The sequence below is a fragment of the Sceloporus occidentalis genome, unplaced genomic scaffold, assembly GCF_023333645.1.
Source record: "Sceloporus occidentalis isolate IW3139 unplaced genomic scaffold, rSceOcc1.0.p SCAF_2, whole genome shotgun sequence".
Classification (NCBI taxonomy): domain Eukaryota; kingdom Metazoa; phylum Chordata; class Lepidosauria; order Squamata; family Phrynosomatidae; genus Sceloporus; species Sceloporus occidentalis.
In genome coordinates this window covers 24769992-24914170 of record NW_028316982.1, presented here as the reverse complement: position 1 = coordinate 24914170, position 144179 = coordinate 24769992, and positions in this window count along the sequence as shown.

The following is a 144179-nucleotide window of genomic DNA, read 5'->3' as shown; positions in this document are numbered from 1 at the left end:
ATCCTATTTATGAATAAAATCTTTGAGTCCAAAAGGTGAACAATTATTCTTTCCAGTAACAAAAACTTTGAATAAAGTTATATGTACTGAAACTTTTTCTTTAAAAAAAATCCTTTATACACAAATGAAATGTCACTGATTTTGACTGAGTTGTTGTGGCAAGTGAGATGCGACTCAAGCTCTAAGATACTCTATAGTCAACCTTATTCATTCCAGACAGCAGAGGTTCTTCTGGTTCATCAAACAAACATGAGTTAAGGGCATACTACTGTCACCTCTGCAACTTCCCTGTCGGCTCAGACTGGGACATCATCCATCAAACAAACAGCTTAGAGTCCATCTGAGCTGCCAACCTGAAATGAATCATAGTATTTCTAAGTTATAGTCCAGTGTAGCTTCCTTTTCCCTCTGTCTGACATACTAGAGGAGAGAAATGACCAGCTTAAAGGCACAGGAGATTTAAGAGGCATATGGTAAGGCTTGTATATACGTCACAACTCACCAAGTCAGAAATTACCTGCCAGCCATATTTTGCATTTTGACTTATGATGCACTCTACTCCTAGCTTTGTCATTCTTGACATGCAGCACAAAAATGGGTGGTACAATGCATTTTATCTGGGGGTTCACAAGATTAACAAGAATGGTGCTCACAGCACAATCATGTTGTTGTTGTCAACTGCCCTCAAATCGATCCCTACTCAGGTTGACCCTGTGGACAAGACATCTCCAAGACTCCCTATCTTCTACTGCTCTGCTTAGGTCCTGTAAATTCATGCCCGTGAGCTCCTTAATAGAATCTATCCATTTAGCATACAGTCTTCTTCTCTTTTTACCCCCCTCCACCTAGGAAATAGCATTATTGTCTTTTCCAGTGAGTCATTTCTTCTAATGATATGACCAAAATATGACAACCTCAACTTTATCATCTTGGCTTCTAGGGAGATTTCAGACTTGATCTGTTCCAGGACCCATTTGTTTTTTGCTGTCCATGGTACCCTCAGCACTCTTCCCCTGTACCGCATCTCAAATGAATTAATTTTCATCCTATCTGCTTTCTTCACTGTTCAACTCTCACGTATACATTGTAATAGAGATAACAATGACTTGTACGATTCAAACTTTTGTATATCTTTACATTTTAGGATCTTTTCTAATTCCTTCATAGGTGCCCTCCCTATTCCTAGTCTTCTTAGTTCATGGCTGCTATCCCCATTCTGATCAATATTTGACCCAAGGTATGGGAACTCTTTTACTATTTCAATTTCCATATTGTCTAACTTGCATCTTTGTAGATTTTCCATTATCATTATTTTTGTTTTCTTTATGTCGAGGAGTAAGCCTACCTTTGCACTTTCTTCATTGAGCGTTCTTAGTAGTTGTTCCAGGTCTGTGGTATTTTCTGCTAGTAGTATGGTGTCATCTCCATATCTCAGATTGTTGATATCCCTCCCTCCAGTCTTCATTTCCTCCTTCTTCTCTGTCCAAGGCTGCTCATATCCACTGACAAAGACCATAATAATACTTAAATGCCCCTCCCCTGTTTCTCTACCTTGTTTTTGGGATGCAAAGTTAAACAAGGGGACATCAACAATTTTGCACATGGAGTTAAGCAATGACCAGGATCAAATTTTCCCTCGTAGTTTTTCACGGCATATGCTTTGCTTTAACTTGCAAGGTTTCATAGTAAAGGAAAGAAACATGCTTACATTATCATTGTTTCATGATGATGATGATGATGATGATGATGATGATGATGATGATGCCACATTTCGGCAAGGCTCTTTGTGTTTATCATGGATTTTTATGGCAAATCTCTTGATCCTTCTGAAGCCTCTACTTTTGCATATGAATAGGAAAGCATTAAGGTGCCCGATGCATGAACTTATCCAAGTGTTACTATGAAACCCTTCAGGGCATTTCTTTCAATCCCTAAAGGGCATCATTACTATTTGGTCTTCCTGTCTGTTTCTGTTCCCTTTCCCTGAGGGAATACCCCTCTATTATTACATTCCAATCATAAGACACATCCCACCAGGTTTCAGTGATGCCTGAATTTGCTTTGTTGTGCTAGGAGTTCAAGTTCATCCTGTTTATTTCCCATGCTCTGTGCATTAGACATCTAAGACTGTGGGTCCACTCATTTGCTGCATCTGTCAGGTTTTTTGCCTGTTATCTCGAGTCCTTGATGAACTCCTGCCTACCAGGATACTGTCTCCCTCCCCCATATAACTCAGTTTAAAGTCCTCCTGATCAAAATTTTGAGACTATTGGCAAAAACATTTCTGACAGTTGGTGTGAGGTGGCAAATCAGAGAGTGGTGATTCTATGAGCACATTTTCTGACCGTTATCTTCCGTCTGGTACAGGTTATACTATGCCATATATCTAGCTCCTCTACAACCGCTCTATATAATTTCAAAATAATCTACATTTTGAAGATGGAGACAACAGTTGATCACCTAAGGTCTGCAGGGCCCTCGGTTGTTCTCCAAGAGTACACAAAGATTATAGGGAGAGCCTGTGAGAGTACATCTACTGTTTCCTTTAACATACTTGGATGCAATTCATCTGCACCTAGAGACTTGAATACTTTAAAAATAGCTACACACTCCTGTGAGGGGCCTAAATACTTTATAGGCATCAGATATTACCTGAACTTGGAAACTAAGCAGGGTCAGCCCTGGATAGTACATAAATGGGTGTAGGCTATATTTCAGAGAAAGGAACTTTAAAACAACCTCTGAACATTCCTTGCCAAAGAAAACTCTATGCAATTCATACGGTTGCTGTACATCAACCCGAAAACACACAGAGAGAAACACACCTGCACCATCTCTTTACTTTTCTTGGCCTGAAGCTTCCTTGTTGCATCATTTATTCTATTTTCACCAGGCTCAGCAATGTTTGCCTTTAGGGACAAGCCAAAGGAAAAGTAGGCAGTGAGCAGTTCTGCCTTCTCTCTGTCACCCATTAGAATTTCTCCATCTTCTCCATGCAGCAGATGTTTTACTTCATGTTCTTCTTGTCACTCCAAACAGAGCTTTAAAAAGCCTTTTTTATTATTTTTAATCCTTCTTGTAAGCCACAGCTCATTCTGGGTTGTAGTTCTCCTAAACTTATCCCTTCTAATATTAGCCCCTCACTTGTGCATTTCCTTGGTGATTTGTCCTCCCCCCCACATTTCTTAAGTATGCCTCCTGCCAGCACCTCTGGTTTATGAAACAAACATAAATTCCCACTGAAGGAGTTTGCACTTAGGGAAGTGTTCATATGGATGGTGCTTTCCATCAGTCATAACTGCAGATTTAAAACACTAGGACTGGTATCCAGTTAGCAGCATGACTGTCATTGTTAGCTGTCCTTGTGTTGGCTACAACTCATGTCAACAATGTGGATGAGATCTTCCAAGACCCTCTGTCCTCCACTGCTCTGCTGAGGTCCTGCAAACTCATGGCTGTGACTTTCTGATTGAGTCAATCCATCTACCATGGTAGCGCAGTGGTTAAATGCCTGCACTGCAGCCACTCACTCACAAACCACAAGGTTGTGAGTTTAATACCAGCCAGGGCACTTATACATTGTAAACTGCTTAAGTGCGCTGATAAGCAGTATAGAGAATGTACTCGCTATTGCAACTTGCCATTGCATGTGGCCTTCCTCTCTTTCTATTACCCTAAACTTTTCCTAGCATCATTGGCTTTTCTAGTGAGTCATGCTTTCTCAAGGTATGACAACCTCAGTTTGGTCATCATGGCTTCCAGGCAGAGCTCAGGTTTGATCTGTTCAAGGACCTATGTTTTTGTCTTTTTGGCTGTCCACAGTATCCTCAACCCTCTTTTCCAGCAACTCATTGCAAATGCACTGTTTTTCTTCCTATCCATTTTCTTCACTATCCAGCTCTTACATCCATAGATGGTGATGGGGAATACAATGGTTTGTATGATTCTAACTGTAGTGCATAGTTGTGTATCCTTACTCTTTGCAATCTTTTCTAGTTATTTCATAGTTGTCCTCCCCATTCCTAGTCTTCTTTGGAATACACAAACATAATTTAACCTCGGCACTGATCAATTACACCTCCTGGACCTTTTGTAGAGCCATTGAAACTCTCCTAGCTATTCCACACCTGGTGGAGAAGGGGAGGGAGAGTCACAAAAATGTCTTTCTTCATCCTCATAGTCAGATGCAAAACAAATATATTATCTGAAGAGACCTTCAGGGATAGAGCATGAAATTTCTCCACATCTAGCTACAGGGCCATAGCCAGATGCCTCTCTGATCGCTCTCCCTCCTACAGGCACATAAGACCCATGGGAGAAAGGCTTTAGAAGCTCTGCAGTAGGAGATGGTAAATGATTTAGCATAATTCTACATATAGAACTACTTCACAGTGGTGATTCATGCAGAATCACATCCTAAAAATGTTTTATATTGGATATTTATGGGATGTTTATGTTGATGTTCAATTCTGGACATTACTTATAGGAAATATTAATGGTTAGCTGGTATTATTCAGTATATTTCTTGTCAGATCGGAGGTACACCATCTACCCAAAACTAGTGTCAGGATAAAAGCATTGTTACACCGGCTCCAGTGACTGCGGAGGGCTTTTAAAAGCTCAGATATGGCCAGTTTCTGCCAGGTAGGTTGTCTGACGCTGCTCTCTGATTTGCCACAGAATGCTAGGCTGGGAAAGAGCTACTTAAACTTTTAAAAATCTGAACTTTCTGTTGGTTGAAGATAAAGTACAATAGGAGATCTCTGAAAAGATGGAAGCTCTAATAAATAGGTGCATCTTTCATTAAATATCTAAATGGATTTACTTAACTCATATGTAAAGGGAACAGGATTTATAAAAGGAAAACAAGGGCACACCATATAGCACATATTTTCAAATTAAAAGAAGCTTCCTTGATATAGTTTTTTGTGGGGTTTTTGGGCTATGTGGCCATGTTCCAGAAAAGTTTCTTCCTGACATTTCACCAGAATCTGTGGCTGGCATCTTCAGATTGGTATGTTTTTTGTGATTCTATGCCTCATCCATACTATTGTAGATTATAGGAGCATGGTGAGCTACAATACAGAATGCTCCTTCTTATAAGTATTCTCTCCACACAGAAGAACATACATTAGGGTAAATGCAAGTCTAGATGTACTTCTGTGTGGTTTCTATGGGGCCAATTATAATTGAATATTGCAAACACAATCACAGTTCTAGTCCCAATATATTTTAGCAACAATACAATAAATTATATATTAAATTCCACGCATACACACTATCACTAAAGTTCCAAGCATCCAATGGTTATTGCTTATTCTTTTGCATAGTAACATTTGGATGCAAACTTACAGCCTTAAATAAAAGATACAGTATTGAAATGGCACTATAAGTAAATTATCCTCATGTCTCTCCTAAATAAATAACTGAAATTCCTGCTGCTTTATTCAACAAAAAAAGGGCAAGGCTTCATCCCTGACTACTGCAGCCCCTCTCCTCTACAGCTCTCTCTCTCTTTCTAAACTGAAGTGCAGCCCCTTTTTTGGGTTTATCCACTTATTAAGCCAAACCAATAATTAATAGATCTAATCTGCACTGCATAAATAATGCAATTTGATACAACTTTAACAGCCTTGGCTCAATGTTATAGAATCCCGTGATATGTAATAATAATAATAATAATAATAATAATAGGATTTATTTATATGCCGCCCAATCCCTAGGAATCTGGGCGGCTTACAACAGAGGGGATAATAGACGGTTCAGTGCCCTCAGGCTTACAATCTGAAAAGACACGACACAAAAGGAGAAGGGAATGGTGGGGGGGGGATGTAGTTTGTTGTAGCACTAGAATTCTGAGAGAGAAGGCTAAATAAGTCAAAAAGTTACATCCCAGAATTCCATAGCACTGAGCCATGTCAGATAAAGCAGTATTGAACTGCATTATTTCTGTAGTGCAGATTATACCAGGCCCAAATGCTACAACACACCTGAAGAAGGTAAGCCTTACAAGCATACTTGTGGGAGGAAATGGAGGCTGTTCCCTTTGCCCAGCTGGTTCCCCCAGTGTGCAACAACAGAAGCAGGTGGTCAGATGCAGCTCTGTCTGTGGTTGGTTGTAAGTCTCTGCCTAAGCTAGTCCCAGCTTCTCTTGAATATGAAGGGGGAAAGGATAGCCTCTGCCCCTAGTGCACATATGCAATTATTTGCTCATTTCATACTCAAAGAAGGAATGAGTGATTATAGCAGTTTTCTTCATGCTGTGAGGAAATTTTCAAAAACTGCACAGTTTTCCAGATTGAACATTTGGAACTTTGTACAAAATGCACACATATCATGTGTAGAAAATATAGTTTTCTGCACAAAATGACCATGTATGAATTTTCTACAGAAAAAGTCCTGAACTAGTTGCCTGTCTAGGATTTTCATCTGAGTTTCCTAACTCTTGAGAAATATATAAACTGTTGTTTTAATACAGTATTTTAAAATATTCTTTCCCTATTTACACCAACTCTAAGGCTGCTCTGTTGTTGTTGTTGTTTATATCCCACCCTTTACCCAAAACTGGAACTCAGAGTGGCTTACAAGATTAAAACAGTAGAAGCTCTGTTATTGTGCCTTTAGGGAAGGAGATACTGTACTGGATAACTCCTTCTGCAAAGTCTAAAAAAGGAGTAGGCATTCAGATGTAACCTCCTCCCCTTACCCCCATTATACTTGTTACCCCAACAGAAAGCTAGCTCATGTCTTTATGTCTAGGTTACAGGGTCATAAGCAGAATCCTTAAATCATGGGAGACAAGTTGTCCAGTAGTGCCTATTCTGATTGGCAGCAACTCTCCAAGGTCTCAGAAAAATGTCTTTTATGTGATCTAATTCTTCTGACAAACCTGGCATATTCTGAATGCACTGTTAGTGTGGTCAGGTGTTGAAAAAGGATGGACCTCAGTTTGAAGAGCAGCCGAGTTCAAGTCCAGTCTATACATAAAGAACCATAAGAAGAAAGAGAAGAGACCTACATTGAAGATTTCCTTTCACATCAGGTGTACAAGTAGGACCAAGCACATAGACCATCTAGTTCCCCATTATGGTGAGATCAATTGTATTTATATTTAAATTGTAGTAAATGCTGCAATTTTGTATCTAGAGCTATAACACTATATTTGAAAATCTTAGACTACATGGTCTTCATTTTTGGCAATGTGGAAACCATTATCTTGTCTATGAATAAGCTCTAGTCATTCCTTGTAAAAGCACATTATTCACTTCAGCAATTAGCCTTGTTTGTTAAAGTAAACTTTTAGAATATCTTTATTTTTTTAAAAAAAATGAAATGGTTTTAAAAATTTAATGGCATCTGCTGAAATAGCCTAATGTCTTCTACACTGGTTGGGTAACTAAATCGGTGGGTGCCACAGAGACTGCTGTATATGTGATTGAAATAAATTAAAAGGATACAAGATCATTAATACTATTGAATACCACAGTGGTACCATTTCTTGCCTTGCCTGTAGGAAAGTTCAAGTCAACACCTGGGAGGGAAAACAGTGGTTAGTTAATTGCTGCAGCTTTCACAGATATACTGTTTGATATATGTTAATGAGGAATAGAGCAGCATAGTCGAGCAAACCCAAGTGTCTTGCTCAGTTGACCTGAACTGGAAGTGTACTAGACTAACCAAAGGAAGAGAGGTGAAAGAAAAGACAGGAAGATCCCTTAGGTTTTGGTAAGACTGGCAGATCAAGGCTAAAATTAGAGAGAAACTGAAAGTTTAGTTGTGATATCTTGTGACTCAGTAGATGGAACACAGTTCAGTAACCACCTGTGGCTGCCTACCAAAAACTTAACTGAGAGTTGGGGGACCACTCAGAGAATGTTCTGAAGATGCCAGCCACAGATGCTGGTGAAATGTCAGGAATAAACTCTTCTAGAACATGGCCACATAGCCTGAAAAAACCACAAAAATCTATACATATTTATGTTCTCACACATGAAAAATACAGGATAGTTGGTGCTGAAAGTAGCCGAGACCATGAGAGAAAAATTTCTACCTCCTTTCTGTTGATCACAAAAAGGGTTCTCCTGCTAATGGGCCCAGCCCTTCACCTCAAAATAGAAATAAGAAGATTTCTCCTATTGTTCTGACTGCCCTCCCAATCATACTACCTTTCAAATGTCATGCGAAATATTTCTTTCCTTTCTTCCTTTCATTGTATTAGCACTTTTGGCCACATCGTTCTGGGTTATGAGGCCAAAGCAAGCAGCAACTTTTGGAAAGTACCCACTGTCACAGCCCATGGCAGGCCTGCCTGCCTTCTTCTTGTCTTTTTCTCTGTTGGGAATAACTAACTGTGCGCACCCCACCACTCTCTTGTGGATGCTCATGATGCTACAGAATGCTTGCCAAGTGCTTGCTGCTGTGTCTGTAATGTGAATGTCATGCTTGTTGTTGTTGTTGTTGTTGTTGTTGTTGTTGTTGTTGTTGTGTGCCTTTAAGTTTCTTCCAACTTTTGGCGACTCTCGGGAAAACCTCTCACTGTATTTTCTTGTCAAGATTTATTCACAGGGGATTTGCGTTTGTCTTCCTTTGAGGTTGAGAGTGTGTGACTTGCTCAAAGTGGGTTTCCAACACTGAGCAGGATTGACAGTAAATCCTGATCTGCAAAGTCATAGTCCAATGCTCAAACCACTACACCACAATTGTTCTCTGATCCCCATGTTAACCCCCATATATGAAGCAGTAGGGATGGCTATAGAGGGTAAGATAAAGGTGCTGAAATCTGCATAAAATAGAGCAATAGACTAGATTTTGAACCTATGATCTGGAATTTCCTAGTATATGCAGTTGGAGCCAGAAAATGACAGCAAACTAATTATGCTCCAGTTCTCTAACAGACTTAGGCGGGATACAGACTGCCAGAAAGAGGTGCCTCCCTGTCCCCTCTCTTTGCTCCGCAGGAGCGCCACAGCAGCCAAATTGCATGTCGCTGCTGCGGAGCAAAAAAGGAGTGCCCGGAAGCGGCTCCTTTCTGCAGCGCCGCTGTGACACTGCAAAGTGCCAGAGATGTTGCGACTGCGCTGCCCCATTTGGAGGTGGTGCAGCTGCAACATCACCATTATGCGCTGCATCTGGTGGACATGCCGCAGCTGTGGCACCCTCATCACTTGCGAGGGTTGCCGGGCGGGGGGCACTCTGCCCACCAGACAACCATCGCACATGACAAGGGTGCCACAAAGGCCCATCTGTTCCGGGACTTAGAATGTCTTCTGAACCTAGGAATAGTAGAATGTAAGTAAGCAAGTATGGAAGAATTTATGAATGGATCAGGCATTGTGAAATATTCTTTCCTGTAGGAAGAAGCAATGCCATTTTAAAACTGGGCAAGTGTGTGTCAAAAATAATGACTTAACAAAGAGAATTGCCAAAAACTTTGACTTGCAGGTAAACTTCATAATGTCCTTTGATGGTCTAGCAAAAAAACAACAACCTTAAAATTAGATTTATTTACATACTAATCCCTGATATTTTGGAACAGGAATGCTAGAAGCACCAGGAAGGCAGTGCCAGCTTCATTTGGTGAAATTATGTAAAGGTTTTGGCATTTAAATAAATGTTTGAGTTATTTATTTTGAAAACTATATGGACCTTCTTCACAACTCTTCTTCCTCAAGAAACAATCAATGATACCTTACAAGACAGAATGGATAATGAATAGCACTTTAAAGAGCTGTGAAGGAACTATGCAAACAAGAAAGTATTGGTGGATTATTTTGAAGAGTGATAAAGTGCAGTACAGCAGAACTACAATTTATGAAACTATTCAGGAAGCAAACCCTAGATGGAGAGGTTTCCTAATAACATACAGAATGGAATGAATATAGCCATTTCAGACTTTATATTCAAAGCTAATACACCGTGTTGTAGCACCGAAATAAGAGATGGCTCATATATATTCCCTCTGGTCAATTTTAAGTTATTAATGTTTGAACAGGAAACCCGAGAAACTCAGAGCCTTGGCAATCTTAGAAAGTAAGAGAAAACCTCAAAAGTTTTACCATTTGAATATGGGGTCAAAACTAACTCAGAGGGAAATCTAAGTATTTTAAACTCTCACCCACATACTCCCTTTGGAGTCTATGGGTTTTTTATGCTCAAGAAGACAATCTGTTATTGCTGCCCAACTCAAGAAATAATGAGACAAAACATAATATTAGGAGTAAAACAGGGCCATTTATTGACCTATTTATGAATGTCTTAACGGAAATGCAACTATATAAAGAATAACCAAGTGTGAGAGAAGCTGCAGCCAGTGTCTTCCTATCACACCACCTCTGCAGCTTATTTGGATGATAACACCTGAGCCCTCAACGATAACCCAAAATTTGGATTATTTGTTGGCTGTCCCACATCAGGAAGTCTAACCTGAAAGTCCCCCTCTCAGTCTGTGAAGATTAAAGAGGCGGTTTATCTTTCAAGCCAGACCTAAGGGAAATTTATTTCTGCCAACCCCCCAGGTCGCAAGGCCTAAAGAGGTGGCTCCAGAAATGTCCCTTCCACCCAAACAGTGTCCTTGGTGATCACCAAAATAAAATTCAGTTATTTATGCCACAGATATGTGACAAGCATCCACTTGGCCCCTATCTCCCACCTTGGAGTCGAGCACATCTTTAATACTTTGTTGCAGATCCTTTAAGAAAACAGCATTACCGGTTTCAGAAAGGTGAACACTGTCAGCTGTGTAGAGCTCTAGCCTCTGAAATATAATCTGTGGATGGGGCAAGTCATGGCCTAGCCCAGCCTCAAGGGCCTTCTGAATTTCCCTATTAGCCCACCTATGGGCAGTATCGATGGCTATAGAGTCACCACTACATTTCTACTCCTGATGTGGGAGCATGGCTGGCCAAACAATTTGAACAAGCTGCCACAACTGTTTAATGAGGCGGAAATCAAGCAGTGCCTGTAGAATAAGTGCCTTTCCCTTCAACAAACCAAGGTCATTGACCCCAAGGTGAACTAACAACACATGAGGTGGAGGCCCTAGGTGCTCCTTAAACAAAAATGGAAACAGACCATTTCAACAAAGATCCTGCTTGCCCAACCAATTGAAGCAGGCAACATCACCCAGGCCCAAGTGAGTACCAAAGTGGCTAGTTCTTGCTTGCCATGCAGCTCAGTATATCATGCTGTGGCCACACAATAGTACTTAAACTCTTGATGGCCAAGGTCAGGGATCTGCAAAACAAAGAAAAACAAATTAACAAAGAAGCCTCTGAGCATATCTGTATGCAGCAGACCTCCAATGACCAATTCGTCTGGTTGGAAGCCCATGGAAGCAGCTGTTGAAGCAGCCCCAAGCTGAAAGGAATGGGTCCCAAAGCAAACATTGGACAAGCCCAGAAAAGCTAAAGCCTTGAAAGTAATGGACCAAAACTGATGTTTGGTTAAAGGAGAAAGAGGCCCTGGCCTGGGAATATTCTCATAAGGCCTGAAACAGACATATAGATTTATCAGAACAAGGCAGAAGAGAGAGCTGCATACCCTTATGGCACTGATCAGTTTTAGAAGACCTAATGACTAACGTAACAGAGGTGCATTACAGACTGCCCAAAACGGGTGGTCTCGCGCCGCTGCCAGTTGCTGCGTCCAGGAACCGCAGCAGCCAAACCACGTGGTTCCCAGACGCAGCAACAAAGAAGCGCCAAAATAGTGCTTCTTCCTGTGCCTCGGAAGAGGCGCCGCAAGGCACGAAGCGCGCACTCGCGGCACCACTTTTGGTGCACGACGTCCGGACGCTGTGCATCCGCGACATCAAAATGGCGGCACCCATCTGTATGCAGCACCACCATTTTGACGTAGTCGTTACGCACAAGGGGCAAGGCACGTCAGGAAGCGCTGCCCCTCGCGTGTAATGACAGCACCCCATAGGGCCCATCAGGAACGCGCCAGACTGTCTAAAAAACTTAAGATCACTATAACGTAAAGCCCTGTTGGATTTATCATGTTTAGCAGCTGAAACCAATTCACTGACTCTCAGCGCACCAAAAAATACAGTCAACAGTGATGAATGGAAAATAAGACTTTGTATGGAGATATGCAAATACCAGCCCATATGGATTTCAAACCCTTTAGAATGCCAGGGGATAAGAGCATTCTGGTATCTCTGATCTGACCTCTCTCTCTGGATCAGCCTTCTAGTAACTTTTTGATCCTGTGTTTTGAATCCCCTGCAGCTTCTGCCAAAAAGCAATGGCAGACAAGTGGCCACGAATGGACTGAGGGCCCAGTCCCCTGTCATGGAGGAAAACACAAAAGCGTAGGAGCTGAGGCACTGGAACAGGCAAGACCTCTTCCAATTGGTGGACAACCTGGAACTTAAGGAACTCTTGAGCTGATCTAAGAGAACTCTTCTTTGTACTGGAGGCCACCAAGAGACCCAGGGCCCATGTCACCTCATTCTGCCAAGACTCCAAAGATGTTTGGGCATTGTTTCTGCCAGCCAAGCCGCCCCAGGAGCCATGTTCCAGAAGTGCTCCATCTGTTTATGGGAGAGAGCATCTGCAATAGACTTATCAATCCTTGTGACATGTAAGGCTATAAACCATATATTAAAACATAAGCACTGTAATGTAAATGCCCATACTAGGGGCATGACTCTCGGGGATTTTGACATCAAAGAGTTGATTAGATGTACAGCTGCCAAATTATCGCATCAAAAGTGCATAGAAGAATTGGCAAACTCTCTAACCCATTTGGTGACTGCTATCAAAATGGGGGGGAAACTCAAGAAAAGTCAGATCAGAAGTTAATCCAGCTTGAATCCACTCCTGGGGCCAAGAATGTGCACACCATGAGCCATTAAAATAAGCACCCAAACCCACTGAGCCTGCTGCATTTGAGGAATCCTGCAGCGCATCATGGAGCTTAAGCTCATCACACCAGAACGAAATCCCATTAAAGTCTGCAGAAACTGAGACGAACCCAACTGCCCAAAAACCCCTTCCCAAGAGGAAAACACTCAGCTGCACCAATCGAGGAGACATCCTTGCTCCTCGATAAATTATCTTCACTGAAGCCTAGAGGGTGACTGGCACTATATCAGCCCAGGCCCTGCCCTCTAAGCTTAGTTCCATGGCATAATTCCCATGGCTTTATTTGAATCGTCCTGTCTCCTCTCAGGGGAGGGCAGCAAACAGCCTATCTCCACTCCAACTTCTCCATCACGGAAAGGAGGGGTAGCCATTGCTTCAGCACTCCTATTACATTTGTGTACATGTGTCACTCAGCAACCAAGACTCAGTTTGCTCAGGTTCAAGAGCCTTTTCTCACCAAAATATTTAACATCTACCTGTGTGATCAGCACGTCCTATGAAACCTCAAGATTGGGCATCCTAATTAAAACAACAACTACAACCACAGACCTGTTATTCAGGCCAAAAGTTAAGCAATCAGGAATATATTACTTTAGGCATGATGAAAGAGCATCTGTTGCAGTAATCTTAAAATGGACTAAGCAAAGTGTTATGCAGATATAGGCAGAGTTAAGGCTGACAGATTTAGGTTAAAATTTGACAGATTTAAATTTAGATTTAGATCTAAATCAATCCAGCTTGTACAATGCTCTGACATATAGTGAATGTGAGATGTTAGCATGGGAGAAGCAAATGTCTTGAAACAAGGAAATAAGGAGTCATTTCACAACAATAGTCCATGTTTACCTTATCCCTTGATTTGCACCCCTTCTTATTATTGCCAACAGCAAACTTTCAGTCTTCCAGAGTGTTACATGATGTTGTTGCTCTTTTAACATACTTAGAAGTGCCATATCAAAAAAGAAAGCAAATAGTAATAACTGTAAAGTAGTTATACCTTATGAAAGGGGAAAAATCCTAACCTCTAGGGGGCAATTCAAATGGCATAAAAAAAATTCTTGCCTGCTCTTATGATGAATGTTCAGTCAGGGGAAAAAGTGTACCGAGGGGGATCACACTGGTAAAATAGCCTAACTGAGACCAGTTGTATTTGCTCAAACCTTATACAGGTCTGCAACTTGTAAAATCTTATAAGATGCTTTGATGATGTCTCACAATATCCTGTCCTGAAATAAAACATGGCTGATAATACAGGCCAAGCGTGACTGGAACGTACTTAACATTCTGTTGTAAGTCAAAAATGTTGCCTTCATCTTCTTTCTGTACTCCAAGAAAAGTGAAACTGTTTTTTAGAGCCACCTGAAGGGAATTCAGACTAGACTAGACTAGACTATAACTTTTAGATTTTTTGTTGTACATATCACAGAAGGATAGTATCTAAAAAGACCAATTATTTAACCATTAATAGCATATAGCAGTACGGTCATACATGCATTTCATTTAGATCCCCTTTTTAGAGCCCATATTCCTGAAAACAGTAAACACATAGAAATGCCTATATTATGGATTATTTTGCTACTTTTGCCTCTTTGTATGGGTGATTAAACATTGGAAAGTAGTGTGATAAAGATTAAACGCATTAAAGACAGCACAGTAATGACACCGACTCTCAAATCATGAAATTTGGTAGTGGTGGCAAATGAAAAATGACTCCTGAGTGAACAATTCTACAATTCGGGTGATGAGCCATCTAATTGAATTACTTTTTATGCTAAAAACCGAAGTTACTTACCACTTCATTTTTGCAAATGGGAATTAAGCCATATATTTTTGTGACACAGAGGAATGCTTAAGCAAGAAGAGGGTGATGGCCAATCAGGAGGTTTTTTCTTTCTTTCTTTTTTGTTCATAATGTTCACAGACCTTGTTAGCCTGGTTTCATTTATACATTTAGCTTAGAATACAAAAGCCTTCCTTAATACTGATGGATAATGTTTTCCTCTGTATAAAATGCACATTGCTTTGCTAATTTCCTTAGTGCTTGAATTATGAGTGGGAGGGAGGAGAAGTCTTAATAAAACCTACAGAGTATACTCCTGACTTTCCAGTTTTAGCCAAATTATGTCCTTGCACTGCCTTTCAAATGAGTTTTTAAAGTTATTTTCCCAATTTTTTTTTAAAAAAAGATTATTTGAAACAGCCTTAGAGGTCCCTGGAATCCAAAGTCTTAGAGGTTTCTGGAGTCCATTTATGAAGCATAAATAATTTAACAAAGTAAGTTAGTCAATTCATGTGACTTTAAATGAAAGGGGGCAACATGGCACTGCTCATAATTGAACATCTGAAAGGTGGGAGAAGAGAGAGAAAGAGGTGCATGAATCTCCTTCAAGAAGATACTTATTCCATATGTGTCCCTTTGCTGACTTGTGACTCACCATATGTTCAAAGGCCCTTTCATCTCTTTAATAATTTTTCTTTCCCAGAAATATTAAGAGATGGTTTTAGAATGGACAAAGGTTCAAGCCATGGCTTGAGACAAAGTTCTTATGGGTTAGGATCCTATTGGAATCCTATGCTCGGATAATTACTAGTGGCATTGGCACTTTTCTTTTAATGAGTGTGCATAATGGGGTATCCAATATCTTCTTTTACAAGCAATTCCTGGCAATGCAACAATGCATAGAGATAAGTGGTATGCAGTAGTAGAAATAGGGTTTATGGAATCAAAGTCCAAGGACATTTTGATTAGTATATCTGCAATCTCCATTGTAACTACAGAGGAAAAACATTTTGGCAGCAATTCTGTATTGTTATGAGGTATTCCTATTGTAATTCAAAATGTAGGTGGTGGTTGTGCTTTGCAAAGCCCAAGGTTTCTGCTAGAGATGGCAATAACTAGGAGTTCTTTTAGATCAGCATAGCCACCTGTAAGGGGCATGGCGGCATAGTGGTTAAGATGCCAATATTGATGATCATAAGTTCATAAGAGGGCAGTTTGAGGCCCAAGTGCCACATGATGGGGTGAGCTCCCATCACTAGTCCCAGATTCTGCCAATATAGCAGTTTGAAAGCATGTAAAAATGCAAGTAGATAAATAGGTACCACTTCAGTGGGAAGGTAACAGCGTTCCATGCAGTCATGCTGGCCACATGACCATGGAGTCATCTTTAGACAACACTGGCTCTTTGTCTTAGTAATAGAGATTATCACCTCCCCCTATAGTTGGTTATGACTAGACATTTATTTATTTATTTATTTATTTATTTATTTATTTTTGGTATTTATACCCTGCCCTTCAGCCCTATAGGCTATCAGAGCAGCTTACAATTATTAATGTCAAGAGAGACTTTTACCTTTGTGTTTTTAGCTACCTGTACTTTTTGATTTTTGTTTGGGGTGGGGGTGGGCTGGTAGTAGACTGTTTAGATGAAGGCCTGCTCTCCAAGATTTAACATAGCACTATTGCTAGGCAGAACTCCCTCCTCCCAAATTATGATCCCAATAGCCATTGATTGTACTGTGCAGCATGCCAGGAGATTTTACAGTCTGTACCCCTGTGGGGCTGATCAGCTCTGTCATCTCCTGTGAATCTGCATATGTATAATGATAGAAATTTCTGTTCCAACTTTTCCAAATCTATGTGGATAATACTCTTCAGTTTCATTTCTTAAAATAATATGAGTAGAAGAAACTGGAACAGTTCTGAACATTATGTCATATCCCAGAATTGCTGGAATATGAATCATTCAAACATGTAACTCACAACATTTAAAGCTGCCTTCTATGCAGTCACTCCTTCAGGTGGTGAACTGCATAGAGAAGCTTCTCAGTAAGCAATCTTTTCAATTGACTCCACTGTTACTCAAAAGAAGGTGGAGGAGTGTCCTCACCAACTGGAGCATCCTCACCAACCATGTCAGTGTTTCCTTAAGTGTTGGGGGAATTGTTTAGCTCAAAAAACCTTACAAGAAGCTGGGTAACATTGAGGATCATTTCAACCTGTTTATAGCAATAGTAACTGAGGAGGAATGCAAGTCTGGATGAATAAGTCGATTTTTATTTAGAAATATGCAGGAGTGCAATCAAATACACAATAGAGGTAAATGAAACAGAAGTATGGAAACTGGATAGTGAAGTTTTGAGGGTGTAGAGGGGGTAATATTTACCTCTTCTAAAGATTAGACCATATAAAGTGGGAAGTGGCTCAGACAAAGTTTGAGGGCAACACAAGGAGTGGAAATAGCTCTCTCTGCACACCCTGCCCAACAGATTGAGTCCTTCCATGTGGCATGTGGTCTCCCTCTCTTTCTGTTGCCGTCTACCTTTCATAGCATTACTGTCTTTTCTAATGATTCATGCCTTCTCATGATGTGGCCGAAATATGACAGCCTCAGTTTAGTCATCCTGGCTTCCAGAAAGATTCCAGGCATGATCTGTTCCAGAACGCATCATCTCGTCTTCTTGGCCATACATGGGATCTTGTCAGAGTTAGCACCCAGAATCCCAGACAATCAATCAGTCAGTTTGATTATATAATCAACAGCACTTTATTGATAGATCCAGAATCAGACATGTGCCTCACTCAGCTTCTTAGCTGAGACTAACCACACCTCCCCACAGACAAAGTAACAGAATTCCCCAAAGCCAAAATCCCCTCCCATGCAGAAGCCCGCCAAGCAAAGCCCCTCCTGGTTCCCACAGAACTGAAACCACATTCCCCGCTCAGAGAGCCAGGCCCTCAAGGCCACCCGATAAGACACCTGGCCCTGCTATGCACTAGGCATCACTATCTACATTCCTAATTGCAGCTAAAGCCCCATCATCCCCAACTACTATACCTCAACACTAAACACTATCTGGTAGAATACTAACAGGATTCTAACAGATCTTCAGCACTCTTCCCCAGCACCACGTCTCAAAGGAGTTTATTTTCTTTCTGTTGCCTTTCTTCACTGTTCAGCTCTCACATCTTTATATGGTGATGGGGAATATGATGGCTTTAGTGTTCAGAGTTATATATTTTCTCTTTAGGATCTTGTACATTTCTTTCATAGCTGGCCTTCCCAAACCTAGCCTTCTGCTAATTTCTTGACTACCGTATCTGTTATGATTAATGTTTGGTCCAAGGTATGGAAATTCTTTGACTATTTCAATTTTCTCGTTAGCTAATATTAATTCTTGTAGGATGAATGCTGGCATGTCTTGTTTAGCTACCCTTTGGTCTTGAATCTTGTTTTTAATTCTTGGCTTTTCTTTTCTTTTCTTTTCCTTTCCTTCTTTCTTTCTTTCTTTCTTTCTTTCTTTCTTTTTTTCTTTTTGTGTGTGGAGACACTAGGTTATAGTCATTTGAGTGTTATACTAGAATTCCAGGAGACCTAGTCCAGGAAATCCCCTATCAGTCATTGAAGCCAACTGGGTAACCTTGGGAAAGTCACATTCTTTCAGTCTAACAGGAAGGCAATGGCAGACCTCCTCTGAATAAATTCTTAAAAAAAAAACACCCTTTGACAGGATTGACATAATTTAGAATCAATTGGAAGGTAGGTAACATAACATATACTTGTCCCCTGATTCCAGTTGCTCTTCAGGACTCAGTTCTGGCTTGCTCTCTAGTCCTGATATATGTTTTTTTCCCCCTATGATTTTATTTTCTCTTCTTTACTAACTCCTGGTTCAGAGCTGACCTATTTTAGCCTGCTATCCAGCACATCTGGAGTAAAGGGATTGCAATTAGATTATACCCCCCCCCCCAGCCCCCAGCAGACTGTTCTGTTGAACTATGGTGAATGTGAAACAATTGTAGATTTTTCTTTTTTTTTTAGGTGAGCTTCTCAGATGGTAAACTGTCTAGGACAAAGATTATCTGCAGAAAGGTCAAAAGTCCAGTTGTAAGCACAGAGGTCTGGTTCACCTTGAGAATGGATTATGGAGGATGTGCTCAGTATTTTTCAGCAGATTTAGGTTAAGCTTTACAAAAAGCCCTCCTGGCATGGTCACTGAGAACAGTTTGCTTATAAAAGTTATAGAAACAAATGGTGAGGATATTGATGATACTGCTGTGTTCATCACTGAAAAGGTAGATTCCAAATTTAACAAGTACATTGTAATAATGTAAAATGTTTTTAGGAACTGGGTATCCAGGAACCCTTTTGCTAAGGAATCCTCTGCAAATCTGTTCTTAACTTTAAAAATAATAATAATAAAATTTATTTATATCCCGCCTCTGTGGAACACAACCGGGGCGGCTTACACGTTAAAATAGTGTCACAAATTTGATTTCCTACCTGCTGCTGACAGAGCAGCAAAAACAACTTACCAGGTCATTATCTTCTTTTTTCTTATTTTAAAATAATAATTAAAAAAACACTTTCTCCCTCACTAGGTAATAGTTGGGGGACTATTACAAAAATGTATTCCTCTTTTTCTCTCAGAGCTTAAAACTGTAATTATTTTATTTTTTCCAGTAATGAAGGCATGACACAATATATTATGATTATAATAATAGATAATATAATTCCTCCTATGATGCAACTGCAATGTTTAGTTACTACTACAGGGGGCAGCATTAGTAAATCGAGGCAAAGATGTAATAACTCTGAGAAAAGTGATTTTTGCGCCATTAATAACTTTTGCAATCTTGACCACATTCTGATGTCATTTGATCTCATGTGTCATAGTTTTCATCTATGTAAAGTTGGAGAGTATGGCGGACAGTTCAGTAAGTTAGAAAGTTCAATATAGATAAATAAAAAATATTTAAAATAGTGATTTTTTTAAAAAATTAAACATTTCTGTATGGCCTCTCAATCCACCAGAGTCCCTGTGGCAATGCAGAATGGGTTACAATAATAATGATAATGATGATAATAATAATAATAAATGATTTTTTTTTTAAAAAAAACCCTCTATGAACATGTCTTTAAAAATAATTGTAAACCTCATTTAAAACAGACAGAGCAGCCACCTCTGGTTTCAAGAAGTAAAAGTCTTGTGAAACAACACAGATTTGTCTTTGCCTTCCCCTGAGACTGAGAGCAGGTGAATGGCCTAAGGTCACCCAGTAGGTTTTGTGGCTGAGCAGGAAATTGAATGCTGGTCTCCAGAGTTGTATTCCAACAATCAAACCACTATGCCACACTGGCTCTCATTAGAGGTGGGATATTTGGGTTTCATATTTTCATATGATAATAGATTTTCAAATAGTTCTCTACTTTGATCTCTTTGATGTATCTGTCCAGTCCTCTTTATTTTCCTACTTCTGCAAACAAGTACACTCATCCCTCCATATTTGCAGCTTCGATTATTCACGGATTTGATGAATTTGTTCTCTCTGGGAATATCAAGGTCCTCCTGTGCAACTCTATGGTCAACTTTAACTTAATATTGCACTGAAAAACCTAGAGGTTGCTAGAGATAATACTCTGCTAGGCCTTTGTAGCTCCTTAAGTGTAGTTCTATGGCCAGTGTCTGTCGGACATTGACCACAGAGTTGCACTGGAGGACCCAGAGATTCCTAGAGAGGTGTCCTCTCAGGTAAAAACATGGTGTTTTTGTTATTTGTGGTTTTTCCATATTCATGAAGGTCTTGTACCCCTAACCCTAGTGAATATGGAGGGACAAGTGTGTATTGCTTTATTATTTGTGTGCATATATTGTTAGAAAGCACTTAGTTCTAAATCTAGCTAACTGCTGCTAGGTTATTGATACTGAATATTGAATGTTGGTTTGGTTTAGGACTCCAGATAATAGAGGGTGCAAGGCTTTGAGGCTGCCAAGGAATCTCAGGGCCATCCTGTAAGATGTAGGTGTTTCTTCATCCAGGGTAAATAGGATAAGATCTACCTTGTAATTAATCCTGATTAGGAACAGATGATATTCCATTTGAATCGCTTCAGTCCATACAGATAGAATCAACTCCCCACCAAATTACACATCCCAGAATGCCATACAATTATGTGGCAATAGCCACCATTACATCCACTGGTATGTCTGCTTTTGTTGTTTATGGTTTTTCTTCTGTGCTAAAAACTCCCCTGTCCCACTATTTTTGTTCTTGCTATCACCCCAGGAAATTTCATCAGAAGAGTTTTCCCCAATGCACTCTCCTCCCAATGGCTGCTATTTCCTTCTCACCACATAATGTACTAGAGTTATGCAGTCAGCACTTCATGCTTTTTGAACATGTCCACTGCTCAGTGCCTTGTTTTGTGGGTCCTATCCCTTTAGCCTTTTTTTTCCTAAAGTTTTTTTTCTACTTCTGAAAAAATTAAAGACCCAGTCCTCAACCCTGCTGGTATTTACCTTTTATACATGGATGGTGCTATTTGAGGTTAAAACATCATGATCATACATATGGCTAGAAAGGGTCATACACAGAGAGCTGGATTTGCACTTCAAATTTGTAAATCAGTTCTCTTTCACTGCATCTCTTTATCTGCTGTTTCATGGAATTTGTCTACATAATGTTTGAATGGTTTTAGCTCTTAAGTGTATCTCAGCTAAAATAATTAGAAATTGAGATGGCCCTGTAATGGAGATTTTTCCTGTGGTGCATATATTAGATTTACATATGAGCTGCAATTTGCTATTCAGTTTCCAAAAATAAAAATGTCAAGTCAATTCAGATTACACACACACACACCAGATACCCTAGAATTTAAAAGAGTCTTATTTGCCAGACAGATGAAACTACACATATATAGATGGTCCTGAAATGAATTTGTAATTCTCTATTCATTTGAGTATTCCTATCCATCCTAGACCATGATTCTTATCAATCAATTGTAAAATGATTAGACCTATAGAAACAAGACCACATTGAGAGTTTGCATTCTCTTTGTAAGATATTCTCTGTGTGAAATAAATTATTTTCTCACTGGAAAATGTTCATTGTTTACTAATAAGTCATTTTCTCTGTGGGAATGAAATGCTTCAGGTATTAAATGCATTTTACCATATCTTCACAGTGAAGATACTACCCTGAAACTTTGTAATCTCCTGTGAATTATTTAGCATCATATTTATAACAGATTGTGTGCTTTATTTTTAAAAACTAGATAGGAGTGCCAGATTGGAAATTGGAGACAGCTCCATCAGGACTAGCCTGGAAGAAGGAAGAGCCCTCCCTCCAATCCATCTGCCTTGGTCTCCTCAGAGGGAGAGAACAACCACTGGACCTCATCCCCTTTCCCTCCACTATTCCCTTCTCCTTTTGTTTCGTGTCTTTTAGATTGTAAGCCTGAGGGCAGGGAACTGTCTGATTAAAAATAATAATTGTAAGCTGCCCTGAGAGCCATTAGGGCTGAAGGGCAGGATATAAATACCTAAATAAATAAATAAATAAATAAATAAATACACTTTCAATTGTTGTGTAGAAGTGGGAATTTCAGCACGTGAAAACCGGACAACAAACAACACCTGCTAAAATTCTCACTTGAACACAGTACTTCCCTCCAGTTTTCACTCTGGCAAACGTAAACCTATGAGCATGTATTTCTGAATCCCATGGGATCACTATGATGAAGATGTCATTCCTTATTACAAGAATCTTATCAGTAATACCACAGTTTGGAAAACTATCTAATAATTACTTAACAATATTTTCTCATACTGTGGCTGTGCTGGATGGAGGATTCTGAGATTTTTTAGTAAAGTAAAGTAATGTAACAAAGTAGAATTTTAGAATTATAGAGTTGAAAGAGACAACAAGGACTGTCCAGTCTAATCCCCTACCATTCAGAAACACACAATCAAAGCACTTCTGGCAGAGGGGCATCCAGTCTCTGCTTAATAACCCCCAAAGAAGGAGACTCCACCAAACTCCCAGGCAGCACATTCCACTGTCAAACAGCTCCTACCTTCACAAACCTTTTCCTAATATTTATGTGGAATCTCTTTTCTTGTAGTTTGAATCCTTTGGTCTGTATCCTAGTCTAGAGCAGCAGAAAACAACTTTGCTCTATCTTATATATTATATCCTTTCAAATATTTAAACATGGCTATCATGATTTGGAAGATATGGCCAGGACATTACTCTAACCTTCTCTTATCAAGGCTAAACATACACAGCATTCACTTCATCTACCTAATTTGAAACCCATCTCAACTTTTAGTAATCATGGCACTAAATGTTTACAGACTCTCTGCTTTATGATCTGGTATACAATCCACCCCTATATTGGCATTCAACTGACTAGATGGTAATTGTTTGGGTCCTCTTTTCCTCCCGTTTGAATATGGGGACAACATTTGCCCTTATCCAGTACATGGGAACATCTCTTGTTCTCTGGGAATTGTCCATGATTATTGCCAATAGTTCTGAAATTGCCTCTGCCAGTACTTTTATACTCTTGGATGTAGTTCATCTGATCCTAGAGACTTGAATGCATTTACAGTAGCCAGGTATTCCTATATTACCTCTTTATCTATTCTGTGCTGCATTTCTCCTTCTGCCTCATCTGCTCCGTTTTCCCCGCATTGAGCATTGTTTTCTTTTTTGAAGACATCTAAAGCAAAGTAGTGATTCAAACTGCAGAATAAGAGACTACAGAGTAATATGACAGACCCAAGCTGTATGTAGAGTTGCTGTGTACACCAGGATGCCAAGAATTGTGAGAAAACGCTTATCTAAAATGGAAAGTAGGTGAACCAGCTGTTAGTGATGGATCACATTCATTTCCAGCATTCAGACCTTTCCTTTGTTGGGTGTCTGTGCTTAAAGAATGCAAGAGAAGGGTGATAAGAAAATATTGTCCCTGTTACTTGCTGATGTGACAAATATTTATTTCACATTCCCTCCCAACAATTCTCATTCTATTTTCTGGGAAATAAATTGCATTAAAAATCACAGCAGAAGGAAATTTCTATGAAATGCTCCTGGGTCTGATATAGGATTTTTGCATTCATTTTAAGTACAATTGGCTAATAAATGTGTTTGAATGCCAGGCCCTTCTTTATACAACTATGTTGGTGGTAACCAGTGTGCTCCCTAGTTTCCTGAACACAAGTTAAATCTCAAAGTAAGACATCATAAGGTAGCTCATCCTTCCATTAAACTTTTTAGTATTAGGAAACATGGGCCTGAAGCTCAATAGGGTAGGGAAGGGATGTGTAGCAGACAGATGTACACTATATATTGTGGATGAGTGTGGGAGATAGTAGTGTGTGTATTTGAAAAACTTTATCTATCTACATGAGAGTGCCTGTGTTCTAAGATCTATGAGGGAAGGCTTTCTCTTGGTCCCACCAGCATCCCAGGCACATCTGGTGAGGACAAGAGAGAGGCTATTTCCATGTTATGGAATCCCATTCCCCATGAGGTCCAGTTGGCTTCCTCCCTGTTGTCAATCTGCTAACAGTTAAAACCCTTTTTATTTAAAGAAGCTTTTGGGTTTTAGTGTATGGCAGACAAAGCTTTTAATTGGAATGTAGCATTTTTATTCGTTAACATGATATATAGCAAACATATTATGTATCATGTACTGGCACACTGGAGTTCCCATTGTGTGTACACATAGCACTATACACGTGCAGACACACCCATCAATGTGTATGGGTCCAGATCATTTCCCTACAACCAAGTGATATCCAAATTAGAATAAAAGTTGTAAATAAAATACATATTTTTATGGGGGTTGAGATTGTTGTTCTTTGCTACTGGTTAAATCATGGCTGTCTAACTTCACTAGAATATCTCTAAACATTCCTGATAATTGATACTTTATGGGAAAATGGCACTAGGACAAAAGAAGCATTCCAAATCAGGGTTCTGCCTTCCTTTTTCATTATTATATTAAATATGTGCTATTTAGCTAGTCTCAAGAAGAAGAGCCCTCCCTCCAGTCCATCTGACATCATCCGGCCTGGGAGGGAGTGAAAAGGCAGCCCCAGCTCCATCAAGCCTAACCTGAAGATGAAGAGCCTTCCCTCCAACCCTCAGAGAGAGAGAGAGAGAGAGAGAGAGAGAGAGAGAGAGAGAGAGAGAGAGAAGAACCACTGGGCTTGATCCTCCTCCCCACTACCATTCCCTTCTCCTTCTGTATCATGTCTTTTTAGATCGTAACCCTGAGGGTAGGGAACCATCTAATTAAAAATAATAATAATTGTAAATGGCTTGGGTCCAAGCTATCTCAGGGACCGCCTCCTCCCGTACAATCCTCCCCGCGCTCTCCGGTCCTCTGGGAGGAACTTACTGCAGCCTTTAAAATCTAAGCTTGCGGCGACCTCCCAGAGGGCATTCTCTGCTGTCGCCCCCAAACTTTGGAACGACCTGCCAAATGAGATCTGTCAGATAACATCATTAGACAGCTTTAAAAAAGCGGTCAAGACGGATCTCTTCCGGCAGGCCTTTCCAGACTAACCATTCCGGCCCAGGTTCCCTGATTCCCTCATTCCTCCCGTGGCCCCATCTTAGTGATGGTCGAGGATCAACAGAGGGATATCAGGGTTTTTAGTTTTAATTGCTGTTTTTATGCTTGATATTGTGTTTTTAATATGTTATACTGTTTAATATTGTCTTAAGGGGGGGGAGGGATAAAGTGTTTTTAATTGTTATATTTTATATTTTACTGTTGTCAACCGCCCAGATTGGTTTGCCATAGGGCGGTATATAAATAAATATTATTATTATCATTATTATTAGTAGTAGTAAGGTGCTCTGAAAGTCTTTAATAATAATAATAATAATAATAATAATAATAAGTGTTATTTCTATTTTCCCGCCTCTCCCGACGGATCGAAGTGGGATTACAACAGTATTTCTGACAATAAAATATCTAACATTACAATTTAAAAACAATTTAAAGCCATATAATATCAAAATATGATAGTACAATATTAAAGCCACAATACATCCTGTGATCAAATTATCTTGATTTTTCCTGAAATGAAGTTTTCTTCAGATCTTATAGAAGATCAGAGGGGTATGCTTGCCGGAAGAGATGTGTTTTTAGTGCCTTCTTGAAGGCATCTAAAGTTGGAATCAGTCTGATCTCTTCCAGAAGATTGTTCTAGAGCTGTGAATGCTCTTTGGGAAGTAATTACTACTCTGACTTTTGTATGAGCTAGTAGATTCTTCCCAGTTGTTCTGAGAGTGTGGGGCGGATTGTACCAGGAGAGGCCTTCCCTCAAGTAACTTGGGCCCAAGCCATATAGGGCTTTAAAGGTGATAACCAACACTTTGTACTGCGCCCAGAAGCTAATTGATAGCCAGTGTAGAGATTTTAATACAGGTGTTATGTGGTCTTGCCTGGAAGTTCCGGTGACCAATCTGGCTGCTGCGTTTTGGACTAGTTGAAGCTTCCAAACCTGGTACAAAGGTAGCCCCATGTAGAGCGCATTGCAGAAGTCTAAACAAGAGATTACCAGTGCATGTACCACAGTTTCAAGGTCCTTTCGGTCCAGGTAGGGGCGCGTTGGCGTATCAGCCGAAGCTGGTACCAAGTACTCCTGGCCATCGCATCTACTTGAGATGATAACTGTAGAGATGAATCCAGGAGTACTCCCAAATTCCTATAGGGCTGAAGAGCGGGGTATAAATACTGTAAGTAAGTAAGTAAATAAATAAATAAATAAATAAATAAATAACAATGCCCTTGGGTTTTGGAACTGGGTGGGGAAGAAATGTCACATTTATTGTGATTAGAGCCCAAATCATTTCAAATCTTGGCTTAGCTCACAAATATCTTTGGGTCCATTTTGAGGTGCCTCCTCTCCCTCCTTTTCCCTTTCTTTTAAACCTTTCTTTCAGTAAGAGTAACATGCAGAAAGAATGAGACAGTGCTTCATAGAATCACATACCTTCATTATGCAGAGCAACTTCTTAGGGCAAACATGTCTGGGAAATATAGTTTATCATGACTTCTGGGCTTCTAGAAACACTGGATATGTCTTATTTTGTTCTGTCCCATTTTTAACAAGTAAATATTTTGCAATCAAAAGAGAAAGGCATCCAGGAACCTTTTTATGTGGTTTGTCAGAGTAAATAGTATGTGAAAGCATGTAGGTGACCTTACCGGGTGAATCTTATATCCATTGATTCACTAGAGGAAAGCTAAGTGAAGTGATTTCACATGAGTAAATTAGGTTCAAATGATGTATGTGGCTATTGCTTTTAATACAACATCCCTCAATGAGTCAAATCAGAAAGATTTTCTTTGCTGGTGTTTCTATACATTCTGCTATGACCAGATGGTGTTATGAATTATGAGGGAGATAAAAAAACAGGGGGGGATGTTATTTATGACCTCAAACAAGGTTAAAATAAAGGAGGGAAGAGCAATAAATCAATAGATTAGTAAGACAAAACCTATGAACAGAAAAGGTCAGGAGATAGATATTCTAATTAGCAGCAAGTACGCGCATTCACACACACAGACAGACACAAAGAGACACAGAGAAGAGTTTGAAAAAGAAGGAACTATAAATGCCATACAAAAGAAATCAGAGTGATATAGCACAGAGGTATTTTATGAAAAATGGTACAGGCTAGGAGATGTGATGGAGAAACCAAGTCCAGAGAAGTACGGCTTGAAACTTTTTACTGCTTTGTTGAGCAAATCAGGCTAGAAATATATATGAGACAAGAAAGAAACCAAGGCAAAAGGTAATTCATTACTTTAGAGAGTGACATTGATGTTAATAGCAAAAGATTCAATGAATACTGAACACATTACAGTCCTGGATCATAGCTGTGGGCCACGGTGAGGGTACCAGAAATGCCAAACAAAATGAGCAGATATTTATTAAATTGAAGAAAGCTATGAGTCAAATGAAGAGAGATTTGTGAACAAATAGGCAGAATATGAAGAGGAAATGAGTATTTGCTCTAGCAGACAGTATGTGGTGCATAGGCACTAGAAAGGCATTAAATAAATTTTTATACAAATAAAGAAGCAAAGTCAACATAACTAGAACAGATATGAAAACTGTTTCCACGGTATTATGGAGTGATGGCTAGTGGCTAATTTCTTGAGTGAGAGATGTTGGACCGCATGTCTCTATGGAAATAATGCTTTTTGTTGCTAAAATCCTACCCTTTCACAGGAGCATGGGGTCTACATAAAGGTTATTCATAGGGAGGAATATTTACTCTGTGGATGCTCTAAAGTGGTGTTTATTACAGAAGAGGGTCACTTTAGCTCTTTTAATGTGGCGTAACTTTAATACAAAAGTGGGAATTCCAGCCTTAATTCCAATTCCCTATGTCCATGAGTCTCATCTCCAGTAACTGCATATAGTAGCCATGTTCACTGGAACTCAGAGATTTAGCTTCTGTGTTCAAAAGTGGTTTGTGCATTTAGATAACTGCCTGAGGAGCTTGGATGGGGAGCAATCAGCCTGTGAACTTCATGTGGTCTTTGGCAATGCCAGGCCTAGTGATGGCTAGTGGCTCCTATGTAAGTGGAGTGATAAATCCACTTCTGTATGCAGAAAACATTGTATGCAGAGGAGTGAATATTGGAGGATGACAATTAACAACTAAGATATGCAGACAGCACAATACTACTAACAGAAACCAACAAATACCTGGAGCAATTATTGAAGAGAATCAAGGAGGAAAGTGCCAAGGTAGGCTTGATGCTGAACATGAAGAAAACAAAATAATAACCTTGGAAGATCTATAAGAATTCATCCTAGATAATGAGAAATTTGAAATAGTCAGAGAGTTCTCATACTTTGGATAAAACATTAATCAGAACAAACACTGCAGTCAAGAATTTAGAAAAAAGCTAGGAATGGGAAGGGAAGTTATGAAAGAACTGGACAAGATCCTAAAGTGTGAGATATACCTCTGAACACTAAAGTGAGCACCATCCAAGCCATTGCATTCTTTATCACCATGTATGGATGTGAGAGCTGGACAGTGAAGAAAGCTGACAGAAATAAAATAAAATAAAATATGGTGTGGAGAAGAGCCCTGGCAATAGCATGGATAGCCAAAAGGACAAATAAATGGGTTCTAGAACAGATGAAGTCCAGCTCTCCCTGGAAGCCAGGATGATTAAATTGAGGCTGTCATACTTTGACCACAACATGAGATGGCACAAATCATCAGAAAAGACAATAATGCTAGGAAGGGTAGGGAGCAGCAGAAAGAGAGGGAGACAACATGCCAGATGAATGGGCTCAATCAAAGAGGCCACGGGCCTGAGTTTACAGGACCAGAATAAAGCAGTGGAGGACAGAAGGTCTTGAAGAGGCCTCATCTATGGGGTTGCATGAGTTAAGGTCAACTCAAGGGCAGTTAACAAGAACAACAAAAAATCCACTCTTAGTTTTAGTCTTAATATTAAAGATGCTATTGAATGCACCAAATCTAGAGTTCAGTGGACAGAGTTCAGCACCTTAGATTAAATTTTGAACTAAATCCCAGAGTGGATTTAGCACATCACTGATAGGTTAGCCACTACTGCCCGGGCGGCTGAATTTTTGACAAGTGATTGAAAATGCTCCTGATTTTAGATTTTTTTGGGGGGTGTGGGGTGTGGGAGGTGTGGGTGAGAACCATTGGCAGCTGTTTCTCTGTTTCTTTCAAGCTGGGTTATCAATTTTGGCAACAGTGTAGAGAGAAGTGAACTGCAGCAGCAGGGCCAGTGATGGGTCAAATGGTTGTAGATGCTGGGATGTTAGGCAAGGAACAAGCTCTGATGGGACTGACAAAGAGTCTGACATGTGTCCCAGTATGCCAGGTATTGACATTTAGTTGTAAACCATGAAGGTTCTAAGATGTGTGTGATACCTTGCAAATTCACTCTAGTCTAATCTGCACTACAGAGATGGTACAGTTTAAAACTTCTTTAAATGCTATGATTCAATGCTATGGAATTCTGATACCTGTAGTTTTGTGAGATATTTAGTCTTCTCTGTCAGAGATCTCATGTCACAACAAAATACAAATCCCAGAATCCCATAGCATTGCACCATGGCAGTTAAAGTGGTGTCAAACTGCATTATTTCTGCAATGTGAATTAGACCTCTGTTGCAGAAAACTGGTGATACATAATCTGGGGAATTTATGTGCATGTGAAATTATCTAACATCAACCTTAATGATAAAAACATAGCCTTGTGTCTTCTTTTATTTATATCATTAGTTGATAAAAATGTTGGAGCTAAGATGAAGTTTAATATGTTTCTTTTCCCTTTTTAAAAAAGAGGAAACTCCTGTAAATGCTATGAGGGTTGGGATAAGAATCTGAGCCTTGAAGGGCTCACTGCACTTTCCAATTCCCCCTATGTTCTCTCTTTGCTATCTTCAATGGAACAGTAGAAAATCTCAACTTGAGACAAATTGGCTGCAGCATTTGCAGAAGTGAAGAGAATGTAAAAGTATAAAATGATTTCAAAGAATGGGAAGATAACCCTGTTTGCTGACTTTCCAAATTACTTTCAGGTGGCTTGGTATGTTTCTGCTAAGAAGTAAGTTTTGCAACATGTATTACATTACTTTTGAGGTCATTTTCTTGTATTACAGTTAAAAAAAACAAAACATCTGATCCAATTTCCACTGTAGTCGGAGGTGCATTATGCATGGAAAATACAAAACGGCAGGGGGTACAATTTCTGGAGGGCAGACATACCATTGTGGTAGCAAATTGAACCTTCAGTTGAAATACAACAAGAGCAAATCATATTCGCCTGAGCTCTCAACACTATGATTGTGAGCACTAATCAAGTAGCTAGAGGCACAAAGGTGCAGCTTACTAGGTGCATACAGGGAGATTGGTTTCAAGCTTCCCTTAATAAACCTGCACCAGAGTGTGCCAGCCTCCTCGTAGAGAATTCAACTTAAAAATCTATGGCTTTGTAGCCTGGAGTGTTCTGTGTACATGATCAAACAATAATAAACCTGCCTCTCATGGTCAGATTATTACACTGGGATGCCCAACCTCTTTGTGTACCTGACACAAGTCTAGGAAATGTAAGTGCTCGTGGGACTGGTACAGAAAGGGATAGGTTCTTTGAATCATAGTGCCTATGTATATAGTAGGATTTAGGGAGGAAAATGTCAACTAGAAAGGAAAGGAGAGAAAATCAGTCCTTCATGTTCTAAGAGGAGCAACTAAATACAGTTTGAGAAGTCTTTATGTCTGTCTTCTAGCACCTCTCTTCTGTGATCCCTGACTGATCTCTCTGCTGTACTCCTTGCTTTTTGGCCATCATGCACTATTTGGTTTCTGAACACCTGTGTGTCCTTCTTGTCTCAGTTCTAGGAATGGGAAACATGTGGATTACCTGTTGCTCCAGAGACTGGAACATGAAGCAAAGGATTCAGTTTACAAGAAAGTATTAGGAAGAATTGCCTTACAGTAAGAGCTATTAGACAATGGAATGGTGTATCTCACAGGGTGGTGGACTCTCCTTCTTTGGGAGATTTTTAAACAGAAGTTGGATAACCATCTCCCAGGAGTGGTTTAGTTTCCTATACAGGAAATGCTGAAGTTGGGGAGTTATTATGAACCAAATTACACATGTTGTTTTCTCTTGTTTAATTTGTGTGGGAAACAACAAATGCAGATTTTGTGCAAAATAACACTTGTGAAGATTCTCATCAGTCCACGATTCTCCTCATGAAGTTTTTCTGACATTTGAGGAACACATTTTTCAACCTTTTCCCAAATATTTTTGAATATTCTTTCATTTCCTAAAGTGATGCGTCACAAGATACATTTCTTGATACAAGAGAGACTTCTGTTTGCATACAAGGCCTACTTATTTAACAGCTTCAAATATTGTGGATATTGTTCACATGGAAAGCCTCCTTGTGATTTTTTCTCTTCATATATGTTGCTTTCTATGTCAGTAAAGTGATGATCAAGATAATAGAGAGGGGTTGAGCTAGGTGTTCCTTTGCCTGTGTGTTGAAGAAATCAAGGTAAATAATCCTGGAGATCCTGCATTTTGAGACACACCGTTGGCACATAGCTATGATACTTATGCTGGTGCAATCCTCTGAAGCCCACCCTTTCAATATAGCAGCTCTCACAAGACACCCATTTCTGTGTCATCAGTTTGTGATACATGTATATGACAACAACAGAAGTCATATTCAGTTTTATTTCCCTGAAACAATTCCAATCGCTTGCAGGGACAAACAGAGCCCTAGCCCTGACAACTGAATCTGAATTGTTGACTCTGACATCTTCTGTGCATGGGAGGAGAAAATGAGGAGCTCGCTGTTTATATGTAATGATAATTTTAAATCCTGGTTGAGGAGGGTTTAAAGCCCACTTACATAAAACCCTCTTGCATAGAGACTCCACCTTTCTCCCTATTCTTTAGTTCACTGAACTGATCGGCTTGTGATTTTCCTGTCTTTAATATGGAAATAGGGGAGCAAAGGCTGAGTAGTGCTAATATAAGGGTCTGCAGGTCATATGCACCCAACCATTTGTGTCCTTCCTCAAGGACATCCAGTTCCCTCATCACAGTGAGAAATGTGGTATTTTACCTGTTTTTGTTGTTGTGTGCCTTCAGGTAATTTCCATCTCATGGAAACCCTAGGATATATCTATCTTTCTTGGCAAGATTTGTTCAGAGGAGGATTGTCTTTTGTCTTCATCTGAGGATGAGAGACTGTGACTTGCCCAAGGTCACCCACTGGGTTTCCATGGTTGAGCTAAGATTTGAATTCTGGTCTCCAACTTCTTTGCCCTGTGCTCAAACCACTGTACCATGCTGGCTCTGATTTTGCCATTAAAATGAAATTTTGCCTTTGAAAAAAGAAAAAAATGGTGTTCGTCTATTCAAAGGAAAAATGGCTCTGCAGGCACCTCATTTACAAACAAATCCAAGTTCCTGGTAGCTTCCTCAAAGTGTACCATGTTTCTCCCATTCCAAGAGAAAAGTGGGGTATAAATTCAATAAATAATAAATAAAATAGAAATTATGCAGGGTGTATTTTTCATTTCAAAGGGTCCTAAATGTAAAATGCCATGGTTGTACTACTATTCACATTAGCAATGGGTTTTGTGTGATCATCCCCCTGGTGAGTTAAGATGGTACAATTTTACCCCACCAGCCTCTACAAGCTGTCCATCACTGGGGCACTTTCACATTGCACAATGACTTGTCTTTAACTGCCTTGACTGCATTCTATGGAATCCCGGAGTTTCTATTTTGATGAGGCATTAGACCTTTCTGACTGAGAATTTTAAATGCCACTCCCTAAGCAGCAAATCCAAGGATTCTATATGATTGAAATATTAGAAGTTAAAGTGGAAATGTGGGTCCAAAACACACTGCACAAATGATCCAGTATGAGACCACTTTAACTGGCCTGACTCAGTGCTAGGGAATCCTAGAATTGTAATTTATTGTGACACCAGAGCTTCTGACAGAGAAGACTAAATGTCTCACAAAACTACAGTTATTAGAATTTCCCAGCATTAAGCCAGGGCAGTTAAATTGGTCTCAAACTGGATAATTTGTGCAGTGTGTTTTGGACCATGTGTCATGTTTGTGTAGTATGAATGTGACTCTGGGCTAGAGAAGCATGAACAGTAGAAATGTAATAATGAGCATATTTATTATGGGTGGAGGTCAAGAATTTATGGTTCCCAGTTGCTACCTCCATTTTGACTCTTTCCAAAGAGGTCAAAATGTTATTCTCCTATTCTACCATAGGCACACATTGGAGATTATCAGATGGGAGCAAAGCGGCTTGCTCCCATCCTTAAACCATGCCAATAGCACAATGGGGGAGGGGGAATTATCACACCCCTGTGCATTTAGTCTGTTCTTCTCCCATCCATAAAATTTAATGGAGCCATCACTGGGTATTAATGGGAACTCGCATTACTACCCAATGATGGTTCCATTACTCTTTACACATGGGAGAAGAATGGGATAAGCAGGAGGGAGTGTAATAATCTCCCTCCCTCCCATTGCACTATTAGAATGCTTTAAGGATAGGAGTTTGCTCCTGTCTGACTTTGGCTTTTTTATTCTAATAGGTTTTTAGAAGTCAAGGGGAGAAAGGGCTTTAGAGAGCGCTCTACTGGTTTTACTGAACTGTTCTTAACTGATATTTATCCTTTTTATGTGCATGTATTAAATTGTTTTAATATTGTGAATAGTTTGATTCTATTTTAATTTTGACTTTTGCATGTTTTAATTATATTTTATTTGTTGTAAATTGTAACCTACCCTGAATCCCAATTTTGTATAAATAACTATAGTATAAATAAAGTAAAACAAATAAAGTAAAAGTAAAGTTATTTACTACTACTACTACTGCATACTTTCAGGGCAAAAAAAAAAGGCTCAAGTGTGCATGGCAGGAAAGCAGTAATCCATGCAGAGTGTTCATCATGTCAATTGCAAGCAATGAGCTTCAACTTTCTTCTGCTGGATTTGAGGAATTTTGCTCAATTTTTAGATGTGCACCCAATCTAGTTTATTTAAGCATTCTAAGATAATAAATAAAATACTAAGAAAAAGGTAACCTTCATTAAAAAAACAACACCCTGGTCTCCTCTTTTTCACACCATAGCGTCTTATATTATGTTTGCTTTACATTTCAGTATTTTTTTCAAAAACACCCACCCTATTTCTTTATCTTTTTCAAAGTGTGAACTCGTAAAAGCATATCAAAATGGGTTCATCTGATTGCCTTCAATGTGCAGCTGGTCCTGTCAGAAAGCAAATTACCTCTTCGTATATCCAAATTGATAGAAACATTTCTTTTTGTCTGCAGTTGATTTCCCTCTAGTAAATTTTATTTAAATTAAGTTTAGAGGACAGTGTTCAATTATATCTTCTTTACATTGGACTACAAAGTTTATATGATGTCTTTTATCTGCCAGGCTAGAATAACATGGCATGCCTTTGACACTGATTCTAAACACATTGGCTTAGCATAAGTCCAATTGTGTATGTAGGAAATATCTTTTTATAGTACAGATGATTTAGCACTAAACATTGGCTTAAAATATGTCTTTTCAATTCAAAATAAATCCATCCAACCACTCCAATGTTTTGCTCTAGATTTTGCTGTGAACAAAAGAAAATAATTTTGATGTTGAAATAAAACCTGTTAACACTTGTAGAACTGAGTCAAGAAAATCTGAGTTGGATTAAAATGATTGATATTATATTATTGTCTTGACATACATGAAGAGTTATTGATTTGTACAACAATGGTACCTTTTCTACCAAGGGTTCTTTTGAAACTGTTCATCCGGATGTAAACATACAGGCTTTCCCACTGCTTCACAGATTTGATGGAGCTGTGCTGCTGCTGCTGCTGCTGCTGATAAAGATGATGATAATGATAATGATGTCCTCTTTGCCTGCCTATGGAAGGACAGCAAAGAGGACTCTTCTGGTCTCCCCAGGAAGGGAGTTCCAGAGTCTTTCATTGTATTGCATTGCTAAAGGAAAATTATACTTCTTACCCTCGAATTACAAACTTAGGCCTGGTACAGACCACCGGTTTGTGCCAGCCTGGGGCCAATTCTAGGGTTCTGGAGAGTGCAGCATCCACACACTCTGGAACCCTAGAATTTATAGATGGTGCCATCTTTATGCAGTGCCATCCATACAGGGTGAGCTTGCATGATGCATCACAGTTCACCAATGGTGCACTGATGACGATGTCCCCACAGACCAAGAAAAAACAGTTTTTCCGGGTTCTTTTTTGTCTGGATGCTGCACGGTTTAAGTGCTGCAGCATCCCTTCGGAGGAAAACTGGATGCCTCCAGCCCATCCCTTTGAGGTGGACTGGAGAACTCCTTGGTGTCTCAAGTACCTTGATCTTGTATAGGAATAAAATCTTAGTGTCCTAGTGTGTACAATGGTCAGTTTCATTACCAACTACATTACCAACTGCCATGAAATCAACTTTGACATATGGTGGTCCAAAGAATGAGAGATCTCCCTATCATCAACAGCCCTGCTCAGGTCTTGCAGACTGAGAGCGGTGGCTTCCCTGTCTATCTATCTACAACCTATCCATTTACAGGTAGTGATTTTTGACTATTTCCCGATTTTAAAGAAATTTTTTATATATATATTTTTAACAATTTTATTTGGGAATTAGGAAAACCTAATATATCCTCCCCCCCACCCCATCTTAACAATATCTATGTACTGACTGATCAATCAATCAATCATAGGAAACTTTAAAAATCTGATTCTGCTTCCATCTTCCATTACTCTATAATGGTTCTTGCACTCCACAATTTTATTATTTATCTTACTTATACCCTCCTAAATACCAGGCAAATGTCCCACAGGTATGATTAGATTAATGAAATTGTTTTTAAAGGTAAATATATACCAGTAAAATAATTTTGTCATCAGTTTAGTCATTGATCCCGCTGTTTTAGCAATCTGTGTATGTCCCTTGTAGAATACAATATCTCTTTCTAGTGAATCACAACAGTCTCCTCTCTCCAGATATTTACAGTTGCACTTATCATGTGAGTTATAGAGCTCTTAATGCTCACACAGAATTAAGTGTCAGATAAAATCAGGGCCAGTGTTTAATGGCATGAAATACACTTAACCACAGTCCAGAAATTTCTTGATGTTAGTATTTCAGCTCAGAAAGCTGAGCTGCAAATGAAACTTAAATTCTGATACCAATAATTGTATTAATTTTCCAAGACATTTATTGGTTAGAAATAAGACATGCTGAGCTTAATAAAATCAAGAAAGCATTACAATTTGATATTTATCAAGTAATAGTCTTCTTCACTGTATTTTCCCCATTGTATATGTTTGTTAGATAGTTTTCAATCCTATCCTGCCTAAAGGTTTCAAGTGAAGTTTTTCAGTGAAAAAAAGTAGCATTTAATGATTTTCTAATGCATGCCTTCTTATTTCTAGGAGTCTCTGATTGCTGTAAAATACATGCATGGTTTGAGAATCTGCATTTTCAATAGAATGCCATGTACTGACTAAACCATATACAATTCCATTCCAAGCTATCTGAAGTTGCATCTGTGCTGCAGAAATAATGCAGTTTGGTACCACTTTAACTGCCATTGGTCAATGCTATGGGATTCTAGGATTTGTAGTTTTGTGAGATATTTAGCCTTCTCTCTCAAGTCCCAGGATTCCAAATCATTGGCCCTTAGGAGTTAAAGGAGTGTCAATCTGTATTATTTCTGCAGTGCCCATCATGATTGTCAATTGCAATCAATGAGCTTCTACTTATCATCCAACAATAGTCTACCTGGGCTCTAGGATCGTCAGTAGTGTGCTCCTTTGCAGATCTTAACAGATCTTAATGTTTTTAATTGGTTTGTTTTTTAAAAAAAAAGGGTTTTAATTCTCTGGATTATTTAATTGCACTTTAACAGTAAATATTTGCATGTTTTTAGTTATGATTTGCTAAGTATTTTAACTGTATTAGTGAAAAGGTAGGATATAGAGGTTGGGCCTCCCTTACCTGGAATTCAAAATGCAAAATAGTCCAAAACTCAAAATTGCCCACATGGGTGGCTGAGATAGCGACACTTTGCTTTCTGATGGTTTGGTGTATACTAACTTTGTTTCATCCACAAAATTATTAAAAATAATACGTATAAAATTGTCTTCAAGCTATGTGCATAGGGTGTATACAAAATATAAACAAATTTCATGTTTAAATTTGGGTCCCATCACAAAGGTATCTTATTATGTACAGTCGGCCCTTCTTATACACAGATTTTTTTATACACGGATTCAAGCATACATGGTTTGAAAATGTTCCAAAAAAGTATAAATTTACCTTGATTTTCCATTTTTTATAAGGGACACCATTTTGCTATGTCATTATATTTAATGGGACTTGAGCATACACGGATTTTGTTATACATGGGGGATCTTGGAACCAAACCCCAGTGTATAACAAGGGTCCACTGTATATGCAAATATTCCAAAATCCAAAACATGTCTAGTCCCAGACATTTTGAATAAGGGAGACTCAATCTGTAACTGAATAAAATCAGCTTTGCTGTTACCATCTTCATCTGTGTATTGTGAAAAATATAGAGAAACCAACTGGGGAGAACAACATAAGCCCATTGCTACATCACAATATTCTACTGAAATGCTTATATGAAACAGAGATGTGGAAAGTTGGCCAAATTCCTACATTGGGGTTGTGTAGTATATTTCTCTCCATGCAGAATTACACATTTATGTACAAGGTACAGTGGACATCTATTCACAGTGCACATCTGCATATACAATGGTAGCACGTGCAAAACCCCAGGTCTACAGCCTTGAGTTCCATGGTTTTTTTTCTAAACTATAGGAATGAGGTCATACAGATTGAACCAAGTGGTGTCAACTGTAGATATTTTTGTGGGATTTTCAGGCCTTGTGGCCATGTTCTAGAAGAGTTTCTCCCTTTTCAGGCTATGGCCACATAGCCCGAAAACCCCACAAAAAACTATGGATGCTGACCATGAAAGCCTTTGACTCCACATTGGTGTCAACTATGTTTTTCTATTACACATGCATATAAACAGCTATGCATCATTGAATTAGGTATTTTTATTTACATGATATCCCTGTATTTGTAGTTCATTGTTTAGTCAGAGGCTTCCAGTGGTTTATGTTGCTCAATCAATCAATCAAAGCCTTTATTACAGTTAACAAACCATAAGGCAAAACAATGACAAAACAGCTACAACAAAATCAACCAAAACATCCCATCAGTTATATACATCTTATACACTATACACAAAAATATAAGCACTCTGTATTGGAGAATAAGAACAAGCCATAAAAATAGAATAGTGGGGTATAATTAAGTGCAAATAAATGCATTTAAAAAGCAACTGAAATGTGAGGGTGATCTGGCTGCAACATCTGTCACCCCACTGATCACCAGGGTTGAGTCAGCTGATCTGACTGGCTAGGCAGGCATCCCCTCCCTCCCTCACCACTCCATGTGCATCCCTCCCAATGCTGTATGCTCAGTGGAAGAAGACAACCATCCTAGATAGAAGGAGTGAACCATTCTTTGGTTTGTGTTTGTTGTGTTGAGTTGGTTCATTGGCCTACTGAGATCAAACCCACTAGCCACCACCAATTTTATTTGAGCCACACGTTAAATAGTTACGAAGTACAGTTGACCCACTGGGGTTTGGTTCCCAGGACCCCCTGTGGATATCAAAATCCATGGATGCTCAAGTCCCATAATATACAATGACATAGTAAAATGGTGTATATAAATGGCAAAATCAAGGTTTGCTTTTTGAATTTTATTATTTTTATTTTTAAGTAACGCATTGTCAAATTCATGAATGCAGGTAAATTTTTGTAGTCAATTGAACGTACAGAAAGTGGAGAGAAGCAATGCATAATTATGCAGTGGCAGGAGAGATAATTTAAGAGAAGAACCCATGCAGAAAGATTAATGAATGTGTGTGAGCAATGTCTGTTTTACCATCAAAGAGTGTGGAGCAGTTTCTTCACATAGTAGGTGCTGGGAAGCAAGCAAAAAAACAAAACTGCTGCAAGGTGTTGGCAAGCCAGACTTAGGTGTGACATGCAACCTGTTGGCATCCCCAGGCTATTCTCTTGCCCTGAGATATTCTGGTAGTTGCTGTCTCAGTGCCAGTCTGAAGCTGGATTCTGATCAGGTTCTGTACATGGAATGGGAGGGAAACTCCCCATAGATACTTAACTAATACTAAGTCCCATTGAACATGCTTCCTTCTGAGTGAAAACAGCAAATACTGTGCAGCTAATTATACCTCTGTTATGCCACTTTTCTATTTTCTTTTCTCTTTCTGTTCTGGATGACCAATTGAACCCATTGAGAATACCGCAAAAAATGTAGCACAAAATAAAAAAACAAGCAAACACAATGATTGGCAGAAACCATGATTATTACTCCAATTGAATGGATAAGTTGAATTCTTTCAAAACGGTCACACTAATTGAAGTGACTCTTGATGAGTCTGTGCAGCTTTAAGCTTGACATCGTTCAGCATATATTCATTGCCTTTCAGCTCAGCATTCAAGACAACACTGTTTTAATTTTGTTTGATTGCAACATCTAAAGATTGCCAAGCCAAATCAAATAACACTAGAGACGACAGACAGCTTGCCAAAAGCTGAGTGCTGTTTTGAACTTCACAGAAAGCAAGCTATTTATAATTAAAATAGTTCTGCCTCTATAGCAGAGCCAGATTCAAGTTGTTCAAAGTTGCCCAAATATTTACATGAATTCACTCATTTTTCTGCATTTAAAAAGCATGCTTACAATAAAACCAGTTGTACTGCAAGCATGCTTTTTAAATGCAAAAATTGGCTGTATCAGAAGGATTCAATATACATGAAATTCAATATCCTTGTTTCTGTGATATGTTTTCGGGATTGTTATACAATGTTTATGACATATAAAGCCTTACATCTTTCTGAAAGGCTGTATGAGCCTACCCAAGCTTTCTATATGTCCAGTCCCCAAGATCTTTATGGGAGGCATTTTTCTTAATCCCACCACATTTATAGACATGTTTAACGGTAATGAGAAAGGAAGCATTCTTTATGACTGCTCCCATACTCTAGAATTTCTTTCCTTTAGGAAGGCTTATCAGCTTTCTTCTTTACTATCCCTTTTTAGCAGGTGAAGATGATTTTATTCCTGTAGACTTCTGGGAACAGTTTATTTTACAAGAAAATGGTTTTTCTTAGTGTGCTGTACTACTTTTATGCTTTACTTTTAAATCACTATTTTGTATGAGTTTAGCTAACACTTTAATATTATTTGAGGCTCTTCTTAGTGTGCTGTACTACTTTTATTCCTTATTTGTAATGCTAGATAATGATTTAAAAGAAAGGGATAAATGTTGCATGATTTCAGACAACAGTTTAAAAACTATTTTAATCTGGTAGGGAGTGTTGTGTATTTTTAGCTATGGAGCTTATCACACACACATTTAACCTGACTGACATGCAGGATGCAGGCAGGAATTATTGCACATAATTTGTCACTGAGTTCACTGGCCGAGTACAGTCCAGCTGCATCCTAGCTCCCAGGCATGCTTTGGCAGCTGCTTTTCAAAGCCGGGAGCTTTCCAGCTATATAGGATAAGCTATATAGGATAAGCTCCTATATGTGGTTTTATTTGTATTTCTTTTTATCTTGTAAACTACCAGAAGTCTCAGGAACATGCAGACTATAAAGAAATTGAGAAATGGTTAGTACAGGAATTAAAATACTTGTAAAGTCCATTTCTGCAGATATAGAATCATAGAATCATAGAGTTGGAAGAGACCACAAGGGCCATCCAGTCCAACACCCTGCCATGCAGGAAATCACAATCAAAGCATCCCTGACAGATGGCCATCCAGCCTCTGTTTGAAGACCTCTAAGGAAGGAGACTCCACTACACTCTGAGAGAGTTTGTTCCACTGTCGAACAGCCCTTAATGTCTCCTTTCCCACCTCCAGGTCCACTCTGTGTTAATTCCACACATTCTTTTTCAATGGAAAAAAATCTGGCATATTATAGCATATTGCCTGGAAACTGTGCCATTTTTAATATATATATATATTAAAAGGTGAGCACTACCAGAAATTAGGATGTTGGAAGTAAGAAGCAGGGTTTTGGAGGTAGCTTTCCCAAAATCTCCCAATAAGTTTCACAGAACCTGTCCTTTAGAGTTGTGGAAGGGATGTATAACAAGGGTGTGATGATATACAATGATACCGGTATGATTCCACTTCAGCTTCCACCTACAAAAATCAGAAAGAGATTATAAGTCTTAAGTTGCCTTAGTTGGAAACTAAGGGGCTGTACAGACGGGCGGTTTGATGCCACACCCTTTTGCCCCAGATTGGGGCTGTGGCAACCACTCACTGTGGCCTCCTCAGGGAGTAAAAAGAAGCCCCAAAAATGGGGCTTCTTTTTCACTCCCTGGAAGGGGCATCATAGACGTGACAGGGAGGCATGCTGACTGCCCTTCCACACTGTGCCGTTTGGGTAAAGTCATGCTATGATGCCACGCACCGTGTATTTTTTTAAAAAAATTTAAGCCACCTTGAATCCCAAATTCTGGGAGAAAGGTGGGATGATGATGATGATGATGATGGAAGTATGTATGAGGAGGTTCTTGGGTTTGGATTTTGCTGTCAATTTAGTAGCTGGCTTCTGGCAAACCAGTATCTGTTGTCATATGCTTTCATTCACACATACCCACAATTGGTATGTGATCATACATCACAAACCTATTTGATGTCTCAGTTCTGCAACATGAAATCCTAACAAGAGCCAATGGACTGGATCCTATATGCTTTCACTAATGAAAAATCCCCTGACATTTATACTCCCAGGTTGAAAACATCATGACTTGCCATGTGTGTGATCAGAAGATCTCACTGTTTGAGCTACACTGCATGTGAAGATTTTTTTTTATAGAGATCAGCTTCAAAAGAAAATGTGCTTTTTAATAATAATAATAATAATAATAATAATTTGTTTTATTTATATACCACTATTCCAAAGATCATAGCGGTGAACAGCAAGTAAGCTAATTAGTAAGTAAGCTAATTTGCCCCCAACAGTCTGGGTACTCATTTTAGCGACCTCGGAACGATGCAAGCCCGAGTCGAGCTTGGGCCCTTTTGCTGGTCTTGAACTCGCAACCTTGTGGTTTTGAGTGAATGGCTGCAGTACAGGCATTTAACCACTGCGCCACCAGGGCTCCATTTTGAAATGTGGTTAGCTTTTCAACTTACATTACATTACATTAATGCTCATAGCCTATGTATTTCACTTCTTTGCATAACCTCTCTCTTTCCTTTTCTTTGTAATCCAATAATAATTAAAATAATAACAACAAACTACTATGTGAGCCTTTTGTTGGAAGATTTTTGCATTCTCTTCCGCCTCCTTAGATAGATAGGGAATTCCTGCATGCAAACTCCTCTCTCTCTTTCCCTTATTCAAACTAATCATGTGACTTAGGTCACTCCCCCTTTAGGGAAAAGCTAAAAGAGTTTCTCTCATAGATTTTCTCCTGCACTGTGTGTCCTCCATCTTCCTTTTCCATCAACTTTCTTTGAAAGATGGTGAGATAACTGTTTATTTTTACCTGAACAATTCACTAGCTAGATGGGGATATAGGTTTTATACAAATATAGATTAAAGCCATTAGGAAACTTTTGCTTTAAACTACAAGCTACATGTTTGTTGTTTTTTTAAAAATCAGTCTCAGTTCTTAGGGTGAAACATACCACTGCAGAGGGGCAGCTTCCCTGTGAATGCTGGATCAAGGCTGTGGCAACCACATGCCATGGCCCCAATCCCACCTTTTGCTGACCCAAAAAGAAGCAGCAAAATGCCGCTCCTTTTTGAGCCAGCAAAACAGCCTGCTTTTCCTGTGCTGCCATGGCTTTACAGTACTTTGGCAGCAAGCTGTGTGTAAAGGCATGTTTTGGTGCATATATTGCTACTGCAGGACTGAAGACTTTAGCAACTGTTCTTATTAGCAGTCATTTCTAGTTACTGCTAAGTCATAAGTAAAGGCAAAGGGCAACTGCTGCTCCTTTGGCCTCCAAAGAAAGCATGTGCTGAGCCCAAACTTCAGAGAAGCTCATGATTTCTCCCCAGAATTCCCAGCTAGATAAAAATGTATTTGTAACCCTTCTGTTTTGTGTGTTGGCTGGGCTAAATTTCTACTTCCTTTTATACTACTGAATTTCTTATTCCTGTTTTTGTTACTGTCCGGGTGACCTGAAGGCACACACATGCACACACCCCTATATTCTCATTGACCCACTTGGCTGATGATATAGTGCCCTCTATGGCATTTGGTTACAGAGATTTCTGCTGTGCATAAATATATAGGATACTTGTAAAAGTAAGTGAAATAGATATTTGCTCTTAATAAAAGTTAAAATGCATGTGCATCAAATGTTAAGGACTCCCAAGGTTTGAGACTCTTTTGGTCTCATTCCAAAAATCACTTCTCAATCCACCCTGGAGCTGTTTACAAGCAATATAATAAGATAGTGGATAAGCACACACTTCAGTACCCCTCAGATAACTGTGGGCAGTTTAAATATGCATCTAGATACAAGTTGCGCAGACTAGGCTTGTCTTTGTCTAGATCTTAATTGGTTTAATTCAAATTATCTGGAAAGGCAGATTAAAAATGAAGAAATTGGCTGTCTGGGAACTGTGAAATAGGGTAGCAAAAATGCTGAAATAATTTTTCATTCAGTGACCTTTTACTAAGCAATGTCACACCATTAACAGAAATACTTTCTCTAATTTTGCTCCCTTCACCTTAAAAAAAAATTAGCAGTCATTGTGTAGGCCTCAACAAGGGCAAACTTAACAAGTCAAACTAGAGTGGGACTTGCATCCTGTGACAGATAGCAAAAAGGAGAGTATTTATTTCAAATGAAGTTTTTATTAAAAAAAGGAAAAGAAATTTTAATACAGGATTTTGAACAATACATAAGACACACTTAAAGTTTTCCAGCTTTCCCATTTTAGTCTCATGTTAAGTACCAGAACTCAAACTAGGATCAATGTGTAATGTGGTTTTCAAACCCATTCCTTTATATTGCTATTTCAATGTATGTTGTTAGTGGATTATGTTCTTGGGGCCAGTTCCAAGGGCCATTTTGACACAATGAAATGAAAAATATTTCACACGGAATGTGCACTAAATTTCCTGTGATTGCTTGCTCTTATGTCCAAATAGATGTAATGACTACCTCAATACCATTTCTCCAATACCAAACTAAAAGAGACATTGTGGTTGTGACATTTCAAGGAATATTTGCCTTCAGAACTAGAAAGCATTTAAAATAGGCTATTCTGAATGAGGGCACAGATCTGCCAGGAAATCACATCATTTCACCTGGTGTTCTGGAACTGCATACACATCCAATGGATCAGCTTTATTCTGTGTATTTTAGAAATAGATCCAGCTCTCTGTGACACAGTACATCCTGAATAGGCTTGAATTCTCTTGTTACACCCAACTGTAGAATCATTGATCCAATTGAATTGTCAGCAAATGATTCAGTAGGTTTATTCTAGTTGCGATCAGCTAATATGATTCTGGCCACAAACTACATATTTTTAGTGCATCCAGTGGTTTAGATGCTTGTGGTTTTAGAAGAAAGAACCTCCTTAATTTAAGGTGAACACAACATAAATATGAGTCAACTAAGAATATAACACTATCCTCATGAGATATGTCAATTTGGAGGTAGGGTGAAGACTGAATTAAGTGTGTGTGTGTGTGTGTGTGGAGGACAGTTAATTGTATACTGCTGTTGGTGATCAGAGGTCATAGCAGCAGGAAAACAGATTTTCTTCTTGTGGACTGGATGCTGTTTTCTTAGCCCTCAAATATTTTGTATGCCCTAATACTTTTGTTACTTTGTTCCTCGCATCTTATTTGCAAATAACCCCAAATTACCACAAATAATTGGGAGGGGGTAATTAAAAAATGGAAGCCATGGTAGAGCTGTGGTAAATTAATGATTTAAAAATAAAGCAAAACTGAAAGTTGAGGAAATCCAGCTGGCCACCACCATAAAAAGCAAGCAGAGAATTTTGGTATATCTACTCCACTCCTGCCCAAATCAGAGTCTTCACTGCAGATTCATGGCTCACAAACAAGACTGTGATGTATAGGTGATGTTGTAGTACGATACTAGTAATATGCTGAGGCAAATTATCAGATCCAGTGTTTTCTACTCTACCTTACAGAAACTCTCAAAACTCATCAAACTAGATGTTAAGATTAATATTTATTCTTTATAATTTAACTATGAAAAGTATTGTTGCATTTTTAAAAATTATATTTCAAAATTTGGGACTTTTTGTGACAAAATTGGAGATTTTCACATGGGCAAAAGTGACAGGAGTATAGCAGGATGCTCCTGTCACTATTTCACAGTTGAGCAAATATTATCAGATGATGTTGCACAATGTTATGATAATTGTGTCATTATCCTGTGAATAAAGAGGAATTCTAGTGTCACTTTTCATTCATGGAAAATTCCCATAAAGAGAATTCCTCTTTATTCACAGGATAATGATACAATTATCACGATGCTGCACAACGTCATCTGATAATCTTTGTGCAATTATGTGATAGTGGTGGGTGAATCCCACTATGCTCCAGTCACTTTTGTCAATATGAAAATTTCATTTCATTTCTGTAAAAATATTGTAATTTGGAGTAAAATGCAACATTTTTGCACAGAAAAAGGTTTTATTTGCATAAAACATTGGGCAAAATGTTGCATTTGGGGACAATTTGGGGTCAAAAGGAAATGAAAAGTTCTGAAATGTGAAAAAATAACAATGCAGAGGGAGAAGAAATAAAAAAATGAATTGTTTTATTGTGTGCAAGAATGAAAATAAACTGACAATTTACTTCAGTTTAATTGTCTATTTTTCCTTGCAGATACATGAGAGATTTAGAACTTTATCGCACCGGGTTCTCGTCCCGGCCCGACAGGAAACGGAAATGAGTGGGGGACAGATTTTACCGCACACACCCGTCCCTCACTCGTTCTGTTCCTCCTCTCTTCCCTGCCCATTCCGTTCCAGAGGGAACACTTTTTGAGAACTGTTCAGAACAGTTCTCAAAAATTTCCCCCTCTGGAACAGATTAAGAACGGAAGAGAGGGGGAACGGAACGAATGAGGGACGGGTGCGTGCGGTAAAATCCATCCTTCACTCGTTCCGCACTCGTCCCTGCTCCTTCCGTTCCGTGCTCAGAACGGAACGGAAGGAGCCAATGCGATAAAGTTCTTACTCAGAGATTTATAACACAGCAGACTTGCAAATTAAGCTCCTTCCAATGAGTCATTATAAAATAAAGCAAGCTAAAGGCAAGATAGAGGCAAAAGGCAAGAGATGGAAATAATATTTGACCTCAATGGTCAAAACCAGTGTTTTCCTATTTTTACTGTTGAGAAACAGCAATAAGAAGAATCCTAGACTGATGTGAATCTTTGCAGTTCAAGTCTTATTCTGTGCAACATTTGAATATGGTTATTTTGTGGAGAAAACCTAGAGTTACACATTTATCATTGATTCACATTCACAATCCTTAGGTATTTAACAGTGCAGGAAATACATAGGGATTATAAAAGTCTTATAAAAGTCTTTCATCACTGACTTAGCAGGCTATAGCCATGGTGAATGATGCAGATATGTCCCCCTGTCAGTCAAGAAACAGTAGACTGATGTTTCAACCACCTTTTCATGAGTGATCTCCAGTGGGAGACAGAATAGCAACAAGGATCCTATTCCAGCTGACACTCTGGAGATCGCTCATGAGAGAGAGTGGAAATGTTAGCCAGGTCTCTGGTTCTTTTCTTATTTGCAGCAGTGAAGGAGGCTTTATTGAGAATGGTAGCACATAAGAAGGTGGGGCAGTGGCACACTAGTGGCAACTGCATGGTATTATCCTGCCTGTGAGTTCAGCACCTAGGAGTTTATTGCATGTAATTTTCACAAGGACTTGGGCATGGGATGTGATTGGGCTGAAATGAGTTAAAACTGGCTTTACCACATGCAAAATTTCTGCTGTGCCGCCACCTGACCATCACTCATCCTCCATCTGTGCTCTAGCAGCTGATTTTGGTACTATGGAAAGCTTACATGCGATAAACTCCCTAGGTAGCTAAGGTACAATCTTGACCAATATTTGTACACAGAAATCAGAAAATGCTGTTTTCTGTGCAAAAATTGCATCAATTTATTCTATACAAAATTACGAAGAAGAAGAAGAAGAAGAAGAAGAAGAAGAAGCAGCAGCAGCAGCAGCAGCAGCAGCAGCAGCAGCAACGGGATTCAAGGCAGCAGCACTTTTAAAACAATGCAAATATATATATATATATATATATATATATATATATATATATATAATGGCATTAATAAAAATGTAAATTTACAAAGTAATTTAAGAATTCATAAAGTCAAAATATTAACCATTAAAATGTTAAAAATCATTAAAGGACTATGTACAAACTTTTTAAAGCAGGACCAAACAGCATTACAAGCCTAATCCCAGTCAGTCTGTAAAAGCATGATAACATAAAAATGCTTTCTATTGCTGACTGAAGGACAACAAGGATGGGACCATCCTGCCTCGGAACTAAGGAATTCCAAATACTGAGAGCACCACCAAGACAATCTTAGAGCTCTAATGGGCTCATTAATGGGGATAATGTCCTTCAAACAACCCTAGCACAAGCGGTTTAGGGCTTTGTAGGTCAAAATCATCACTTTGTATTGTGCCTGGAGGTAGTTGAACTGTTGCAACAGTTGTATGCTCCCTGTAGCTGCAGCTCTTTGGGACAATTGAAGTTTCTGAGCACTTTTCAAGGCAGTCCTATGTCTGGGGCATTAAACTAATCTAAACAGGATGTAAATGTCCAGTTCTGATTTTTCCAGGAATGGAGGCAGTTTGTCAAATCATTTAACTATGCAAATTGCCTTCCTAGTCCTTGATGAAACTTGGGCCTCTGGGCTGAGGGATGAATCCAGGAGTATCCCCCAAACTGTGAACCTGCATTTCAGAGGGAGTATAATCCCATTTAACAAAAACTGAATCCCTATTTCCTAGAAAGTCAAGAGGAAGGTAAATGCTGGAAATTCGGTGTGAACGTTGGAATGTTATTCCATTTGCAGTGGACCTTTTCGGCAGAAATCAAATTCTGGCAAAGAATCCATAGTACTTTACAAATAATACTCCAATGCCCAATTATAATGCCACCAGAATGTTTCTTGTTAAATATTGTTGAAGGGAAAGAAGAGAGAAAAGATTTAAAATTTATTCTTTAGCATCTGCCATGTTAGTATATGCTCAAAAATGGAAGAAAGGCTGCCACCCGATTCCCTGGGCAGGCAGCATTGCCGCCAGGGCCGGGCGCCACGGAGGCCTTGAGCGCCCCAGCATGCATTTCTGGGGCACACTGGCTTCTGATTGGCCGGCCGAGGGGGGAAAGGGAGGGACTTCCGCCTCCTGAGTGACGCTCTAGGAGGCGGATAGTCCCTCTTTATGGTCGCCCCGGTCCTCCAGGGTAGCCGATTGGCTGGCTGCTCCTGGGGGCGAGGCGACTCCCCTCTCAGCCTCCACCTTTGGAAAAGGCCTATAAAAAGGCCATGTGGTGTCCTTCTCGGCGCCATTTCTGCTCAGCTCTCCCACCCGCCCTCCCTAGGGTGCATGGTTTGCTGTCACAACTTTTGTGGTGGCAGCAGAGGTTCTGGATCTGGTAGGCATGGTCTATAAGGTTGCATAGCACCGTATCGGGAGTCCCTATGGGACACGGGAGCGATGAGGGCATATATTGTGGTCATTGTGACACCGCTTCCCAGTGACTAGGGGCTTTAGTCAAATGCAATCTGTGGGTTGCATGAACACAAGAGGGTGTTAATCTAGCCCCTAGCTCATCCTGATGCCTTGCTTTATATGACATGCCATTTATCCTACAACGGCGGGTTGTAAGATGATCCAGAACTCATGCTTTTGGCCAACCCTACCTTTTTGCTGATGCTTGCGTTAATAAAGTTGTGGCCTTTCCTCCACATGTGGCTTTGCGTTTTATTGTGGCGATGCTCTAACAGGCAAGAAGAAACACCGACATTGGACGATTGGCTCAGAAAATGTTTAGGAATGATTGAAGTGGATAGACTGACAATGTTATTAAACGAAAATCTGAGAAAAGGCTGGAATGAAGATTGGGAACTGTTATTTAATTTTTGTAAAACAAAATGGTCCACCCGAAGGCTGTTTAGTATCTTGATTACTGAATATAACAAACTTTTATAGATAAAAACCTATCTACATATAAATATTGATCTCATGTATGATTAACAAGACAAACAAAAAAGTGGCAAAAATCTTTAATCATGATAAGATAATGATATATGGCATATGAATACACACACACACACACACACACACACAAGCACAGATACAAATTTTTTTGGGGGGGGGAACAGATCAGGACAGAAATAATTAAGCTTAAGAAGAATAATTATTTATTTATTATGCACTAGTTGACACCAAACCAATGATATAATGAGACTTATGGGGGGTATTAAAGTTACAAAGTAAATAGACAATAAAGTAAATAGATAAAAACAATGGAATATGGATCAGATTAAGAATAAATTGATGTGTGTGTGTGTGTGTGTGCGCGCGCGCGCGTGCATACACGCACACTATTTTTTTCTGTTATGTAATTTTACTCATTGTTGTTAACAATAAAAATAAATTTAAAAAAGAGAGATTTTGAACTTCAGCTCCCAGAAGCTTCAGCCATGTTCTGGGAGCTGAAGTCCAAAATCTCTAAAAGAGCACCCTTTGGGGACCACTGCTCTACCTCAAGCTCAGTCCCCAAACCCTAGCTAAATATTATACAAATTGCTTGATTAATAAATGTGCATATATTGGAGGGGGGGAGGAATTGGGTGGGAAAGAATAATAAATCTGGGTATCATCACCATACTGGTGATACCTGGCCCCAAAATGTGAGACAACCTCTCCCAGAAATTTCAGGTTAGGTGTCATGTACCATAAAAGACAAGAAGTCCAGCACAAATACCCCAGCACCACCCTCTGAGAGCTTCAATCCAGGAAATAATTGACCTACTATAAAAGAGTGCCTCCAAGCCCACTTCCAGAGGAACACTGTCAGGGAGCCCCTCTAGGTTCAGGCCTCACCCCCCTCCCTCCCCAAAAAAGATCCAGTGTGTGTCATCCAGCAGAAGCTTTATTGCAGGAAATGGTCCTGGGCTCTCTCAGACAAATCCAGGACTCTGAATGACCAATTTTAGTTCTTTTTGTCCAGTTATAATTAATATTACACAAGCCAACATCTCATTCTCACATGATTATGTATCATAAATGCCTTCTCATACATTTTAGCACTTTTGGGTTTCTCTTTTCTATGTGAAGCATAATGATCATTCTGTCCCTCTCGTCTCATGACTTTCCTGTTTGGTTCAAGCAAAATCATGACTTCCTCTATTTCACAGATCCTGTAAGTTTGAACAAGACGTACTGTATATACTCATGTATGAGTATATAAATTTTAGTCAAAAAATTGACCCCCAATAATGGAGTCAACTTATCTACAGGTTAGTGTAACTACTTTAACTCTTATTTTTTAAAAAGGAACAATCTCCTGTTGAAAAACAAGAGTATAACTTATTCTGGAAATACTGACCCACTCTCTACCATCTCATCCATCCAACCTTTAATGTGAGCACAAATGGTTATACCTGCCAGAATTTTCTAAGTTCTTTGGCATCATTTTATTTGCTTCATCCTTTATATCCTTCCTTACATGCTCCCACGTTTTACCCTCAACTTATCCACATGTCATATCAAAATTCATAATTTTAGCACCAAAACGTGTCCTTCACTTATATATGAGATTCACTTATAGTCGAGCATATACGGTAATCTTCCATTTCACACAAGAGCTTCTTAGCCGCAGTAAACTTCTAAAGATATAAGCCATGTATAAAATCTTTGAAAAGCACAAATGATTTTTTTGCTAGGGGTTCTCAATACCATGCTTGATAGAATTGAAAGCCATTGAGAGAACCAAGAGGGACACACTCCCTCTGTCCAGTTCACTCCCTAGGTCACCCACCAACATGACCAAAGCTGTCTGTGTCCCACAGTGAGTTTTGAAACTATACTGAATGGATTTAGATAATTTATCTCATACAAGAATCCCAAAAGTAGAGAGACCAGCTTTTGTACATATGCCAAGTATGGTGGGATCCAGCAAAAAAAAACCAAAAAAAACAACACCTCCCCTCCAAAATAAGATGTCTTACCACAGCTTCCTTCAGGAACATTGGCCTCTGCTTTGTTATAAAGAGTCATTACTCATTTCTTTTACCCACTCAACAAGTTCTCCTCTGGCCTGTTTAACTAGCCAAGAAGGACAAGTGGCTAGCACACATGTGGGGGCTCTCACCTCTCCAGGGATCCTGTCTACATCCTCAGGCTGCACAAATTGAAAAGTATCCATCAATATTGAACAAGAATGGGTCAAGGTTCTATCCACTGGAACTGCATTAACTTTGCCATCAAAGGAGATAATTGCACCTGCAAATCCCACCAGGATAGATGTGGGATTGAAAAGTCAAAACTGTCTATTATAACATGCAGCTGAGGCCAGGCAAGTGCAACCCATCTGCAGCCCAGACCCCAGCACACCTATCCAGCAGCTTTTTAAAAATGGCAAGCTGTGATTTTTGAAAAGCTTCTAGATAAGTACAGCTGGAGTCAGGGCTGCATACAAGTTGCACTTGCCTGGCCTCAGTGGCATGGGATAATACCTGCTCTTGACTTTTCAATCTTGCATCTATCCCAATCGGTTTTCCCCTAAATCAGAATGAATCTAAACAATTTGATCAAGGCCTTGCCTTGAGTCCCTATATTGGGGAAAAGGCAGAATATAAGTAAATAAAATAATAAACAATTTGATCTGTGAAATGGTGGACAAATTCTTTGTAGAGGTGTTACGTTTCCCTTTGGGCCAGATTGTAACAGATCCCTTACTACTCAAAACAGCTCTGCTGAATAGTTTTGTGTAAATGCAATAATATTGGCCAAAAAATGCCTTTTTTGCTATCCTTATTGACCCACCAAGTCTTCTGTGCTTGGATGAACTCACAGGTTCTTGGAACAACTCACACAGAGTACATAGATTATGGACTTGCATTTTGGAGAGTGTTTCATTTGAAGGCCCCTAAAGATGCCCATTTTTCATTGAGGCCAAAATGCTTTGGCTTTTTAAAAAACAAACAAACGAAAAACAACTGAACAAACAGTTGACCATCTCAGAGCATGTAGAGCTTGTCTGCTCACTGTTATCTCCTTGTCAATGTTTTCAGTATTCTCTTCACTACCTGGAAACATACATACATCTGTGTTGTTTGTACTAAGTCCCTTTACTGACTGGTGAAAAGTGCCATCCTGTGGGCGGGATGAAGGCTGAGTGTCCCCATGCTTGAAGCCATACTGCTACCTGTGGGCCACCATCTTGCCTCATGCCCATTTACATGGGGTATGCCATGATGACACACCTTGGGCGCTATGTCCAAATGACACAGCACCAAAGGGGTGTCATCATGCTGTGTGGCGGCGGCTATGGTACCACTTCAAGGGCACAAAAAGGAGCCTTTTTTTTCTGGCTCCTTTTTGTGTTCTGCAGAGGCCAGATCGGTGCCGCAGCATTGGTTGCTGCAGCACCTATCCAAGGCAGAAAAGGGCAGTGTCTCACCACCCCTTCCTGCCAATTTGTAGAGCCCCTGTGATAAGATAAGATGCCATTATTACAAGAATGCAACCATTGAAAGTAATGACTTCATCACAGATATAAAACCTTGAGCTATAATTCCTCCTGAACATGTGATATAGTCTATATTAAAGAAAAAAAACTAATCTGTGCATGTATTCCTCATTAGAGGTGGCTTTGAAAACTGAATATTGATTTGAACGTTAAGTGCTATCTATTCTTGTCTCAAATGATGCCCTTGCTCATTTGCATTCCCAGGTTGCCTAGAGTAGCATTTGGTTATTTATGCCCTTGAGCATGAAAAATAACAAGTATTTATGGTGACAGATTTTATTGAATTATTTTATGCTACTAACAGTCCTTTATGCTTTTCTTCATTTCACCACTCTTCAGATCCTTTTAATGTTCTTATATTAGACCCATGTTTATCAACACAGCTTTACTCAACAGAATTTCTTTATATATAAGATGTAAGTAGATTGGGGAAGAAAATTGATTTAGTACTGGCAACTCTATATGAAACTTATTATTTTGTAAAGCTCAGCTATAACTTTTTTTCCCCTTTATAAAAAGGAACTGTAAATTACTGGTTGAGGTTTCAGCTGGGTCACTTTCCAACTATGAATTAAACATTTTCTGTGCACAAATCATTCTTTTTTATGGAACCTAATTGAAAGGTTACTGAGATGGCCAACAAAGGTGAAGATCTTCATGATGTATCTTTGGAGATAAAAGGCTTCAATTGGAAGGTGAAAGAAAGAACCAGCTGTGAAGAGGAGATTGAAATGGAGAGATTAGCTGAATGTGGGTAGAGGAATGCTTATAGCATGGATAGTTTAGTATGCTTTTTTTAATTCAAGCAAGATGGCATGGGAATAATATTGCAAGAGTTGATCATATCATGCAATAATACTATTAATGACATCAATAACATGATGAAAATTAGTAAGACTGCAAGAAAATTTTTCAAGAAGAATACTTTATCATATTCAAAGGATTATTCAGAGGAGGTGAAAAGGGGAAAGACAATAACATGTATGGAAAACTGTCTGGGGAAATTTGAAAGCTGAAGAACATTTTAAAAAAACTAAAAAGGGGAGATTATTCTGAGAAATGTAGTATGAAAAATGGCTACTTTAAATATTTTAAAGCATCCCCTGCCTCAAAGGAACCTCTGAATATGCTGTTCAAGCTAATATGAATACTGTTTTAACAGAACATGTTTTATGTGAGGCAACCAGCTTGACATGCTCTTTTATACTTCCAGATACTGATATATATATATATATATATATATATATATATATATATATAGTGATTTGACAATTTATTAATGAAATATTATTATTTTATAAAACCTCTGTTGATGTACAGACCCTGATATCATTATTCTAGCACATAAGTCTTAATCCATTGTACTGTTATTTCTGTTTAGAGGAAATTATATTAGGAAACATATATGATTAGTTTTTGCATGCTCTCAAGTGTGCTTAAACCCATTAATTTTACTGGGATTGCATGCATGCTAATTTCCATTGTACAATGGTAAAATACTTATTAATATAGTTTACTGAAATGTGCACCTCCTTCCTTCTTTCTTTTCCATTGTAATTTATCAGTGCATTTATTGTATCCATATATAGCCAAAGTTTTTGGAAAGCATTCTTATACACAGAATTATAAATTTAGTATCACAATAAATGTAGAATATATGAGAAGCATTAAAATTATCTATTCAAAAAAATTTCAAATTCAAACAATTAGTTACAAAGCTGCTTTCTTATCAAAAACAGTACTGGAAGAATGAAGGCCAGGTAACTAATCCTGATGTCATGATAGAGATTTATTTATGATGATAAAACAACAAAACACTCTGTGATAAATGCAGAATGCTTTTTTTTATCTTTATCATATCAAATTAAACCTCTTCCTTCCATTAGCTGTGACTGCTGCACTGTTGTTAGTAATAATGGCCTATTCACTTCCCATTACAAGATATTTCACAGAGAATAAAATAACACAGATTGAAGAACAAGAGAAAGAAGTCACTGACTCAGATGTCATTAACAATACAAGCTTATGCCCAAGTCCCTGGCCATTTTAGCATGTACTAATGGCAACACAAGGTTATATTATCACAATAACTTCACACCACATCAAGAATTTATAAATCAGCCCTTTCTTTCAAAGGGTTATATTAATCTAATAAAAATAAGATGATGCTCTAAAAATAAAGTAAACTAGATACTATTTCAGAATTAGCAGTTTATGGATATTTGATATATGTTATGGGGAAAAAAATCTTTCAATTAGGTTTGCTTGTTTACATATCATTATGCAGTTTTGGCATCCTGAACATGTTTAGTGGAATATACTGTAAATAAATAATGAGACTTTTCTTAATTGAACGATGACCTTGAGACATCATCTACTGCTACATATACATTTGGCTCTCCATATCCACAGACCCTGCAGCCACGTATTCAACCATCCACAATTTGAAAATATTCCAATGAAAGAAAAATAATAATCCAAAAAGCAAATCTTGATTTTGGGATTTTATATAAGGGTCACAATTTTACTGCTCCATTATATAAAATGGAACCTGAATATCCACAGATTTTGGTATCCATGGGGATTCCTGTAACCAAATTCTAGTGAATACTAAAGGCCCACTGTATAGGACTTTCCTCGCCCAGTTGAAAAGGTGGGGCAGTCCACAGCTAACCTCCAACCAGAAACTGGTAATTACACCAATGCAAGTGATGTCACTAAAGTTTTTCTGCTGGCCTGCCATATCTTATTTAACCTCCACAACTAGGGTGCAATGAATTAGAGAAGCAGAAAGATTTAAGACCAATTGAAAGATTACATGAGCCACTAAGACCTCCACAGGATACTAGTAGATATCAATGGGTTTTGTAATCACTTTTCAGAGACATATCCAACTGCTTTTGTGATCCAATTCATTCTTCACCAGCCATAGAATGACTGGGGGTGGAGGAAGTTCAGCAACTTTATTGGAGATTGCAAATGGCTTCGTATAGCATAGCTTCACACATAGAACTACTGTACTATGCTTAACTATGCAAGATTGTGGCCATTATCTGTTAGTAATTTAATATCTGTACAAATTATTTGGCTACTGAAGCTGACAAAATCTATATGCTTGGTATTTGGTCTTGATATTATTTTTTTTCTTTTCATATCTCCACTGCAATCTTTTAAAAAAATCATCAACACCATCGGGCCTGAAGAGGAAGAGCCCTCCCCTCCCTCCTTCCAGCTGTCATCTTCTGGCCTGGGAAGGAGTGAAAGGACAGGCCCAATGCCATCAGGCCTGAAGAGGAAGAGTCCTCCCCTCCCTCCTTCCAACTGTCATCTTCTGGCCTTAGAGGGAGAGAAAGGACAGGCCCAACACCATTGGGCCTGAAGAGGAAGAACCCTCCCCTCCCTCCTTCCATCATCTTCTGATCTGGGAAGGAGTGAAAGGACAGGCCCAACGCCATTGGGTCTGAAGAGGAAGAGCCCTCCCCTCCCTCCTTCCAACTGTCATCTTCTGGCCTTAGAGGGAGTGAAAGGACAGGCCCAATGCCATCGGACCTGAAGAGGAAGAGCCTTCCCCTCCCTCCTTCCAGCTGTCATCTTCTGGCCTGGGAGGGAGTGAAAGGACAGGCCCAACGCTATCAGGCCCAGCCTCGATTAAGAAAAAGAGCCCTCCCTCCGGTCCATCTGCCTTGGTCCAGGCCTCAGAGGGAGAGAAGAAGTCTGGACCTGATTCCCTCCCCCTCTCACCTTTCCCTTCTCCTTTTGTGTTGTGTCATTTTAGATTGTAAGCCTGAGGGCAGGGAACCATCTATTATCCCCTCTGTTGTAAGCCGCATGGATTCCCAGTGATTGGGAGGCATATAAATAAATCCAATTATTATTATTATTATTATCATTATTATTAACACTAAAATGTTCCTGAATTTAGCAAATGGATGTCAGTCAGTCAATTATTAGGGTCCATAGACCCAAAATATAAGAATTCAATCAAAATATACATGTCATCAAATTCCCCAAATAAAATTTCCCACACTAGTTCAAGAATCACAAAAGTTGCTCAACTCTAACTATCCCTTTGTTCTAATTTTAGCTGCCTCAGAGAGAAATTTAGCAGCTACAAGAGTGACATTTGGACATTTATCATATAGCAAGAATTTTACATTAAAAATGTCAGATCTTCCTTTCATCTTACTTAATAATGGATAGATTTTGGCTTGTCTAATCTGATCATAAAGACTGCAATGCAATAAAATATGTATTATAGACTCTACTTCCAAGTTATTACATGGGCATCTCTTTTGGCATAAGGAACATCAGCAAATCTGCCATGAAGTAGTTCTGTGGAATATGTACATTGCACCTTAGAGAAAAAGCAGTGGTACTTGCCTAGAGGCAGGTGCACCAAATAATTGGCATTATGGAAAGGGCCCTCGTAATGTATGTGCATCATACGGAGGTAACAATAGACATAAGAATATGAATGCAATCCACAAAAAGCTATTTCAAATAGCCTTCGTTTTACAGACATAGGAGCAATATCCAAGCCCGGATATGAAAGAAGAGATGAGGAAAGGCCAATAGATGCAGCTATCTTAGCTACACACTTGGACTAGGAACTGATATAATTATCTTGTGCCAGATGTTTAAGGAGACCTAAGCCCTCACCAAATACTATAACCTTAAGGGCAAGCCATCAAGCTCTGCTAGATAAGGTGCTGATGATAGATAGATCCTTGTGTGGGGGGAGGAGGGAGGGAGGAAGGGAGAGAGCGAGAGACAATAAATGTAAGCAAACTTCATAGACAAGTAACACTGGTGATTTATACACAGAAAGGAAAATTCATGCATTTGTAATATTTCAACATTGAGTTCATTAGTGTTAGATATAGGTATTTGGGTAACTTGAATAAAGTCTCCACCATAAATGGTCTAGAGCAGCCAATTAACACCACTTAATACCCATTAAAGAGAATAATAGCCTGCTGTTATACTCACATTTCAAAAGCTAATTACAGACAATTTACTCTTCATAAACCTAGCCCTCGTCTCCAGGTAAGTTGGTCTTACTATGGATAACAAAGTGAATGAAAACATACATTTCTAATAATAGTTATCACCAGTATATCACTTTGCATTTGCAAAAGACTTAACAATGATCTCATTAATCTTCATTACATTCTTGTGATGTAGGTAGTGAGATATTATTATTGCTCCTTAATGGGACAGCAACTGGAGCTGAGCAGTGGCTTGCTTGAGAATGTTGATCAGCCTATATTCAAATTCTGTACTAAGGCTTATGACTTTGATGTGAATGTTCATCTTAAAGGCCCAAATTTCCCACTAACAGACTAGCCTGGTCTAATGGCAGCCTGTTGTGTATCTAGAAGCAGCAAATATGAGAGAAGACAGATTTGCAGTGTGCAGCAGTTACATTGGAATCAGACCAATCCAAGTCAAGAAGGTACTCATAAAGTGAAGGGGGGCATAGTAGCAAGATCTCAACTGTTCCAAAGTCCATCACTGGAGACAGGAGGTCATGGTAAAGAAAGTTGAATGGAGAAGATGACAAGATGTACAGCTTAAAGCCAGTCCAGAGGCCAGGAACTGGACAAATCTGAGAGCACATGAGAGTATATACCAGTTTGTGAAATCAATGGCTTTTTTGTGGGTTTTTCGGGCTATGCACTTGTTTTCTGGAAGAATTTATTCCTGATGTTTCACCTGCATACCCTATACATTTCCATGCCCCCATTCTCTGAAGATGCCAGCCACAGATGCAGGTTAAATGTCAGGAATAAATTCTACTAGAACATGGCTACATAGCCCAGAAAACCCAGAAAAACCTACATACTAGTAAGTAATAGTAATAAAATTTATTCGGTCATTGACCAGTATAAAAACAAATCACACAAGCAACATATCAATATAACAATAACAAATTAAAATATAAACTGATAGTAGACTGTACATGTACAGTATCAAACAGTTCTTTCTACACGGTAATAAAATGACCTATATACTAGTTTTTTGAACAGTTGTCTGTAACAAGAACTCCTCTGGCTGCTGGAAGATTTATAAGTGTTTGACATTGGTTCACATTTCCTATATAACACTTTGAAAGAAGTGTTGGCTCTTTCTGCACTCCAATTTGTCTTGATATCATTCTAAAAATGAAGGTAACCTCTTCTCAGGATCCATCTTCCCTAGAAGTTCGTGAAAGCAGCCATCATCTGTGAAAATCACAAATTTCAAAGCCTATTCACAATTCAGGACTTCTTCTGTGCAAAATTTTCATGCAGTTGTTTTGCACAGAAAACAGCATTCCCTGCCCAGTAAGCAACATTTCTAGCACATAAAATAGTGACCAGAATTCACTAGTGCAATTACAAATGTGTAAGCTAGCATTACACATTTATGACTGATTTGTATTCATGATTCCCATGTACTTCCTAGTTTAGGGGATATGTAGGGACCCATTTATAGGGTAACAGCTGCTACAGTCAATATTCCCCTGACTGTATCATTTTCTGAACAGGAAACAGCTTCTTCTGCACATGAATTAATACAGTTTTTCTATGCAAAAACCACAGGTTTCTGTGCAATTGCTCAGAATATGTCCAATGGCTAGGGAGTCAAACAGGAATCCCCTAGCAGCACCCTCTGAGAGCACCCCTCCAGGAAAGAATGGAGCCACTCTAGAACTGTACCTCCAAACCTCACCCCAGAGATGCAGCTGAGAAGGATAACATGGTCAATGGTATCAAAAGCCACTGTGAGGTCCAGCAGAACCAACAAGGATACACTCCCCCTGTCTAGTTCTCTGCTTAAGTCATTCACCAAGGCAACCAAAGCTGTTTCTGTCCTATAACCAGGTCTGAAATCAGACTGAAATGTATCAAGATAATCAGCCTCACCCAAAAGCTTCTGAAGTTGAGAAGCCACCACACACTTTAGCACCTTGCCTGAAAATGGGACCTTGGAAACCTGCCTATATGTATTTGATTATATAATCTCTGGGGCTTCTCTCAAGATGAAGTGGGGGAATTATGCCAGTTTTGATTCTGTTGTTGTTGTTGTTTTCCTACATGTGCATCCTGATCATCAACACACAGTCTGATGATTCTTGGCAGTGGAGCCAAAATGCATGTTCATCTTGTACTTCTGAATTCTCAGACATACATAGACATAGGCATCAATGGCAATCATCACCTCCAGGTATCCAAAGGAACTATACCTCTCTTAGCATACCAGTAACCATGATGCTTGAAGTATTAAAGAAAGCATGATTTAAAAAAACACATACCAAAAATCTTTTCTAAGGACTGCTCTAAATGGCAAGGCCTATTGTCCACCACTTTAGTCTTGCCTGATCTCTGCCCTGCTTAGCCTGTCTCCACTCTATTGTCAAAAATACAAGACCTCTGTCAGGTTATGTTTTTGTATCAAGAAAAATAAAGTTTCCCAATCCATAGACTGACCTTCTATTTCCTAATCGTTGAAGGTTCTCCTATTAAATACAGTCTAGATATGATCTCACTCAACATTAAGCTCAAGCAATTGTCTCAAATGAAAAATAAACTCTCAAAGAGATTTTCTTCACTGCAAGGAATAACCATAGCTTCGAATAAAACTGGATACACAATCAATGATAAGACATTTTAAATGAATAGCCGATGAACGGACGGTTTACTTTGTAAGTGGGAATCTTATTAGCCTGTGTAGATTATGATGACTGATAGCCAGAAAAATAATTGGCCATTCCTTTTTCTAAAGAAAACAAGCAGCCCATTAGTAATAGTGACACACAGCGATCAAAAGAATATTGTTTTCCATTCTTCACAGTTGGCTATGGTGTTTTTAACCTCTACAGCACTTAATATGAAAACAACATTAAATATATAGGGACAAAGACCCAAGATACGTTGCATTAAAGCCACTTGGCAGTGCTTTGGCAATATAAAAGAACTGTAACAAGAATGGCAATTAATTATATTTTGAGACAGTTAGACCTGGATATATCTGTCTGTATGAGATTCAACTAGATGTGACAGTCTAATATTTAAATGTTTGGCAACATGTTGGAAAAGAGATTAAAGGGAGGGGAAAATAGAGAAGATGCCATGTTAGAGAAGAATCAGAGATTATTTATAAACCATCCTCCTTTGTGCTTTTTAGGGGGTCTCTCATAAGTGAGAGAAAAATGATGATGCTGTGAATATGTTGTTGTCATGTGCCTCCAAGTCATTTCTGACAGCAACTTTGAGGTAAATCTATCACAAGGTTTTCTTGACAAAATTTGGAGAAAGGAAGTTTGTCATTCCCTTCCTCTGAATAAAATAGAGTGTGACCTGTCCAAGTTGGTTTTTATGGCTAAATTAGGGTTTCATCCCCAGTCCCTCAGATCTGTAGACCAATGATCAAACTACTACAGGACACTGGCTACTTCAAATGAAATATCAGTGACAAAAGTTAGATGCATAAACAAGGGGCTGGTAGAACATAGATCTCCAGACAATTCAGACTTCAAGTTTCATCAGCTCTTGATCATACAGTGAATGAAAGCAGAAACCCAAAGCATTTGGAGGTTAGCCTCTCCCTTCCATGCTACATGCACTTTGCATGTTTAACTAAAGCTGGAAGTGTGTGCATGCGCCTTCAAGTCATCTGTTGATTTATGCAGACTGTATTAATTTCATAGGGTTTTATTAGTCACAGAATACTCACATAAATATTTATTTGTTCTTAGAAATCGTAAGGGAAATGACTGAAGTAATATACAATGACTGAAGTAATATACACTTTCCTTATTAAAAAAGGTATATGAGACAGAAATACTTTAGCTGACAATGCAAGTCCTTTAATAATATCAAGATATGATCTTTTCAGTCTATTTATAGTTGCCACTATATTTGGAGCAATAATCCCATTCTCATGTTAACAAATCTCTAGAAAGACTAACAAAGTATTTTAATATAAGGTTGTAGTAACCAATAAGAAATTGTTTCAACTGAATCTTGTGGAGGGATTAGAATGAGATGCATATTTACAGGTATTCTTCAGCAAAATAAATATCCCGATACAGAACTGCAGCCATGGAAAATCTGTTCCAAGATTTATGAGGTTATTGCACAGTTTAAAAACTGAATTACTGCTGTTAAATTCAATTCAAATTTAGTATGCATCTGGATTTTATTGCATGCATTTATGCTGCTGACGCCGCCGGGTGAGTGCATCCCAGGTAACATCCAGATAGAATCCGAGTTCAGCCAGCCTCTTTTCAAAGCAAGGAGCTTCCCAGCTTTGCAAATCAATTGGCTGAATTCGGATTCTAGCTGGATGTTACTGGGATGCACTCTCCCAGCGGCATTGGTGGCAAAAATGTGTGTGATAAAATCCCAAATTCGAATTGAATTCAGCAGCACTAATTTGGTTTTTTTTTTTAAACTGTGTGATAATCTCTTTAGTCTTAACTTAAAAAGAGCAGTCCAAGGTGCTTAATTTCCCCCCAGAATGGGTCCAACAATTTGGACAAATCTTTGAAAGTTCAGAATATAAATTGGAAGTGATTCACCACCTATCTGACATGCAAGCCACCAGTCACAATCATGATCACCTTTTTTTATCCCCATAGTGTCTAGAAGCATATTTCTAGGCTGTGGGAGGAGAAATGGTCAATGACTCAAATGTCTTATTCTTATTTCTTATTCTGATTTCTTATTCTGATTTTTGCATTCTTACTTACTGGTGGGAAGAGGTTGGAAGCATTTACTCTCTTGTGCCCCCACATCCAGATGAACAGACTTAACCCAATCTGGCTGTTAAGGTATACTTTGGGGACAGGCTGTCAGGCCAGGAGACATTATGTACTCATGCATTATAACTAAGTAGCCAATGTAGAATATCATGATTCTTTTTCAAGCCAGAAGAGAATATTATTAGAATATTCCATAGTCTCTGGAGAAATGTATGCTCAACTCTGCTTAATATTAAAATGATTTTAATTGAACAAATGATGCTGTACTCCTATGAATAATAAAATAGAGTAAGCCATATCAAATACAATGTGTGTTTCTTCCTAGTAAACAGCTGCCTTAATTCCTAGTTTGGATACATATTCAGAACACTAAGTAAATGAATAAATAAATAAATGTGAAGGGTTGCCCAATAATCTAAATTGAAATCAAAAGAAGGAAAAGCTTAAACCTCTTTTTTTAAAAAAAAAAGAGAGGAAAGAAAAGATAATAAATGCCATAGTATTAGTTGTCCATGCAGCAGAAATATTTTTGCTCAAGGTTTTTGCTTAGAGAAATCAAGCCACAGAATAAAAAGGCAACCCCACCCTCACATTCCACTTTGCACATATAAAAGTCACTCTTGTTCACATTAAACAATCTGAAAGCTTTTACTGTTTAACTGGACAAGCTTTATGACATACAAACACCTCAGGTAACATAAATACAAAATAAGTGTAATAAAATAGGCCGGCAGCCAGGAGAGATAACTGGATGGCACTGAAGATATGGAATGCTGTTTAGTGAGGCAGAAAGAGAAACCTTTGGCTACATAAATATTTAAAATGGCATAACAGGGCATAATGGGCTTTTACATAAATTAGTTTTACTACTAAAATCTAAAGCTCATAAAATTACCACAAAACAGCTCTTTGTAGCTCTCTGTTTACCAATGAAGAAAAAAGTGAAATACTCAAACTCTGTTGAAACATCTCCACATAATTTTTAAATACAGTTGCTTTGTACCGTTATCCATTAATTCTATATAAGAGCCAAAGTTGCATACAACTCTTTGTACAGATTTGAGGTTCCACTGAAGCATCATAAAGAGCAGAAAGGGGAACAGTATTCCACTCCAAAGGGATCGCTGAGAGGAATCCAGTGAAGTAAATTCAAGTCAATTGACTTGGATTCAAGTCTGACTCATCCTTTCAATCACTCAGCTTGGGTGGAACAGCAGCAGTGGAGGCAGGAGCCAGGCCAGACGCTTGGGTCTATAAAGGACCTCTTACATCTCTCCAGTGATGAAATAGTGGTGGCAGTTTGAACAGGGGCCCTTCTATCTCAAGCCTCACACCCGTCCTAGTTGTCCACAGTACAGCCCAGGCAGCTAGTACAAGAGGAGTTGTAGCACTGTTAATGCTTGACTATAAAGAAACAAACTAGATGGCATCAAAAAACCTCAAATGGAAGAGGAAGAGAGTCAAAGGCAAAATCCCTATAAAAACAAAAAGAGGCAGGAAGCCTGAAAAGATCATGGAAGGAAGGTCTGAAAATATAGAAATTAAAAGGCTGCAACTACTCTTAAGCAACTGAGAATGGAGGATTTATTTCTGCATAAAGATACTGCAAATATTCCATCAATCCATATTTCCCCTTTGCTTACAAATTTCCCCAATTCTCTTACTACCGATGAGGCGGTTTCATCAATTGATGATAGAGATGGATTTGAGATAAACACCATAAAGAATACTAAAGCGGATCTAGATCTGGTTGCCAAGAACTGTTTACTAACCACCAAAACAGTCATCACATTTTTTGAACAATTGACGAGTATTAATCAGAAAATTGATGGAATAAAGGATATATTGGGCAAATTAAAACCTTTGCTAAAAACTGAGTCATCAATTAATCAGTTTAAATCAGTACAACTTCAACATACACATGTTAATCATGACATGGCATATAGGACAAAGGTCAAAGATAAAGATAAGCTAATTGTGCAACAAAATAGGATATTACTACAGGTAGCCATTAACTCTCTCAACAGTGGCAGGTGGCATAATAGACAAGTAGTACTTCGATCATTTTCTTTACTCCTTCAATGAAGACCACACTCTAATAAGCTTATCAAGATAATTTGGTTACCAAAATGAAATGGATCCGAGAGAATTGTACTGGCATTTAAGAACTTTAGCTTCCCCTCACTGATTTTCAACAACAGAAGACAGTTAAAGTGATTTTCAATTATGCCTACGTGTGTTTATCTTAATACTAACATCCATCCATTGCTAAAGATCATCTCTAGACATGAAGATGACAGCCAGAGTTGCAAATCTGCTGACAAAGTTAAAAGAAGGATACAGATACCAGGCATCCTCTTGGATGATGAAGGAGAATTAGCTCAGATGTTTGATACTCTCACTTCAGAGGAACAACAGCTTATATTGTGCAAACTTTAAAGTGTCAAATCAGTCTTACAGTCTATAATAGCAGCAACAAAGATCATCAATGATTTACTTCCCACTAGTTGCCCCTCTGCTGAACTACTGACACCATCAATGACTGAGCCAAAATGTCCGACCGATTGCTCAGGTGAACCTTTGATAACATTAATGCATATGTCCCCTAAATGCTCTATAGAAAGCTCATTTGAATCCTTGATACCATCAACGTATTTGTTTCCCAAATATCCTGTGGACTGCTTAGATGAGCCATTAGTACCACTAATGTATAAGTCTCCTAAACGTTCAACTCAACCCAAGAGTAAAAAAAGATGTTCTAGCTCAAATATTTCAACCACAATACTAGTTAATCATCTTGATAGAGATCCAAACAATCAGACGAAAGAGATAGGAAACAAAAACTCCGACACCCGAAGAACTGTAGCTGTTAGCCAACATTTAAAGGGTATTGCTTCATCTGCTGCCAAGGATGCAAGGACACTTAATTCCAATTGTACACAGCAATTGGGAGACCAGAAGATATGGGACTTCATGTTAATACCCTTCAAGGACAGCCTATATTAACATCCTTGTTGACTCAAAAAGATTGACAGTTAAACTCCATCCCTCTGACTCTCATTTCCTGGAATATTGCTGGATGGAAAGCTAGATGTTCTAGCTCAAATATTTCAACCACAATACTAGAGCTAGAGACCCTTCCTTTTCATCCTTTATTTCTAGATATGATATCATTTTCCTCCAGGAAACCTGGCTAGCAGAGGAATTGTATGTAGAAGGTTACAAGTCAATAGTATTATATGCCATACCAGCTTAAGGCCATGGGAGGATGTGTGGGGGATTAGGTATTTTAATATCCACTTCATTACAGGTTCAGATTTCTAAACTATCTACAGCGCGTTACAGACCCCCTAAAAGCGGCGGTCTGCCGGTGCTGCCGATTCCTCCACAAAGGAGCTGCAGCAGCCAAACCATGCGGCTCCCTCACGAAGCAAAAAGAAGCCCCAAAATGGCGCTTCTTTTTACACCCCCAATGTGACGCTGCGAGGCGCTAGTCGTGCACTCGCGGAATCACATTTGGGGTGCAATGTGCGGACACTATGCTTCTGCTACATCAAGATGGCAGCGCCTGCGTGGAACGGGCCCCGCCATTTTGTACGGACCCAATACGTACTAGGGTTAGGGGCGTCAGGAAGTGACACCCCTTCCTAACCCTAGTACGTCCTGGGGACATACTATAGGTGCGTCTGTAATGCGCCAACATTAGAACAATATGCCTTGGCTATATTATTACAATTTAAAAACAGTCTGTTATTTCTGATTAATGTGTATATTCCACCATTGTAAGGCCACTCAAAGATAAAACATGTATGGCACAGTCTGAACAGTTATGTTGGAAATGTAATGGCCACATCACCAGCAGCACATCTTATACTGGCTGGTGATCTTAATGCAAGAACTGGGGCAAATGACGTATCACTATTTACTAAATTTACGGGTTGTTCCCACTTAAGATTTGAAACGATTTAAAATACGTTTTTAATAAAATCGATTCAAAATAACACTGTTCTTATCCCGCTATCCGAATCACTTTGTTCATCGTTCCCATCTGTTTGTTTAAATCGAAGTTTTTACCTGCAAGTGTTCCTACTTGGCATGAAATCGGTGTTTAAATAAAGCGATTCTTCTCCTCCATACCTTATTTGGAGCTGTCAATCAATAGTACGTCAGAATGACGTAACGTTAATCCGGAATATTTGGAAGCGATTTATCTTTTGGCATCGTTTCCATTTCATTGACAGCCAGGGAGAATCCCTTCAGAGAGCACAGAGATCAGTGAAGGAGGCTGCTGGCAAAAAGCGAAGCTCTTTCCAGAGGAACTATGGGATAGGTTTTGGAGGGCAGCATCCTGTCTCCCAAGACAGCCAGGGAGAATCCCTTCAGAGAGCACAGAGATCAATGAAGGAGGCTGCTGGCAAAAAGCGAAGCTCTTTCCAGAGGAACTATGGGATAGGTTTTGGAGGGCAGCATCCTGTCTCCCAAGACAGCCAGGGAGAATCCCTTCAGAGAGCACAGAGATCAATGAAGGAGGCTGCTGGAAAAGCAGGGAGGGAGCACTCTTCCCAAAGATTCTCTTTCCAGGGTTGGAGTAGAAGGCAGATTCCATTTGAGAAATGGAGGGAGAAAGGCTCTATCCCCCCCCCCCATTGATCAGAGCCCTTCCTTGCCTGGGCGAGATCAGATGCCTCCTCGCGAGGAGCTTTCCCTTCCCTGCCTGGGTGAGATCAGATGCCTCCTCGCGAGGAGCTTTCCCTTCCCTGCCTGGGTGAGATCAGATGCCTCCTCGCGAGGAGCCTTCCCTTCCCTGTCTGGGCGAGATCAGTGCCCAAGCGGGCAGGGAATGCCTCTTTGAGAGGAGCCTTCCCTTCCTGCCTCTCCTCCGTTAGAAATGGGCTCTCCCCACACAGAGGGGAGGTTGCAATCCACCGGGGGAAGCCTTGTACTCCTTTGGCAGATGCAGGCGCTTGAGCAGCCAGGACTTCAGGCACTTAAAGCGCTGAAGAGATTAAGCGCCTGTAAACCATTAAAATAAAAAATAAAAATAATCCTTATCTCTTATTGAAAGACCACAGCGGACAAAGGGGTGAGGGAAGCAAAAATGGCGACAGCCAGACGGATGGGGACAGAAAGGGCAACTCCCCCAAGGACAGCCCCATCGCACTCCGCTCCTCCCATTCATCTAACGCTTTCAAAGGCTGTCGTTCCTATTTAAATGCTCCGGTTCCTAAATCGAATCAATGGAAAAACGTAGGTCAGACCCTAGTGTTTTTTTAACACGCGTTAAATGAGGAAAACTCGAATCAAAATTTTATTCCGCTCTACAATTCGATTTGTAGTGGAGACGATTGCGGGTTGCTCTAGAACCGTTCTAGGTTTAAATCGGATCCTAATAGGAACGCCACTCCTTGGATTCGATTCAGAACGCGGGGTTTCACCTAGTGAGAACAACCCCTTAATTGCAAACCATTATTTGTTACACCTTTGCCCCCACTGTTATGCCGCCAGTCTAAAGATGTTGTCAATTATTATAGAGGCCTATGTTTGAGACATACTTTTACAGAGTTAAATTTAGTGATTCTGAACAGAACTGCAAGTGATGATCACCCTGCTGAATATTCCCACTGGGCCAGTGCAAGACCATCTTTGATAGACTATGTTGGGATTTCACAAATTCCCTATATACATTAATTTACTATTGTCAACCGCCCTGAAAGTCATCATTTTCCTGCCCTGTTATATCTGAAGTCATTTGATAGCTTATTTCTACCTATCTGCCAGAATGTAACTATGCCTGATGATCTTTGTCTCATCCATGCCAAAGGGACTCCTCAAACATCAGAAGCACTCAGTAAGTTTCTTAGCAGTGATTTAATCAAGTGCCTTCACACTGCAATCATAGATAACAAGATAGATATTGATGTTCTGACCAGTTATAACAACTTAGTAAATTTGGTTCAACCACTATTAAGTGTTTCCGCCAATAGCAACAGACAGGAATTAAAAATGTGACATAGTTGGTTTGATTCAGAATGCAGAGAGGTCTGAAACTCTCTTAAAGATCTTTTTAAACAATATAAATCAAACCCTACATACTACTCAGTGACAGACCTTATGAATCAAAAGAAACAATATAAACAACTGATTAGGCAAAAAAGGAGTACTATTGAAGCATCTTGGGAAAACTTAATAACAGAAGCCAGTGAAAACAATCCCACTCTTTTCTGGAGGGAGGTAGTTCCATCCTTCTCCAAAAAGATACACAATCCCTTGTTTAAGAACCCTGCCAATATTTGGGAAAACAATTTTTCAGACCTATATGACCAAGCAGAGAATTCAACAGTAGACCTGAAATTATATGTTGCTTCTCTCCCTTTATGGCCGCCAGTCTCCTGTTTAGAAATTAAGATTCTAATTAAACATATCAAATCAGCAAGAGCTCCCAGAGCAGATCTTATTACTACCGAGATACTAAAGAACTATTTGGACTGGTGGATAACAGTACTATCTTCTCTTTTTACCATGATAAATCGCTCAACAATGATCCCCAAGGATTGGGGTCTTGCCACTATAATTCCCATGTATAAAAAGGGTAAAAGAGATGATGCAAAAATTTTTTGACCAATCAGTCTACTAAATCGGATTAGCAAAATGTATGCCAAGCATTTGCAGGCTAAATTAATGGATTGGCTGGAATCTGAGAATATTTTGAAGGATAAGCAGGCAGGCTTTAGGGCCGGTAGATCAACAATAGACCATGCGATGCTATTACAACATCTAGTAGAGAAATATTCTCACACAGGCCAATCTCTTTATGCAGCATTCATTGATTTTAAGTCCCTTTTGATACTGTTTCCAGATGTAGACTGTGGGAAAAACTCAAGAATACTTCCATAGATAAATGCCTTCTCTTGTTTCTTATTAAAATCCATGAGAACACTAGTTTAAAAGTGAGATGTAGCTCCCAAGGACATGTCACAAAAGAGATACAAGTCAGGAAGGGAGTCAGACAGGGATGTGTTTTGGCTCCAGTCCTATAAACTCATTAATCTTCTTTTTGAGCAACTCTTCCTTCCACATCCCTAAATTAGCCAACAGACATATTAATTTACTATTATATGCTGATGACACAGTTATCTTATTATTGGCCCCTATAGGCCTTAAGAGAGCTTTAAAATCTCTTGCTCACTTCTGTGCTGAAGAAAAATTAATAGTAAATTACTTTAAGACTAAGATTCTTACCTTTTCAAAATGCCCTAAACTCAGAAAATGGATGCTGGAAGGGCAGTCTATTGAACATGTTAAAACCTTTAAATATTTGGGGATTGTATTCCAAGCTTCAAGAAGTAGAAATGCTCACTTAGATTATGTTATTCGCAATGCCTGAAGAATGGCTAATGCTATTCAAAACTATTTTTTCACCAAGAAAGCTCAGTTTATTTCCACCACAATTAAACCTTTTACAGCCAAAGGGTGATCACTATTGTTATAAGGAGCCCAACTAAGTTGCATAACTGCCCTTGAACGAGTACAAATACAGTTTCTGAGGAATATATTTCAGGTTGCTTGCTGTGTACCAAGTGCTGTACTGTGAAGGGAAGCAGGGATTAGTAAAATAGAGTCTTTTCTGTGGGTTACCATCTTCACATATTGGCTTAAGATAAATAAAAATCTTGGAGGATTATCTCAGCTAATTTTGGTAGACAACCATAAATCCTCTTGAAAAACAGCTATACCTAATAATCTGAATCTTCTTGGATTCTATAGAGATGCCATCTTAAAGTTAGAAACTGATCAAGCAAAATTGGTTATAAAACAAAGGATCCTAGATATTGAAGGCCAAATGGAAATTGCTGTCTTTCCTAGACACACAGTGGTAAATAACCAAATCTCGGTTTCATCTCCTACTCCTTATCTATATCATTTTACAATACACAAATTTAGGAGAGTTCTATCTTTAGCTAGATTTAATGCTCTCCCAACAGCAGTGCTAGAAGGGAATTATACAATCACCTTATGAAACTTGTCTTTGTCCTTGCAATGATGGCGTTATTGAAATTACAGCACATGTTCTATTGTACTGTCAGTTCTACAAGGACAGTCACCACCAGCTGATTACTCCTCTTCTAAACACCCTGGACATACTGATACTTTTTATTTACGTTATCTTCTGGACAATCAGAAACCAAGTGATGTTCACAATGTAGCAAAATTTTGTTATATCGTATGTAAAATATGCTCCCAATTGGTTGCTGAAAACTGATATGTGTATAACATGACCTTGAATTTGTATCTGAAATTGATTTTAACAATTATTAATGATTGTATTTTGCAATTATTATTTTATTAAGTTATTTTGTATACTGGTCAACGATCAAATAAATCTTACTACTAGATTAGTCTCAAGATTAGTCTCAAGAATGACTCAGCTTGGACACAGCTCAGCAATAAATGACACACTGACTCAACTTAAGACTTGTATATATTTTAGCAACCAATTTCCTGGCCTAACTTCATCTAGAAACAATGAACACATTAGGCAATGGACTTAAGGTAGTAGTTGAGGCTTATGCAGCAGCCTGTCCCCACTGCACACTGAAGGAGACATCTAAAGCTTTTCAAAAGCTTTAGTTGCTCTACTTCAAGCCCATTGCCTAAGACACTTGCGGTTCCCCTCCAAGAATTTGTTTATCTTACTTTGGCACTGTATACACTGGCCTTTTGCACAGTACCGGCGCCAATTTTTATGGTTAAGGACTGTGTGGCAACCACATGGTCCCTAACCCTAGCACTGCGTGGCAGTGTAACAATAGTGGCGCCCTGTCTACATAGGCGCCATTATTGTTACATAAATGCAGCATTTTGCACATTGCCGTGCAGTGTTTACATCACTAATGCACCAGGTTCTTTTTCCTCCACGGGGACTGTGCCATCCCTGTGGAGGAAACTAGGCTGCCGGCAGTCTGGTGTTTCTCAGCGGTATGTCCTGGGCCTTTATGTATATCTTCCTGATTTTCTTGTGATTGAAACTCCACCCCCATACACACACACACCACTACCACCACCTTTTTTTCTGGTAACGTTGGATCCAAGACTTGAGATTTCTCTTGACACTTGACTTTAACACATCTTTAAAGGGCAAGAGACTTGACTTGAGACTTTAATGTAAAGACATGAAACTTGACTAGAGACTTAGAAGATTACCAGCTTAAGCACTGGTAAATTGCTGCTGAAATGTTGAAGCAGTGCGTGTGTGTGTGAAAATCTAGTGCGCTTCCTAAACATCAGAGAATCATCAGCTCTCCTCCAGCATCACTGAATCATTCAAGGAGAGGGAATTTCCTCTGCATGGAAACTTTGCATTCAGAGGAAATTCCTTCTCCCCAAGCGATTCAGTGATGCTGGAGCAGAGCCGATGATTCCCTGACCTTTACGAAGCATGCCAGGCTTTCACACAAGCACACTTCCTCAACGTTTTAGCAGTGATTTACCAGCACTTACCCCATGACAAGTGCTGGTCTCATAATCTTTTTTGAGTAAAAGACTTGAATACATCACTGGAGGAATCCAAAGTGGTGGTTGCCATTTCAAAGGAAGGAAGATGGCACCACCTCTGCACAGTGATGGGTAAAGTGGTCATGACGTAATTCATATATCATTCACCAAGCTATGATTCTAATGCACGGTACAGACCTCCCCAAAAAGAAGGCCTGCTGGCGGCTGTTTTTCATCCACAGGGAAGCTGCAGCCGCCGAAGAAAAAGAACCCATGAAAAGCAGGTTCTTTTTACCCCACAGTGGTGTTGGAACGAGTGTGCCACTGGTGTACTTGGTACGTAAGCACCATGCAGCACCGTGTGGTGCCGTGTGGATGCCACATGGTGTTTATGTAACAATGGTGGTGCCATGTATACAGGGTGCTGCCATTGTTATGCCTTCATCACGTGCGAGGGTTGTGGGGCGTATGGGGACTCCACCCCCAGGCAACCATACTTTGTGACAAGGGCATCACAAAGGCCCATCTGTACCGGGCCTAAGTTATCCATTAATGCATTGTGTCAAAGTATGTTTTTTGGGGAAAGAGTGTTTGCACATGCATGTCACTGAAGAGCATAATGGAACATATTCATCATTATTCTCTTGGTATCTTATGCATACGTATGGTCCCTTAAATTTTTGTCTGATGCAGAATGCTGACATTCAGTTTAAGATCAAAAGATTGGAGTTGTACAAATGAAATTGTTTTCTGAAGAATCCATGTTGGTATGCTACAACATTAAAAGGAAATATGGGAGAGAAAGAATCTAGCAGCACTTTTATGACTAATTTCTTTTATCATGTAATGTTACAGATGCAATACACAGGTTCCATATTCCATTCCATATTCTATTGTACAACCTTGCCATTCAGCACAAGGACTGGAGAACCCAATCAGCACATTATGATGCATTTGTGCTATGTACTCCTGATGAACAATCTCAGCCACTGTGTGTAACATGATACTGTATTCTACCTATAGATTACAAACCAATCAGTTTGACCAGCTGTTGTCACATCTGCTCCATTTATAGCAATCATGATGCAGAATGTGTAAGCACAGGATTTCCTGATTATTTTGTGCCCAATCGTAGTTTAAATTACAACATTAAATTGCATAGAAGACACCATGTTAGTCTGTCTCAGTATAATAAGAAAAGAAGAGGAAATAATGTTATGGTAAATTTAAGATGGCATGCTATTAGCCACACTGTAGATTTAAAGTAGTTTGATACCACTTTAGCTCCCATTACTATATCTAACAGAATCCTGGGATTTGTACTTTGGCGAGGTATTCAGCCTGGTGTGTCAGAACATTCTTCTGCCTCACCAAACTACAACTCCTTGGATTCTGTAGGATAGAGTCATGTCAGTGTGGCTACACCCTCAGTTACATAAACAAGTGGGAGTTCAGCTTACTCCATTTTATGTCTTTTGTTGTTATTGTTGTTGCAGAAGTTGGAATTCTCTTGCTCTCTCACACAACAATCAAACCCCATTACAACTCATCTTCTTTCTGTGCCTTTTCCCCTCCATGATCATGTAGTCTCCAGTGGAAAGGAGGGGACATGAGAGAAGCATCTGGCTTCTGGGGATCCTCCAAAGATTTTATAATATGACGTCATTGTTTTGTCAGACACTTAGCCATCCACCAATCACCAAATCCAATACAGAGAGGTCCCCTGGGAGGAATGTGAGTTCTGCAGAAGGGTTGGGATCTGTTAGAACTTTACAATACATTTCACAATGCAGATCTTGTCCATGGATTGATGGATTTATAAGAATTGTTTGATAGTAGACTTTCTGGCCTCTGACCTTCTTAGAAGGGCGGGGGGAACTCTTCTTCAATGGCAGTCTTTAAACAAAGTTATAAGAATAATCTCCCAGGAGTACTTTGTATATTTCAGCATGGCAGCAAGATATGACAAAGGGTTGAATTAGACAATCCTTTTGATGGGATCTTTTCGTTCATTCGTGGGGGTACAGGACCAATCCAAACCCACAATTTGTGGAATGAGAAGTTTGCTATTTTATAGAGATGTAAATAATATCCAAAAATATTTGAAAAATAATGGAAAACATGTTTTTGTGTGGAAGTGAAGAACATTTTTTAAAAGGTTGTTGTGGATATTGCTTAAATCAACTGCACTGACTTTATAATTCATGAGCCATTGGTTTATGCAGAAGCAATGGGTGCCAAAATGTTTGAATGCTGAGCAGAAAAGAAGGGATAACTCCAAGTTGATTTTACAGTATTTTGTGTGATCTAATGATAATTTTTTGGAACAACTACTCACTGGGCCCAGCACAGAATGGAAGGGGACAGGAAGGGTTTCTTCTTTCCTGTTGATGTTGTCTACCTGTTTGTGGATTTCAATGGGTTTCCTGTGCATTCTGACCTGATAGTTGCTGATCCAGAATTTTAGTGTTTTGAAACAGCATTTTGTTTTATTTAAATATCAGGTTTTTTTTAAAATTTAAGATCACAATTACAAAAATAAAATGATACATACCATTTGAAATAGCATTTTGTGTCCAGGGTGGTTTGTAACATGAAATATGAGATAATGAAATGGATAGCAGTGCCAATTCATCTGATTTTTCAGTTAGAATCTCCCAGCATTTCTTACTGATTTCAGCTCCTTTGTTTTGCAATGTCTTGAGAATGATGTGATATTAAAGGAAGGGTTTATGCTGGCAGAATACATAGCACAGTAGCAACTACATAACATCAGGAAAGAAAAAGTTTGCAAACAATGCTACAAAACCACCAGTAGCTATTTTCACCCCAGGCTATAACAGCATAATTAATTAAAACTGGAATATTATTTGTTGAAAAACAAAAAAAAAATTTGAAAACATTGCCATATCTATGCTTATATAAATCACAGTTTACAAATAATTCAGTCTTGCTGTTCATGGCAGGATTGGTTGGTCTTTTTGGTATGTGCATGTGTAAGTGTGCATGTGCATATGCGTGTGTGTTTTGAATACCTCAGCTCCAATTAATGCATCAAAATACATAACAGATCCTTAAAAGTAGGGCACCACACCCAACTGAGTCCAGACTCTTTGAAGACCTGATCATAAGTTTCACAGTGGGATACTCTTGGGTGATGGACACATTGTAAAAAGCCAGCTACAGTAGGGAACCTAACCATTAGCTGATGTTAAAAGTAAAAATCCTTTTATTTAATACGTCCAATCAGATTCTTCTTCATGCTGAAGGATAGATACACACACAAAATGTGGCTACACAGATTGCATTTTACTGAACTCATAGAATAATAGAATCATAGAGTTGGAAGAGACCACAAGGGCCATTCACTCCAACCCCGGCCATCCAGGAAATCACAATCAAAGCATCCCTGACAGATGGCCATCCAGCTTCTTCTTAAAGACCTCCAAAGAAGGAGACTCCACCAAACTCCCCAAAGTCTATATATATTTAATGTTCAAATGTCTGCTAGTTTAGAACCAAATTTATCAAATCTTATGTTCTACAAACCCAAGAAATTAGACCCTAAGGCTGATGTCCTAATAGACATGTACTCTGAACAATAATAATGTCAAAATTGTTCTTCCTTTGAGTTTGTACATCATATACCCACAGATTTTGGTTTTCCTCTCTCAGGCCCAAATCCAGGTAGAAAGGATGCAAAGATGCTCAACATTGCCCTTGTCCTGCATTTTTTAATGAAACATCTAAACTCTGCTGTATTGCTAGAGGATTCTTCATACAAATTTACCTCTGTCCATTTATTGTTTACATCAGTACCTGCCAATATATGTTTATAATAACAATAATAAAACTTTATTTATACCCTGCCCCTCTGTCCAGAGCAATTGGAGTGGCTTACAGATTTACATCATACAAAAACCCAATATCCCCATTTCGATCTCTCCCCTAAAACAAGAATTGAACCTAAATTAGACCGAGCCTCTGAAAAGAAAATTGATATGAGTCAAGGCAAACTACCCAAGAACTTTTTTAAGTTAGTTTCAAATTTCTCCCTAATTGAGACTTGGAGACATCTACATAATGATGAGAAAAATTTCACCTTTTACTCAGAAAGGCACCAATCCCTTTCAAGGATTGATTTTTTCTTAGTTTCTAATTCACTGACTAAAGAAATAGAAGAGGTATCAACATTAAATAGAGAGATATCTGATCACAATCCGATTGTACTAAATTTGAAGGAACCATTTAGGAAATACCTCTGGAAATTAAATGAAGAACTGCTAAAAGACGAAAAGGTGGTCCAAAAAGCGAAAGAAATGATAACACTATTTTTCAGAGAAAATTTAGATAATGAGGTTGACACAGCAGTAGTATGGGATGCAGCTAAAGCTACAATAAGAGGCTTTTTTACCCAGCAAAATATAATATATCAGAGACGGAAAAAACAAAAAAATAACAGAGCTAAACAATATACTAAAGGACAAGGAGGAAGAATTGAAAAATAAAACAGATAATAAAAAAATACTCAATGAGATAAAAGCTTTGAAAAAACAACTAGAAATAGAAGCAATTAATGAATTAGAAAGAAACTTAAAAGTTGCAAAACAAAATAATTTTGAGCATGCTAATAAGACAGGTAAATGGTTGTCACATAAGCTAAGGAAAGAAAAAGGAAAAAATACTATTAATAGGATAAAGAAAGGAGATCAGATACTAACCCAACAAAAAGAGATAGAAGAAGTGTTTCTCGAATATTATAAGAAATTATATACAAGGCAAAAAGAAGAAGAGAAGGGAATACAAGAGTTTTTGGCTAATAGTGAGATCCAAACACTTAAGGAAGATGAACAAGAGAATCTAAATAAATTAATTACAAAAGAGGAAATCCAAGAAGCAATTAAGAAAAGTAAGATTGGCAAAGCACCAAGAAATGATGGATTTACCGCGCTATTTTATAAAACATTTATTGGTGAAATTTTGGAACCTCTGCAAAGAGTAATGAACGAGGCTTTGATTGGAAAGATACCGGAAACATGGAAACAAGCAGAAATCACCCTGATTCGTAAGGAAGGGAAAGCCCAGTTAAATCCGACAAATTACAGACCAATTTCTCTCTTAAATAATGATTACAAAATATTTGCTTCAATATTATCAAAAAGATTAAAAGTATACTTAGGCGAAATAATAGATGGAGAACAAAGAGGGTTTCTACCAAATCGATATATAAGAGAGAATTTAAGAATGGTAATAAATACATTGGAATATTATGACAAACATAATGAGAAAAAATTGGGTCTATTCTTTCTAGATTTTGAAAAAGCCTTCGACTCAGTAAATTGGGATTTGGTCTTGAAAGTATTGGAGAGAATTAATGTGAAAGGAAATTTTATTAATTGGATGGGTAAAATTTATGATAATCAAAAAGCCCAACTAAGAATTAATGGGGAAAGAACAAAAACTATAGATATTCAGAGAGGAACGCGACAGGGCTGTCCGCTTTCTCCATTATTATTTCTATTAGTTATGGAATTGCTGATAAAAGAAGTTAGATCCAACGCTAAACTGAAAGGAGCAAAAATAAAGAAATACGAGTATAAAATCAGAGCTTTTGCAGACGATGTGATCATAATAATGGAAAACCCCATGGAAAGTCTAGAAGTTCTCTTGGAAATATTAGACTCATTTGGTAAAATTACGGGGTGCAAAATCAATAAAGATAAATCAATTATTCTGACAAAAAATATAAAAAATGATGAAGAGAGAGAATTAGAGGAGAAATTTGGAATAAAGGTAGAAAAAAAGACCAAATATTTAGGAATTCAAATTACCAAAAGATCTACAGAGTTATTTGAGAATAATTACAAGAAGCTGTGGTCCCAAATAAGAGAAGATCTAATCAATTGGAATAAACTAAATCTATCGATATTGGGAAGAATATCAGTTATTAAAATGAATGTCCTACCAAAAATGTTATATTTATTTCAAAGGATTCCAATTATCAATTCGGATAAACCATTTAAAGATTGGCAAAAGGACATTAGTCAATTCATATGGAGAGGAAGAAAACCAAGAATTAAGTTAAAAACGTTACAGGACACTAGAGACAGGGGTGGTTTAAATCTTCCCAATCTTAAAATATATTTCGAAGCATGTGTGCTAACATGGATTAAAGAATGGGTAACCCTAAAAGATGAAAAATTATTAGAATTGGAAGGGGATGGCTTAAATTTTGGTTGGCACGCCTACCTGGCGTATGGGAAAACTCAACAAAGTAAGAATTTTACGAATCATTGTATTAGGAAGTCTCTAATGAGAATATGGGATTGATATAGGGATAGAATATTACGGAAAATAAGTGGATGGGTCTCACCTCACGAAGCTTTCCACAGAAAGGAAATGATCAGCGATAATAGATGGTTTAATTATAGTGACTTGTTAGAAAATAAGAATGGGAATTGGACAATCAAAACAAAGGATAAATTAATAGAAGAAGGATGGAAAGGATCATGGCTCGCATATAGGCAAATTTATGAAAGATTTAGGACGGACTTAAAAACTTATGGATTTGAGGAAAAAGGGAAAGAAACACAATTAGGGAAGATTTTGGCCTTTGAAATAAACAAAATAATCGGTAAAACTTATAAAGTACTCTTAGAATATGATACAGAGGAAGAAGTGATAAAATACCAAATAATCAAATGGGCAAAAAATATTGGACACCCCATACTATTATCACAATGGGAAAAGGTCTGGAAAAATGGATATAGATTTACGGCTTCCCAAAATTTGAGGGAAAATTTCTATAAGATGTTTTATCAGTGGTACCTTTCACCAGATAGGAGTGCAAAGATATACAAAACAAAAGAAAACAAGTGTTGGAAATGTAAAAATGAAATAGGTACTTTCTATCACTGTTGGTGGACCTGTAAATGGGCGAAAAAATATTGGACTATGATAAATGATACTATTAGTGAAATTCTGTATTTTCCCACCTCTCCCAGGTGGATCGAGGTGGGATTACAACCTAACAGTAACAATAAAATACAAGAATAAAACATATAATTTCAAACATTAAAACAGTTAAAAACAATGCAGTCACTTTTATAAGATAAAATGTTCTGATCCTGGATAGCAGAGTGAATGATGTCATTACAGAAGATTGGGTGGATAGGCTTGCGGGAAGAGATCCGTCTTTATTGCCCTCTTGAAACCCTCCAAGGAAGTAATAAGATGGATCTCTTCCGGGAGGTTGTTCCATAGTTTAGGAGCCACTGAGGTAAAGGTTCTTTGGGAGGTTGAGACCAATCTGTTTGGATGTACTTCCAGCAGATTTTTCCTGGAGGTTCTGAGAGTGCAGGGCAGATTATACATGGAGAGGCGTTCCTTTAAGTAACTCAGGCCCGAGGTGTTATGTGGTCACTTCTGTTTTTTCCAGTGACCAACCTGGCTGCCATATTTTGAACTAACTGAAGTTTCCAGACTAGTCACAAGGGTAGCCCCATGTAGAGCGCATTGCAGAAAGTTGAGTTGTGAAGTTACCATGCATGTACCACAGTTTCCAGGTCCCCCGGTTCCAGGAAAGGATGCAGCTGACATATCAACCAAAGCTGATAACAAGCACTCCTGACCGTCACATTTATTTGATTTGACATTTGAAGTGAAGAGTATAGGAGCACCCCCAGATTGCGGACACAGTCCTTTAAGGGAAGTGTGACCCCATCTAGGACTGGTTGATGTATCTCAATACCTGAATTAGGGTCGCCTACAATGAGTACCTCCATTTTGTCTGGATTCAGATTTAGTCTGTTTTTCTTCATCCAGTCTATTACTGCCTGAAGACATTCACTGAGCAGAGAAATGCCATGCTTAGTCAAAACTGCAGATTGCAACATGGAGAAATATATCTGGGTGTCATCAGCATACTGATAACACCCCATCCCATGTCTCTGAATGATCTTTCCCAGCGGCTTCATATATATATTAAATAGCATTGGGGACAGGATGATGCCTTGAGGAACACCAAATTTAAGCTCCTTTTTTGAAGAGCAACTGTCCCTAAGCATCACCCTCTGGAATCTGCCTGAAAGGAAGGAACGGAGCCATTGCAATGCCATGCCCCTGATTCCTAACTCTCTCAGGCACTTCAAAAGCATGTTATGATCAATCGTATCAAAGGCCGTTGAGAGGTCTAAAAGCACCGATAGGGTCACACTTCCCCTGTTGATGCCTAGATAAAGGTAATCTGCTAAGTCAACAATGGCAGTCTCAACTCCATATCCTGTCCTAAAGCCAGTTTGAAATGGATCTAGAATGAAAATCCCTACTAATTACTTTCTGCTGGATTACATCCTTGTACACGTGGTTGTGTAAAGGAATTGAGCAAGAGGTTGTCCAGTTGGGCAACCAGTTTAAGGGATGAGCAAGCAGTTTAAACAATAAAAACTGTACTGGACTGCTAATCCTGAAAATGAACAACACTAGAGCAGCGGGCCTTGCACCAGTGCAGTGACATATCTGGAAACAGGTTCTTTATTTTAATGCATTTCTAGAGCACTGTTAGTTCCCTACAATGACCTACAACAGACTGATGAGATCACATCTTTTCTGCAATGGTGGTGAAAAGATGCAACACAAGGATGTGATATACTAGAAGAGGTTCCTTTAAAACCTCAAACTACATAAACATGTATTATTATTATTATTATTATTATTATTATTATTATAGTTTATTTCTATAGTACTGTAAATGTACACACATATTTTATTTTACAACATCATACTACTTATACTGTATTATCCCAACTAAGACTCTCAGGTCCTTGACAGACCAGGTGGAGTGGGGGCATGGCATCCACATGACACATGCCCTGACCCCATGCTGTCGTGATAATAAATAATAATAACCACACAGCAGGCGGCATCACAGCACTCATCTAGTGCTGCATCTAGATGATACAGCACCAAAGGAACACAGAAAATCTGCGGCGCCAGGAGCTATGGAGCCCTTTCTGCAGTGCAGAAAGAAGCCACTTTTTGCTGCTTCTTTTGGCACTGTGGCAAGGTCAGATTGGGGCAATGGCATGTAGTTGCTGTGGTCCCAATCCAGTGCTGAAAGGGGTGGCTGCAAACCACACTTTAGGGGCAGTCTGTTTAGCCCCTCAGTTTCCAAAGAAACCACAGATGTCCTTATATGTTGAGGACAGTGTCAGAGAATGAATACTTTTCTTTTATTCACTGCTGTAAAACAGAAATAAAAACATGACCAGTCATAGCATTGAGTTTTACCTCCTCCATGGTGAATCAGTATAATGCCTGAAAAGGAGGCACACAGATTCCTCTTTTCAGATCACACATGAACATGTAAATATTAGGGTCAGTACTGGGGGTCATAGAATCATAGAATCAAGGGAGTTGGAGAACACTGGAGCAGGGCTCATAGAGGCAGTCACATATCCCTTCTATGTGAAGATTATATAGGTAGAGGTGTTTGGTTGTTGTTCTTTTTTTAAGTTATGCATTCCTCTTCATGGAGTGGATTAGTTCACTTATTTAAATGTGGTTTATACAGTTACTCTTCTGTATCCACTGATTCTGTATGAAACTCATGGGTTCACCATAAATAAACAGATGACTGGAAGGTATTCACATACAGACACACACACACACACACACAAGCTACTATGAATGCAATGTTTTAGAAGCAAATTTGACATAGGTAGCTTTTATTTATTTATTTATTTATTTATTTATTTATTTATTTATTTAATGACACGCCTTTCTTCCAGTATGGGATCTAAGGTGTGTACACCTTTAAAAACACAATATAGGCGGGATATAGACTGCCAATTTGGGGCGGGCTGCAGCCACCCCTTTGAGCCACGTATTGGGGCTAGGACAGCCACAGCGGCAGCCCAAAGGCCCCAATATGGCACTTTTTAGGACCAGGGAGGAGCGGCAAAATGCTGCTCCTCCCTGGTCCCAAAAAGGGGTGTCCTTGCGGCTTCATGCCCCACGATACCCCAGGAGCCGCAGCCAGGGGAGAAAGGGGCCACTCGGCCCCTTTCCCCCTGGTGCCGTACCCATGGCAATCTAGTAGCCGCAGAAACGAGGTGCCCTCTGGGAAGACAGGGCACCGCCATTTTGACGTCCTGGCGATGTACTAGGGTTAGGGAGCGTCTGTAAAACACAACTGAACTAATTTAAAAACACTAAGTTAAAAACACTGTTAAAAGATTCTTAAAACATAATAAAATAAAAATATTACACACCCCATTAAGAGCTTTCTCTGCCACCTACAGTAAAACCCAAAAGGTTCCTTAAAGTAAAAGGGTTTTTTACCAAGACACAAAGGAGGAAGCCAACAATATTACCTAGGAATGGATGTTCCATAACTTGGGAGTAGCCACAGAGAAGTTTCTCTCTTGTGTCCTCAGTAAATGCTGTATTTGTGTTCATCCTGGCATCTCTTTATTGTTATCTAGTTTTGTTGTGTCCCATTCCTACTTTTGACACCACTGACATACAGAAATCCATGCGAGCAAAGTGATGGAGATTCCATATGATGAGCAAAGCATTTCCACATGCGTTCTTCTGTAACTACTATTCTGTACTGGACATCAGATCCCATAGAAAGAAGACATAACTTGTCCCCTTGAGCCAGTTCAGTTCACTGTGTTAATATAGCTCACATAGTCAATTCAACATGTCATTTCAATAAGGAATACTCTTATCAATCATTATAGTTGTTAACTAATGAGGAAAAAAGTGATTGATCTGGCCTGCTTCTGTGCTTCAAACATCATCTTTGTCTGCCAAAGAAATTATAGAAATTAATAAATAAATAAATAATTAGGTGTTGCAGGTCAAGTTCCTGTCCCAAAGCACAACATTTTAGGATGACAGATTATCAACTGTAGCCCTACCAATTGTTGTTAACTGCTGTTGAGCTGACCTCAACTCATGGTGACCATGTGGATGAGAGATCTTCAAGGTCTCCTATCCTCTATTGCTCTGCTCTGCTTAGGTCAAGCAGATTCAGGCTCATGACCTCCCTGATTGAGTCTAGCCATCTGATGTGTGATCTTCCTCATTCTCTACTACCTTCTACCTTTCCTAGCATTATTGTATTTTCCAGTGAGTCATGCCTTCTCATGATGTGGCCAAAGTACAACAGTCATTTTCATCATCTTGGACATAGATCAGGCTTGAGCTAGGTCCCATTTGTTTGTCATCCTTCCCTTCCTGAGTATACTCAGCACTCTTCTCCAACAGCACATCTTAAATGAATTGATTCTCTTCACTGTCCAGCTCTTACATCTGTACATGGTGATGGGGAATACAGTGGTCTGGATGATTCTAACTTTAGTGTTGTGTATCTTTTCACTTATAGTCCTACCAATAGCTCCTTCTTTCTGCATGATAATCAAAAATTCAGCCTCACGTTTATGGTCCTTTGTTCCCATTGTTGCTTACATATCATAACACTTGGCAATATCTCATTTTTATTTCCTTTGAATAGCCACTGAAGCTTTTCTATTTCTTTGAAGCAAATTGGAAAAAGGTTAGCACTAATGGAGTGGTTCAGCATGCGCACACATGCACACACACACACAGCGCAAGAGTTAAGGATGGGTGAACCCCCTTTCTTTAAAAAAAAAAAAGAACAGAAGACAATAAGTAAAAGCCAGATGCTATTTGTGTCTAAGCACCTTCAACAGCTATTGTCCTCATCTCTTCACAGCAATAGCCAGAGGGAAGATCTCACAGATGTTTCTTAATCAGGTCATCCAGTACACTCCATTTACTCCCAAAAGCCAATTCTTCATTCCCATTAAATGGTGATTTCAGTTCCCTTGGGAATTTAGCTATCTTAGTTCAAATGAAATTACTGTTGATGTTAAAGGTAGTACCATCATTATGGAGCACACAGTCATGCACTAATTGGGACAGAAGCAAAAGCATGGTGTAGTATGTTAAACGTTTTAGGTGATTTATGTTTACTTGATGAATTAATTGATTGGTTGAATGATTGTTTGGCTTCTGTTATAGTCACAGGAGGAGGGCAAATTTTAAAAGGTAGCATCAAGAAACTGTAAGCTGCTTGGGGTACAGGCCCTCCTCCTCCTACTACTCCATGGGGACCTCAAACTCCAGTGGCTTATATTTTTGAGAGAGAAACAGAAGCAAAAAGCTGAACTTTTTAATATCTTCTCCAAAAGTTACTCAATCAATTTATAACCATGAGTCAACAGAATCATATGGATTAGCTTTAACAATGGGCATAAAAGTTGTAACACTTATGTGCAAGGTAAAGAGGTTGTACTGGAATCACTGAGTAATTCATGAGCATAAGATAATCAGGGCTTTCACAATAGATATTATACTCTTGAACTGTGTGGAAAGACCTTCAGCACACTTCTTTTCTGAGGAAGCTGCTGTTGCATTTCTGAAAAATTCAGGTACAGTGATGGTCAAACTGTGCCTTGGTAAGCTGCTGTTATGTTAGATTTATCTAATGCTCTGTGTTCATTGGAGAAGGGACATCTTAATAATAATAATAATAATAATAATAATAATAATAATAATAATAAATTTTATTTATATACCACTTTTCCACAGATCAATGATTTCCCCAATTTGATTTACTTTCTCAATAAGTTAGATTTCTGGAAAAGCTCGAATATCATCTTTGTTGTTCTTGCAACAATTTATAAGAGTACCCAGTTACTTTTATTAAATGATCCAAGCTTACTCACTGTGGGTTCATTTGTATTTCTAAAAAGTGCTTGTTTGTGGTGCGTGTGTAACAGGTAGACAGCAGTCCATCCTCTTATGGAATAGACCCAGTGTTCCAATGTACCAAGAGAAGGAAAACCAGTGGCTGTGTAAATGCTGTTGGACAGCACATCTCCTTTGGATTATAGACTAGGCATACCAACAGTGTTGGGGTCTACAGGATCAGCATCCATTTCATACCACATTTGAACTAAAAGCTGCCAGCCACTTGTGTTTCTAAAAGAACCTCTGAACATCAGACATATAGAGACATATGTCCCAAGGAAGAATGATGACAAAGCTCAGTTGTAAGGAGAGACAATATTATATAATGTCTCTCTTATATACATTACTCTTGCATTGAAAACTAATGTAATGCTGGAATATTAAAATTGTATGTGTTCATTAATACTGTCAGGTTCTTGAAAAGACAGAAATAATTTATAAATATGATTGATATGCTCAGTTATGTTTGAACCCCTGGAATTATAGAGAACTTTGGGGGAGTCATTGAGTTAGGTATTATATAGGAATATAACAAAGTGTAATTTCATAATTATTTAAATAGAGGGTACCACCAACTTTATTTTATGTGATTCCCATGAGTTTATTGTTGTTGTTAACTATTATCAAGTTGACATTAACCTATGGTGATCCTATGTTTGAAAGAACTACAAATTACCTTGTTGTCAACAGACCTACTCAAGTTTTGCAGACTCAGGACTGTGGCTTCCTTAACTGTAATATGCTCTTCCTATTTTCCTACTGCCTTCTGCCTTACCAAGCATTATTGTTTTTTCTAACAAATCATGTCTTCTCATGATATGTCTCCTTGTACTTGCGCTTAACTGCTTGAGGAGATTCATCCGTTGAGAACTGTCTTGCATTTTGGCTGCAGATAGCATATTTTTGTATTCCTCTCTGACAATGTCTTTGGCCTCAGCACAGAGTTATTGGGGCTCCTGTTCAATTAGGCTTAATAGCAATGTTGCCAACAAGCCTTGAAGATATTCTATGGAATGCTTTATGAAAATCTAAAATCCCTGGAATTCCCCAATATTTACCAGAATATTCAGTCAAAAACCCTGGAAAAAAATTAATTAAATTCCCCAGATTGCCACTGCTGTTGTCTCTTAGAGAACATCTGACATTTTCATCCCTCACAACTGCTGCTGCTGCTTAGTACCTGCTTGGGGAGTTGGCACATTTAGTCTGACCCCTCAGCAAAGGTATATCTGACATGGGAGACCCTACTAGCCATATTTCTGCCATCAGCATAACCACTTACCTCAAAGGAGGATGCAGTCCCACCACTGCGGAAAAGCAGTGCCATGGTGGAATTGATTGTAATGTGGGGCTGAGCAATTAAGCAAAATGTTCTGACTCTGATTTCAAACTTGAAATCCATATCAGCTTATGCACATTCTAGAGATGGAAAAATATTGAAAAATATTTGAAAAATGGTTGAAAAACAGGTTTGTCACATAACAGGACACCCAATTCATTAGAACCTCTGTAATTCAGAACTTATTCTGTGTGGGGAAAAATTGCATTAAATAGCAGAAAACACATTTTGATACAGAAAGCAAATTTCATGTACAGTAACTGTGCTATAACTGTCTAGTGTGCTATAACTGTCTAGTGTGAAAGGGTCCATGGTGTCTTTAAAATGTAGCCCCCATTAGAAAAAGTTACTTCTCCCAGTGGTTACTGACACCCTAGCCTCAACTGGGATGTTTCCTTATAGTGCAGAGCTCGTACATTTCATAGAATCATGAAGTTGGAAGATACCACAAGGGCCGCCAAATCCAACCCGCTGCCATTCAGGAATACACAACAAAGAACCTCCAACAGATGGTCATCCAGCCTCTGATTAAAGACCTCCAAAGAAAGAGACTCCACCACACTTTGAGGGAGCATGTTCCACTGTCAAACAGCTCTTACTGTCAGGAAGTTCTTCCTAAGGCTGAGGTAGAATCTCTTTTTCTGTAGTTTGAATCTATTGCTCCAGGTCCCATTCTCTGTAGCTGCAAAAAAACCAAGCTTGCTCCATCTTCAATATGATATATTTTCAAATATTTAAAGAAGGGTATCATTACCTTCTCTTCTCCAGGCTAAACATACCTAGCTCCCTAAGTCACTCCTCATAGGTCATGGTTTCTAGAACTTTCACCATTTTAGTTGCCCTCTTCTGGACACACCCCAGCTACTCAACATTTTTTTTTAATTGTGGTGCTCAGAACTGAACATAGTATTTCAGGTAAGGCCTGAGCAAAGCAGAATAGATATGTACTACTACTGCCCTTGATCTAGACACTATACCTCTCTTGATGCAGCCTAGAATTGCTGCTCATACTGTTGACTCATATTCAACTTATGGTCTACCAGGACTTCTAGATTCCTTTCACATGTAGTCTTGTTAAGCCAGGTGTCCTCCATTCTATATCTATGCAATTCTTTCTTTCACCCTAAGTACAGTACCTTATATTTCTCCATGTTAAAATTAATTTTGTTAGACTGTGCAGTTGTACATACATATAGTCACAACCTATAACACATTGGTTGAAATTCTATTACTGTTATATGCAAGTGTGAACTGACATTACATCTGTGTATGTTTTTTTAAGGTCTTTGAGGAAGGAGGTACAGTATTGTTTAGAAAGAGGAAGCAGAGAAAAGACACAAACAAAGAGGAGATCGCAAGAATGAGGCTGTCTGTGTGTCCCTAACAGTATGAACACAGCTGGATGCTGCTTGGATTTTTCTTTTGCCATTTCCCTACTGCTGAATGGCTAGTGATGTATTCAAGTCTTTTACTCCAAGTCTCAAATCAAATCTCAAGTGTCTACTTTCAAGTCACAAGATACTTTCAAGTTGAGTCTCAAGTCTGCGAGCCAGAAAACAAGGAAGTAGTGGTGACCTGAGTCAATCAACTCCAGTCTACATTACAGAGCCGACCTAGACGCCAGTATTTCAACAGAAACTATAGGCGAGGTGTCCAGCAACTCCGTCGATGAAGTTATTCTGGATTAGCTGCAATCTGTGAGTACTGATGACGTGGACAAGCTCCTTGGTAGGGTGAGGAAAACAACTTGCTCTCTAGACCCTTGCCCATCATGGCTGGCTGTCCAGGGGGGAGGATGCATTGAGGAAGTTTCTTATGGATATCATCAATGCATCCTTCAGGGAAGGACATATTCCATCTTGTTTGAAGGAAGCGGCTGTTAGGCCGCTTCTGAAAAAACCTTCCCTTGACCCCCTGGATATGAATAATTACAGGCCAGTCTCTTTACTACCATTTTTGAGCAAGGTGATCGTGAGGGCGGTTGCTCTTCAACTCCAAGCTGTCTCGGATGAAACCGATTATCTAGACCCATTTCAAACTGGCTTCAGGACAGGCTTTGGGGTTGAGACTGCCATGGTTGCCTTGACCGACAATCTGCGTCTGAGCATCGACAGGGGTAGTGTGACCTTGTTGGTGCTCCTAGACCTCTCAGCGGCTTTCGACACAATAGATCATGGCATCCTCTTGGACCGCCTGAGGGGGTTAGGTATCAGAGGCACTGCATTGCAGTGGTTCCGGTCCTTGCTCTCAGGCAGGTCCCAGAGGGTGCTGCTCGGGGACAGCTGCTCCAGTAAAAGGGAGCTCACCTGTGGGGTTCCACAGGGTGCTATACTGTCCCCGATGTTATTTAATATCTATATGAAGCTGCTGGGTGAAATTATTCGGAGTTATGGAGCTGGGTGTTATCAGTACGCTGATGACACCCAGATCTATTTCTCCATGTCTCGTTCGTTGGCCTCGAATTCTGATGGCGTCTCTTCTCTCAATGAATGTCTTCGGGCAGTAATGGGCTGGATGAGGAAAAACAGATTGAAACTGAATGCGGACAAGACGGAGGTGCTCATGGTAGCAGCCCCGAAACCAAGAATTGGGTTGCAATCCCCGGTCCTGGATGGGGTCACACTCTCCTCCAGTGACTGTGTTCGCAGTCTGGGGGTGCTCCTTGACTCGTCGCTCCTGATGACAAATCAGGTAAATGAGACAGTCAAGAGCGCCTGTTATCAGCTTCGGCTGATACGCCAACTGCTCTCTTTTCTGGAAGTAAGGGATCTCGAGACTATTGTACACGTGCTGGTAAACTCACGTCTAGATTTCTGTAATGCGCTCTACATGGGGCTACCCTTGTGCTTGATTCGGAAACTGCAATTAGTGCAGAATATGGTGGCCAGAGTAGTGTCAGGAACATTGAGGAGGGACCATATTACTCCGGTATTAAAGTCCCTCCACTGGCTGCCTATTAGTTTCCGGGCCCAGTACAAGGTGTTGGTTATCACCTTTAAAGCCCTAAATGGCTTGGGTCCAAACTATCTCAGGGACCGCCTCCTCCCATATAATCCTCCCCGCACACTCCGGTCCTCTGGGAGGAATTTGCTGCAGCCTCAAAGATCTAGGCTTTTGGCTACCTCCCAGAGGGCGTTTTCTGTTGTCACCCCCAGATTGTGGAACGACCTGCCGGATGAGTTCCGTCAACTGACATCTTTAGACAGCTTTAAAAAGGCTGTCAAGACGGATCTCTTCAGGCAGGCCTTTCCTGGATAGATAATCCCACCCTCAAGAACCCTCTTCTCATGAGAGTCCCTAAGGTCCTCTCTGGAAATTTGAGTGGATTGCTGCCAGAGTTTGCTGTTTTGTTTTTGTCTGTTCTGTAATGGTGTGTATGTGTTATGTTGTTTAATTTGTTGGTTTTAATTATAAGTGATTTAATAACTTTTTAAGGGGGGGAGAGGGAAGTTTTTGTATATATTGTATTGTATTTTATTATTGTTAGCCGCCCCGATTGACCTCAAAGGGGCGGGATATAAATAAAATTATTATTATTATTATTATTATTATTATTATTATTATTATAAATGACCAAGGAGTATGCTCTGGCACCTGACAGGCTACCTCAGCATGTGGTGGAGGTGAGAGGAGAGATGCATGGCAGAGCTTTATATTCCACTAAGCAGTGTAAGACTGTGGTAGTATGAGAAACTGCAATTATCAGAAAAGTGGAAAGCTACAAGGATGGTGATGATAGTTCTGATGTGATGCATGTATCACTTACACAGGAAGAGACAGTAAAACAGAGCAGAGGTGAGAACAAAGTGTTATTGGTCCTTTTGAGTCATACTAAGCACAGCTGCTTTACCTTCCTTTTCACGAGTGATTATTTTAGAGCCCCAAACCTGAGAAAGAAAATGACAAGACTAATTCTCTCAACTAAAATTTCCACAAAGACAAAGTTTTCACTTAAGCACTCAAGGGACTTGGCATTAAAAAGGCATTGCTCTGAGTTGTGTAGTTTCCAGGTGCATGCATTTCAGGCAGTGGACAATGATAATACAGTAAATCCCTGTTCAGTAATAACACAGGATTAAAACATTGATATTTCAAAAAATAGCTTTCCGATTCTCATCATTTTAAATGGGTAATTTAATATGTGTCTTAGAGCAGGTTTACTACATCAACATAATATTTCATGTCCTCCAAATATTATATGTAGAATTGACCTTATACAAACAAGAATGTTCTGTTAACAATTGCAGAATCCAATTTTCTCTTTCCCTCATCACTATAGAAAGCATGCTTATAGTTTATAAAATATGAAATAGGTTATATCTTATTCATGAATCCTGATAGTTACTCTGCAGCAGCCTTCAAATGTACCTTCTGCAAATATCCAGATGAACAATTTATGTGACAAGTAATGACATGCTAACATCTTCAAAAGTTAAGCATTTGTGTTAATGTTTTAACAGAGACATTTCTACTAACAGATTCCATGGATATTCACCACAGAAACATGCATGCACAAATGCTATTTATTAAGGCCATGCCACTGATACAGCCAAATTTCAACTTGTGAACTAAAAGGAATGGATTCAGATTCAATGGGACAAGTTCTGGATCATATCTGAGGTCTTAAGTCATGTGGACTGATCCAGAAATTAAGGCATGAAACAAGTAGAGTGATCCAGTGATTCAAGCATGAATAATAAGAGAGGAAAAGCCAGACAGTATATCTGTAACATGAACACATAAAAAAATGATAGGTTGTTGTAATTTGGAAATGCTTTATTTGGAAGCACAACCATTTGAATATTCATGACACTCCCCAGGTCAAACAGGGAACTAGCCTCTATGTTATATTGATTGCATGTCAGGATTAGCGGACCAAAACTTAAAGAACCAAAACTTCATAGTAGTGAGGTTAACTAACTATTTATTTTGGATTCCAAGCAAAAGATCAGCCACAGAATCTGATTTCCTCCCAAAGAGTTTTTCCCCTCCAGCCCCTGTTTTCCCAACTTGCGGTCAGTACCCTTTGAACTACATCAAAGGGGTTTTTCCCACTTAAGATTTGAAACGATTTGAAATACAACGTTTTTAATAAAATCGATTCAAAATAACACTGTTCTTATCTCGCTATCCGAATCGCTTTGTTCATTGTTCCCATCTGGTTATTTAAATCGAAGTTTTTACCTGCAAGCGTTCCTACTTGGCATGAAATCGGTGTTTAAATAAAGCGATTCTTCTCCTCCATACCTTATTTGGAGCTGTCAATCAATAGTACGTCAGAATGACGTAATGTTAATCCGGAATATTTGGAAGCGATTTATCTTTTGGCATCGTTTCCATTTCATTGACTGTTTGTGAATTTAGCGAATTTAGGAAAGCGAATTTAGGAAACCCAAGCTCTTTCCAGAGGAACTATGGGATAGGTTTTCCATGACAGCATCCCCTCTTCATGTCTCCCAAAAGACAGCCAGGGAGAATCCCTTCAGAGAGCACAGAGATCAATGGGGGAGGCTTCTGGCAAAGCGAATTTAAGAAACCCAAGCTCTTTCCAGAGGAACTATGGGATAGGTTTTCCATGACAGCATCCCCTCTTCATGTCTCCCAAAAGACAGCCAGGGAGAATCCCTTCAGAGAGCACAGAGATCAATGGGAGAGGCTTCTGGCAAAGCGAAGCTCTTTCCAGAGGAACTATGGGAGAATCCCTTCAGAGAGCACAGAGATCAATGAAGGAGGCTGCTGGAAAAGCAGGGAGGGAGCACTCTTCCCAAAGATTCTCTTTCCAGGGTTGGAGGAGAAGGCAGATTCCATTTGAGAAAGGGAGAGAGAAAGGCTCTATCCCCCCCCCCCATTGATTAGAGCCCTTCCCTGCCTGGGCGAGATCAGATGTCTCCTCGCGAGGAGCCATCCCTTCCCTGCCTCTCCTCCATTAGAAATGGGCTCTCCCCACACAGAGGGGAGGTTGCAATCCACCGGGGGAAGCCTTGAGCAGCCGGGACTTCAGGTGTTTAAAGCGCTGAAGAGATTAAGCGCCTGTAAACCATTAAAATAAAAAATAAAAATAATCCTTATCTTTTATTGAAAGACCACAGCGGACAAAGGGGTGAGGGAAGCAAAAATGGCGACAGCCAGACGGATGGGGACAGAAAGGGCAACTCCCCCAAGGACAGCCCCATCGCACTCCGCTCCTCCCATTCATCTAACGCGATTTCAAAGGCTGTCGTTCCTATTTAAATGCTCCGGTTCCTAAATCGAATCAATGGAAAAACGTAGGTCGGACCCTAGTGTTTTTTTAACACGCGTTAAATGAGGAAAACTCGATTCAAAATTTTATTCCGCTCTACAATTCGATTTGTAGTGGGGACGATTGCGGGTTGCTCTAGAACCGTTCTAGGTTTAAATCGGATCCTAATAGGAACGCCACTCCTTGGATTCGATTCAGAACGCGGGGTTTCACCTAGTGAGAACAACCCCAAAAGGTGCTTTAAAGTCTCCACGTTCCCCAGCTCTCCCATCTCCTGTCTGCATCTATCCCAGGGAAAGAAATTGTTATCTTACATGCCATCAAAGGCTTTTCTTAGGAAGTAAACACGGTCATAAAGCTACCAATTGCCCCTGCTACTGCCTATATGTTCCCCCGATTTGCATTTCATTTGGATTACAGCCCCCCTTTCAATTACTCTTTATTGCTATTTCACCACATCTTTATTCCCCTTTCCCTCATATCCTTTATTATGACAGTTCCATAACTGCTGGATCTGATATTGCAGCCTTCTCTGTTTATAAGTCTCTGTTTCCAGTTCTCAAAAGAGATTGGGCAGGAGGGGAAGGGGTGTACATTTATGGTTGAAAAGTCACTTTCCTCCCTTCTTTTGCCCATTCCTCATTATAATTGCTAGTTTTGGTAAGCTAGTGGTTGCAGCAGTAGGGCTTTGGCCAGCAATACTGCTATTCTTCCTTCCCCGGCTGCCTCTGGAAAGGAGGAATAGCAGCAGTAACCAGTGTTTTGTTGCTACTGTCTGCATGCAGTGTCTTTAAGATGGGAGGGAAGGAAAGCGGAAAAAGTAATTCTCCAGCTGCCATGGTATGCCTCCTTCCCAAACACATTTCACCTCCTTTCATTCAGGTTTGTGAAATTGTCCGACCAAATATAGATGAAGTCCTTCAGTGAAACAAAATAAGACCAGCCCTGACAAGACAGACTCTGATTGGAAACCTATATTTTTGACCCCAAATTACACCAGTCACACCATTTCCTGGAAGTTAGGGACCTCGAAACCATGGTACATGTGCTGGTAACCTCCTGTCTCAATTTCTGTAATGCTCTCTACATGGGGCTACTCTTGTGCTTGGTTCAGAAACTGCAGTTAGTACAGAACATGGCAGCCAGGCTGGTCTCAGGTACAACTAGAAGAGACCATATAACAATTATTATGAGATCGCTTCACTGGTTGCCTATTAGTACAAGGTGTTGGTTATTACCTTTAAAGCCCTAAATGGCTTAGGTCCAACCTATCTTCAGGACTGCCTCCTTCCATATAATTCATCCCACACACTCAGGTCCTCTGGGAAGAATTTTTTGCAACCTATCAAAATGAAGCTGTCTGCTGCCACCCAGAGGACCTTTTCAGCAACTGCTCCCTGATTATGGAATGACCTGCTGGATGAGATCCATCACATTACTACTTTAAACAGCTTTTTAAAAGCTGTTAAGATGTATCTCTTCTGGCAGGCCTTTCCTGAATAGACTCCCGATCACCAAAAAAGGCTTAACCTGTTATACCCTGACTTCTGCTGCAGTTATATTTATTGTTGTCTTTGTTTATTATTTTATGCTATGTTTTAAATTGTAAATTGTTTAATGTATTTTAGGGGTGGGTGGGATTTTGGGATACAGGAATGCATGTTTTAGTGTTGTAAGCTGCCCCGGTTGTGTTACACAGAGGGGCAGGAAAAAATATCATCATCATCATCATCATCATCATCATCATCATCATCATCATCATCATCATCCTGGTGTGTGTGTGTGTGTGCGTGTGTGTTTTAAACGTTTTACCTACCAAACAGGTTTTAGTGTCAGCTCTGTCTCTTAAAATCATCTTCATTTCCCAAACATGGTGTGAAATGCAAAATGCTTTCAGAGAGGCCTTCTTCAACTCAAATAAATAGGCCTCCCTTAAAGTGTTCTGCTTTCCATGTTATGTTTGGGACATGAAGCTGTTTTTTACTCAGTGGCCTATTTTCTCTTTCTGCTGAGGCAGGAATTCCAGTACATATGAAATTCCTGCCATTTGTGCTCTTAGTTTCCTGCTTCCAGGCACTTGGCCACTAGGAGCTGCATGAGATGACCAGTTATTTTTGACATAAGCTGATTAAACGTCATCAAAGAATAGCTGCCTCTCACAGCCATGATGATCTGGGTTTGGATTTGAACCAGCCACCTAAAATTTATAGGCTCCATATGTCATCACCTAATCCCAAGGATCATCTACTGCCCTGGGAGACACAAATGCTAATTCAATGTTACTAAAGCAATCATTTCAGCTGCTTGACTTTTAATCTCTTGATCCGATGAATGATGTGATAAGTCTTGGTTAGCATTTTGTGTTAGGGAGTTGGCATTGTAGGGTTTGAATAATTCAAACTGGTAATAGTTAGCCTTGAGGAGTATATATCATCTTCCATCATCACAGACTATTGCTTTCCAAGTAAAATTTGGCAAGGAAAAATAAATCACAACATTACAGTAGAAAAGTATGAGTATAGATTCTAAGGGGGTTTCTTAAAATGACTTCATGGACTTCTGCACACTTCATCAGAGTGTTACATCACTTGTTGGATCTTATGTCTTGACATCACTACTGGTAATTCAAACAAGATCTTCTTTGTCCTTAGTTGTTCAGACCAAATTTCCTAACATGAACTACACCATGCTACCAAAGAATAAATAAAAAGATCAATACTAAGATAGTTCATTTTTATGCAATCCTTCCCACTGATTTTCTGCATCACCAATATGTCACTTTGAAGGAGAAGTAATTGTACACCTTCAGGTTGTTTCTGACATAAGATGTCCATAAGGTGAGACTATCACAGGTTTGTTTGTTTGTTTGTTTATTTGTTTGCAAGATTTGTTTAAAGGGTTTTTTTATTCACTCTGAGGCTGAGAGAGTATAACTTCCCCAAGATCACCCAGAGGGTTTCAGTGGCCAAGCAGGGATTCAAATCTTTGCCTTCCAAAGTTCTAGTCCAGGAGATAGGTCGTGTCCCAAATGCTACTGTTCTGCCTGATTAGAGTAGACACAATGAATCAGTGTGATTTGTCTCCATGTTGACTCATCATTCTGCATTTGACTGAATGTGTCAATTACAGTTGGGACAGCCCACATCACTGTGAACACTTCTCTGATTTGCGAGCCAATTATTCCCTCCCCTTCACCACTACAATTTCGACTGACTGACAGGAATGATCATTGCCTGCATGTGAATAGGGGAGAGCAGGGAGAGAAAGATAGGCTAGCAAAGCAGAGACCAATTATATGCACTGCCCTGCACCCCCCCCCCCCTAATTCACATGCAAGCTTTGATCTATTCTATTGTATTATGTTATGGGATGCGGTGGATCAGTGGTTAACACATTTCTGACGATTGCAAGATCAGCAGGTCAGCAGTTTGAGGCCCAAGTACTGTAGGATGGAGTGAGTTCTTGTCACCAGTCTGATAACCTAACTGTTCAAATCATGTAAAATTGCAACTAGAGAAATAGGTATCATTTCAGTGGGAAGGTAACAGTGTCCTGAGCAGTTACACTGGCCATAATGCTGGCTCTTTAGCTTAGTAATGGAGAAGAGTATTGCCTTCTACAGTTGAACACAACTAGACAACGGCATGGTACACACAGCTCTAAAGCACTGTGCTGGCACCATACTAGGGTTAAGGGACCACGCGGCAACCACACGGTCCCTAACCCTAGTACGGTGCGGCGCTGCATCTGTAATGTCATGAGTGCACCATTGGCACACTCGCAATGCCCGTCCGGCAGGGCAAAAAGAACCCGCTTTTCACTGGTTCTTTTTCCTCTGCAGGGAAGCTGCACAGTTTGGTGGCTGCAGCTTCCCTGTGGAGGAAAAATAGGCACCGGGGGGCCTCCCTTTTTGGGGGGTCTGTACCATTCCAATCTTGTCAAGTGAAAACCTTTGCCTATATATTCTCTCTCTCTCTCTCTCTCTGTAAGTCAGTCTACTGTCTTGGCAGATAGAGGTCCAAAACACAATGTAGGAGTAATCCAGTTTGAGATCGCTTTAACCGCCCTGGCTCAATGCTAGGCAATTCTGGGAATGATGGTTTTGTGAGACATTTAGCCTTCTCTGTTAGAGAGCTCAGGGGCCACAGTAAACTACAATTCCCAGGACTCCCTAGCACTGAGTCAGGGCAATTAAAGCGGTTTCAAACTGGATTATATCTGCAGTGTGTTTTGGACCAGTATTAACAATCTCTAGTGATTGGGGGTTGGGGAGTTACACAGGACAAGACTGGATGACAAAGAGAATGATAACATGCCACCTTAGTCACATGATAGCATGGTTTGTTTACAGCTCTGGCTTTTAAACAGTCCTATTTTGTCTCTGCCCAATTTACAAAGAAACCTTTTATCACCTCGATAGGATATGGGACCATGCCAAGAGGCATTTAGTTTGGTGATTTAATTTGCCACCATAGGCATAATAAAGCAGGGGATGCTATGGAAGCAGAAGAAGACATAGTGGCTGGAGCTATGCAACCTGGAAAACATAAAATGGTTTAGATCATTAAATGTGTTCCCCACCCCAGGGGATGTTCCTATTAGGTGTTGTAGAAGTAGGAAAATCAGTGAGGTTGATTAGAAGTGATATTTTCTACATCATTATACTCAGGCACATTTACTATGAACCCTCCCCAATTGGTAATTTTTCCTTCCTTTCTCCCAAGAACTCTTCTTAGCAAACAACTCTTGCATTCGGCATGAACATTAGACAAATTGGGAAAAGGCTTGGAAGAAATCAAAGTCCATTTTTGTGGGAAGGCAAGGGTCAAGCACTTCCCCCTTTATTTTGGTGTGTCAACTATAGTTGGGAATAACTTAGACATGTGACATTTTTGAAAAAGAGATAGTAGCTGGAGATGGAAAAGTATGGCATTTTTAAAATCAATTAAACATGATAAAAGATTAGCAACAAAAGATTTTAAATTAAATTATGAATGCAGAAGACAACAAAGTAATGTATAGCTATATTAATACTGAATTGCCCTCTACTAAATTATATATACCTATATATTATACTATATTTCATTGTCACAGGATTTTTAATATATGAAATCAATACTGGTTGATTTATTTTGGAATAAAATTCAATAAAAAGGCATTTGTTTATTCTTTGTGAAGGAAAGGACTGATACACTGGACACACTAGAAACAATATTAATGGCACATATCCAATTTTCTTTGCAAATAAATAGATAAATTGACTGTTTTGCCTTATTTTGTTGCTGTTTTAAGCAAAGTTGATTTTGCACCCAATATTATTGTTTAGCTTTGTACTTTCACTCTTACTTGGGGCAAAATCTGATGGTAATCCCAAACAGAGTAGACTGAATTAATAGGAATGTAATAAATCAACACTTGCATAAACTCTGTTGATTCAAGGTATCTAGTAAGGACTATTAGCTGGCCAATGGCACTTAAATAAGTAGCAAAAAAAAAAAAAAAAAAGTTCCATGGTTTTCATAATGTCTACTTTAAGGCTATAGCTGCACTGCAGAAATAATGCAGTTTGACACCACTTTAACTGCCATGGCTCAGTGCTATGGAACTCTGGAATTTGTAGCTCTGTGAGACATTTAGCCTTTTTTAAATTAATTTTTATAAGCTTTTATACAACACACCATAAACACACCATAAATACAACACATTAACATTCACAGTACACCTACACTACATTGACATGTCTACACCTACCCACAGACAGACAAATACTACATTCTATGTATTCTTTTAACTTTGTTTCATCTGAAACTATCTCCTTATACCACTGCTTCATTCCCGTGTCCTGTTACTTCAGAAAAAGAATATAGATAAGACAAAACATAAACTGTCTCTCTTGACACTTTTTTTTAAAAACACAACTAACATAAAAACCAGTACTTCCTGCTACTTGCATTTTTCTTAAGATCCTAATGATTTTCTATTGTAATATCTTAACCTATCTCTCAAAGTTCCCCCCATCTAACATAAAAGTTAACTATTTTTATTCACAAATAATTCTGTGTTTTCTATCTAACATATTACCATGCTTAAATTTCAGAGATATTAATTATCTAAAACTGTTAACTAGCTTAGCTTTCGTGTTTTAATTCTCTAGGTAAACCTTCTATATGTTTCACTATAGGGGATCTGCTTCTATTATTTTAATCTCTACACATTATTTACTTATAACTATAAGTAATTATCACATATAGGCTACTGCTCTCAGTTTCTAATTTTCGCTTTATATGCCTTTACTGTATTTTCCATTTTCTTTAAATTTCTATGCTTCCCGGCCTCTCTTCTTCTTTTCCTTCTTCCTCTTCTTCCTCTCCTTCTTCATCGGATTGTGGATCACTTTTTTTAAGCTCTCTTTTGTATTTTTTGATGAAGTCTTTCATTTTCATTATAGAGTTTATTTTAAATATTTCCTTTTTAAATCTGAATATTACGCCTTCCAATCTGTCCCAACTGTAAATAATGTCATTATCTTTCAACAGATTAGTCAGTGGTTTGTATTCGTACCATTTTTTTAAGAATTCTAACTGGGATGTCTTTGTATATAATCAAGTCCAGTCCTTCCACTTCTAAATTTTGTTTGTAGCTTAACTGTATTATCTCGTCTCTTATCTTTTTTCTCGTGAAATAAACGACCACATCCTTCGGAAGGTTCTTTTGTCTAGCCATCTTTGAATTTATCCTAAACAATTTATTGATTTCCCACTGAAATTTTTCTTGATCCATTCCAATATAATCTGCTGATATAGGCGTTAAATATTCATATAAATCCTCATTTTCCCTTTCTTTCAGGCCTCTGATTTTAATATAATTTCCCCTTTGCTTCAAATCTTGTAAGGCCTATTCACTGAGATCCTTTTCGTGGTTTTTTTCTATTTCAGTCACTTTTTTATTAATTTTGTCAGTTTTCCCCCTCTATTTTGTGTACATTTTTCTCAATCTGCTTTATGTCGTCAGTTGCTTTCCCTAATGTCTCCTTGATCTCCTTTAATTCCGATCTGATCTCCTGTCGTATTTCTTGTTTAATTTCCTTCCTCATTGCTGCCATGTCTCTTTTCATTGCATTAATGTCCTCTTTCATATCAGTGTATAAGGATTTTAGTTCCTCTAATAATGTTGTTTGTTCTGAGGTTTTTGAGTTAATCTCTGTGGAGTTTCTTCTTTGCTGGTTTAAGTCTTTTGCCCTCCTCGTATTCATTTTGCTTATGTCTCTCTATCTTTCTCTGGGTCTTTTGCTGTTGTTTCTTTTCCTGCTGTCTTTTCTTTTCCCTTCTTCTTCAACTTAGTCACCTTCTTTCTTTCCACTCCTTACAGCGTTATCGCAGCTTCAACCTTGAGTACACTATTCCCTTCTGTCCTCCTGTTTCTCCTGGCCTTTGCTGCTGTGCCTTTCCTACTGCCTGATTCTCCTTCTCCTACTTGGTCACCTTCTCTCTTTCCGCTCCTCTCACCACAGTCACAGCTTTGACTTTGGGTGCTTTATTCCCCTCTGTTCTCCTTAATTCCCCGGACCTTTGCCGCTGTGCCTTTCCTGTTGTTTTGTCCTCTTTCCTCCAACCAGGTCTCCTTTCTTTTCCAGCTTACTCTATGTCTCTCTCACTGCTTCTCACGGAGCTTTATTCCCCTCTGTACTCCTTGTTTCTGCAGCCCTTTGCTACTGTACCTTTCCTGCTGTCTTTTCTCCCTTCTTTGACCTGGTCCCCTTCTCACTTTTCGCTCCTTTCGGCACTGTTTACTTCTTCAACCTTGATTTCTTTATTCCCTTCTGTCCTCCTTGCTTCTCCAGGCCTTTGCTGCTGTGCCTTTCCTATTAATTTCCTCCTTCTTCAACCTAGTCTCCTTCTCTCTTCCGCTCCTTTCAGCACTATCACAGCTTCAGCCTTGGGCACTTTATTCCTCTGTCCTCCTTGTTGCTCCGGTGCCTTGCTACAGTGCCTTTCCTGCTGTCTTTTCTTCTTTCCTCGACCTGATCTCCTTCTCTCCCTCAGCACAGTCACAGCTTCAACCTTAGGCACTTTATTCTCTTCTGTCCTCCTTATTTCTCCGGACTTTTGCCACTGTGCCTTCCCTGCTATTTTGTCCTCCTTCCTCCAACCCAGTCTCCTTTCTTTTCCAACCTGCTCTCTGTCTCTCTCACTGCTTCTCAGAGCGTCCAGACCCAGCCGCATTCTCTCCCTCCTCACAGTTCCCCAGCTGTTTCACTTTATGCTTCACAGCAGCTGCCAGAGTTAAATTTAACTCCTGCCTTGTTCTGTTTGATTTCAATTTAAATTATGTTTTAATTTCTTCCCCACAGTTCCTTTTCTTTTCATATTAAGAACAAAATTAAAGTTCAGTTCACTCACTTTTAGTGTTTCATTTCAGCTCTTTAGCTTCTTATTATGGGGGTTCTTCATGAAGATATTCTTGTAGTTCAAAAAGCAAGCAACAATTCATGGTTTCCTTATTTTATCTTCGTAGTTTTACATTTTAAAATAAATTAGTGGTGGTTCTTGTGCCAAAAAGGCTTCTCTCACTGGCGTCAACTGCTCTAATACCTCCTCTTCTTTTGCCCCTATGGGCACCCAAGAGACCAGGGTTCCCCAGTGGAGCAGTGTCCTGGAGGCAAGCAGAGCCTCTTCGCCCAAGCAATGCCTTCCTTGAGGTTTTTCCGGTCCGCGTTGATATCAGCGGAGCGTGGAATCCACCGGTGAGGGCGGACGAACTCTCAGGAGCTCCCTGAGTTTGCGTCCAGCGAGCTACCATTCCAACCCGGAAGACCAACATTTAGCCTTTTCTGTCAGAGAGCTCTTGTGCCAAAACAAATGACAGTTCCCAGAATTCCATAGTATAGAGTCATGGCAGTTAAAGTGGTGTCAACTTCAATAATTTTTGCAGCTCGGATGTAGCCTAAGATTGGAGTTACTCCTCTGAACTCTGCTTATACACGACTTTATCAGAAAGGGTTGGAAAGTCTAAATACCCACACGGTACAGTAAGGCAATGCATTCTTTAATGTAATGTGCTTTCTCCATCTTTCAAATTTGCCAGTGTCTTCAATTCTTCTTTTTCCAGGTTTCTACTTTTTTTCTTGCATATGCCGCTTTCATTTCCATGCTATTATATCTCTTTTCAAAGTCAAAAAAGCATACATGATGCTACTCAAAGATTACAAATCAGAGCCTTAAATTTCTTGTTGTACTGGTAGTATGGGAAGTAGATCAATGTTAAGAAATACATTATGATGTAAAGTATATCTGCCTGGCAACATAGGGATCACCAAGAGGCATCTGGCCCACGCATGCTGAACAGCTCTTTTGTAGTTTATTGCTAGAGCTACAGAAAATGATTTGTCAGCAAGCATTCTTTATTTTACACATATTTCTACTTGGGCTGTCCAACCTCCCTTCTCGTCCCAGTGAAAGTTTGCTAGCCCTATTTAAAAGGTTTCTAGCATTGTTCTGTGTTGATAACTGAGGTAAGGTTGTAAATATTCACTCATTTCAAAATATTTTCTTCTCACTAGTTAGATTAAAGGTGTCTTTTTTACACTTTCAGGCCATTTTGTTTCTTAAAAAGCTATTTTGTTAAAAATTTCTTCAAGTTCTGTTTTTGCTATCGCCACTGTTACAAAGTATGCTTTTTTCTCATTTACAAAGAGGTGAAAATCTTTCAACAGTTGACCTAATTTTCAAGAAAATATCTCTGACGTATCCTTGATCACTGAGGAGGTTATTAAAAATGAGGATATTCCTTACAGTCTTACTTTGAGGTCCACAGGTGCTGGAAATTCTCTGACACTACTTTGTGAAAGTGGAAAAGTTTTATCTACTACTAAAATTTTGATTAAAAATGACTGCTAAATTGCTAATTTATTGAAACCCAAAATGAAAAATTGAGATTTTTTTTTAAAACTAATATGGAATAAATAGAACCTGAAATATTCAGTGCCCAGGATATTTAGTGCTTTGCTCTTAAAAATCTAAGGTTGCTGCCACACTGCAGAAATAAAACAGTTTGACATCACTTTAATTGCCATGACTCAGTACTATGGAGTTATGGGATTGTAGTTTATAGCATTGATAATGTAGCAATATACTCCCTCTAAAGATAATGAAAACATATAGTCAATATAACTAGTAGCAATTTCATTCTTTTTGTCATGCATTGTGAAAACATCATATCTTGCTTTTATGGATCCAGTTCCTTCACGTACAAAACTACCCAGGATCACACAGTGCTCTTGAGGCACTGCTTTGAATTTCTTTTCATAATCCAGCCCATTTGTCAGAAAATACTTAATCTGAGTTCTGGTGAAAACCTATTTATAAACCGAGATATTAGAACATTGATTTCTTCATTGATTAATTGAATCTACCTAACCCCTAGCTAGGCTTTTTGAAGGCAGTGTGTTTAGCTTGTTGTTTCTCGATTATTGATAATCCTATTGATACTTCGAGTTTCCGCTTTGTGAGTTTTGTGTTTTTGGCAAGTATCAAGGGTAAATTTGCTTTCATATTTTTGCCTTTTGCCTTTGTAATCTTGAATGGTTCTATGTTATTATTTTTCCTTTATATTCTCTCCTAATTCCCTATTCTTGTACACAAATCTACCTCCTTGTAAGTGGTATGGGGCGGGGGAGAGGAGAAAAAAGAGGGTTCTAATTCACTGTTTGGTTACTGCTTCTCAATAGTGCTTAATGGTTTTGCCTGGGGCCCTTGGAAATAGAACGTTCAGGTGTTGAACCCTGGAGTCAAGGAGCTCCTATGATGTTCTGAAAGCCTGGCTATCTGCTCAGCTGGTTCAAATATCTTCTGCATTTCTACTGAGCTGGCTAAACCAAGTTGTAGCTGTTTTACCTTGCAGGGGGTTTGTTAGCCCTAGATATGTGAGGTTAGTTACAGTTTCTTTATATCAGGGGTAGAAAAGGGGTATGTCAGGGGTATGAAAGACCTCTCCATATGTTATTGAACTTCAACTGCCTGTATGCTTCACCAGTGCCAGTCCTGGCTAGGATGAATGAGAACTGCAGCCCACCAAATTGCTTTACATCCCTTCTCTCCATCCCAAAGCCATCACAAACACGATTGGTGGGGACGCGAAAGAGGGCCTTCTCAGTGGCTGCCCCTAGACTCTGGAACTCTCTGCCCAGGGAGGTCAGAACAGCTCCCTCCTTGATGGCCTTCCGCTGGCAGGTGAAGACCTACCTGTTCAATCAGGCATTTAAGGAATTGCTATAAGGACAGGCTGGGCTGTTGGATCATTTTAAAAATTTGATACAGTTTTTTCTCTATATATATTTTTATCTTTTTAAAATATGTTTTATTCTTTTAATAACTATCTGTTTTAATACTGTAACAATTTAATTCCTTTTTAACGTACATTTTTAATGTTTTAAACTGTCATGTTTTTAATGCTGTGAAGCCGCTCTGAGTCCCAGTCCTGGGAAAAGAGCAGGATACAAATAAATATAAATATAATAATAATAATAATAATAATAATAATTTTGCTTAATTTCCTTTTAAAGCCAACTACTTTGGTCACTATAATTCCATCATGTGGTAGCAAACATTTTAGTTAATGATGTGTTATATGAAGAAAAAAATATTTCAGTGTGTCATTCAGTTACATTGGATATCCCAGAGTTCTGGTATTATGACAGAGGAAGAAAGGCTTCTCTGTCTCCACTTCTTACTGTACATAATTATATAGGCCTATACGTATATTATTTTTAGATGCATTGATCAAAAGTGTAAAGAGGATTTTAGATGTGGTTTCCTGTTCCCTATCTTAGCGACAGGCAAATACACAAGTTCCCAGTCCTGATGTAACTTACATGCAAGTTCAAGAACCTTTGTTATTTGACATTTATCTCTCCATTGACCCCAAAAGGAATTTGCTGTTATTTACATCTGTATCTTAAAACCAAGAGCCAACAGTTCCTAAAACAGCTGGGTAGCCAATCCTGCTTTTAATCTAAACCTTCTGATCCTTACATAATATGACCCAAACATTTCAGATATGCTACTGCATAAAAAAGAAGAAAAAGTTTGTGAAACTCTGTAGGAGATATGAGCTGCATGTTACAAATTCATGATCAAAAGTATTAAGTGGGTCAAAATCACACACACGGTGGACTCAATGATAATAGAAAGCTAAGCAGCTTTGAGTCAGAAGCTAGGATTCCATTCAGAAAGTAGCATTGAAGGGCAAACATTGCAATGTCAGGGAAAGGTTGAAAAAATTCAATGTTTGTTAGGAGGAAAATGTGATGGAGTAACAGCAGTACGTGTGATGTTTCTTTCCAAGTATATGGATATGAAATAATTGAATAGCATGTTCTTACGGTTCATTCCAGTTGTGAATAGAGATTAAAACTTTAATATTGGATAGACTTGTGTGGATATTTAAAGGACTTTAAAATTTTAAAGTTCATGAAAGGAATAGGATTGTAAATGGAACTCAGCAATTTATTTAATGACACAGTGCCAGGTGGATTCTAGCTTGGTAGTCCAGCCCCCACCCCAAAAAGCAATTGAACTAAGTTTATAAAGAATTCTTTTTTAAAAATGCAGTGGAATGATTGAACTATGGTAGTCATGCAAATTCCCTATAAAGGAGAAAGAACTACTTCCAAACTATGTATGCCATGTTTTCTTTGTATCTTATTTCAGTGTTCTAGCAGCTATCACATGTCAAGATATTTTGGAACATGGCTCAGAACATTTTGTACAAGTTTAACTTAACATAAAATAATTAGAAGCTTACAATATTTTCTATGTTAAGCATAGAAAATACCTTATTTAGACCATATGACCACTTATTGACTTTTTACGCCCTTTATATGTCTACCAGTGAACTCAGGCCTATCTCTCAGGGAGAGCAAATCAAGTGGAGCCCCTTCTCAAGTGGAATTCTTATGATCAAATGCATGTCTATTTTTATTTATTTATTTAAAAAGCTTCTTTGTTCATACATTGCTGGTGGTGAATAGACGAAGGCAGGGGAGGGGAGGATAGGTTTGCAACCTAGACTTTATCCTTGCAAGATTTTGTGCAGCAGGACTAGATGTGTTACTACCTGAAGAGAAAGATAACATAATGCTCCCCTACCATATATAGTGGGTACCTTGGTATCTACTAGGGTTTGGTTCCAGGAAACACACAAACACACACACATACACACTGTAGATACCAAATCTGTGGATACTCATGTCCCATTAAATACAATGGTGTCCCTTATTTAACTACAAAATCAAGGATGGATTTGAGAATTCATATATTTTAAAATATTTTCAAACTGTGGATGCTTGAATTTCTGGATAAAAAAGTATGGAGGGCTGATTGTACACAATTAAATTTTACTTCAGTCAGTATTGGTGACAAGGCAGCATCTTCTACTATGTCCAAGGGCTGATAGCTAACGTACGAGTCACAGGACAGCTCGTATACCACATACAATCTTCCAGCATAGGACAATGGCCAGTGAACACAGGAGAAACTGCTGCTGTGATATTTTTACTGCCACCAGTATCTGCTACCTTCCGTTATCGCCTTAATCTGCCTCATAGTAGGGCCAGCCAAAAAGCACCCAGCCATATGTAACCAACTGAATTCCATGATTCAGCAAAGACTGAAGATAGGTCCCAAGAGAACAATGTTGCGTTCACTATACCATGCCAACTTTTTAAGGTTAAATACTCTCTTACTATTTCTTCTGTGTAAATGACCGAGCCATTCATTTTGGTACAAAACCTAATGGTATTGGTTATCTCCTGGATTAACTAGACAGATACAGTATTTGTGACACATGGCTCATAACACCCTGCATATTTTTAGCAAGGTTTCTGTCTCTTTCTTCTTCATTTCTATTTCTCTATCAAGTGGAGTATAAAACAGAGAGGTTGTTCTCACTAGGGGAAACCCCGCTTTCTGAATCGAATCCTAGGAGTGGCGTTCCTACTAGGATCCGATTTAAACCTAGAACGGTTCTAGAGCAACCCGCAATCGTCCCCACTACAATTCGAATCGTAGAGCGGTTTAAAATTTTGTATCGTGTTTTCGTCATTTAACGCACGTTAAAAAAGTACTAGGGTCGAACCTACATTTTCCCCTTGAATCGGGATAGGAACTGGAGCATTTAAATAGGAACGACAGCCTTTGAAATCGGGTTAGCTGGATGGGAGGAGCGGAGTGCGATGGGGCTGGCCTTGGGGGAGTTGCCCTTTCTGTCCCCATCCGTCGTGGCTGTCACCATTTTTGCTTCCCTCACCCCTTTGTCTGCTGTGGTCTTTCAATAATAGATAAGGATTTTTTTTTTATTTTTTATTTTAATGGTTTACAGGCGCTTAATCTCTTCAGCGCTTTAAGCGCCTGAAGTCCCGGCTGCTCAAGCGCCTGCATCTGCCAAAGGACTACAAGGCTTCCTCCGGTGGATTGCAACCTCCCCTCTGTGTGGGGAGAGCCCATTTCTAACGGAGGAGAGGCAGGAAGGGAAGCCTCCTCTCAAAGAGGCATTCCCTGCCCGCTTGGGCTCTGATCTTGCCCAGGCAGGGAAGGGAGGGCTCCTCGCGAGGAGGCATCTGATCTCGCCCAGGCAGGGAAGGGAAGGCTCCTCACGAGGAGGCATCTGATCTCGCCCAGGCAGGGAAGGGAAGGCTCCTCGCGAGGAGGCATCTGATCTCGCCCAGGGAGGGAAGGGCTCTGATAGAGCCTTTCTCCCTCCCTTTCTCAAATGGAAACTGCCTTCTCCTCCAACCCTGGAAAGAGAATCTTTGGGAAGAGTGCTCCCTCCCTGCTTTTCCAGCAGCCTCCTTCATTGATCTCTGGGCTCTCTGAAGGGATTCTCCCTGGCTGTCTTGGGACGTCTCTTGCTCTTGCTTTATTTGGCTTTCACTCTCTCCTCTCTCTTAGGTCTTTACCCCACGCTCTGTTTTCTCTCCTGCTTTCTCACCCTTGCTCTTGTCCCTTTATCTATTTTTTGACTGTAGCCTCTTGCCGCTTTAAAACTTCGATTTAAAAAACCAGATAGGAACGAAGAATAAAAGCGATTCGGAACGCAGGATAAGACCAGGGTTATTTTGAATCGGTTTTATTAAAAACGTTGTATTTTAAATCGTTTCAAATCTTAAGTGAGAACACCCCCAGAGATCTTTAGTGGCTGCAATTCTTTCAGGTATGTTAGGTTTCTTTATCTATTCCTACTAAGCATTTGGAAAAGTTTAGCAGACCAGTGGTAAACATGAAGCCCGTGGGGGTCCTGTCATTCAATATGAGGCATTTAGAGCAAGTGACTGTCCACTTCTGACATTTAGAACTTATTCACCACCAAACTTGCAAAAATCTCTGTTGTATGCCTTTCAAGGCTTTCATTTGCAAATCACCAGACACAGGCTGCTGTCCATAGGGAGCTAGTTGCTGGCAATTAATTAACTGTGGGGTGTCAATCCAGTTCCAAAATAATTGTTAAAAGGCTGCCAGAAAACTACTCCACACCTTTGTCAGATTTCTGCTCCATGTAAATATTGTTGCAACAGAAATTTAAGCATGTCAAATATAAGATGCAAGGTAATAAAATATTGTAAAAAAAGTTATTGCCAGTGGTGGGATTGACTAACTTACTGGAGGAAGAAAATAGAACATTGAATATTTATTTATTTATTTATTTATTTATTTATTTATTTATTTATTTATTTATTTTTCACCACGGATGGAAAGAATATATGACAATATTTAGAAAATGATGCCCAAAAATATTTTTCGAATGTTGAGAAATCCTGTTGAAAAGACTCCTGACCTACTGAGAAACTTTGCAGTTCAGGACGTATTCTGTGCAAAATTTGCACATGGCTGTTTTGTGCAGAAATCAGTATTTTCTACACAGGAAACAATATTTTCTGTATGGAAAATAATATTTCAGTGAAGAAATATTAATTCCTGTAAAGAAAATGGTGTAATTAAGGAGTTGTCCTGCATAACATTTGCACATGTTTCAAATGTAGAATTTTGCATTTGTCCCTGTTGAATTTCATCATATTAATTTTAGAAATAATGCAGTTTCATACTGCCATAACTCAGTGCTATGGAATCATGGGATTTGTAGTTGTGGCACTAAAACTCTCTGATAGAGAAGACTAAATAACTCACAAAACTACAAACCCCAGAATTCTATAGCACTTAGCCATGGCAGTTAAAGCAGTGTAAAACTGCATTATCTCTCCTAGTGCAACTTCAATCTCCATCCTTTCTTCCTCCCAACTGTCTTCCTTTGTCTCTCTTTTACACAGAGATATTTTCAGACTATAAAGAATACTTTCTCTGCTCCTGTAGACATTGGGAACAGTTTCTCTTCTTTTCTGTTCATTATTTGTATATAGATGACCTGAAAGAAAGGAGAGATCTTTTAATCCCTACCTATGAGTGTTCTGTACTGTCCCTATTAGGAATTCCTAATGCATTATAAATTGTTTTTTTTTTTTTTTGGGGGGGGGTCTTATTTGAATCATCATCATACACTGATGACTCAGAATCTTCTTGCGATCAACCAATGCTCACAGGTCTTTTTTCTCCCCTCTCTGTTGATGTCCATTATGCTTACATAATTGCCTTTGAAATTATTATGTGACCCCCCCCCCAAACTACTTCCCTTCTCAATAGCAATAATGGCTATAAGCTATTTTTGCACACATGGGTATTAGAATATGTTGCTGAATGCTTTCTTTTTGGTTTCTGTTCTAGGATTTGACCTTTTGGCAGCTTAGTTATTCTAGTTCTTTTTCTTCCTGCAGATTGTTTTTATGTTCAAATTTATCTTTTATCTGAGTTTTCCTCTACTGTATACTTGAAAGGCCAAGCAGTCCTGTCCAAAATCACATTTTGATTCCTCTCAGTTGCGCTCATGCTGACTTGTTCTTTTCTCAAGATTATCATTTTACTACATGCACTTTTATTTCTAACCATTCACTCTTGGACTACTGTTTGTGTCGCATTAATCAGTTTGCATTTCAATAAATAGGAAGCTTTAACTTGTTTTTCAACTACAGTCTAATGAAACTGTGAGTTATGAAACAGAGCTTGGGGTACAAGGAGCCTCAAATGGAAACCCTGGCAGGCCACTCCCTTCGTTGGTTTCATAACTTCCCTGAAAATGGAAATATTGTCTTACTCTATGCTATGTTGCAAAGAGCCAGAATATAGTATTGCTTGTCCCAGCAAAACAAGGGCTGCATGATTGAAAGGGACAGTAGGCTTCCACTTGGTCCCATGAGGGACCAAGCGCCGTCCAGCTCTTGAGTGCTGCCCAGCTCCTTGGTTTGAATACACTTTCAACCTGCTCCCTTTGTTCTGGTATCTCTGAACCAGAACAGCAAGGTCTGACTACATCTGATATCTCCTTCTCAATTTTGTTTGGTTTCTCTGGATCCTATGTACATTTTTTTCCCTATCCATGTGAGCAAACCACATGACACAGGGTTATAGAAGGTCTACCAGACATCATACCACTGAGGGACTCTTCTGAGACTTTTGGACCAACAGGAGTTTCACCCTTGGAGATCTCATGATGGTTGGCAGTTGCTGTCATTGCAAGACCTGAGTATTGATGAGATCTGCTAGTGCTACCCATTGCACCTCTTCTGGGCAGTACCAACCCCTTGGTGCAACCAGCTCTCTTGACTAAATGCAGTCAGGGAGCATTTTCCTATTTCCAAATTGTGATGAAGACTTTTTAGATTGACAGACTGTAATGGAACTCTGAATATAATGCTGCCCAAACACACTTGGTGCAAATGCTAGCCGACATTGGCAAATGGTTGTAACATTTATTTTTTAAAGAAAGCCCCTGTTTTGCTCCCTGACATTTTGGTCTGGCTAACAGGACTAAAATGGATTGATGGATTGCAGTATGTATTGTTTTGTGTATGCTGTGCTGAGATTTGTGTTTACACTCCCTCAATTTGTTGAGTTCATTTCATATCAAATTATTCTAGAGGGAGAATGTCCAATTCAAAACACAGCTTGAATGTCATTTAAATGTACTTGATGCATCTTTTTACATGATAAACACATTGCTTGATATATTGCTTCTGAATAGGAACAGTTAATGCTTGATCTGATGCCAGCATTCAAAAAGATGAAACTTTTATGACTTGCTAGATTTGCATTCAGGCTACCAGGTCTCAGTGTTTAATAGGAGTTATTTATTTCCATATCTATTGAGTTTAAGAAAGATGGGGAGGGGGGACCAGTTTTGAAATGTGACTTAAATTTTTGCCTTGGAGATAAACTGTGTGTATGTACTTTTGTCACCTTGATGCAGCTGTTTAGCATGTAACCACATATCAATATTGTGATGTAAGGAAGTTAGAAATGTTGTATACATTTTTATATGAGTACATATACAGTAATTGAAAGTTACAAATTGGATGCTGTTTATGATATACACTAAGCATTTTCTTATGTCAAATTGCTTGACTTGATGCTCAGAAACCTGAACAAAATCAAGCCAAGTAATTATGTCCCACATTTGCCTAATCTTCTGTAGTATGGGGTAAAACGAAAAACTTTAAGTGGATCCCTATCAAACCTCACTATATGGTTTGTGTAGAGCCTTGCTCAGACTGAGGACAGAAGCAGTTAGTGAAGCTTGACAATTTAAGATACCATGGTTTCCTAGTCTATTTGTGGTTTAGTATCACATCTGCAGAAACACCCAGAAACAAACTTTTTGAGTGCCTTGTAAATGTGACAAGAATGGTTAAATTTGTCACAAAATGATAAAAAGCAATATGCTCTAGTGTCTAATTTGCCTGATTGCTGAACACAGTCTGGTTGTCATTTAGACTTTTTAGCAGAGATACAATTTGATTGTTTTCACCCATGAAGGTTATATTATTTTTCACTTTAATGCATCTGCAGTGGGAATATAAAACCTACTTTGGTCAGTCAAGGCTGTGAACGTGTTGGCAATCACTGCCTCTTTCTTTTCTCCACAGTCCTTCACTAATCACTTCATCATTACTGTGACAATGGCATTCTTTCCTTGCTAGAGGAGCACTCTCACTCTTTCTCAACTGGAGCCCTGAAGGAAGCCTTCAGGCATGAGAACATGGTCTCTTCATTTGGAGTTCCTGTTGGCAGTGTTTAAATAACTATGTGCCATAGCTGGCCTTCAGTATATATATCTGTCAGTAGAAGATCATTTCCAGCTGAATACTTCTTAACAGCATATTCCTTTACTCACAGGGAATCAGCACATGGATGTGTCATGGTTGAGAAAGAACATATTAAATGTCATTTGTACAGATATTATCTAAAACTCAAGTGGTCCCTTGCAGTGAGAGAAATCAATATTAAACAAAGGCTGAACATGATTAAATGACAGCCTGACTGGATATTTCACTGGATGTTTTCAGAGAGTCTGGCCTCCCAGTTTGTAACAAAAATACTGGAAAATCCAGTGGCATCTTAAAAATTAGTAAGTTTTGTTCTCCATAAACTTTGTAGATTGTGCCATACTTCAGCCCACTGCAGGTGTATCTGATCAAGTGGACTGCAGTCTATGAAACCTTGTCCAAAAGGATTGATAGTCATTAAGAGAAGGAAGGAAAGGAGTCAATCATGTGTTGCATTTGGAAATATATTGCCAAAGCTCCTTTTGTTCCAAGTAAAGAGAAGGAGATCTTTTGACTAATTCCTCTAGAGACCACAATAGAGTATAATAAAAAGTCCTGCAAATCTATAGCCACTTTCCTACTCCATTGCCTCTGGAATACTTCATTTTTGACATAACCTCAGAGCACAGATAGAGGAGCTATGACTGCAGACCTTTCAACAACCTCACAGATCAGAAAAACATAGGTCCCATTCTCCAAGGGCAGTATCCCTAGCACAAAATTATATACTGCATAACTCTGAGACCATTTTTGCTGTGGTTTTTTTTTTTTTGTCCCTGAACTTAGACAAATTCAAAGGTCAGAGATACCCCAGATCTGCTTCATCTTGGCCCAAACGTCAACATGGAGGATCATCATTTTTATTGCATTTTGAGATCTGAGACTGATACATGACAGCTCAGTGATTCAGAATTCTACATTGATGTTTTTAATATTGTTAAACTTATTTTCCCCTTAACAAAATTCAGGGACCAAATCAAGCTATCTCTTTTCTGACTGCTGATACAGTCTAACCCAAATAGAAACATCCATAGACTACTTCAAAGGCAAGAAAGAAGTTCAACTCTCCAGTTGCCCAACCAAAGTAATTCTGGATTGCTTAGGCTTGTTTCATCCTTTTCAAGATGCTATAATTTTGCTTTCTGCAACCTATGTTATTCTCTTCTGCCTTGTATGTGCCAGGAGATTTTTAGGGAAAAAAACGAAATAAATAAGCAAACATATAGAGATATATAGTACATTGTAACAGATGCCTCTAAAGATATGAGTGACTGGATCTGTTGTAGGGTTCCCATTTTCTTTAGACATTCAGAAATAATTATGAGGTTACAATTAATTTTCAAAGACAGAGATCCAAGAAAAACTTGATTGGCTCTTTTTCTTTTTGCCAGTTGTTGAATCAAGTGACCTTTAAGAAAGAAACATTGAGTATAAGAGAAAATCCTCAAGTGATTGAAGTCAGTGAGAGAAGAAATCCCTTTGAAGATCCCCCCCTGATGTCTTTTTCAGAAAGAACTAAACAAGACTAAAGAAGGATTGGCTACAGTTTTATGGAAAGGTTTGTTGGAAATGCTCTAGGGCCTTGTGATATTGATGGCAACTGAAATGAAGTTTGCAGTGGTTATATGAAAAGTTTCTTTTAACTGCAGATCCTCCAAGAACCTGAGATATTGATTCCTAGATGATTGGTTTGTTGCTGTAGTTTAAGAGAGTGGTTATCTCCAGTGTTTCAAGACCCTCTGGTATTCAGCTGCCACTCAAGTGGAATTTGTAACTGAAACTATATGAAGTTCTTTATAGTACACACATTCTTAAATGATGGCAACCTTCCATTAAGAACACCATCCTGCAGTCAGACTTTCAATGGCAAAGGGTAACACAGTGAACAGTAATGCTGGCACTTGCTCTGTGTCTAGCAGGTCAGTTTGTATTTTATTTGGTTGCTTTCACAGGATTATTTTCAATGGGTTCATTTTTTTTCATGGCAGTTCTCTAACATTATGGCCACCATCCTACATCAGGATCATGTAGCAAATGGGCAAGTCTACATTTAGAGAAAAAGGCCAAATGGATTTCCCATCTGCCCTGAAGCCACCCTGCACCTATTTTATTTGCAGCAGTTGTCTACACTGTGGATGTTTCTGTGGTCCGCTGTCACCTTCACCGTTGCTGCCTTTCCCACAGCTCCAGGACAGATCACTGCCAGCTGCCATTTACTGTCCACCTGGAATGACATTAAAATCAAGATTTTTCCTCCTTGTTGGGCACCCAGCACCTTGTTGTGACCTCAAAGTGTACCACCAGGAGTAGCACAGAGGTGGAAGAGCTAACCCAGAATGCCATTTTCTCTTCTCCTATTCTGCTCCTGATGGTGGATTTTGAAGTTACAAGATGACAGGTACCTTAGGAGTAGGAAAAAACTTTATTTTAATGTTGTTCTGAGTGGAAAAAGTAAATTGTGAATGGCAGTGATCAGTCCATGGGAAAGGCAGCAGTGGTGAGAGCTGACTGAAAATGGTGGTGGCTGTCAGGTGATCTGGTCTGCCTGTATTTCCCCTCATCCCAAATCAAATGTCAATCAATGGGAGTCTTGCAGGAAACATCAGAGTTTCTTGGAAACTCCACAGCAAACTATGAATTTTAAAAATCCACATTAAGATATTTTTACTGCAAGTTTGCTATTGATGGATGCTATTTTCCAAAATAAGCTCCCCTTTTGTGAAATATTGTTATCATATACTGCCTCATGGTTCATAAGATTCTAATTTGAATTCCATTTTGCAATATTTGCTCTTATGCTTCTCTTGTGTCCCATCTTGATTAGAAAAATGGCAAAAGGATCATTTGGGCACCATCTCTATTTTTTAAAAAAATATATTTCTCTTTAGGGCACTGTTCTTCTTGCTTAGAGACTTCAGTGCTATATTTATGCTTATAGCTCCCAAATCTATTTTTCTCCCTGCACCTACTGACCCAGTCCTAACTCTCCCATTGCTGCACAACTGTCTTTATGAAATTCTATTTTGGGATGAATCTCTTCTTGTTCTCTCTAGTCAAATGCAGATATAAATGAATTTTTAGCTTATGGGGTTATCTTGATAGCAGCATGTTCTGTATTCTTCATTTACTTACACCTTCTGTGACTACATTAAATTTCACATCCAGTCTTGATTTCAAATGGCAGAAATGTAAAGTTGGCTCCCAGCATTTGGAAGCAATTTGTCACAAGTAATCTAGTTACCTGCAACATATTATTTTTCTTGGTGATGAGGGTGTAACAACATTAGATTTCAAAATTAACACAAGGACATAGACAATAATATCTTATTGTTGTAAGTGTAATACCTTAATAAGTAATGTCTTCCCCAATGTTACTTTTAAAATGTAATTTTAGGAATTTTGAGAGGTATGCCATTTGTTTACTAATTATTTCTTTTTATTATCAAAAGTAATGAAAAAGCAATATAATGGGTAACACAACAAGTAACTTGTGAAATGCTGCTAACTAATAGCAGCAACAAAATACTTCTCAAACACTGTAGGAACTAATTAGAATCCATTGTTTTATAAGAGTAACTCTCCAAGTTCTAGTAACTACAGACTTCCTATTTACAGTCAGCTGGGGTCTATGGCTGTCAACAAAATAGTAGCCTAGAATACACAATCAAAATAATACATAGTCTCTTTAGATGAAGAATATTAGTGTGACCTTCAACAAAATATGATAGTGTGTAAAGCTTCTGAATAGTGGTTTGTGTGTTGGAATTGGACTTCAAGAGATCATGGTTCAAATCCCAGTTCAGCCATGGAAACCCATTGAATGACCTTGGGTAAGTCACACTCTTTCAACCTCAGAGAAAGACAATGACAAACACTATTTGAACAAATTTTTGACAAGAAACCCTCCTTATAGGTTCATCATAGGGTCATCACAATTACTCAAAGCCTCATACCAACAATAGATCTGCTGTTCCCATAGCCTGAATCTTATTTTCAGTGAGGCTATTCTCTTTCACTCTCTTCAGTGTTTATTCCCCCCTTTACCCCCACAATCTATCAGAATTTTGAGCATATTCTGTCCTTATTGGGTTTTTCTTCCACCCTCCCAAAATGGTTTGGAAGTTTAACAAAGATGTATGTGTACTTCTCCCAGTCTTGATATTCCTTTAAACTTTTTGATACCTTGTTTTTTTGTATACATGACATCATTTTAGTACCATAAATTTCATGTGCTGATAGAATGAATTTATTAGATTTATATTTGTATTTTTTCATTAATATTAACTACCTTGAATGTATTCTTCATGTGGAAAGCTGAATATAAAATTATTAAATAATAATAATAAAATGTACCCTTACTTGACTGAGAATTAATGTCTTTATTTTTGGCCTAGCTTCAAATTTATGGCTTGACTTTTTTCCTCCCCACCCCTAGTTCCAATTCCTTATTGTTCATGAAATATACAGTTGTTTATTTTGTTGCTTCTCTAAAGACATATCCCTCCTGACTGGCTTCAGATATAGAAAAGAAAAAAAATGTTTTATTTTATTTTGTCCTGAAAGAAAGTGTCCCTTTCACTTGTATCTTCTTTCTATCTGTATGATCTCAGCTACTAAGACCTGTCTACCATATCTTGAGTCACACTGAAAAGAAATTGCCACCTCTTGAAACATTCTTTATCTTTTGCTTTCAGTTTTGATACCATGTATTCCATCAAGCCATTCAAGCTACACATACACACATGCATAAACAGAGAAATTCAAAGTAGTAAACAGGAAGCACAATGTTAGAAGAAAGGACATGCCAAACTAATCTTGAGTTATATTCACATATACATTCAGTCTACTCCAAGGACTAAACATGGAAATAAACCACAAATTGCATACCAGCCCTGCCTTCACTATCCCTAGAACTAGCTGTTCAGTTGCTCCCTTTCTATCTGGGGTGTAGTTATAGGGAGGGAGCATACTTAGGGCATTCTCCTCCATATTTTTGCAACACCAAATGAATTTTTCCTTCACTCGTCTAAATTACTAGCATTGCAGTAATTTAAAACTTCAGCTGAGCATTTAGAGACATATTTAGGCATCCAAAGAAAGGGACAGGGACAGTAACCAAGTGAATGAGAATACAGTAAATGAAAGAGTTTTAGAGGTGAATGATTTTCAAAATCTCACTCTCTGGACCAGTCAATATTTGATCAATGAAGAAAAATTGCATTGAGGGGCAGAATTCTTATTTCTAGGTGCAATACCCTCATTTTGCCATCCCATAGCTACAATCCTTTTCTAGTCTTAAATGAATGGTAGCATTCAGAGATATAGCCATATTTGTCTGGAAGATTAGTATGCAAAGGAGTCTTGTAGCACCTTTAAGACTGTGTGAAGAAGTTGTAGCATTGCTTTCATAAACAGCTGAGGATGTAGACTTTGGGTGCATCTACATGGCAGAAATAATTCAGTTTGCCACCACTTTAACTGCCATACCTCAGTGCTGTGGAATTCTGAGAACTGTATTTTTGTGAGATATTTAGCCTTCTCTATCAGAGAGCTCTGGTACCACAACAAACTACAAATCACAGGATTCCATATCATGTGACACCATTTTAACTGTCATGGCTCAAATTGCATTATTTTTGCAATGTGAATGCAGCCCAAGCCGACGAAAGCTCATGCTACAATTTCTTTCACACAGTCTTAAAGGTGCCACAAGATCATTTTTCATACTTAAATAAATGGTGTAGAGGTCACAACTGTCAGTACCAATTTACCATAGATCCTAACAAGGTAGGAGCTTCTACTGTTCTTCAAACAGATAGAAGCATAAGCCTACCTTTCAGCCTTCAAGCTCAGTACAGAAATATTAAGGACAGAATAGGCAGGACTGGGATTGCTGCAGTGAGGACATGTACCATGACACATCTCTACCAATCCTTAGCTTCATGTTAACAATCTATGCAGAAGAAAGGGACAAACAGATGAGAATCAACAATAAAGAAAGAGCTCTTCTCAAGATTTTGAAGAAAATAAAATAAAACAGTGCTGGGGGGTGGGGGTGGGGGGAACTCTACTGTGTGCCATACAAGCATGGTCATGGGGGAACTCAGAGATGTGTGATCCAAAAGGGCAGCTTTTGAAATCTCTATAGATACAAAATCATCTTGTAGCACCTTTGTGACTAACTGGGAGAAAAAGGGTTTTGCATCAGCTATTACAGACACATCTAGTTCATCACTGAAGAAAATGGTCAACCTGAGGAAAATGGAGCAGAGAACAGAATAGGAAAAATTCAACACAGAATAAATAAAGAGATAGTATAGTGGGCCCTTCTCTTATGCGGGGGATCCATTTCAGACCCGTCCCTCACTCATAAGAGAAAAAATGTGTAAGCTCAAGCCCCATAAGAAGCAATGGGGTGCACCATAACTCTTTCCGGGGCATAGAAAGCTTTTTTCTGGCGTGGTTTATGGTGCACCCACATATGACACAGGCACACTGTACTGGAATACCTGGATAATTTAATGAATATATGTCTCCAGGACCAAATGAACTACATCCAAGGGTAGTAAAAGAACTGGCAAATGTAATATCGGAGCAATTGGCAATAATAATGTTTGAGAACTCCTGCAAAACAGAAATCCCAACAGACTGTAGGAGGGCAAACCTTGTCCCCATCTTCAAAAAAAGGGGGGGGGGGAAGAAGATCTCAACAATTATTATCCAGTTAGTCTGACATCAATACCAGGAAAGATTCTAGAGCAGATCTTTAAACAGAGAATCTGTGATCATCTAGAAGGCAATGCAATAATCACAAAAAGTCAACATGGGTTTCAGAGAAACATATGCCAGACAAATCTTATCTCTTTTTTTGATAAAATTACCATCTTGATAGATGAAGGGAATGCTGTGGATATAAGGCGTAAGGCGTTTAGCAAGGTTCCCAATGACATTCTTGCAAACAAGCTTGTAAAATGTGGGCTAGACAAGGCAACTGTTACATGGATTTGTAATTGGTTGACTGGCCGAACCCAAAAGGTGCTCAACAATGGCCCTTTTTCATCCTGGAGAGAAGTGACCAGTGGGGTCGCACAGGGCTCTGTCCTGGGACCAGTGCTATTCAACATCTTAATCAGTGACTTGGATGACAGAATTGGCAGCATACTTATCAAATTTGCAGAAATAGCTAATACTCCAGAGGACAAGATCAAAATTCAAAATGACCTGAATAGCCTAGAAAGCTGGGTCAAAGCTAAGAAAATAAAATTCAACATGGAGAAATGTAAGGTACTGCACTTAGAGTGGAAAAATGAAATGCATAGGTATAAGATGAGGGACACCTGGCTTAAGGAGACTACGTATGAATTGGATGTAGGAGTTCAAGTGGACCACAAACTGAAAATGAGTCAACAGTGCAATGCGGCAGCTAAAAAGGCCAATACAATTTCAGGCTGCATCAAGAGAAATATAATGTCTAAATCAAGGGAATTAATAGTGCTACTGTATTCTGCTTTTGTCAGGCCTCACCTGAAATACTGTGTCCAGTTCTGGGCACCACAATTCAAAAAAGATGTTGAGAAACTGGAGCATGTCTAAAGGAGGGTGATTAAAATGGTGAAGGGTCTGGAACCCATGCCTTAAGGAACGACTTAGGGAGCTGGGGATGTTTAATTTGAAGAAGAGAAGGTTCTGTGACCAGTTTTCTTCTTCAGATTCTTCATAGACCTTGGCTACTGTATGAGCTTTCATAGACACTGAATTCTTGTTCCTCTTCTTCTCTTTCTGAACTGTGATCTCTTCCAAATCTATGATTCTATGATTCTACATATGGATTGGAGAACATGTCCATTAAGATAGGGAAGCAAAATCCAAAACCCGAGCCTGTCTACTGATTTATCAGTATTGGATGAAGGCTAAATGCAGAATCCCTCAGAGGATGAGATGTCTTGCATCTGCAATAGATATGGGCAAAACACTGTGTGTGTTTTCCATGTGTCCCCACTTTTTTTTTATGATTATAGTTTTTTTGGAATGGTTATTTTTTCCAAATTTCAGTTCAAATTGTTTTGTACTTTTTTTGCTTATAATTTTAAACCATTCCATATTGTCTCTTTATTGCAAAAAGTCAACATGCATCTTAGAAATTCAGAGTGTAATCAATAAAACAAACATAACATGTATGAATTTAAATATATAAACAGTTAGAAATCCAACAATATCTCCTAATATACTATTACACAAGTTGCCCCCACTTTTGTAGGGCTAACTTGATTTTTTTTTTAAAAAAAAGTTGAAACATTGAAAACCTCACTCCAATAAATATGATTCTCCTTTAAACCAAGATTTATGACCTCCACACGTTCTATTTTGTTAAAAAGAGGGGACGATAGTGTTATTGTCGATTTATTTCAAAGAGAAGTAGATTTCTAACCATAAAAAGATTCGGGGAAAAGTACACAGTTTGAAGTCCATTTGAGAAGCACATCTAAATTAGTCATTCCATTTCCCCTTTGTGCTGTAGTTTTGGTGGGCAGCAGTGAGGAACATCTAATAGACATTTCATTACCATGTTCAAATGACAATTCCCAGGGTTCATTTAGGAAAGCCGGATAGTTAAACTGAAATGCATTGGCAAGGTAGATATTCTTAAACTTCATTTTACAAGGAATTTGATATCATTATGGTGCCATCAAAATCTAAACAATTGCACACTTTGTAATACCCTGCTAGAGATTTCCCGTGCCTCATCTTTATACTGAGATTTATGGATTGTGGGTTTGCAACATTTAAAAACAAGAATGTTTATTTCATCTAGGGTCAAAAACTATTTGCATATTCTGTATTCCGTTCTGTTTTGTTAGTGCCTTGCAGCTATCTTTGGCTTAAATGCCCTTCACTCCAGTCTAAGCTAATTTGTACATTATTAAACACTTTCTCTAAGATAAGCAGTAACCTTTGTACCTCAGCTCCCCATTACTCTGCACTTATTTATAATTGCCTTAATTGTAACAACCACTCCAAAATACCTCACTACTGGAAAAAAAATATTAAGAAGAGGGTGCAAGGTAATTGTTTCTAAGTCTGCAGATTTTAATTAACTACATTTTAGAAGTCTCAGAAGCAGAGTCTAAAGACTTGAAAAATCAATTAAATAAAATGTTTACAGATGGGCACATAACTATGCACACACAGCTTGGAAACAAGCAATTTACAATGCTGGGCTCGTATATTTGCAAAGGCAACATACACTACAGTATGTTTCTGATAATTAAATTTTGGCTTGGTAAACAGAAATAGCAGGCATGTTTATAACCATTTTAATTATGTTAACTCCCCCCACCCCTTTGGTTCATTCAGCATAGTGCATGCTTAGAATGTCAAACTGGAAAGACTTTGCCCTTTAAAATACTGTATCCTTTTACAACAACAACAACAACAGATTGCAAAATAATACAATTTTTGAGACGTATGAAAAAATTATTCAAAAAGAGAACTGGGTTTCTAGATGAGGTGATGTAGGCTGCCTTTAGTCTTGGATTAGAAACGAAGACAGATGATGATGATGATGATGATGATGATGATGATGATGATGAACATTTCTGCTCAAGTAGAAATGTGTCTCATCTCTTTTCTCACACACACCTCAGGATTCACTTGTTTTCTGTGGAGGGCAGGGCTAATACAACCATTTTGTGATGATACATAAGGACCTGACAATGCTTCAATAGCCATTTGCAGAATGACAAAGGCATCCATCAGGACCTCCTGGGTGTCCTAGAGAGATACGATTGTCTGTTTTGCCATAGGACCATAGCCAGATGCTCCCTTGTTTTCCCTTGCTCTCCACTGGCCACTAAGGCCTAAGAGGGATGGGATCATTGCACAAGGAAAGCGTTGAACTCCTTCATCTGCAATGACCTAATAAAGATATACATTGCAATTATTTTACACAGTTGTTTGTCACTAACAGAATATCAGCCCATTTTTGGGATGTATCTGTTACCCACAAAAATAGAAATTTTTGATCCAGTGCAATTAAAGCCAATTGTCTGTATATATTTATAGTTTTAAGCTAGATATAAATTCTCATTCACCAATGCAATGCACCCAATATGGTACCACATTTTCAGGTTTGTAATTTATTCTCACACTGAAAATGAGGGTAAATAGATAAATTAGTGGAATTTTGTTCAGAAGAGTCAAATTCAAATTCTGTACAAATGGACAATCCTCCTCCCAGCTTGAATGTGACTCATAAAAGATGGGGAAACCTGAATACAGTGGGCCCTTTTCTCATGCAGGGGATCTGTTCCAGAACACCCTCCCCCGCAAAAGACTTGGGCCCCATTCCCACTGGGCAAAAAAAGCAGCTTATATTGCCACGATTCTGACTTGGATTTTTTTCCCAAGTCTTATTCAAATCTGGTCCCTCGTTCCTATTACAAAAAGGGGCAAATGGACTTGGGTTTTTTTTTTACCCACATTCGCGTTCCCATTGAAACTTTCTCAGTTGTAATTTGAAGTGGACTTTTTTCCTCCCTGTTCCCATTGCCCTTCTGGAATCTCTTTTTTTTTAAAGCAGGTGTCAATCAAGAGCCTAGGCACTTGACATCACAGCCAATCAATCGCTTAGGTGCTTTTCCCCTCTGGGAAAGGGAAAAGGGAGCCTCTATCCCCCCAAGTCCCTTTGCCTCCCAGGCTCTCCTGTGTCTTCCCAAAGTTTCTCTGGGAAAGGGAAAAGGGAGCCTCTACCCACCCAAGTCCCTTTTCCTCCCAGGTTCTCCTGTGTCTTCCCAGAGTCCCTCTGGGAAAGGGAAAAGGGAACCTCTATCCCCCCAAGTCCTTTTGCCTCCCAGGCTCTCCTGTGTCTTCCCAGTGTCCCTCTGGGAAAGGGAAAAGGGAGCCTCTATCCCCTCAAGTCTGTTTGCTTCCCAGTCTCTCCTGTGTCTTCCCAGAGCCCCTTTGGGAAAGGGAGAAGGAGCCTCCATCCCGCCAAGTGCCTTTGCCTCCCCCATTGCTCCCTGGGCTGTTTGGGGGGGGGGGGTGATTGAGCAGGCATGTAAAAAAAAGAAAATAATAATAGTTAAAAATGGTGTTCAATGGCTCTCCTCACATGTTGATCTATGAATATGGAGCAGGGGGGAGGTTGCAGGGGGGCGTAATGTGTTTACCGCATTTGAAGTTCAATGTAGCAATTTGATATGTTTGGACACCCGACAGAGCGCCTAGGTGACCGAAAGCTTAATTTTAAAAAATTGTCTACACATGTGATTGCCTTACTGTGCTTCCTACTCCACCGGGGGAAAGGCTACGCGAACAGGACAAAATGGCGTCAGTAATGTAGGAAAGAGAACAAATGGGTGACACTCCCAGGCCAGCCCCTTGAGCACTGCTCCTCCCATCCCCAAGTTCCTGAATCAGACACTCTTGTTGTTCGCATTCATTTGCCCCAAATCAGATTCGGGAGGTGCAGGAAAAACCTCCAAAAAAGTTCAGTCAAATTAACCCAGATTATCCACAACTGATTCAGGTTTTCCCAGGAAAAACTGATCACATGGGGATCAGATCCGAATTCCAATGGGAACGAAATAGGCACAATGAGGATTGAATTCGCGCTCAAATGGGAATGATGCCCCCATAATCTGTGTCTTGATCCGCTTTATAAGCCGGTGGGAATGGGGCTGAAAAGCATGTATGCTCAAGACCCATTGGATATAATGAGGCTCATGCTCGCGCAGCAGCTGTGCACGCACACCATTCTTTCTTTTGGCAAGCGGCTTCAGCGTAAGCCCACATATGGCGCTGGTTCACTGTACTTTCTTCTATACTGGATTTTTTTTTTTTAAATCATTTCCAAGTCTTGTTTCTTCAAAATCAAAGAGAAATAAAGTTATTGCCTATCTGTAATGGCCAAATTCAGTTAGTACAACTATTCCAGCATGGAAAAATATAACTGCCTTTTATAGGTGTTAAAGGTGAGGATCCTTGAGGGTGGGGGTGGAAGGCAATTTAGCACTGCAGAAATTTAAGCAGTGAAAAGCTGCAGCCTGGATGGAAGAATTATTTCAGTTTGAATATTTTGAAGGTATTTTTCTCCCATCCTAGAGCAATGTATGACCTTTGGTAAACTGATTCTTGGCCGGGGGGGGGGGGGGGGGAATCTCACTTATTTCTGTTACTTCTGATGGTATGCAAATGATTTTGTACAAAAAATTGTATATGATAAATGTCATGGCATGCCAAAAGTGCCTTAGTCGTGGAGACAAGACAATCTAGTTTCAACAAGCTGCAGTATGTACCAGAGAAAGGCAATTTTCATATGATTTAAGAATCGTAGAATCATAGAATCATAGAATCGTAAGTTGGAAGAGACCACTAGGGCCATCCAGTCCAACCCCCCGCCATGCAGGAAATCCAGATCAAAGCATCCCTGACAAATGGCCATCCAGCCTCTGTTTAAAGACCTCCAAGGAAGGAGACTCTATCACCCTCCAAGGGAGTGCATTCCACTGTCGAACAGCCCTTACTGTCAGAAAGTTCCTCCTAATGTTGAGGTGGAATCTCTTTTCCTGCAGCTTGCATCCATTGTTCCGGGTTCTGTTCTCTGGAGCAGAAGAAAACAAGCTTGTTCCCTCCTCCATATGACATCCCTTCAAATATTTAAAAAGCGCTATCATATCACCTCTTAACCTTCTTTTCTCCAGGCTAAACATCCCCAGCTCCCTAAGTTGTTCCTCATAGGACATGGTTTCCAGACCCTTCACCATTTTTGTCGCCCTCCTTTGGACACGCTCCAGTTTCTCAATGTCCTTTCTGAATTGTGGCGCCCAGAACTGGACACAATATTCTAGGTGGGGTCTGACCAAAGCAGAATACAGTGGCACTATTACTTCTCTTGATCTAGACACTATACTTTTATTGATGCAGCCTAAAATTGCATTGGCCTTTTTAGCTGCCGCATCACACTGTTGACTCATGTTCAACTTGTGGTCTACTTGGACTCCTAGATCCCTTTCACACGTAGTTTCATTCAGCCAGGTGTCCCCCATCCTATATTTGTGCATTTTATTTTTCCGCCCTAAGTGTAATACCTTACATTTCTCCGTGTTGAATTTCATTTTGTTAGCTGTGACCCAGCTTTCTAGTCTATTCAGGTCATTTTGAATCTTGGTCCTGTCCTCTGGTGTATTAGCTATTCCTCCTAATTTGGTGTCATCTGCAAATTTGATAAGTATGCTCCCAATTTTGTCATCCAGGTCATTGATAAAGATGTTGAATAGCACTGGTCCCAGGACAGAGCCCTGTGGGACCCCACTCGTCACTTCTCTCCAGGATGAAAAGGAGCCATTGTTTTTTTTAAATTTTATTATTAAAAACATACTAAGACACAATAATACAATATCATACAATAATCCCAACTCAAACATACAACTTAGTTACAATTGTTTACAATTATTCTTTATCAATTAATATAGATTGTTTCAGATTTATATTCTCCCATAATTTCATACCAAACCATCCTACCTCTCCACTCTTTATCCTTCTTTCATCCTCTCCTTGTTACTTCCTTCTTAGATTCACTTCTCTTTTTCTTTCTATATCTTCTATCCTATTCTACTTTCCTTATCTTCCTTCTATTATATTTAACTACCTACTTGAACCTTCCACACTTACATACCCCTTCAACTACTTCTTACTACCCTTACCTTCTCTTCCTATACTTCAATCCTCCTTTATTCTACTTTCCAATCATACTTCCCTCTCATCCTGACAGTACACACATATATTGACTTCCTCCTATCTTCTTTACCTGTCTTCTTCATGATTCTTGACTTTCTGTAGATGTATCTAGTTAGTGGATCCCAAATCCCTTTAGTATTAAAATTTCACCAATTGCAGATATTCCTTAATGCTAGCCGAGTCTGGATCACTTATTTGAGTGATATTACTGCTAACTCTCCCCAATTTAATTCTAAAAACTTGATTACCTTCTCCCATTCATCCTCTTTCTGCTTTTTACCAATATTATTGAGTGTCTGTGTCAATCTGTCCATCATAATAGCGTCATACAATTTTAATATCCAATCTTCTATCACCGGGCAATTTGCATTCTTCCATTTCTGGGCAAAGGTTATTCTAGCTAATGTGATTAAATAGTATAGGATTTTCCTTTCACTGCCCTTCACCTTATCGTCCATGATGCCTAACAACATTGTTTCCGGTATCAGTTGTATTTTTTTCCCCATTATGAGATCAATTTGATTACTTATTGATTTCCAAAATTTCTTGGCCTCCTTGCACCCCCACCAACAGTGATAGAAAGTTCCTATTTCCTTTTTACATTTCCAGCATAAATTGTTATTAAGTTTATATATTTTTGCCATTTTAGCTGGAGTTATATACCAATGATAAAACATTTTGTAGTAGTTCTCTCTTAAGTTCTGTGACGCTGTGAATTCGTAATTGTTTTTCCAAGAGATCTCCCATTGTTGTAGGGATATCGGGTGGCCTATCTCTTTTGCCCATTTAATCATGCTCTCTTTCACTGTTTCTTGTTCTAGTTCGTAGGATAGTAGGATTTTATAAATTTTCCCAATTAGTTTCAGGTTGTCTTCCAGCAAGAGCTTTCCTAATTCTGAGTTCCCTTGCGTTGTTACTACTTTGTGTTCTTTTAGGTCCTCTTTGTATCTTGAGACAATTTGACTATATGCAAACCAATTGATTCTCCAACCCTCTTCATTCAGTTGTTCCCTTGATTTCAAGAATATTTCATCTCCTTTTTTCTCCAAAACATCCCTATATCTAAACCACTTGTAATCTATCACCATTTCCTTTCTATAAAATGCCTCTTGGGGTGAAACCCAGCCCTCAATATTTTGAAAAGCTCTTAATTTATATTTGTTCCATATTTTAATAAGGGAATTTCTGATACAATGTGTTTTGAAAGATTTGTTTAATTTGTCTTTCCCATAGATTAGATAGGCATGCCAACCATAGTTATTACCATCTCCTTCAATTTCTAGAAGATTAGGATTTTCCAACAGTATCCATTCTCTAAGCCACAGAAGTCCACAGGCTTCAAAATACAGTTTAAAATTTGGTAAGCCTAATCCTCCTTTGTTTTTCAAATCTTGCAAGTTTTTGTATTTGATTCTGGGTTTCCTACCCTTCCAAATAAATTGCATCAAATCCTTATCCCATTCCTTAAATGGTTTGTCGGATGTGATAATAGGGAGCATTTGAAACAGGAATAAAATTCTAGGTAATATCATCATTTTTATACTGGCAATTCTTCCTGTGATTGATTAGTTTGTTCCATTTGAGTAAATCTTATTTTATTTTGGCCCAAACTTTTTTATAATTGATTTCAAATAAACTGTTTAGTTTATTTGAAATCTGAAGACCCAAATATTTCACTTTCTTCTCAATTTTAATACCTGATTCATCTTCCAGTTGCCTCTGTTCTCTCTCACTCATATTCTTAATTAGAAAAGCTGATTTTGATTTATTAACTTTGCAGCCTGTCATTGCACCAAATTTGTCCAAAGTTTCCATAACCGGTTTTATATTCCCAGTCGGTTCTTCCATAAATAAAATCAGATCATCTGCAAAGGCTCTGGTTTTATAACTCTGGTTTTTGATTTTTGTACCTTTTATTTGGTCATTTGACTTAATTTCTTTTAATAACAGATCCATTATTAATAAGAATAAGAGGGGCGAGAGTGGGCAACCCTGCCTTGTACCCCTCTTTATATCAATAAATTTAGATTTTTCACCATTTATTCTGATCTGAGCTTTTTGGTCGTTATATATTTTAGTAATCCAATTAATAAAATTTGATCCAACTTGAATTTTCTTTAACACTTCTACAAGGGTATACCAATTCACCGAGTCAAAGGCTTTTTCTAGGTCAATAAACAGTAATCCCAATTGTTTATCATTATGATGCTCATAATATTCCAAGATATTTAGTAAAATTCTTGAGTTGTCTCTCATAAATCTATGTGGAAGGAATCCCCTTTGGTCTTTATCAATTGTATCTTTAAGGCAGGTTTTTAAGCGGTTTGCTAGAATTGTGGCAAAAATTTTATAATCATTATTTAGGAGTGAGATTGGGCGATAGTTCATTGGTTCCAGGTTATTTTTCCCTTCTTTTGGGAGCATGATTATCTCCGCTTCTTTCCAGGAATTTGGTATTGCCTCATCTAAAGCTTTGTTCATAATTTCTTGTAAGATGGGTCCCAGTTCAAATTTAAATGTTTTGTAAAATTTTGCCGTCAATCCATCATTTCCTGGTGATTTCTCTAGCTTACTAGAATCAATTGCATCCCAAATTTCTTGTATTTGTATTGGTTGATTTAACTGTGACCTTTGGCTTTCTGTTAAGATTCCAATACTTGATGAGGCTACATATTTTCTGATTTCTTCTCGATCTATTTGATTTTCTTTGTAGAGATTTTGGTAATATTCGACGAAAACTTTTTTGATTTCTTCTTGCTGGGTAGCTATTCCTTTACCAGAGTTGATTCTATTTATGGCTTTTTTTTCCTTTTTCTTCTTCAGTTTGTAAGCTAGCCATTTCCCGGTTTTATTTGCGTGTTCAAAGCACCTCTGTTTCGTTAATTTAAGTCTTTTATTTAGTTCCTCGGTTGCTTCCAATTCTAATTGTTTCTTTATCGTTTTAATTTCTCTTTGGGTTTTCTTGTCTCTCGGGAATTTCTGTAAGTCCTGTTCCTTCTCTTTAAGCAAATTATTAAGTTTCGTTATCTTCTGTTTTTTTTCCCTTTGGACTCTTATGTTCCATTGTGAAAAAAAGCCCCTGATCACTGCCTTACCCGCATCCCATACTGTAGATAATTGAACTTCTTTATCTTTATTTTCTTTTAAGAATTGCTGGAACATTGTTTTAAATTCTCCTACAATTTTTTCATCTCTCAATAGTTCTTCGTTTAGATACCAATTCTTGATCTTGTTACAATCATTCAAATTTAAAGTTATGAGATTATGATCTGAAATAGTTCTATTTAATATCTCCATTTTCTTGACCTCTATTAGCAGATTTTGAGTTACCAGGAACATGTCTATCCTTGATAGTGATTGGTGTCTGTCAGAGAAGAAGGTAAAACAGTTCTCTTTGGGATATAAGTGTCTCCATACCTCAATCATGCCACAATTTCCCATCAATTCAAAAAAACTTTTCGGTAATTTCCCCTGCGTATCTTTGATATGTTTACCTGAAGATCTGTCTATCTTGGGCTGAATTACCCCATTAAAGTCTCCCATTACCAATATATTCTCATAGTCTAAGTCCATTAGTATCTTTTGCAATTTATTATAGAATTTATTTTTATTGTCTTGGGGACCGTAGATACCTAACAGAAGACATTTCTTCCCTTTCCAATAGATTTCTATTCCCAAATAGCGGCCATCTTTGTCATTGAGAATTTCTTTCGATTCAATGTGATTTTTGATATAGAAGATGACACCTCTTTTACTTTGATTAATGGAAGAGATATATTCTTTACCCAATTTTTTTGTTTCTAATCAGCCTAACATCTTTGGTTCTTATATGAGATTCTTGTAAACAGACAATATCTGATTGATTTCTTTCCAAAAGGAGAAATACTTTATTTCTTTTTTGAGGTGAATTGAGGCCCTTTATGTTCCAAGATAAGATTTTCATTGCTTATCACTACTATATGATATAACGAGTGAATGGAATGCCAGTAAGACAGTATACCGTAAAATTGAGAAAGGGTTAAAGTTTTATTAAGTGAAGTATCAATTAAAGGACAGAAAAACAAGCAAATCAGAGATATTGGATAATCCAAGCTTTCTATTACATTAAATAATGTTCCATTAAGTGTATTATGCTTTAAAAGTGATAAAAACTTCTTACTTTGGTTTGATTTAATTTGATTTAATTTAGTTTGGGCGGGGAGATAGGATTCTGACACATTTTCCTCTTAGGTAATGTCTCGTTTAATCTGTGGTCTTTCATTTGCTACTCCCCTCCTCCCCTCTCCCCTCCCCCCTCCCCCTCCAAGTCCTTCTGAATTTCTTCTAGAAAATCTCTAGCTTTTTCCACTGAGTTAATTCTTGTTTTCTTCTGCTTCCAAAAGACCTGAACTCCTTCAATCTCCTCCCATTTAAAGAGGATCCCATATTTCTTCAAATTATCAGTTAAAAAGTTGTAGTCCTTCCTCCTTCGTAGGATCTTCCCGGGAATGTCTTTTAAAATCAAAATTTCCTTATCGTCAACTAAAAGTTTAGCTTTATAGCTTTGTTGTAAGACCAGATCTCGTGTCTGCTTTCGCACAAAATAAACGACAATGTCCCTGGGCAATTTCCTTTGTTTAGCTATATGGGAGTTTATTCTGTAGATACGGTCCAACTCCCAAGGGAATTGGGCTTCGGGTTCTCCAACAAATTTTGCAAGAATTGGCGCTAATTCTACGTAAAGATTTTCGTTAGGTTTTTCAAGCAGGCCTCTCAATTTAAGGCTGTTTTCCCTTTGTTTAACTTGTAGTTTAAGAATTTGTCCTTGGTCCTCTAATATTTCGTTCTTTACCTCCGCGATCTTCTTTTCCATTTTCCCTGAGTGTGTTTCTAAGTTCTTCAACCTCCCATTTACCTTACTCATGTCTTCAGTTAATTTGTCCAAACATTTTCGCATTTCACTCATTTCCATTTTAAATTCAGATTTTATTTCTTCACTTGATCTAAAAATATTTGCGTTTGTTTCGGCCTGCAGTCTTTTCATTTCCTCCATCATGGTTTCAAATGAGTCCATAGATTTGGATGTATTTTCCATCGATGGTCTGCGTTGGTTTGTTAATACTCCTTGATTGGAGGCTAGGGCTTTGCGTGTGCCTGACGCCATCTTAAGGAGTGAGAGAAGAAGGGAGAATAGAAATTGGTAGTGAAGGACGATAGCAAGGGTTATCGACTATACTTAAATTAGATTGTAACACCCACTTTGATAATGCCTCTTGTTATAAACGTTATTCAGTCAGTCCATCAATATAAGTATTATCAAATAGTTACTATATAGATAGTTCGTTAATTAGTTTTTAAAAGTTTATTTTATAGCAACTTAGGGATACAAAACAAACCTTTCCTATTTGGTTCAATTTGATTTGAATTGATTCAATTTGATTTAGTTCAGTCCAACTTACTTTAGTTTGATTTATTTTGAATTGATTTAATTTGATTTAATTTATTTTAATTTTGATTTAATTTAATTTTGTTTAATTTGGTTTAGTTTAATCTAGTTTAATTTGATTTAATTTTCCTTAATATGTTAAACAGAGGGCCGTTAATATGGTAGCCTAAGTTAAATTAGATTCGGGGGTTAAATGTATCTCTTTGTTACTTGTTTTTATTACGTACCGAACCCATTTGTAAGATCAGGGATTTGTTTTAGAGATTCTATTAAATCTTTGCCAATATAACTCCAGCTAAAGGTAGAAGGTAGTGGAGGGGGGGGGGGGGAAGCAGAGAAAAAGGAGAAGGAGGGAGAAAAAAAGAAAAAAAAAGAAAAAAATACGGATTGTTGGGGGAAAGGAGAGCCAAGCTTGATTAATAAAAATATATATGTTGCTTAACACAAACCAGGCGACAGTTAAAAAGTTGTGTCGTTAATTTAACCTAAGTCTTTCCCACCAGCAATTTTCCCCTATCTCCCCACCCTTCAATCACATTTCATTACATTTAAGCTTTACAGTATACTTTGTTTTTAAAACTAGAGTTGATACACTGATATGTATACTAATGAATACAAGAATAGATACTATATTGCAATAAATGTAACAGTGAATGGAAACAGGTTAGTTCCAACAAATTTGAAGATAAAAGTTAAGTTCCTTACAGATCTTCCTTTAGTTTATATAGCTTTGATTAGTTGTAAAAGTCCCAGAAATGAGGTTTGGGGATAGAATAGGGGAATTTCTTGTTTCTCCTTGTCTCCTCTTCTCCCTCCCGCTCACAAGTTCAGGCGTTTTAGCCACTCATGGCCGCCATTTTCGTCTTCTTTCTCCACTATTCCTTAGACCGGCTTACAAGTTTCCCCTCTGGTGCTCCTTCCTTTCAATATTGTCTGAGCAGATACCACCCCTGTATTTCCTCCTTTCGTCAACTTACTCTCAGAAAGCTTCTTTAAATTTAAGGTTGTCTTAGAGTTGCTTTGGAGTTGCTTCTGATTAGTGTTTCCTCTCCCTTCGCCTCTCCTCCACGCCGAGTCTCCTCGCTTGCCTCCTTGGGCTATCTCCCGCTTTACCAGAATCTCCCTGGTCTTCGTTCAGCTCCTGCAAGAGACACACATACAAAAAGACAAAGGAAGCCAAGGAAAAGGAGGGTGGGGGGGAGAGGGAAGGAAGGGGAGGCAAAGTAAAGTAGAAGAGAAACAAAAAGAAAGCAGAAAGAAAAGGGAAGCAGGGCAGGTCTGCACTAGGCAGTATTCCACTCTTTTTTTGGACTCCTTCAAGACCAGCAACTCGGCTTCTTTCTGCACCAAACTTCAAGCTTGTGGGGCTGGATCCTCCTGCAGAAAGTGTCCTCCAAGATAGGTTTCTTTCTTTCAAGTAAGTTCTCCACAAATTAGTGTAAAGTGGCGGCGGCGCCTCAATCTTCAAGCCGCGGCTTGAGACGCCTCTGCTTGCGGACGTGGCCGCTCGAGCCCCCACGCGCTTCCCAGCCCTCAAATCGCTGGGCTAAAAGTCGCTTCGCTATGGATCTAGGGGGATTTCTGCCGAGTCCCTCTGCCTCCCACTTCAAGAGAGGGAGAATCTTCTGGGTAGAGGTACCTTACCCCTTCTACCCCCGTCTCCACAAGCCGTAAGTGTCCTCCGGAGCCTTCCTAGAGGAGACTTCTCATGCCGCCATTACCACCGGAAGTCTCGAAAAGGAGCCATTGTTGAGCACCCTTTGCCTTTGATCGGTCAACCAGTTACAAATCCATGTAACAGTTGCCTTGTCTAGCCCACATTTTACAAGCTTGTTTGCAAGAATGTCATGGGAAACCTTGTCAAAGGCCTTACTGAAATCAAGATATACTATATCCACAGCATTCCCTTCATTTACCAAGCTGGTAATTTTATCAAAGAAAGAGATAAGGTTTGTCTGGCATGACTTCTTTCTCTGAAACCCATGTTGAGTTTTTGTGATTATGGAATTGCCATCTAGATGTTCACAGACTCTTTGTTTAATTATCCGCTCCAGAATCTTTCCTGGTATTGAGGTCAGACTAACTGGACGATAATTGTTGGGATCGTCTTTTTTTCCTTTTTGAAGATGGGGACAACGTTTGCCCTCCTCCAGTCTGCTGGGATTTCTCCTGTTCTCCAGGAGTTTTCAAAGATTATTGCCAATGGCTTCAATATTACATTTGCCAGTTCTTTTAATACCCTTGGATGTAGTTCATCTGGTCCTGGAGACTTATATTCGTTTAGATTAACAAAGTGTTCCTCTACTATCTCTTTACTTCTTCTGTGCTGAAATTCCCCTATTCTGTCCTCTGCTCCATTATCCTCAGGTTGAGCACCCTTTGCCTTTTCTGAGAAGACTGAGGCAAAGAAGGTGTTGAGTAATTCTGCCTTTTCTCTATCTCCTGTTAGCATTTTGCCATCTTCTCCACACAGTGGCCCTACCGTTTCCTTCTTCTTCCTCTTGCTGCGGACATATCCAAAAAAGCCCTTTTTATTGTTCTTAACCTCTCTAGCAAGCCTGAGTTCATTCTGCGCTTTAGCTTTTCTGACTTTACCCCTACACATGCCTGCTATTTCTTTGAATTCCTTTTTCGTGATTTCCCCCTTTTTCCATTTCTTATACATGTTCCGTTTCAAACTTAGCTCAGTTGAAAGTTCCTTAGTCATCCATCCTGGTTTCTTGAGACACCTCCCATTTTTCTTTCTCAATGGAACTGTTTGAAATTGTGCCTTCAGTATCTCCCTTTTGAGAAATTCCCATCCGTCCTGAACTCCTTTATCTTTTAGTATTTATGACCATGGAATCACCCTCAATACTTCTCTAAGTTTACTGAAATTCGCTCTCCTAAAGTCTAGAATGTGTGTTTGACTATGTCTGGCTTCTCCTTTCCACTGTATAACAAACTCCAGGAGAACATGGTCCCTTCCACCTAATGATCCCACCACTTGCACCGCATTAACCAAGTCATCCTTCTTGGTCAGGATCAGATCTAAAACAGCTGACCCCCTTGTTGCCTCTTCCACCTTTTGGACAATGAAATTGTCTTCCAGGCAAGTGAGGAATTTGCTAGACCTTGAGGATTTTGCTGAGTTTGACTTCCAGTAAATTTCAGGATAGTTGAAGTCGCCCATCACTACTACATCTCTCCTTTCTGAGTGTGTGGTCATCTGTTCTAGAAAGGCATCATCCAATTCTTCCATCTGACTTGGGGGTCTGTAGTAGACTCCCACCATAACATCCTTGTTGTTCCCCTCCCCTTTAATTTTTATCCAGATGCTCTCCACCTGGCTTCCATGATTGATGTCCTGGATCTCTTCACTGGTGTAAATATCTCTGACATATAGTGCTATTCCTCCTCCTTTCCTGTTTGGCCTATTTCTCTTAAAAAGGTTATACCCCTCTATTTCCACATTCCAATTATAAGACTCATCTCACCAGGTTTCGGTGATGCCTATTATATCATATTTGCTTTGTTGTACTAGGAGTTCGAGTTCATCTTGCTTATTTCCCATGCTCTGTGCATTAGTGTAGAGACATCGCAGACCATGGGTCCCATTTACTTGCTGCTTGTGCAAGTTTTTTTGCCTCCAACTGTTGGGTCCTTGCACTTTTTTTCTTGTTTCCTCTATGTCAGTTTGACTATTTTCACCATCCCTTTCACTTTCTTTAATATTGTCTCCCTTCCCCACGGAGCTCAGTTTAAAGCCCTCCTGATCAAGTTCTTGAGACTATAAAATTACTTTGCACCCTTGATGTCATTTTTACATTGTTACATTTCCAAATAGAGTGGCTATACACCATCTGTACCTTTTTTGACCAATTCTGCCCTGGGTCTCATGTTGCAAAGAACAGGAGCATAGGTATTCTCCTGCATTACAGTATGTATAATAACAATGCAAGGAATTGAGACAGATTATTGTGCTGGGGTGCTATTGCTGTGGTACAGGTGTGTGTGTGTGTGTGTGTGTGTGTGTTTTACCATACACACATTTCAGTTTAGGTCAGGTTTGCTGAGTCAAGCTCTATATTCGCTGTTTCACTTCCCATTTCATTTGCCTAGATGCCACTTTTCAGCTGTTTTTAAAATGTCATAGTTTCTTGTTTCTTCTTTCATTTACTCCCTATGTCCTCAGCTTATTTCAGTTGCTCCAAACTGAGTTCAAAGTGCAAAAATAGTTAGTACTCAGTTATCTCAATTAAGGAATGGGTGGAATCTTGCCATTTCTTGTAGACAAATTGCCACAGCCTCTCCTAACCTGGATAATATTAACAACTTTTGCCAGTTTAACCACACTCTGATGTTGCTTGGCCACATATATCTCAGTTTTTATCTGTGGAATGTTGGGAAGAATATGTCCAACATATTCAGGGCCTAGTTAAATTGACCAGATTTTCAAACTCTTGAGGTATTTCTGTGTTTTCCCTATTCAGAATTAAAACAAACATCTCTGTGTTTGTATTTGCTAGTTACTCCCCAGAGATGAATGATACAAATCTTCATTTTGCCAGCTTGTTTGGAATATTCTTTAATATATTTCATAATATGCCATTATGTATTAGAACCAGCTTTTTATAAAGTTTCCAGTAGCAGCAGTAAATCATTCCTGCATGTTTACGTAGCATGCTGATTATAGTTCATACTAATTTAACAGTGTAATTATGTGCTGCTTGTTTGCAACTCTTGACAAGTGCCATCAGGAAAATACCTGCCCTTCAAGATCCATGGCAGTTTAATTGTTCATTTCAGAAGGCTCTACTTAAGTTTTGTAGTGCCCACAAAACCATTGACACCTGACCAAGTAGAAAAAGTAGAACACACTACTTTTTTCTTTCTCCAGGTAACAGTCCACACTGAAAAATTTATTGTATATGAGTTTTGTTCCTGAATAGTTCTATAAGGAAAGAAGAAGAAGGTGAATAATTCCAGGTATTCTGGTAGTCAGGATTTTGGTTGCCCATGTTTCATAGCATCCCAGAGGGTTTAGCTTTTCTAAATTCATTTTTGTCCATAGGGAAAATGTGTCACCTGCTGACAACACTTGTCACTCAGCTTTTCCCTTTTTATCTGGTTCTAATATTGCCAATATATTCTTGGACTAAAATAGCTGCTGTTCTGCCTGTCAACTGTGGACATGTATAATGTAATATATAAGTACTTTACTATTTTGAGGACTGTGTGAATTGTGTAAGGAGAAGAGGAAAAAATTTTTCCAATCAAAGAAATGTCAAAGGTTTGCATGCTTTAAACACCAAATCTGGTTGGATATTATTGAGGCATGCTTGAAATATTGATGCATTAAAATCTCAGAGGAGGAGTTGTTAAAATAAGCATTATGGTCATGATTCATCCAAAATTCATCACTTTTAGATTTCATTGCTTTCAGTGAGAACCATTAAGGCCACCAAGTTTCCAGCTTTTATGCTGCTTACCTGGGAATATATTTCATTGGCATCGCTGGTGTGTAAGCATTATTAATTGGTCCATTGAGATCAATGTAAGATAAGACAAAAATGCATCAGTATGGTTAAGGGTTACCAGGTGAGACCTATCCCAGGGTCTGAGACATCAGGGCCAAAACCTAAGACCTAGAGATGACCTCTTCTGAAGTCACAGGAGGCAGGAACTGGTGATGTTGGAAGAGAAGCCCCTGGTTATGTCATTAGGCATTAGGCATTAAGCATAATGACAGGTGCAGAATATGCCATTCAAATAATAATTTTAAAAAACCCAAGAATAAGTAATGAGAAATGCACACACCCACACCCATACCCTTTTCAAGGAAGGGTTTTTGTCCTGAGATTCCTTCCCAACCTCACACTGAAAACTGGAGAAAAGAGTCCAGGTTCTGAAATTAAGGTTCAAATCTAAAGACCTGGCATCTCCAGCGTGTCTGGGTGATACCTTATGAATATTATGCATATTTTCTGAAGGTGACAAATTATTCTTTCTAAAGTAATCAAAAGCATGAAGAAACTACTGTATCTAAACACTGAGTGCTATAGGCTGTGAGCTTGGAAGTGCTTTTCTACACCAGTGTATATTTGTATATATGCACATTAAGCTTCTGAACATGCTTTTTATCCATACCAGTAAGATCTTTCCTATGTCCTTTTTCCCAATTAACTGCGCCACATGGTAAACATACCTATGTATTCACCTTTACATTCCCCCCTGCCCAAAGGTAATGTTGCTATTCAGCTGAAAAAGCTTTAAGAGGAATAGGTACACCATACCTGAGACCAGAAAGTGAACCAGCAATTGTCCTGGCCTTGGCTGCCTCAAATGAGGGATACTGTCATCTCAGCCTTGAAACTAGTTGTTTCCTATGGTGGAATGACAGGTATCTGGTGGATGTGGGAGTCAGTGGGGAACTGAAGAGTCCCCATGGCCACTTAAGCAACCAGGACAAATTGCTGTGTACAGAGGTAATATTATGACTTTTAAGGTTCAAGATTGGAGGCACTGATGAATTGACGACAGTACTTTATGTTATAAGCATGCCAATCCAGATGTCAACATTCAAATTGAGCTATCTGGCATTGAAACACTCATGTACATGCATAGCAGTTGAAAGTCTGTCCACAACAACATACAATAACATATAACAAAGAATAGGAATATACTCTGTGTGTGTGTGTGTGTGTGTGTGTGTGTGTGTGTGTGTGTGTGTGTGTGTTCACCCATCATTAATCAAAACCATTAAGCCATTTGGGGAAATGACTAAGAAAGCACCAAGTGTAAACTATTCCTGTAACCTTTCTCTTTTATTTTAGGTTATTATTGTTATTAGTAAAAATTGCCAGCTAGTTGAGATTAGAGTATGAATGCCCTTTAAATGCTTAATATGCTTTTCCTTGAGTGTCCCAGGAGTTTAATAACTTGCAGTTTCTAAAACTTTTTTTCTGGTAGAGACTATTAATTCTTTAGCATGCTTCCATATTACTTTGAGTTTTTATGGTCACTTTCTGACCTTTCACTTTCGCAGATTTACCTAGCTGAAGTTCTTCAGACAGTTGCTGCTCATTCACTGGGGTCCATAATTAGAGGGGCCAGTGGGGACAGTTTGGCCTGAAGTGGGATGATCATCAAAAGCTGAGAGTGCCAGCAGCATTGGTCAACAAGGTCAGGCTGAGACAATTTTGTTTGCTGGAAAACCGTGGACAACACAGGCAGGATCAGCAGGTTAGCAAGAGAGTAATGGATAGATTATGTGGTGCTGAAGAATGTATGACCCTAGCATAAACAGAATGTATGTCCAGAAAATAATAATGAACTGGGTGTTTTTTGAAAACTTTCTCATTACTCATTACTAACATTACTCATTGTTTCTTTCAAAAAGAAAAAAATACATCTCTAATCAGTTGTTGATGTTGCTAGAATGCTTAAAGCAATCTGGTTCTGATACTCTGTGATGATCTTCTTCCCACCCTACCCCCCATTTTATTTGCCATATCTTACTTTGGGGGGGGGGGTAATTTATATATTTCAAGATAAATCTAGATTCAGTGATAATAGTGTAAATGGAGCACAACTTCAAAAATAAAACATTAATTTCTGATTATATGGCACAATATCTTGTTGTTGTGTTCCTTCAAATCATTTCCAACTTATTACAACTCTAAAGCAAACCTATCTTGTCTATATTTATTCAAAGGTTTGCTCTTGCCTTCCTTTGAGCCTGAGTGAGTGTGACTTGCCCAAGGTCAGTTATTGGTTTTCTGTGGCAGAGCAGGGACTCAAACTATGGTCTCCAGAGTCATAGTCCAATCCTTAAACCATTGCACCACACTGGCTTTCAGTCCAGTACCTAGTGAAATCTAAATAAAAGAATCAGTATCTTTATTCTTAAAGATTACCATGATAGACTAGATTGTAACTGCTGTAAAAACAAAGCACATTTTGACAACTGATGACAGTCAACAGTTTCGAAAAGTGTTTAACAGAATGTGTCTATTGATCCAACTATAGTACAGTTTATAGACTTAGTAAGCTATTGATGTTCTTCACCTTGCAGAAGAGTGAATACATGTCCTTCCCCATCAACCACTCATATAATGCAATATGTGAGGAAAAATTGCACTGGAAGTCCCAGATGTAGTAAGGCCCAGCTGATATGAAGAGGATTTTCCTTATATGGTGTACTGGGTTGAGTGCTGGAGACCAGAGTTCAAATTCCAGCTTAGCCATGGAAACTCCTTCAGTGACCTTGGGCAAGTCAATGCTCTCAGCCTCAGAAGACGGCAAAGATAAACCTACTCTGAACAAATCTTTTCAAGAAAACCCTGGGATAGGTTTGCCTTGGGGTCAGAAATGACTTGAAGGTACACAACAACAACAGCAACTAGTGAATGAGCTAGGTTTGTCTTTCAAAGAACTCTGATGTTTCTTGGATCAAAGAACTGGGTAAGCTATTTGCCCTGGGTAGGTTTGCACTCCCCTTGAGCAAGTAAATACATAGCTCAGTAATACTCTTAGATCCATCCTTTTCACTAGAGCTCTAAGTGGACTGTGCCTCAGAGTACATGGGATCATCTTCAACTAGTCTGCCAGTTTTAGCCTTTCCTGGACAGAGGTAATCACAGTGGTGCATGCAGTAGTCACTTCCCAGTTAGATTACTGCAATGCAACTTTGGAAGCTACAGGTGGTACATACGGAGCAACTAGACTGCTGACCAGAACACCATATCGAAACCACATAAAACCAGTTTTGAATGAATTTCAGTGGCCGTCAATATGCTTCTATTGAAAAGTCAAGTTAGATTTATATGCCACTTAAGTATGCTTCTAAATACAATTGTTGTTGTTGTTGTTGTTGTTGTTGTTGTTGTCTGCTTTCAAGTTGTTTCTGACTTATGCTGACCCTAAGGAGAATCTATCACAGAATTTTCTGGGGCAGAGAGTGTGTAACTAGCCCAGGGTCACCGAGTGGGTTTTCATGGCTGACCAGAGGAATCAAACCTTCATCTCCAGAGTCGTAGTCATGCTCAAGCTGCTATACCACTCTGGGTCTCTAAACACAACACATCGCCCTTATTCTGAAGGAATAATGTGCATGCTATGGGGTCATCTAAACCTGATGCATCATCATCATCATCCTCATCATCATGATCATCATCCCACTTTCCCCCAAAAATTAGGACTCAGATTGGCTGATAATAAAATGTAGCTCATAGTTTCAATATATCATAATCCTATTCCATATGAAGAAAACTTCCAGAATACCCATTATCCTATACAATAGTCGAGGATAATAATGCAAGGACAGGAAGATGTTATACATATAAATGCACTATACAAGTTGAATAAAAAGTATATCCTGCTGAGAATATCCTTGCAATATGAAGTGCAGTGGTATGTTTTTAAAGGACCCCTGTTGATATCTAATTACAGCAAGACTGTATCTCATAATGGCAATCTAATGAATTGCCAAAACTTTATTAACACCTTTTTCTGATGTGAGTCAAGATATAGAGGTAAAATGTCAGGGTGTCTTTGAGTGACATTTGCTAATATCTTCCATGCAGCATCTTCTAAAGAGGAATTGTGTAATTATGCACTATGATCTTAATGGGAATGAATTAAGCCTGTGCTATTTCTTACATTACTAAAATATTGGATGTTAGAATATGTTGTTTATATGGCATTCCATTTGCAACACCATTTATGTTCAATTAAAAAAGTCTCCATATTGTTAGGTAATTGGTTTTTGTTGGTCTGGGGGCAGACAGCCATCATTATAGTGTAGCTTTCTCATTCCTTCTTTTCAATGACCTTTTTAGTATTCTCTAATTTAATTGGTTAGGCTTGTCTTCATATGTTCTATTTTAACAAGGCTATTCGAATCAGAGAAATCAAAAGGATGGCTATCGGTCAGATACTGAATACTGAAAAGGTCAAAGTTGTGAAGGATATTGAAGATGGGTGAAAGCTCTGTCCAACTTGGATCAAAATGATCCCAGACTTTCAGCATATTCTAAAGAGCAGTTACAGGAGAATTCCAGTCTTTCCTCTGACAACAAGGAATAACAAATCCAAGTCCCAGCCTTCTCTCCCATTGTTTTTCATCCTCTCCAATTACTTTGTAAAGGGAGGAAATCCAATGGCAAATGACCTATTTTATAATCCTATTTTTTCCAGAGGTGCTTGAAGTTTTCAAGAAGTGGACTCAAAAGACAATTCTACTGCAAGGTATCCTGGGATCAATAGTTTTACTATCTGCCAACAAAATGCAAAATTTAATCACAGTATTCTGAGCAGCAGATTGAAACCTTCCATAAATGCAGAGAAATGTCTATGATAACAATGAGAACACTTGGAGCCTGAGAATTGTCCCTATAGTGTACCCAGTCCACTATGATGTTAGTGTCTCTTGTCTTCTTTCACAAAGTGATTTTTGGAAAGAAAGCAGATGAGAGAAACTGGTGACATGGACAGCTAAAGATGGCAAATTTTGAGCCAAGCTGATCATGAGATAGACCAAATTGCAGAAGGTAGTCTTATATCTTGATTGGATCTTTTATGTAGAACAAGGCATATAAAATATACTGTCAATACTTTTGGAACCACAATAGTACTTCTGTGCTTCTGAGACTCTATGGTAGAAATTGTTACCCAAAGAACAGGTGGAAGGGGGATTGAGGGGTTCCCACAATTGTCAGAATTACTTCACATTTTGGGGAAATTAGCTTTACAATATGCTTGGGTAAACTTTCAATTGTTTGTACCAGTGTATATTGGTACTAACTGGGGACCACTCCAGGTTATGAGTGAATTAAGGCAATTTTATTTAGGAAAAAAGGCAGAGTGCAATCACACAACAATATAACAATTCAAACAAACACAGTATGCAGAGCTAACCAAAATGGAAATATGGAAATGAAATAGTGAAGTTTTAGGGGTTGCAGTGGGGTTATAGTTACCTGTCTGCTGAGAAAACCACGGAAAGCTGGAGTAGCTCAGCCTGGGAGTTCTGAGGGAGACACAGAGCAAACAGAGTGTGGTTTTTTATGACAGCTATGTGCCATCTGTGGAGATTAGCCCACTGGCTTTAAAGCACATTGTCCCCGACGGAATAAAGATGCATTTAATTTTCAAAATGGGTGTATTCACCCATGTATTCAGCCATGATGAGACAAATACAACCAATGCAAAAGGCTTATCCTGTGCCTTTTCAAGAATGGGAAAATCTCGTTCTTGAAATAGCATAGGATAAGCCCAGCTGGCATCTGGGCTGTATATGGGCTGCATTTTCCTTGCCACGGATGAATGCAATAACACCCATTTTGAAAATTAAATGTGCCTTTATTGTTGAGGAATGTAGAATAAAGATTGAACATGCAACATGCAGAAGACAAGCACATGGAACAGAAATGCCACTGGAAGGTCTCTGCTGTGTAGCTCTGTGCAGGCTGCAAAGGAAAAATCCCACACAGAAACTGCTGACCAGATAAATAACTGCTGAAATGCTGAGTACTCACAAAGAGGAATGTAGTCTTTGGTTCCGATATTTACAATAGACTATCAAAATGCTTTGCCAGGCTCCTATATACAACTATCATACTGAACATTCAGCTTACCCTCTTATACACATTTCCTCTTGGGGTTTTGAGACCTTCTCCCTCCTGGGATGTCACCCAGTTTTCTGTCATCTGACTGCTGTGACTCTGCAGAATTGAAGCCTGCTGGTTTCAACCTCTGTCAACAGCTTCCTATGACTCAAGATTCTCCAAATGTTGAGTCATTATGTCTGCCACCTGAACGCAGGTTACCTTGTCATCTTTGTCCCAGGTTTAGTCCATAGCCACACCTCTGACATTTTCTGTCCAGATTGCTCTGTACTCTGACAATCCCCTCCACAATGTCATGAGATGTGCTATCATGAGACTCTCACATTTACCCATGTGTGTGTAGACCTACATGCTGATACCCAACCTGCTTGTCATCCTTTCATGCCACCTCCACAGTTACCACAGTGTGTCAGCTATGTTGTCCTCTGAACCAACATACTGCAGTTTCAAAACACCATTTTGAACTAGCTCACATACGTTCTAGTATCTCACAGTTATGTACTTGGTTCTACACCTTAGATTCCCAGATTCAGCCATGCCAATGGATTCTTGTGGATCGTCATCCACCAATGTTGGAGTGTTGCATTCCTCTTTCAAATCCATCAGCAATTGCCTAACCCATTGGATCCCATTTGCTATTTCTGACAACACAGCAAATTCTGCTTCTGTTGTACTCAGCGCAATGTAATTCTGTTTTCTGGACCTCCAAACAATGGGACTATCAGCGAAGTTCATGGTCAAACCAGTCACTGACTTCCTATTGTCTGACTCCAATACAAATGAGCTGTCTACGAGGCCTTCAAGCTCTGATAAGCTTCCATTCAACATCAAACATCTGTCCCTGGTACCTTTCAAATACCGTACCATGCGTTTCCTTGCTGTCCAATCAACTAGCCTGGGTTTGGTAGCTCTCCTGCTCAACATACCCACAGCATAGCTGATATCAGGTCTCATGTTGTTGGCTATGAACAACAGACTTCATACCACTGAATGGTACAAATCCACTCTTTCAAACAGCTCTTCTGATTCCAGACTTAAATAATCTAGTGTCATGGGACTCTTGACAACCTTGGCATCAAAGAGTCCAGTCCTCTCTACCAGTTTGTCAATTTTTTTTCTTTGACACAACCTGAACGTGGCATCACATTCTCCATCTAACTCTATCCCTAGGTAACTCTTCAGATATCCTAGATCCTTTAATTTGAAGCTTTTTGTCAATTCACTTTGCACCAGCCTGATTTCATCTTCATCTCTGGCTTCAACACACAGATCATCCACGTAGATCACCAGAATGATGCTGCCTTTTGTGTACACACATACATCAGTCACTCTCCACTGATACCCAAGCCTAACTAGCTCTTCATGTATGCACTGGTTCCAGCACCTCACACTCTGCTTTAACCTTAATCTGCCATCATGCAATC